Genomic DNA, 144,179 nt, shown 5'->3' with positions numbered 1-144,179 from the left:
CTCCTAATATTAGCTCCTTAGGATGAGCATCTACATACTTCCAATCCTTGGGTAAGGAAGTGGATGCATCCAAGTTGCTAGTTGGAGACGGGGTTTCGTTTAAATTCAAAGAATCAAAGTTAACATCATCATCAAGATCATTTTTCTTAATTTCGGAAATCTCATTGAAAACGACATGGATGGATTCTTCAATAATTAAGGTTCTTTTATTGAAAATACGAAAAGCTTTAGAAACCGAAGAATAACCAAGAAAGATTCCTTCATCAGATTTAGCATCGAATTTTCCTAAGTTATCCTTTTCATTCAAGATAAAACACTTACACCCAAAGACTTTAAAATATGAGACATTGGGTTTTTTGTTATTCCATAACTCATAAGGAGTTTTGGTGAGTAAGGGTCTTACTAGAACTCTATTCAAAATATAACATGCAGTGTTTACAGCTTCGACCCAAAAATATTTGGGTAGGCCATGTTCATTCAACATGGTTCTTGCCATTTCTTGTAAGTTTCGATTTTTTCTTTCTACTACCCCATTTTGTTGAGGATTTCTTGGAGTAGAGAAATTATGGTTGTATCCACTAAGTTCACAGAATTCTTGGAAATCATGGTTTTGAAATTCTCCACCATGATCACTTCTAATTGACGAAATCATAGATCCCATCTCATTTTGAACAAGTTTACAAAACTTGGTAAAATATCTAAAGCATTCATTTTTCTGTTTTAAGAAGTAGGTCCATGTATATCTGCTATAGTCATCAACAATGACAAAGGCGTATTTGCTACCTCCTAGACTCGATGTAGAGATTGGTCCGAACAAGTCCATATGGATCAATTGTAAGGGCCTAGAGGTGCTTATTTGATTCTTACTTTGAAACTACCCTTAATTTGTTTACCTAATTGGCAAGCATCACATACATTGTCTTTGATGAACTTGATATGAGGAATTCCTCTTACAAGTTCTCTAGATGATACTTGAGTGATTAGTTTCATGCTAGCATGACCTAATCTTCTATGCCATAGCCAAGCATCCTCATTAATAACCGCAAAACACATTTCATCACATAAGTCATTGATGTCAATAGTGTATACGTTATTTTGTTTTAATGCAATCATAGACATATTTTTATGTGGTTTTTCAATGATGCAAGCATTAGATTCGAATTTGACAGTATATCCTTTATCACATAATTGACTAATACTCAAGAGGTTATGTTTTAAACCATCAACTAACAGAACATCTTCAATAAAAAGGTTGGATTTGTTACCTATGGTTCCTTTGCCAATGATTTTACCCTTGTTGTTGTCTCCGAAGGTGACATAGCCTTCGTCTATGCTAGTGAGCTTAGAGAATTGAGATGGATCTCCGGTCATATGCCTTGAGCATCCACTATCAAGGTACCATCTCTTGCTCCTAGCTTGCGATGGTGTGGGTTTCTACAAGAAAGGATGATTTTTAGGTACCCATTTGCTTTTGGGTGCCTCAAAGATAGATCTGCATTGTTTATCATGTTGCATAGAGTTTATTATGGTTCCTTTAGGAACCCAAATCAATTTGTTTGGACTTATTTTCTTGAATGGACAATAATGTGTCTTGTGTCCAATTTTGCAACAAAAGTTGCATTTTGCTTGGTGTTGAACATGTAAGATGGAGCCTTTTATAAAAGTGGTTGGATTTAGGTGAGGACTTCTCACAAATCCAATTCCACTTCTTTTTGGAACGTGACCCTTGTTTGCAAGGATCTTGTTCAATGACTTGCTACCAACCTCGAATTTTTCAAGGTGTCTTTGAGTAGCAGGTTTTCTTTTTGGAAAGTTTCTAAATCATGACATTTGATACATGAATTTAAACTATCATGATGTTCAACTTTTAACTTGTCAAACTCACAAGTAAGACTATCATGCACCTTTTTCGGCAATTTGTATTTTCTACTGATACTTTTACATTCATCAAACAATTCATGGAAAGCATTTAATAATTCATCGAATGATAAATCTGCATCTATTGAATTTGTTACCTCATCTTCGATGGCCATTAAGGCGTAATGAGCAACTTGCTCGGTGTTGGACTCCTCTTCTTCGGATGCGCTTGAGTCATCCCATGTTGCTTGAAGTGCCTTCTTCTTTGATGTTCTCCTTTTGACTTGGGGACAATCACTCTTGTAGTGTCCCGACTTTTTGCATTCATAGCAGATTACTTGGTCCTTCTTGGGTTCAAGTTTATTTTTTGCAACATTCTTAAACTTGTTTCTTTTAAAGAACTTTTTAAACTTTCTTGTTAGAAGTGCCAAGTCATCATCACAGTCCTCATCACTTGAGTTTTCTCTCAAGTGGCATTCAGAAGTTTTGAGTGTCATATCCTTCCTGTTCTTTGGAAGGATGTCTTCTTGCTCTTCATGAGCTTTACAAGTCATTTCGTAGGTCATTAATGACCCGATTAGTTCTTCAAGAGGGAAATTTCGCAGATCTTTTGCCTCTTGAATAGCAGTGACTTTAGGATCCCAACTCTTAGGAAGGGATCTTAGTATCTTATTAACAAGCTCAAAATCCGAAAAGCTCTTTCCGAGTCCTTTTAGACCGTTGACGACATCCGTGAAACGGGTAAACATGTCGCCAATGGTTTCACTCGGTTTCATCCGAAAAAGTTCGAAAGAATGTAACAGCAAATTGATTTTTGACTCTTTTACTCTACTTGTGCCCTCATGGGTCACTTCGAGTGTGTGCCAAATATCAAATGCAGTTTCACAAGTTGAAACACGGTTAAACTCGTTTTTATCAAGTGCACAAAATAAGGCATTCATAGCCTTTGCATTAAGAGCGAAAGCCTTCTTCTCCAAATCATTCCAATCGATAATTGGAAGAGAAGACTTCGAAAATCCATTTTCGACAAGATTCCACAGTTCAAAATCCATAGAAATAAGAAAGATCCTCATTCGGGTCTTCCAGTAGGTGTAGTCCGTCCCACTGAACATGGGTGGACGCGTAATAGAATGCCCCTCTTGGTTTCCGGCGTATGCCATTTCTCTTTGGGTTTTAATCCGTTAGAGAGTTAACCTTGCTCTGATACCAAATGTTAGGATCGAGAGCACTAAGAGGGGGGGGGGGGGTGAATTAGTGCAGCGGAAATCTTTCAGCGATTAAAAACTAAAGCTGCGTTCTTTCGATAAAAACTATTTTGATGCAAAAGCCGATTCTAAGATTACTTATGATTAAGTGCAGTTTACGTTTAAACACAGTTAGCATCTAAACGCAGTTTGCGTCTAAATGCAGATTGCGTCTAAACTCAGATTGCGTCTAAGCGCAGTTTGCGTCTAAGCGCAGATTGCGTCTAAGCGCAGTTTGCGCCTAAACACAGTTTGCATCTAAGCGCAGTTTAAGCAGAAGTATAAAGACAATGTGCTACTATTGTACAGCTCAAAAAGTAATCTGCAAAAAGCAGATTTACGTCTAAACGCAGATTTACGTCTAAACGCATATTTACGTCTAAAACGTAGATTTACGTCTGAACTTTAAAACTCGTTTGTATATTCGCAGAAGGCAGTATGCAATTGAAATCAAGACGTAAACGTAAACTGAAATCTGATGATTGTGCGAGGAAAGCCGATTTACGTCTAAATGCAGTTTTACATCTAAATGTTGAAACTCATTGGTAAAATTGCAGAAGACAGTTTGCAGTTATAAATAGAATCAATATGTAAATGTAAACTGCAAAGAAACTCGTTCGTAAAAGCGTAGAAGACAGTTCGCAGTTACAAACAGATTCAAGACGTAAATGTAAGCTGCAATGTAAAGATCGTACGAAAACACCTTTTGACGTCTAAATGCAGATTCGGAAAGATTAGAACTTAGAAGCTTGTTCGTAAAAGCGCAGAGAGCAGTAGCTGTGTAGGAGGTTTGCAGTAATGATAAAGTGCTCAAAATAAACGCAAACCAGAGATTTAGAGTGGTTCGGTCAGTCTTGACCTACTCCACTTTTGGCTTCCTCCACCAGCGAGGTCACCGACGTCAACTAGGGGCCTTCCTTCAATGGGCGAAGGCCAACTGCCCTTTTACAGTTTCTCTCCTTTTGACGGGCTCTGGAGACAACCCTTACAGATCCTTTCTCTCCTCTCTTTACAACTCAAGACTTGAAGAACAGAGAAGAGGAGAACTTTAGGACTTTACACAAATTTGAGCTCTTAGAGTCACTGAAAAGATCAAGAATTCGGTATGGATCTATATCTTTTCAATGCTGAATGGGTGGGGTATTTATAGGCCCCAACCCAATTCAAATTTGGAGCTCAAAACGATCAAATCCCGGAATTCCGGGATCAGGCGGTTGCACCTCTTGACTGGAGAGGTTGCACCGCCTGGCAGAGCTCGAAGACTGAGCCCAGGCGGTGCCACCTCTTGATTGAGGCGGTTGCACCTCTCTGCCAGAGCTCGAAGACCGAGCTCAAGCGGTGCCACCTCTCTGTCAGGGAGGTTGCACCGCCCAGTCTTGCTCGAAGACTGAGCTCAGGCGGTGCCACCTCCTGGCTGGGGAGGGTGCACCACCCAGTCTCGCTGGGAGGCTTAGCCCAAGCGGTGCCACCTCCTGGCCTAGGCGGTTGCACCTCCTGGTGCAATCAGGGTCCGAATGGTTAACTCCATTCGGCCCAATTTCTGTCTTTCAGGGGCCCAATTGCCCCAAGATTAAGCTAATGGGATCACCTCCCATTTTCCAACTTAATCAACGTGCTAACTACGATTAGATCTAAGACAATTTCTGCAGCTTTGCTTCGGTGCGTCAATCGCTTCTTCCGGCGAGTTTCCGGCGAACTTCCGTCGATCATCCGATGAACCCTCGGTGATGCTCCTACGGACTTCTGGCAAACTCCTGGACTTTGCGACGATCCACTTGGCAAGTTCCGACGAGCTTCGCTTGGCAAGCTTCTGGACTTCTCGGATCTGTTCTCGCAGAACCTCCGACGACCGTCCGAACTTCCGTCGAACTCTCGAACTCCCAATGTGATCATGAACTTGACTCCGGCGCAACTCCTGCTGCTTGTCTAACTTTCATCGTAGTTAATCCTGCACACTTATCTCAACACATAGATTAGACAACAAATGACAATTGACTTCATCATCAAAATCCGAGATTCAACACATTCAACCTGAACCATTGGATTATATACTATATGTAAATATAGTTATTGGGGATTGTTTGATAACAAACTCGATCTGGTCATCTTGTTTGATTTCTATTGGAGAACACGAACTTCTTGCTGATTTGGTTCTCCTAGATATTTGGAGTTTTGATATTATACTAAGTATATATTGACTATCTTCCAATCATACCAATATAGATTATTATACAAAATGATCACTTTTTGCATACTAGATCATCCCATCTTTTATTTTGAGAGTATTAGGCATAATTTACCTCCTTGTCTAATGTATTTCCAGATGACTTGCCTGGTTTACCTCCAGATAGAGAGGGTGAATTTACTATTGATTTGGTCCTTGAGACAACCTCAATATCTAAGCCTCTTTACAGAATGACACTACTCGAGCTAGAGGAATTGAAAAAGCAACTACAAGAACTATTAAATAAGGGTTTCATTCGACCCAGTGTTTCACCATGGGGTGCTCCGGTGCTATTAGTTAAAAAGAAGGATGGAACATTAAGGCTTTGTATTGATTATAGACAATTGAATCAGGTGACCATAAAAAACAAGTATCCCCTACCTAGAATTGATGATTTGTTTGATCAATTATAGGGTGCATAAGTATTCTCCAAGATTGATTTAAGGTCAGGTTACTATTAGTTGAAGATCATGAAGGAGGATATTCCAAAAACAACTTTTAAAACTCGATATGGTCACTATGAATTCTTAGTGAAGTCTTTTGGTTTAACTAATGCCCCTACAGCTTCTATGGAACTGATAAATAAGATATTTTAGCCATTCTTGGACGATTATGTGATTATATTCATTGATGACATATTAGTATATTCAAGGAGTAATCAGGAGCATGAGGAACACTTGAGAAATATATTATCCATACTAAGAGAAAAGAAGTTATATGCAAAGTTCAGCAAATGTGAATTTTGATTGAATGAAATTGCTTTCTTAGGCCATGTGATTTCAGGGAAGGGTATATCTATTGATCCAAAGAAAGTGGAAGCTGTTGTTAAGTGGGAAGTACCAACAAATGTGACAGAAGTTAGAAGCTTCTTGGGCATGGCAGGTTATTATAGGAGATTTGTGGAGGGATTTTCTTGAATCGCTCAACCTCTCACCAAACTCACTCAAAAGAATGTGAAATTTGTATGGGGTGATGATTGTGAGCAAAGTTTTCAAGAGTTAAAAAGGAGATTGACTAGTGCCCCTATTCTCACTATTCCAAGTGGTGATGAGGAATTTATGGTTTACACTGATGCCTTAAGAAAGGGCCTTGGATGTGTTTTGATGCAAGAAGGAAAAGTGATTGCTTATACTTCTAGACAACTAAAGAGTTATGAACTGAATTATCCAACTCATGATTTGGAATTGGCAGCAATTGTTTTTGCTCTAAAGATTTGGAGACATTACTTGTATGGGCGAATATTTGAAATATTTACTGATCATAAGAGTTTAAAGTATATTTTTACTCAAAAAGAGTTAAACATGAGGTAGCGGAGATGGATAGAACTTCTAAAGGATTATGATTGTACCATTCGTTATCACCCGGGTAAAGCTAATGTTGTAGCAGATGCCCTTAGTAGAAAATCTACAAGTTTTATGGCAACTTTAGTTGTGAAGTAATGGAAGTTATTAGAAGAGAATTATGATTTGAATGTTATGAGAAAAGGGCAAGACTCAATGATATTAATGGCCTCCATCCAAGTGCAATCTGATCTCATTCAACAAATTAAAGAAGGACAACTATGAGATCGACGCTTGATCTACTTAAGGAATGAAGTAGAAAAGAGATTGAAACTGAATTTGCGAGTTTCAGAGGATGGCCTATTGAGATTTGGGGATAGAATATGTGTTCTAAATGATTCAGATATCAAAAATCAAATCCTGAGGGAAGGTCATAATTCAAAGTACACCATGCATCCTGGTAGCACTAGAATATATAGAGATCTCCAAAGTCATTATTGGTGGGAAGGTATGAAGAAGGAGATTGTAATATATGTTTTAAAGTGTTTGACTTGTCAGCAAATCAAAGCAGAACACCAAAGGCCTATAGGTTTGTTGCAACCTTTAGATAGTCCTGAATGGAAATGGGAATGTATTACCATGGACTTTATTTCAAGACTACCCCGAACTTCTAGAAAGCATGATGCTATTTGGGTTATCATTTATAGGTTAACGAAATCTGCACATTTCCTACTAATCAATATGACTTATTCTCTTGATAGGCTTGCAGATTTATATATCAATGAAATAGTAAGACTTCATGGTGTTCTAAAGGAGATAATCTCTGACAGAGACTTCAGATTTCTATCTAAATTTTGGAGAATGTTACAGGAATCTATTGGCACTAAAGTCAAGTTTAGTACTGCTTATCACCCTCAAACTGATGGTCAATCAGAAAGAACCATTCAAACACTTGAGGATTTGCTTCAAGCTTATGTTATGGATTGGAAAGGTGAATGAGATAAAGATATTTCTCTTATTGAGTTCACTTACAATAATAGTTATCATTCAAGTATTCAAATGGCTCATTATGAAGCTTTATATGGGCGAAAGTGCAGGACGCTTATATGTTGGGAAGAAATTGACAACAAAAAATTATTAGCACCAGAAAAGGTACAAGAGACTACTAAGAAAATTCAATTTATAAGAAAGAGGTTAAAGACTGCTCAGAGTCATCAAAAGAGTTATGCTGATAATAGAAGACGAAATATTAAGTTTCAAATCGGGGATTTTGTATTCCTGAAGGTCTCCCCTTCTAAAGGCATTGTAAGATTTGGGAAGAAAGGAAAGTTAAGCCCAAGAATTATTAGACCTTTTGAGATTCTTGAGAGGGTTGGTTCTGTCGCTTACAGGATTACCTTGCCACCATCATTGTGCCATATCCATGATATATTTCATATTTCAATGATAAAAAAGTATATACCTGATCCCTCTCATACCATTAAGTATGAGCCGATGATGATTGATAAAGACTTGTCTTATGTGAAAGAGCCCACTCAGATTATTGATAAAAAAGAAAAGATCTTGAGGAATCGGGTTATCCCTCTAGTTAAAGTGATATGGAGATATCATTCTAGAGAGGAAACAACATGGGAGCTTGAGGAAAAAATGATGAAAGCTTATCCTCATCTTTTCATCGAATGAGGTATGATAAATTTAGAGGACTAAATTTTTTTTTAAGGAGGGGAGAGTGTAACATCCCCCATTTTTGAAAATTTAGTAAAAGGTTTGTTTGTAAAAATAAGGATTATTTAATAATTATTTTATATTAAATGATATAATATTAAAAGTTTATGGCTAGGGACCTAAGAGTAAATATTAAAAGTTTGATATAATTTATGAAAGATTCAAATTTAAGTTAAAAAAAATAGTGGATATGTGTCACTAGCTAACCTAAGGGTGCCACTTATGTTTACTCTAAAGATGACACCTAGCCCCTTTCATGCATGCATGACACCTTGCAATTTTTGCATTAGTCAAAACCCAAAAAAGAAAAGAACTAGATGAAAGGTTAAAGAAAACAAACCTGAAAAGTTGTAGCCAACGTGAGTTTGAGAAGAGAAGGGAAGAAGAAGAAGAAGAAGAGCTTGAGGTTTTTCATCAATTTCCCACATTTGGTATTCAAATAATTTTAAGGCAAGTGTTCTAACCCCATCCCATAGTAACCTTAATCTTTATTTCCATTTTTATTCTGTAAAATTTGAAAGATTTCAACTGAGAACCAGACCTTCTTTCGTTTTGATATAAAGCTATGAATTTGTAATTTTTCGGTAATCTGACCTCTATGTAATGTTTCGATCATAACATTTTGTAATAAACTCTGATTTAGACAAAACCTATTCTATTTGAAATAGACAAAAAATTCTTTATTTTGATACTAAGAATGAATGATTTGGAGTTTAAATGCCTACTAAGACTTCTGTTTAAATTAACCTTATGATTATGCAAAACAGGGACTGAAATTTCTGACCTCTTGTTGCTTAATTACTTATAACTTTCTACTGTGAACTCAGATTCATACAAAGTATAATTTATTCGAAGCTAGACTCAAAATTCTTTCTGTATATACCTGATTTAAAAGTTTTGGAGTATAATTGCTAACTGAAACATCTGCTTTCATCGATCCTATGGATTCAGTAAAATAGAGCTAATATTTTCAGACCTTTTGCTACGAAATTATCTGTAACTCCCTATTGTAAATTCCAATTCTTATAAAACTTATTTGACTAAAACTAGATTGACAAAGCTTTCTAATAACACATATTTTGTATAAATTGGAGCATAATTGGTTATCCAAATAGTTCATACAATGTTCCTATCAAATTCTGCCAGAATCGAGCTTTGGTCGATATCGGCTTTCCTTGTTTCTTCTCTTTGGAAATCAATTTCAGAAAAAACTCTTACTTTAGTTAAGCTTTACATTATTACCTTAAATTCTTATATACTTTTGTCCTTTATTTATTTGTGCATCTGCAGCTATCATCTAAAGTTCATGTTTGCATCGTAATGATTCGGCACATGCATCCCATTGTTCAGCATTTGCTTTCGATATGTGCCTCTTCCAGTTTCATTTCTTTGGACATTAAATTTATCTAACTTTCTTATTTAAATTGAGCTATATGTGATTTCTTGAAATCCTTCTATGCTTTTGCTTTTGTTTCCTTTCAAATCTGAATACATTTGTGAAAGATTATGTTTGTATCGTATTGACTCGAAAGGCATATGTACATTTCGTTGTTCCGCATATGCTTCCAATATATGCTAATTTCATTATTCATATTGTCTCTTTGTACTCTGGTATTTGTGGGATAAATGTGAATCTTTGCTAGAAATGGTAAAGGGAGCTATGCTTAGAGCCCGCAATGCTCTGCCGGCCCCCTATGACTTCACTCAAACGTGGGTGGATGGAGCTCCGAAACATGGGAGACTTATGTTTGGTGGTCATTCAGAAATAGATGGACCATATTATGTTATGATCTTACTTCACCTTTTATATGTTTGATATGATATCGAAAGCTTTGGCTATGTTTCTATGCATGCTTTAGATAAGAATGAAATGAATGCATCGTCATGTGACATTTGAGCTTCTATTTGTATTTTGATCTTTGATATGTTTCCGAAATGTTATAAGTCTTTGTTATACCTTGAAATTACCATATGTCATGGATATGCTTCTTATGTCAATGATATGCTCCAATTACCCTTCCTCGATTATATGAACAAAACATGCTTTGAACGAAATGACATCGTAATTCTGCATTCAAACAACACATGCTTCTGTTTCATCTTGTATCTCTGCTTTGTATTTTTGATATCTTATTTGTTTGAAAAAAAAACTGTTCTCTTTGCTATGGATATGTTAGTCGCTTGCTGAGCTTTATATGCTCACCCCGTTGATATATAAATTTTTCAGGATAGCTTATCGCTCGCTAAAATATGTAGTTTGGGTTGAGGCAGTGTGAAGCTAGAAGATTTTAGGGTAAATCTTTCGTACTTGATATGTTGATGTTGTATAAGTTCCTTTTGTGTGTATCATTGACAAATCTATATTGATGTATCCTATAAATATTTGAAAAGTACCTCTCATGTTATGATTTTGGGAATGTTAAGTTAAAATTATGTAATGAATGATATAAACATGTGATACATGTTGGTTTTGTAATTGTATAGATTCTCACAACTATGGATTTATGATGTGGTTATGGTTTAGTTAAGTTGCCTTTAGATTTTAAGAATCATCTAGTGACATGATGTATGATTATAAACTACACAGGTTTTGTGAATTGTGGATTGTAGAGGTGAATGACTTGAATGTTTTTCTTAGTGACCTCAAATGCGTGATTGGATCCTGGATTATTTGTTAAATTATAATATTATCAATTTTGAGTTAGGTTCACACCTCCTGATTGAAAATTAAATTCGGGGGGGCGTGACAAAACCACACCCTCAAACTGCACCCAAAACAACCACAAAACAAGCTTAAACCGCAGCCTACATCCACCAATCCACCAACCCTTTCGAGTATCACTTCTCTCAACCTATATATGCCTTTAACCTGATAACAAAAAAGAGATCTTAATATCATAGATTTGAAGGCATATATTATGACATCTAAGGAGGCAATCAATGCTAAATTCGAAGCCTTTGAGGCCCGAATAGAGGATAAGATTCGGACTCTCTTTACTGAACTCAGTTTGGGCCGACCACCAAGCCCGAAGAAATCATATCAAGGAGAGAGCTCAAACCAATCGCACCAAGCCCAAAGAGATGACTTCCAAGAGAGGGGAGACTCTATGACCAACCCCAACTATCCACGCATGAGTGTGGACTTCCCTAGATGGGAAGAAGGAGACCCGATTGGTTGGATCTCGTGTGCGGAGCGATATTTTTGGTACCACAAAACCGCGGACGCATCTATGGTGAAAATTATGGCTATACATCTTGAAGGGGATACCATACAACGGTTTCACTAGTTTGAACACACTCATGGAATCCTCTCATGGCGATAATTCAAAGAAAGATTGCTAATCCACTTCGGACCAATCGATTACGGGAACATTGACGGACAACTAGCAAAGATCCGACAAACCTCTAGCATTCAGGAGTACCAAACTGTTGGGAAATCTTGGGGGCGACATCATATGCATAGCAGAAGAACAAGAAAACAAAATCCCCGATTCCCAAAAAAGATGTTCGTCGTCGTGCGAAGATTGGTGCGCAAAATCCGCGAAACTTAAAACTGCGTATAGAGTAGATTGTGTTACCTAGGGAGATCGTATATCCCTGTTTCCTTGCAGATCCTTAGGAGAGGGTGAAGGAGGTCAAGCGTCCTCCTCTCTAGCGGTGATCCACACAGTAGGGTTGCGACGACGCTCCTCAAAACTCCATGCCTGCTTTGAGGTGGAGAGGGAAAGGAGAATAGGAAAGGCAAGCAAAGGCTCTAGCCTATGAGGCTCTGAATCCCTCCTATTTATAGAGGTCCCCTGTCAAACCCTAATGGGTCCTCCCCTAGTGGGTATTGGATCTGCATCCAATAAGACAAGGGCTCCATCGGATATCTCATATCCGAACCTCTACTCATCGCAATGCCTACCATATGTGTGTGACCCTCTAGGCCCAATATCGAGCTGGCCGTGAGTCATACCTGTCAGAACTCCTTCTAACTCAGTAAATTATTATCTCTGTAATAATTCACTCAACTCATCGACTACGGACGTACTAGGTCACTACGCCGTAGTCCCCAGACGATACAGGGGAATCCAATCCATTGGACCTGTCTGTCCTCGATTATCGTGTACCTATAGTCCCTCATCCATCTAATATCTCAGAGACCGTATATCGAGCATGGTGTTGTCAGACCCATACGGTTTCTACTCGAGTCTCGCTCTAATCGGATTCTCTCGGAGAACTCTTTCTCTCTCAACCCGAATGACCCTGGCTAGGGATTTGTCTAAGCAAGAACACATGGGATATTCCTCTCATGACGCCGAGAGTGGATGATCCTTTATCGACAGCCCTCGTAAGGTTGACTACCACTCCCAATGACCAACTGTACTAGATCTGGGACAGCCAAACCTATAAGTCTGGTATCAAAGAGTGGAGCACTAATACAGGATATCCTTGGTGTCTCAAGTCTAAGGATCAGATATACCACTAGGACTACGGAATCGCTGTTTGACAATAAGGCATCATCAACCATCCAGCATTCCGTAAGCGGATCAATTATTGAACTCATTCTCCAATGAGCACCTGTACTGTATCCCTAGTGTCCCTACACGAGCAGCTATGAGACCAGCTGCATCCATCATATAGACGGGTATACAACACACCAGTCTGTCCGGTTATCACGATGTCCCTCTCGAGTAACCTATGACCGGGATTATTTAGGATATGTGTTTAAAGGTGAATCGATCTCATTATCGTGATCTCATCACGATCCGATTCCCATTGCACAAATCCAAGGAAATCACAATATATGTATGCATTTATGCAATAGTTATAAAGTGATATGCGCCAAAATATAATAAGCAAAAAGATTCTATATCAAGTCACACGTGTCATCACTCACGTGATTGGCTTGCTGGGCACCTATGACTAGCACAAACTAGGTTTGAAAGGTTATCTAATCAAACTCATGATTGGTCTCAAAAATAGCTATTGGGAACCTTCATTGAGGGCTTGAAGCCGGAGATCCGAGGAGAAGTTAAAGCATGACAACCGTATACGCTTATGGCAACCATCTATTTTGTACGACTTCAAGAGGAGCGATTGAACCATGAAGCCCAAAGGACTAGGGTCGCTCCTCGACCAACAATACTGAAGCCCTCACCCCCCCTACTGTCGATCGAGTCCCTACACCAAAAAGTTTGACAAGAGAAGAGCTTCGAGAGCGATATTCGAAGGGGTTATGTTGACATTGCGACGAGTCGTGGAGCCGTGAGCATCGCTGTAGTAAAGGGAGACTTCTTATGATTGAACCAGTAGAAGAAGAGGTCATTGAATAGCTAGAAGAGAGCCTTGAACATGAAGAAGAAGATGCAGAAGAAGAAGATGCAGAAGAAGAGCCACAACTGACTGAAGTTACGGTACATGCACTAGCCGGCTACTCAAACCCGCAAACGATGAAAGTTGGAGGCCTTCTCAAACAACAATCGATCACTATTCTCATCGATATGGGCAGCACTAATAACTTCCTAAATAGTAAGGTTGCTGTCCGGATGGCCTTACCTATCAAGAATTATAGCAGGTTTGACTTTAAGGTCGCCGATGGATGGATTTTGAAGTATGATCGTAGGCGCCCGCGGGTGAAACTATTGCTGTAGGACCAAGAGATAATTGCATATTTCTTCCTCCTCCCTCTTGATAATCATGAGGCCATGCTCAGAATTAAATGGTTGACGACATTAGATGATGTTTCTTGAAATTTTATGAAACTAATTATGAAATTTTACAGTAAGGAGAAACATGTGATACTGCACGAGAAACATGGGGACGATGTAACGATGATTTGCACACAATAAATGGAGAAGGTTTTGCATAAAGCATGTAGCGGCATTTTGGTACAACTTGAGCTGCAAACTAAGGGAGAGCCAACAGAAATTGAAGATCTAAATCTACTTCCTTTGATTGCTGAATTTTTAGATATATTTAACAAACCGAGCAACCTACCTCTTACTCATCAACATGATCTATAACGATTCTTTCAGGCAATCCTCCGGCAAATACTCAGCCATATCTATATCAACATCTCCAGAAGGATGAAATAGAAAGGATTGTAAAAGAGATGCTTGAAATAGGAGTTATTCGGCCAAGTTGCAGCCTCTACTCTTCACTTGTGCTTCTCGTACGAAAGAAGGACGGAACATGGTGATTGTGTGTTGATTATCGAGCTCTTAACGGCATAACCGTTAAGGACAAACACCCTATTCCAATAGTAGATGAATTGCTAGATGGAAGGGAGCTCAAATCTTCACAAAGCTGGACCTTTGATCTGGGTATCATCAAATACAAGTGTGCGAAGAAGACATACCAAAAACCACCTTTGAACACATAACGACCACTATGAATTTTTGCTTTCTTCAATAGAAGTGGAATATCTTGGGCATATTATATCAAAGGAAGGTGTGGCTGTGGACCTCTCCAAAATTGGAGCAATGCAGAACTGGCCGACCTCGAGGAACATAAAATTGCTACATGGCTTTCTCGGTTTAATAGGCTACTACCGCAAGTTCGTAAAAAACGATAGAAAGATCAATGCACCACTTTCCTTACTAAAAAAAGATGCTTTACAATGGTTGGACAAAGCCACCACCGCCTTCGACAAACTTAAAGCTGCAATGATGACAATGCCCGTACTAACGTTACTCGACTTCGGCAAGACTTTCGTTATTGAACCCGATGCATCCAGAGTCGGAATTGGTATTGTACTAATGCAAGAAAGTCGCCCCCTCGCTTATATCAGTAAGGCATTATCTCATTCCCATCTCAAAATGACTATTTATGACAAGAAGATGCTCACGATTGTGCATGCGGTGGCCAAATGGAGATCATATTTGATCGGACGACGCTTTCAAATCAATACCAACCATAAAAGCCTAAAATATTTCTTGGAGTAGAAGATATCTTTCCCCGAGCAGTAAAAATGGGTAACAAAGCTTCTTGGATATGATTATGAAATAGCTTACAAAAAGGGGAAAGAGAATGTTGTTGCAGATACGCTTTCACGGCTACCCAAGCAAGCTGAATTTTCAGCCATTTCACTTTCAACTAGCAACATCTCTGAGGATATTAAGAGGGAATGGTAGGAAGATCCAGAGACTCATTATAGTTGGGACTTAAAGAATTGCGCTATAAGGGATGCATTGTGCTTGTGCCAAATTTTACTTGCATCTTCACGAGTGTTGAATCTCGTATTTTGATGATGAAACCAATTGATAATTGTGTTTATGTTTTAATATGTGTTTTGAGTGATGCAGGATGCTTTGATCAGGATAAAACAATTAAAGTAGGAAAAATCATGCTGGGCCAGAGGAACATGTCAGAAGATTGGACATCGGGTCGGTGGATTGGTTGACGTATCAACATAAGGCTTTGTGTTAGGATCAAGAGCACTAAGAGGGGGGGGTGAATTAGTGCAGCGGAAATCTTTCAACGATAAAAAAACGTTCGAACGATAAAAACGATTTCGGTGTGAAAGCCGATTCTAAGATTACTTTAACTTAAGATCAAGCGAGATGATGTTAAAGTCAATCTATGAAGGCAGTTTACAGTTATGATGAAAACCAGAATACAAGCGCAAACTGAAATACGACGTTCGTACGAAGAAACTGATTTACGTCTAAATGCTGATTCGTAAATCACTTGATTAGGCGAGATATAGTTTAAGCAAGGATATAAAGGCAGTTTGCAGTTATGATAGAAATCAAAACATAAACGCAAACTGAAATATGATGATCGTACGAAAAAATAGATTTACGTCTAAACGCTGATTCGGAAAGTGCGAAGCTTGAAACCCGATTGTACATGCGCAGAAAGCAGTAAGCTTTAGAGGAGGTTTGCAGTAAAGATAATATGCTCAAAGTAAATGCAAACCGAGATTTAGAGTGGTTCGGTCAATCTTAAACTACTCCACTTTTGGCTTCCTCCACCGACAAGGTCACCGACGTCAACTAGAGGCCTTCCTTCAATAGGCGAAGGCCAACCACCCTTTTACAGTTTCACTCATTTTGACGGGCTTAGGAGACAACCCTTACAGAATTTTCTCTCCTCTCTTTACAACTCAGAACTTGGAAGAAAAGAGGGAGAAGAACTTTTGGCCTTTACAACAATTTTGAGCTCTAAAAATCACAGAACAAGATCAAGATTTCGGTGTGTGTTCTGTGCTCTTTCAGTGCTGAATGGGTGGGGTGTTTATAGGCCCCAACCCAGTTCAAATTTGGAGCTCAAAACTGTCAATTCCCAGAATTCTGGGATCAGGCGATTGCACCTCCTGACTGGAGCGGTTGCACCGCCTGGCAGAGCTCAAAGACTGAGCCTCTAGGTGGTGCCACCTCCTGTCAGGGGCAGTTGCACCTCCTGCCAGAGCTCCAAGACCGAGCTCAGGCAGTGCAACCTCCTGACTGAGGCGGTTGCACCGCTCAGCCAGTGCTCGGAGACCGAGCCCAAGCGGTGCCACCTCCTGTCACGGGAGGTTGCACCGCCCAGTCTCGCTCGGAGGCTTAGCCCAGGCGGTGCTACCTACTGGCTTGGGCAGTTGCACCTCCCGCTAGAAATCAGGGTCCGAATGGGTTGATCCATTCGGCCCAATTTAGGTTTTTCTGGGGCCCAATTGCCCCAAGATTAAGTTAATGGGATCACCTCCCATTTCCAACTTAATCATTGTGCTAACTACGATATTCCCTAAGACATTTACTACAACTTGCTCCGGTGCGTCAATCGCTTCTTCCGACGAGCTTCCGGCGAACTTCCGTCGATCATCCGATGAACCCTCGGTGATGCTCCTATGGACTTTCGACAAACTCCCGGACTTGAGACGATTCACTTGGTGAGTTCCGACGAGCTTCTTTGGCAAGCTCATGGACTTCTCGGATTTGTTCCCGTAGAACCTCCGACGACTGTCCGAACTTCCGTCGAACTCTCGAACTCCCAACGTGATCATTGTCTTGACTTCGGCGAAACTCCTGCTGCATATCTTATTTTCATCGTAGTTAATCCTGCACATGTAAAACAAAACTTCGATCGAGACAATTAATCCTAAGCAATTAACCAAGTTGTCTGGCATATCATTGGTCCCTCGACGCTTCGTCCGATTCTTCGGTGCATCGTCCTCTCCTGCAGCCTATTGCCCAATCGGCCAGTTGACTCCGCAACTCCGATATCCTTTGCACAATACCCGCTCTTCTTGGCCCGATGCTCGAGTCCACGGCCCGAAGCCTTCTGTCGATACGTCGACCGATCCACTGGCCTGACGTCCAATCTTCTGACATGTTCCTCCGGCACAACATGATTTTCCTGCTTTAATTGTCTCATCCTATCGAATCATCCTATGTCACTCAAAACGTAGATTAAATCATAAACATATATCAAGTGATTTCATCATCAAAATACGAGATTCAACAATCTCCCCCTTTTTGATGATGACAACTACTTGATGACGGAGTTAACCTTAACTCCCGGAGTTTAAACAAACTCCTCATATCAATATGTCATATTGATAGAAACTCTTGGATTCAAAAGTCCAAGCAACATGTCATCATAAACTTATGCATAAACTTATGCATAACATGTCATGTCATCAATATACTTCTCCCCCTTTGTCATCAACAAAAAGGAGAAGTACCACAATCAAGTGTTTGTGATATTGGTTCAACTCATTGCATGAAAAACATAATATCAAGTTTTATCATCATGCAGTTTTGAAGCCAGAAAATTTAGCAAATGTTACATCATGCTTAGAACATTCAAGCTATCAAGTTTTAGATATACAAGTTTTACAGCATACAAGATAGCACTTTTAGAACATGCAAGCTAGCAATGTTACAACATTTTAGAACTTGTAAGCTAGCAATTTAGAGATGTTCAAGAAGGCAACTCTTGCTTCTTAAAATATGCAAGTTGCAAGCTAGCAAATTTTTACAATATGCAAGTTTTGCTTCTTGAGATAGGCAAGATAGCACTTTTGCAATTTTTGTTTGGCAAGCTTGTGATGTTCAAGATAACAAGCTCTTTCTTCTCTTTTGATAAGTGTCAATTTTGCTTTCTTTGCAAAGTGCAAGCTAGCAAAATGCCAAACTAGCAAAAGATAATGTTTTACATGAGGCAAGCAAACAATTTGGCAAGTGTTACATTTGCATCTTCCCTTTAGATGTGCAAGAAAATAAACAAGTTTTTGTATTTTCTTGACATTTCAAGCTAGCAATTATCGGTGATGTTCAAGATAGCAATTTCTTCTCTTTTGTAAAGTTTGCCTTTTTCTTGAATTGTGCTAGCAATCTATCTCCCCCTTTGTCATTGTCAAAAAAGGAAAAACCCTTTACATCAATTTCTAAATCATGACAAAGGTAGGTAATCATTCTCATTTGTGCATCATTATAGTTTTAATGCACAAATTAATTAACATTTCTTTTTTTTTATGCACGATACCGAAAAATCAATCATCATTATGAGCATATCAAACATGATATTCAAGCATTCATGATATATCATTTTGGCAACATGATCATGTTGAATCTTGTATTTTGTTGATGAAACCACTTGATATATGTTTATGATTTAATCTGCGTTTTGAGTGACACAAGATGCTTCGATCAGGATGAGACAATTAAAGCAGGAAAATCATGTTGTGCCGAAGGAACATGTCAGAAGATTGGACGTCGGGCCGGTAGATCGGTCGACGTATCGACAGAAGGCTTCGGGCCGTAGACTCGGGCATCGGGCCAAAAAGAGCGAGTATTGTGCCAAGGATATCGGAGTTACAGAGTCAACTGGCCGATTGGGCAATAGGCTGCAGGAGAGGACGATGCGCCGAAGAATCGGACGAAGCGTCGAGGGACCAATGACATGCCAGACAACTTGGTTAGTTGCATAGGATTAATTGTCTCGATCGAAGTATTGTTTTAAGTGTGCAGGATTAACTACGATGAAAGTGAGACATGCAGCAGGAGTTGCGCCGGAGTCAAGACAATGATCACGTTGGGAGTTCGAGAGTTCGACGGAAGTTCGGACAATCGTCGGAGGTTCTGCGGGAACAAATATGAGAAGTCCATAAGCTTGCCAAAGAAGCTCATCGGAACTCGCCAAGTGAATTGTCGCAAGTCCAGGAGTTTGCCGGAAGTCCGCAGGAGCATCACCGAGGGTTCATCGGATGATCAACGGAAGTTCGCCGGAAGCTTGCCGGAAGAAGCGATTGACGCACCGGAACAAGTTGCAGTAAATGTCTTAGGAAAAATCATAGTTAGCACATTGATTAAGTTAGAAATGGGAGGTGATCCAATTAACTTAATCTTGGGGCAATTGGGCCCTTGAAAATCCCAAATTGGGCCGAATGGATCAACCCATTCGGACCCTGATTTCTATCAGGCGGTTGAACCGCCCAAGGCAGGAGGTTGCACCGTCTGGGCTCAGTCTCCGAGCGAGACTGGGAGGTGCAACCGCTCCAGCAAGGCGGTGGCACCGCTTGGGGCTCAGTCTCCGAGCGAGACTGGGCGGTGCAACCTCCCTTGACAAGAGGTGGCACCGCCTAAGCTCAGTCTTCGAGCTCTGCCAGGCGGTGTAACCGCCTCAGTCAGGAGGTGCAACCGCCTGAGCTCGGTCTTCGAGCTCTGTCAGGAGGTGCAACTGCCCCTGACAGGAGGTAGCACCGCCTAGAGGCTCAGTCTTCGAGCTCTGCTAGGCGGTGCAACCGCTCCAGTCAGGAGGTGCAACCGCCTGATCCCGGAATTCCGGGAATTGACAGTTTTGAGCTCCAAATTTGAACTGGATTGGGGCCTATAAATACCCCACCCATTCAGCACTGAATGGGTATGAACTTACACCGAAATCTTGATCCTTTTCTGTGATTCTTAGAGCTCAAAATTGTTGTAAAGGTCAAAAGTTCTTCTCCCTCTATTCTTTCAAGTTTTGAGTTGTAAAGAGAGGAGAGAAAATTCTATAAGGGTTGTCTCCTAAGCCCGTCAAAAGGAGTGAAACTGTAAAAGGGTGGTTGGCCTTCGCCTATTGAAGGAAGGCCTCTAGTTGATGTCGGTGACCTCGTCGGTGGAGGAAGCCAAAAGTGGAGTAGGTCAAGATTGACCGAACCACTCTAAATCTCGGTTTGCATTTACTTTGAGCATCTTATCTTTACTGCAAACCTCCTCAATAGCTTACTGCCATCTGTGTTTTTATGAACGTGTTTCAAAGTTCAGTGCTTTCTGAATCGGGATTTAAAAACGTAAATCAGTTTTATCGTACGAACGTCGTATTTCAGTTTGCACTTACGTTCTGATTTCTATTATAACTGCAAACTACCTTTATATCTTTGCTTTAACTGCATCTTGCCTTATCTCAAGTTAAAGTGGTTTACGAATCAGCTTTTATACCAAAATCGCTTTTATCGTACGAACGTCGTATTTCAGTTTGCGCTTATATTCTGATTTCCATCATAACTGCAAACTGCGTTCATATCTTTGCTGCATTTCTCCTAGTCAAAAGTCGAAGTGATTTACGAATCGGCTTTCTTACCAAAATCACTTCTGTCGAACGAAAGCAGTTTTCGATTTTAATCGCAGAAGGTTTTCTGCTGCACTAATTCACCCCCCCCTCTTAGTGCTCTTGATCCTAACAATTGGTATCAGAGCCAGGTTTTTCTCATTTCAGATTTACACCCGAGAGAAATGACTCTTCATGGCTTTCAAGAGGGCTTATCGGTCTTTCGTCCACCATTGTTTAACGGATTGGACTACACTTATTGGAAAACTCAAATGAGAGTTTTCTTGATTTCTACAAATTTGGATTTATGGAATATCATTGAAAATGGTTTTCAACTTCCCTCTAAACAAATGAACGAATGGTCGGATTTGGAGAAGAAGTATTTTTCTTTAAACGTAAAGGCTATGAATGCCTTATTTTGCGCTTTGGACAAAAACGAGTTCAATTGGATTTCTACGTGCGAAACAGCTTTTGACATTTGGCAAACACTTGAAATCACGCACGAGGGAACTAGTAGAGTCAAAGACTCGAAAGTTAACATTTTATTGCATGATTTTGAGCTTTTTCGAATGCAACCAAGCGAGACTATAGGCCACATGTACACCCGTTTCACGGATGTCGTCAATAGTTTAAGAGCTCTTGGAAAATGTTTTTCGGATTTTGAACTCGTAAACAAGATTTTGCGTTCTCTTTCTAAGAAGTGGGATTCAAAAGTAACTGCAATACAAGAAGCTAAAAACCTAAACAACTTACCACTTGAAGAACTAATTGGTTCGTTGATAACATATGAAATTGTGCACAATGCACATGATGAACATAATGAACAAAATCACCTTCCAAAGAACAGGAAGGATTTGGAACTTCGGACAAATGAATACCACTTGAGCGATGACTCAAGTGATGAGGACAATGATGAACTTGAACTTCGAACACTAAATCTTAATAAGTTTATTAAAAAAAAATCTAAAATAAACAATAAACTTGAACGAAGGAAGAGGCCAAAGAAGAAGAAAACAAAGTGGGATGAATCGAGCTCCTCCGAAGATGAGGAGAAAATCAAGAAAGGCAAGGTGGCAAACTACGCCTTAATCGCTTTCAATGATGAGGTAATCGAAATCCCCCTAATTTATTTTGAAATTACTTGATGCTTTCATGATGTAGTTTCTCTTTTAGTTTAGAATTAATTTTCTTAAAAATTACATGTTAAAAAAAAAAATTATGATAATGCTAAGTAATTTCGAAAATGATAATATTACATATTTTATGATAAACAAATAAAATGATCTTGATTGAAAATATGAAATCATGGTTAAGAAGTAATAATGTGTATTACGTTGATTTCCATTGTTATTTCTCGATTTTGATTAAAAATCATGTTTGATTTGAAGAAATGCATAATGATGAAATTAAATATTTTGATTAACAATTTTATGCATGAGATTTTAAGCTGATGATAAGCATGTGTTATTTTCATGAGTATATTTGAAAAACTATGGCAAAAATGTGCTCGAATGCATGAACGTGTTAAGATTATGTTTCGGACTTTCTTGATTCAATGTTCAAATCACTTAATTACCATGATGATTTTACACTATTACATGCCTTAATAACATGTTGGAAATTATATGTTTTGGATACATAAATTTTTATGATCATGAGCATGTTTTATCTTCATGATTGAACTTGAAAATCTATAGCAAAATCTTGTCCGAATGCATGAAAGTGTTAATTTTATTTTCGGATTCGCTTAACAATTGGTATCCTAACAATCGAATTTTCTCATACACTTATTATATGAAAAATATTTTTCTGAAATGGATTTGATGAAATGATTCCTGCTTATAAATTCCATCTTGAAATATGAATGATAGTGTTTTTGCTTGCAAAGATTTGTTTCACATACATATCTCCTATGATTCATGTGCAGAAAAAGAATTTATAAATCATAATACAATGAGATTTCTTATGCAAAAATAAAGTGCTTTTGTGATTCTTTGCTAAAGAAAATAATTATTAAAATCATGATCTTGATAATTATAACATGAAGCTCTTTATAAATCAAGATCGTTCATTATGCTCCCTACATTTATCAAAAAGGAGTTCTTCAAATGAAATGTAACTTGTCTTTTGATTTCTTAGAATTCAATGAAGTGTCATATTGATATCTTGATACTTGGAATATTTTAAAATGTCATCTTGATAAGAATGTTTCAAGTTGCTCTTTGTACTATATCTTTTCAAATGAATCATGAGCCTTGATATCATATAACAAGATTTCTTTGCCTTGTATGTCTTGTGTGATGATTGTACATCAATTTGCTTTATTAAGAATTATATGAATCTTGATCGTGAACTTGTTAAGAAGAATTTTAATGAACCATGAATCATATCTTTGGTATTCACGAATTGATCCTCATTGATATCTTTCATTGATATGATAAATTATCATCTCATGATATATCGCGTAATTATATCATGCTTTGCGATTGTATCATGTGATCTTTGCTAAATTTTCACATTGATATTCTTCATGACATGATTTCTTTGCATTGTTGTCTTGTATGCTTCATGTGATAATATGAATACATGAAATACTTATGATATGATTTTTATGCAATTCCTTGTATTCATGAAATGTTTATCTCATTACCTAATAATTCTTCTTGATATTCCTTATGTGATAAGAAGAATACATGAAATATTCATTAATTTGTTTTGATGTATACAAATAAGAAGTTTCGATCATGTATGGTAGGATGTAATTTGACAAATTTGGTACCATCATGTTGCAAAATAAATGATGATTAGGAATCATGCATTAATGATGATTGTATATTTTATGATTTGGCAAGATGCATGCAATGATGAAATATTCATGAATTTGAAATGATGCATGCAATTCTTATGACAATGATGTACATGATATATTGCATATGATATGTATCATGAATGCTTTAACTAATGAATGTTTGGTATCATGATCAACATGTTGATAAATGCTTAAAAATTTTAATGTTTGAGTATCATGTATAATATACCCATTAATGATGATTGATTTATTTTTCGGTATCGTGCATGAAAAATAAGGCTTATGAAATTGTGTATATTTTTATTTGAATATATAATGATGCACAAATAAAATTGATACTTACCTTTGTCATCATCTAAAAATTGAAAAAAAGGGTCTTCCCTTCTTTTTGACAATGACAAAGGGGGAGCAAGAATTTCTAGTGTGGACATCATGAAAAGAGGCAAACTAGCTAGCTTACACAATTCAAGATGAAAGCAAAAAATTACACTCCTCTAAAGAGAAGATGCAAATGTAACACTTGTCTAAATGTTTGCTTGCCTCATGTAAAACATTATCTCTTGCTAGTTTGGCATTTTGCTAGCTTGCACTTTGCAAAGAAAGCAAAAATGACACTTCTCAAAAGAGAAGAAAGAGCTTGTTATCTTGAACATCACAAGCTTGCCAAACAAAAATTGCAAAAGTGCTATCTTGCCTATTTCAAAAAGCAAGAGTTGCCTTCTTGAACATCTCTAAATTGCTAGCTTGCAAGTTCTAAAATATTGTAACATTGCTAGCTTGCATGTTCTAAAAGTGCTATCTTGTATGCTGTAAAACTTGCATATCTAAAACTTGATAGCTTGAATGTTCTAAGCATGATGTAACATTTACTAAATTTTCTGGCTTCAAAACTGCATGATGATAAAACTTGATATTATGTTTTTCATGCAATAAGTTGAACCAATATCACAAACACTTGATTGTGGTACTTCTCCTTTTTGTTGATGACAAAGGGGGAGAAGTATGTTGATGACATGACATGTTATGCATAAGTTTATGCATAAGTTCATGATGACGTGTTGCAAGTATTCATGATGAATATTGCAATAACTTGAATTCAGTTTGAATTCAAGATTCTATCAATATGGCATATTGATAGGGGGAGTTTGTTTAAACTCCGGGAGTTAAGGTTAACTCCGTCATCAAATAGTTGTCATCATCAAAAAGGGGGAGATTGTTGAATCTCGTATTTTGATGATGAAACCACTTGATATATGTTTATGATTTAATCTGCGTTTTGAGTAATGCAGGATGCTTTGATCAGGATGAGACAATTAAAGCAGGAAAATCATGTTGTGCTGAAGGAAGATGTCAGAAGATTGGATGTCGGGCCGGTGGATCGGTCGACGTATCGACAGAAGGCTTCAGGCCGTAAACTCGGGCATCGGGCCAAAAAGAGCGGGTATTGTGCCAAGGATATCGGAGTTACGGAGTCAACTGGCCGATTGGGCAATAGGCTGCAGGAGAGGACGATGCGCCGAAGAATCGGACGAAGCGTCGAGGGACCAATGACATGCCGGACAACTTGGTTAATTGCTTAGGATTAATTATCTCGATCGAAGTTTTGTTTTAAGTGTGCAGGATTAACTACGATGAAAGTGAGACATGCAGTAGGAGTTGCGCCGGAGTCAAGACAATGATCACGTTGGGAGTTCGAGAGTTCGACGGAAGTTCGGACAGTCGTCGGAGGTTCTATGGGAACAAATCCGAGAAGTCCATAAGCTTGCCAAAGAAGCTCGTCGGAACTCGCCAAGTGAATCGTTGCAAGTCCAGGAGTTTGCCGGAAGTCCGCAGGAGCATCACCGAGGGTTCATCGGATGATCGACGGAAGTTCACCGGAAGAAGCGATTGATGCACCGGAGCAAGTTACAGGAGGTAGCACCGCCCAGAGGCTCAGTCTTCGAGCTCTACCAGGCGGTGCAACCGCTCTAGTCAGGAGGTGCAACCGCCTGATTCCGAAATTCCGGGAATTGACAGTTTTGAGCTCCAAATTTGAACTGGGTTGGGGCCTATAAATACCCCACCCATTCAGCACTGAAAGGGTATGAACTTATACCGAAATCTTGATCCTTTTCTGTGATTCTTAGAGCTCAAAATTATTGTAAAGGTCAAAAGTTCTTCTCCCTCTGTTCTTCCAAGTTCTGAGTTGTAAAGAGAGGAGAGAAAATTCTGTAAGGGTTGTCTCCTAAGCCCGTCAAAAGGAGTGAAACTGTAAAAGGGTGGTTGGCCTTCGCCTATTGAAGGAAGGCCTCTAGTTGACGTCGGTGACCTCGTCGGTGGAGGAAGCCAAAAATGGAGTAGGTCAAGATTGACTGAACCACTCTAAATCTCGGTTTGCATTTACTTTTAGCATCTTATCTTTACTGCAAACCTCCTCAATAGCTTACTGCCATCTGTGTTTTTACGAACGTGTTTCAAAGTTCAGTGCTTTCCGAATCGGGATTTAAAAACGTAAATCAGTTTTATCGTACGAACGTCGTATTTCAGTTTACGCTTACGTTCTGATTTCTATTATAACTGCAAACTACCTTTATATCTTTGCTTTAACTGCATCTTGCCTTATCTCAAGTTAAAGTGGTTTACGAATCAGCTTTTATACCGAAATCGCTTTTATCGTACGAACGTCGTATTTCAGTTTACGCTTATATTCTGATTTCCATCATAACTGCAAACTGTGTTCATATCTTTGCTGCATTTCTCCTAGTCAAAAGTTGAATTGATTTACGAATCATCTTTTTTACCAAAATCACTTCTATCGAACGAAAGCAGTTTTCGATTTTAATCGCAGAAGGTTTTCCGCTGCACTAATTCACCCCCCCCTCTTAGTGCTCTTGATCCTAACAGATCATAGCTATTCAAATGATGGTATCTAAATGTCAAAATTCATTACATCCTATCATGCATGATCGAAACTTCTTATTTGTATACATCAAAACAAATTAATGAATATTTCATGTATTCTTATCATCACATAAGGAATATCAAGAAGAATTATTAGGTGATGAGATAAACATTTCATGAATACAAGGAATTGCATAAAAATCATATCATAAGTGTTTCATGTATTCATATTATCACATGAAGCATACAAGACAACAATGCAAAGAAATCATGTCATGAAGAATATCAATGTGAAAATTCAGCAAAGATCACATGATACAATCGCAAAGCATGATATAATTATGCGATATATCATGAGATGATAATTTATCATATCAATGAAAGATATCAATGAGGATCAATTCGTGAATACCAAAGATATGATTCATGGTTCATTAAAATTCTTCTTAACAAGTTCACGATCAATATTCATATAATTCTTAATAAAGCAAATTGATGTACAATCATCACACAAGACATACAAGGCAAAGAAATCTTGTTATTTCTATATTATGAAATATATGATATCAAGGCCCATGATTCATTTGAAAAGATATAGCACATAGAGCAACTTGAAACATTCTTATCAAGATCACATTTTAAAATATTCCAAGTATCAAGATATCAATATTGACACTTCATTGAATTCTGAGAAATCAAAAGATAAGTTACATTTCATTTGAAGAATTCCTTTTTGATAAATGTAGGGAGCATAATGAACGATCTTGATTTATAAAGAGCTTCATGTTATAATTATCAAGATAATAATTTTAATAATTATTTTCTTTAGCAAAGAATCACAAAAGCACTTTATTTTTGCATAAGAAATCTCATTGTATTATGATTTATAAATTCTTTCTCTACACATGAATCATATGTGAAACAAATCTTTGCAAGTAAAAACACTATCATTCATATTTCAAGGTAGAATTTATAAGCAGGAATCATTTCATCAAATCCATTTCAGAAAAATATTTTTCATATAATAAGTGTATGAGAAAATCCGATTGTTAGGATACCAATTGTTAAGCGAATCCGAAAATGAAATTAACACTTTCATGCATTCGGACAAGGTTTTGCTATAGATTTTCAAGTTCAATCATGAAGATAAAACATGCTCATGATCATAAAAATTTTGTATCCAAAACACATAATTTCCAACATGTTATTAAGGCATGTAATAGTGTAAAATCATCGTGGCAATTAAGTGATTTGAACATTGAATCAGGAAAGTCCGAAAAATAATCTTAACACGTTCATGCATTCGAGCATCATTTTTGCCATAGTTTTTCAAATACACTCATGAAAATAACACATGCTTATCATCAGCTTAAAATCTCATGCATAAAATTGTTAATCAAAATATTTAATTTCATCATTATGTATTTCTTCAAATCAAACATGATTTTTTTTTTTAATCAAAATCGAGAAATAACAATGGAAATCAACGTAATACACATTATTACTTCTTAACCATGATTTCATATTTTCAATCAAGATCATTTTATTTGTAATATTATCATTTTCGAAATTACTTAGCATGATCATAATTTTTTTTTTAAAACATGTAATTTTTAAGAAAATTAATTCTAAACTAAAAGAGAAAATACATCATGAAAGCATCAAGTAATTTCAAAATAAATTAGGGGGATTTCGATTACCTCATCATTGAAAGCGATTAAGGCATAGTTTGCCACCTTGCTTTTCTTGATTTTCTCCTCGTCTTCGGAGGAGCTCGATTCATCCCACTTTATGTTCTTCTTCTTTGGCCTCTTCCTTCGTTCAAGTTTATTATTTATTTTAGATTTTTTAATAAACTTATTAAGATTTAGTGTTCGAAGTTCAAGTTCATCATTGTCCTCATCACTTGAGTCATCGCTCAAGTGGTATTCATTTGTCCGGAGTTCCAAATCCTTCCTGTTCTTTGGAAGGTGATTTTGTTCATCATGTTCATCATGTGCATTGTGCACCATTTCATATGTCATCAACGAACCAATTAGTTCTTCTATTGCAGTTACTTTTGAATCCCACTTCTTAGAAAGAGAACGCAAAATCTTGTTTACGAGTTCAAAATCCTAAAAACATTTTCCAAGAGCTCTTAAACTATTGACGACATCCGTGAAACGGGTGTACATGTCGCCTATAGTCTCGCTTGGTTGCATTCAAAAAAGCTCAAAATCATGCAATAAAATGTTAACTTCGAGTCTTTGACTCTACTAGTTCCCTCGTGCGTGATTTCAAGTGTTCAACAAATATCAAAAGCCGTTTCGTACGTAGAAATCCGATTGAACTCATTTTTGTCTAAAGCGCAAAATAAGGCATTCATAGCCTTTGCGTTTAAAGAAAAATACTTCTTCTCCAAATCCGACCATTCGTTCATCGGTTTAGAGGGAAGTTGAAAACCGTTTTCAATGATATTCCATATATCCAAATTCATAGAAATCAAGAAAACTCTCATTGAGTTTTCCAATAAGTGTAGACCAATCCATTAAACAACAGTGGACGAAAGACCGAAAAGCCCTCTTGAAAGCCATGAAGAGCCATTTCTCTCGGGTGTAAATCCGAAATGAGAAAAACTGGGCTCTGATGCCAATTGTTAGGATCAAGAGCACTAAGAGGGGGGGGTGAATTAGTGCAGCGGAAATCTTTCAACGATAAAAAAATGTTCGAACAATAAAAATGATTTCGATGTGAAAGCCGATTCTAAGATTACTTTAACTTAAGATAAAGCAAGATGATGTTAAAGTTAATCTATGAAGGCAGTTTACAGTTATGATGAAAACCATAAAACAAGCGCAAACTGAAATACGACGTTCGTACGAAGAAACTAATTTACATCTAAATGCTGATTCGTAAATCACTTGATTAGGCAAGAAGCAGTTTAAGCAAGGATATAAAGGCAGTTTGCAGTTATGATAGAAATCAAAACATAAACGCAAACTGAAATATAATGATCGTACGAAAAAATAGATTTACGTCTAAACGCTGATTCGGAAAGTGTAAAGCTTGAAACCCAATCGTACATGCACAGAAAGCAATAAGCTTTAGAGGAGGTTTGCAGTAAAGATAATATGCTCAAAGTAAATGCAAACCGAGATTTAGAGTGGTTCGGTCAATCTTGACCTACTCCACTTTTGGCTTCCTCCACCGACGAGGTCACCGACGTCAACTAGAGGCCTTCCTTCAATAGGCGAAGGCCAACCACCCTTTTACAGTTTCACTCCTTTTGACGGGCTTAGGAGACAACCCTTACAGAATTTTCTCTCCTCTCTTTACAGCTCAGAACTTGGAAGAAAAGAGGGAGAAGAACTTTTGGCCTTTACAACAATTTTGAGCTCTAAAAATCATAGAACAAGATCAAGATTTTGGCATGTGTTATGTGCTCTTTCAGTGCTGAATGGGTGGGGTATTTATAGGCCCCAACCCAGTTCAAATTTGGAGCTCAAAACTATCAATTCCCGGAATTCCGGGATCAGGCAGTTGCACCTCCTGATTGGAGCGGTTGCACCGCATGGCAGAGCTCGAAGACTGAGCCTCTAGGCGGTGCCACCTCCTGTCAGGGGCGGTTGCACCTCCTGCCAGAGCTCGAAGACCGAGCTCAGGCGGTGCAACCTCCTGACTGAGGCGGTTGCACCGCTCAGCCAGTGCTCGAATATCGAGCCCAAGCGGTGCCAACTCCTGTCAAGGGAGGTTACACCGCCTAGTCTCGCTCAGAGACTTAGCCCAGGCGGTGCTACCTCCTGGCTTGGGCGGTTGCACCTCCCGCCAGAAATCAGGGTCCGAATGGGTTGATCAATTCGGCCCAATTTGGGTTTTTCAAGGGCCCAATTGCCCCAAGATTAAGTTAATGGGATCACCTCCCATTTCCAACTTAATCATTGTGCTAACTACGATATTCCCTAAGACATTTACTGCAACTTGCTTCGGTGCGTCAATCGCTTCTTCCGGCGAACTTCCGTCGATCATCCGATGAACCCTCGGTGATGCTCTTACGGACTTCCGGCAAACTCCCGGACTTACGACGATCCACTTGGCGAGTTCCGACGAGCCTCTTTGGCAAGCTCATGGACTTCTCAGATTTGTTCCCGCAGAACCTCTGACGACTGTCCGAACTTCCGTCGAACTCTCGAACTCCCAACGTGATCATTGTCTTGACTTCGGCGCAACTCCTGCTGCATATCTTATTTTCATCGTAGTTAATCCTGCACATGTAAAACAAAACTTCGATCGAGACAATTAATCCTAAGCAATTAACCAAGTTGTCTGGCATGTCATTGGTCCCTCGACGCTTCGTCCGATTCTTCGGCGCATCGTCCTCTCCTGCAGCCTATTGCCGAATCGGCCAGTTGACTCCGCAACTCCGATATCCTTGGCACAATACTTGCTCTTCTTGGCCCGATGCTCGAGTCCATGGCCCGAAGCCTTCTATTGATACGTCGACCGATCCACCGGCCCGACGTCCAATCTTCTGACATGTTCCTCCGGCACAACATGATTTTCCTGCTTTAATTGTCTCATCCTGATCGAAGCATCCTGCATCACTCAAAACACAGATTAAATCATAAACATATATCAAATGGTTTCATCATCAAAATACGAGATTCAACACTTTGGGCCATGGATTCGGGCATCGGGCTAAGAAGAGTGAGTATTGTGCCAAGGATATCGGAGTTGCGGAGTCAACTGGCCGATTGGGCAATAGGCCGCAGGAGAGGACGATGCGCCGAAGAATCGGACGAAGCGTCGAGGGACCAATGACATGTCAGACAACTTGATTAATGCTTAGTATTAATTGTCTAGATCGAAGTTTGTTTTACATAAGCAGGATTAACGACGACGATAGTAAGACATGCAGTTGGAGTTGCGCCAGAGTCAAGACCATGATGACGTTGGGGGTTTGAGAGTTCGACGGAAGTCCGGATGGTCGTCGGAGGTTCTACGGGAACAAATCCGAGAAGTCCAGGAGTTTGCCAAAGAAGCTCGTCGGAACTCGCCAAGTGGATCGTCGCAAGTCTAGGAGTTTACCGGAAGTCCGCCCGAGTATCGCCGAGGGTTCGTTTGATGTTCGCTAGAAGTTCGCCAGAAGCTCGCTAGAAGAAGTGATTGACGCACCAGAGCAAGTTGTAGTAAATGTCTTAAGAAATATCGTAGTTAGTATGTAGATTAAGCTAGGAATGGAAGGTGATCCCATTAACTTAATCTGGGGGCAATTGGGCCCTTGACAGACCCAAATTGGACCGAATGGATCAGCCCATTCGGACCCAGATTTCCTGGCCGACGGTGGCACTGCTTGGGTCGGCAGTGGCACCACCTGGGTCGGCGGTGGCACCGCCCAGGAGCTCAGAAAAGCTGGACGGTGCAACCACCCAGGTCAGGCGGTGGTACCACTTGGGCTTAGTCTCCGAGCGAGACTAGGCGGTGGTATTGCCCCTGTCAGGCGGTGGTACCGCTTGGGCTCAGTCTTCGAGCGAGACTGGGTAGTGGTACCGCCCTTGTCAGGCGGTGGTACCGCCTGAGCTCAGTCTCCGAGAGGTAGTACCACCCAGTTATGGCGGTAGTATCGCTAGGACCTTGGAAATCTGGGAGATGACACATTTGAGCTCCAAATTCAAATCAGTTGGGGCCTATATAAACCCCATGCTTTCCTGCATGAAAGGGCAACCAAAAGGCACCGAAAATCCAATCTTACTCTATGATTTTTAGAGCTCAAAAGTGTTGTATAAGCTAAAAGTTCTCCTCCCTCTTTTCTTTCAAGTTTCGATCATTCAAGAGAGGAGTGAAAATTCTATAAGGGTTGTCTCCTAAGCCCGTCAAAAGGAGTGAAACTATAAAAGGGTGGTTGGCCTTTGCCTATTGAAGGAAGACCTCTAGTAGACGTCGGTGACCTCGTCGGAGGAGGAAGCCAAAAGTGGATGTAAGTCAAGATTGACCGAACCACTCTAAAATTACGGTGCTCTTTAGTTTGCATTTATTTTTGCTGCTTACGTTACTGCAAACCTCCATATGTGATTTACTTCCTCATTACTTTTGTTGCACTCCTTTATGAACTCGCCTTCAAGTTAAGTTTCCAAAAATGGTTTTACGTCGGAAACGATTTCATTGTACAAACATCGTTTTAAATCGTCGAAAGTTTTCCGCTGCACTAATTCACCCACCACCCCCCCCCCCCCTAGTGCTCTTGATCCTAACAATGAGCCGATTTTGGACAGAGTTATTCCAGATGCAGGGCACTAAATTGGAAAAGAGTATGGCGTATCACTTACAAACCGATGACCAGATGGAAATAGTGAACAGGTGCTTGGAGACAGTCCAAAGCCATCCACCAAATATGACTACTCAAAGAGAACTCCATACCCAATCAAGTGCCATTATTGATCGACGGATCGTGACTCGACGATGATGACATATCACTAAAGTGCTAATATAGTAGGAGAACTTACCAGTAGAAGGTGCCACTTGGGAGAACTATGACGACTTAAAGATCAAATTCCTAGAATTCATGGATTGTCAGCCTCGAGGACAAGGCTGATTTGAAGAGGATGGGTCTATTAGGACTCTAGCTAGGAGAGTCCTAATTGAGAGGGGCATTCATGTAAAACCTATCTAAGCCGATCCCTGTTAAAGAGATGAAGAGGCCAGCTAGGGTTTGAAGGTTATTTCTTATAGAAGAATTAGGAGTTGTAAAGGAATAGGAGTCTTGAGTAGAAGTCCTATTAGGAGTCTTGAGTATGAGTCTTAATTGAGTAGGAGTCATATTAGGAGTTAGGGTTTAGAAATCCTATAAATAGCCATATATTTATCATCTTTTGATAAGCAATAGAAAAATCTTTTCTATAACCTTTGAGCAATAACTTGAAGGGAGGAACCCCTATAGAGTTCCAAGGAGGTCGATCCCCTAAAGAGATCAACCCCAAGTTTAGAATCTACAAGGGTTCTAATAGTAGATGATCCTCTATCGATACTCAATAGTCCTCGTAAGGTTGGTTACCACTCCCGATGATCGATTGTGCTAGATCTAGAACATCCAAACCTATAAGTCCGGTATCAAAAAGTGGAGCACTCATACAGGACATCTTTGGTGTCTCAAATCTAAGGACCAGGTACACCATTGAGACTACGAAATCGCTGTTTGACAATAAGACATCATCAACCATATAGTATTCCGTAAGTGGATCAATCAGTGAACTCATTGTCATACCCATCAAAAATATTGATGATATTAAAATTTCATCACAAACCAATCCAGGATCCAAACTAATATTTGAAGACACTAAAAAATATTCTATCAAATTCACATCTATAAAACCTGTGCAGTTTATAATCATATATCACATCACTCGATAATTCACATTTATGATAACCTAAGCCAACTTAACAAACATGAACAACATTTATAAATCCACATGCTAAATAAATTATACAATCAGAACTCCAACTATTTACCACAAGTTCATATCATCGTAAACTAAACTTAAAATTCTGAAATTCCAAATAAGAGAGATCTTCTAATACTTTTACAAGGTATATCCATTTCGGTTCATCGACAATATTTCATTACATACAAAATATGCTTATACAACAATAACATAATAACCAACAAGACTTGCCCATAATTCTAAATAGCTCTCCACTGCCTCAACCCAATTCAAACATCTCAAAGAGTGACAAGCTGACTTGAAAGATTTTATATAACAATGGAGTGAGCTAAAAACAACTCAGTAATTGACAAAGCATATTTAGAACAAAAGGAACGATTTCAAATAAGTAAGGTATCATAATGCAAGACAGAATACAAGAATTCTCAAGGATACCATCTCATTAGATATAAAATCATGTGTCATTTCAATCGAAACATATTTGGTTCCAAAATAAATGGAGCATAGAGTAATTGGAGCATATCAATAGTGTAGGAAATGTTCCGGAGCATATTAACAGCATATGGAATATTTCGGAGCATCCCAATAATAGATGAAACATTTCAGAGCATATCAATAACGAATGAAACATTTCGAAACTTATTAACGACGTCTGAAATGTTTCGGAGCATATCAATGACAAATGGAACATTTCGGAACACATCAATGACATATGGAATATTTCAAAGCATATCAATGGCGTAGGAACATTTCAGAGGCATAGGGAACATTTCGGAACATATCAATAGCGTAGGAAATATTTCAGAGCATATTAACGGCATATGAACCATTTCAAAGCATATCAAAGAACGAATACGAAACAAAAGCTGAAACATCGTATTTGACGTTGCATTCATATCTTTCTTATCCAAAGCACATACATAAATACATAACCAAAGCTCTGGATATCATATCAAATATACAGAAGGTGTAGTGGGTCCACAGACAGAATGTGATTCATCCATTTCTAAATGACCACCAGACAGAAGTCTCTCACGTTTGGGAGCTCCATCCACCCACATCTAGGTGAAGTCAGAGGGGGCCGACAAAGCATCGTAGGCTCTATGCATAACTCCCTTTACCATTTCTAGCAAAGGTTCACAATATCTCACAAACACCAGAGTACAAAAGGATAGTATGAACAATAAATAGCACATATCGGAAGCACACGCGGAATAACAAAACGTACAAGTGCCTTTACGAGTCAATACGATGCAAGCATAATCTTTAACAAATGTGTTCAGATTTGAAAGGAAATGAAAGCAAGAGCATTCAAGGATTCAAAGCAATCATATATAACTCAATTCAAATAAGTAGGTTAGATGAATTCAATGTCCAAAGGAATGAAACTGGAATAGTGTTTATGATTTGATCTATGTTTTCAGTGACGCAGGAAGCTTCGATCAAGGAAAGATAATTAAAAGCAGGATGAATATTGTTGGGCTGGAGTAGAATATGTTAGAAGATTGGACATCAAGCCGGAGGATCGACCGACATATCGGCAGAAGGCTACGGGCCATGAGTTCGGGCATCGGGCCAAGAAGAGCAAAAATTGTATCAAGGATATCAAAGTTGCGGAGGTCAACTAGTCGATTAGGCAATAAGCCGCAAGAGAGGATGATGCGTCGAAGATTCGGATGAAACGCCGATGAACCAATGACATGCCGGACAATATTAGATTTGATTTATAATAATTGTCTAGATCGAAGTAGGTTTTAAGTGTGCATGATTAACTATGATAGCAACGCATAAAGCAAAATAAAATCCTGGAGTCAAGAACAAGATTTCGTTGGGAGTTTAAGAGTTCATCGGAAGTTCAGACGTTCGTTGGAAGTTCTATCGGAATTGACCAAGAAGTCCAGGAGCTTGCGAAAGAAGCTCATCGAAACTCGCCAAGAAGATCATCGTAACGTCTAGAAGCTTACCGGGAGTTCGCTGGAACATTGCTGAGAGATCGTCGGAAGTTCGCTGGAAGATTACCGGAAGCTCGCTAAAAGGAACCTAGACTTACAGACTTATTTAGCTTAGTAAATGTCTTAAATTTCATAGTTAGCATATAATTGAGATTAGAATTGGGCCAACCCAATTAGGGGCTAGTTGGGCCCATGTATGGAATGTGTTGGGTCAAGTGAAAGGCCCAAACAGTAATCCAACATGTGGCACCGTCGATGGCACAATCTCCGAGACTAGGCGATAATACTACCCAGTGTTAGTGTCAGGCGGTGGTACCACTAGTCTAGGCGATGGTACCGCCCAAACACAATCTTCCAAGCAGTGGTACTGCCCAGTGTTAGAAAGCACTAGTAGTGGTATCGCCAGCACAAGCGGTGGTATCGCCAATACCTCAAAAACCAGGGATGAGATATTTTTAGGCTCCAAGTTTGAGTCTACTTGAGGCCTATAAATACTCCTCTCATCCCTGGTTAACATACACAAGAATTGAGTGAAAAAAATTAGAAAAACTCCGTTATAATCTTGTGAGAACTCCTCTAAAAGATCTAAGTGTTAGTATAGTTTTAGAGAGGAGTAAAGGGGGTGTAAAATTTGTCTCCTAAACCTGTGAAAAGGAGAAGAAGGTTGTAAAAGGGTAGTTGATCTTCGCCCACTGAAAGAAGATCATTAGTGGATGTCGGTGGCCTCGACGGAAGGGGAATCGGTGGAGTGGATGTAGGTCACGACGGTCGAACCACTATAAATCGATTTACATTTTTGTTCTGCTTTTAATTCTCATATTGCAAACTGATTTAGTTACTCTATTTGCTTATTACATTCTTGCAAACATTTTAAAGTTAAGCATCATTTCGAGATCGATTTAAATCATATGAGAATTTTTCAAAATCGATATTTTTACCACTAATTCAAACCCCCCACCCCCCCTAAACCTATGAAAAGGAGAAGAGGGTTGTAAAAGGGTAGTTGATCTTCGCCTATTGAAAAAGATCGTTAGTGAATGTCGGTGGCCTCGACGGAAGGGGAATCGGTGGAGTGGATGTAGATTACGACGACCGAACCACTATAAATCAATTTATATTTTTGTTCTACTTTTAATTCTCATATTGCAAACTAATTTACTTACTCTATTTGCTTATTACATTCTTGCAAACATTTTAAAGTTCATCTTTCCGAGATCGATTTAAATCGTATGAGAATTTTTTAAAATCGATATTTTTACCGTTGCACTAATTTAAACCCCTCTCTTAGTGCCGACTCATTCCTAACATATTGATTTGAGGCCGAGCAGTGGATGGTGGATGAAGTTGCGGCCTGTGATAGGAGAAGCACACCCCACGGAGGAAGAGATGGGTTCCCTCGCTGTGTAGAGCAGAATATAGGTGAGAACAGGAGCCCACCACGCTTCCGCTGGATGGCAATAGTGATAGGAGGCTAGCGGCAAGCAGCAGCGAGGAGCAGCAAGATGCAACAGACGGAAGCCTGGGGAATGATGTTGCAGCAGTGTTCGCGGGACTCGTGCCAACGATGCAGCGAGCTCAAGCTGGGCGTGGAGAGGGTGGACGACAACAGCAGGGGCGCTCGTACTCCTACGTTTGGCTTGGCGACGGAGTTGATGACGTTTGTGGATGCGCCGAAGCAGAAGGTGGAGCAAGGATGTGAGGCTTGGTCACTGGTGCTGCTCCTGCGGCGTCCACAACTACGCCAGCCATTCCAACCGCTTCAAGTGACGCTTGATCGGAGCAGGAGCCGCAGATGCCTGTGGCAGATGTTACTACCCGTCCGTGTCGAAGATCTGGTTCTGCTCTTACTCTCCACAGAAGACGACGCTGCTTCCGTGGTGGCTTAGGCTTGGGGTTTTAGATGTAGTATCCAGTGATCTCCTCTCGAATGGCTCCAAGAATCATGAAGTAAACCAAGATGAGGATGAAGATGAGTTATCACACCAGTAGAAATAGAATCAGTGAACTGAAAAGCCACCCGTGCAAGTCTAAGAGAACAAAGGCTTCTCTATAGCAGCAGCACTAATGCACCAGCCAATGCCAACGGTCCCACCTTGCTGCCTCCGTTCACGTACGCCTCCGAACCGCTGCCGGTGGGAGACGATGGCGGTAGTCTCAGTCTCTGCTACTGCGATGGCGGGTGCAACCAAGTATTGTTGAGATGAAGCTGTTGTGGTGCGACTGAGGGGCAGAGACGTCGCCGCAAGGAGGGATGGTCGAGCTGCTGCCCAAGGGAAGGTGGTGGACTTTGGCCGAGAAGCGGCCGCGGGGCTGCGGCGAGAGGTGACCGCTAGAGTGAGGATGACCATGAAGAATTGGTCGTCATGCCGTCGGTCTCGGCTCATCCTTCTCAGCCGTGAGCCTGTAGCCAATACTTGAAGATTTAGGAATGGAGGAAGAATGTGTTCTGTGGTCGGTGAGGATGTCTCGCTCTAGCGGAAGAAAACGACCACTGGTCGTCGAGGAAGTGGCCGGAGGTGCGTCGAGGCAGAGGAAAGGCGGCCGTAAAGAAAGCCACCGTCTCAGGTAGGAGATCAAACATTCGATAAAGCTGACACTTTTCTCCATGGATTTGGGCAAAAATTAGAATTGGCAATCGATCATAGCCAGAGAACGAGAGGGTGGTACCGATTGGGAACTTTCAGATGGAATTAAGGTCTGGGGAGTGAAGAGGCCGAGCTACTGTAGTCCAGCGCGAGGGAGCTGATGAACAGGACGATGGAGTTGGCGGTGAGGACCAGCGCCCACACGATGAGGACGAAGTTCGCCAACGCGGACCAGGAGGCACAGAGCCCAGTGAGAAAGCAGATAGAGACGGACTCGCGGAGCAGGATGGGGCACTCCCAACGAAGATTTATATTTTATATGTATTATTGATTGAAAAATCATGTAATTATCATAATTTATAATCTCTTTTTGTATATATAAATTCATACCTACTATCAATACAAATTTAAGCTAGTCATTTCTTCTTATAATATCATAGTCACACCAAGGAGGTTTTTTTCAATATTCTCTTTGCTATTATTGCTTTGTACCTCCTCTTTCATCATAGTTGAAGGTAGCATTACAAGTTCTATTGAACTTTATGCTCTAACATGCTTATCTTTCTTGTAAGCTACTTTGAGATTTTCTTTTCCACTTTTTGACATAGTCGATAATGCCTCTTCCATTAGCCACTTATCTCATATCAATCTCAACTCTTTTATTTTTGAAAATACTCTTATCTCTATTAATATTGTAATCTAAACTCCTCTCAAACTCACATCCACAAACTATATCTCTCAGTATATTCAATTTTATTATTTTTTAATCGGATATGATCTTATGGGTTATGTAGGTGGCACCATAACTTGCCCTCTATAAATGATTAGAGAGAATAATATTAAAATTATTAATCCTAAATATACTTGTTGGATTCATCAATATTATCATATTAGAAGTGCTATCATTATCTCTCTTTCTCTCTCATCAAATCATTCTCTGTGTACCCTCTACAAAATCTTCTCATGAGGTATAAACCAAGCGTGCAATAATATATGCTAATAAATCTTATGGTTACCTCATGCAACTTCCAAAATCTCTCTTCAAACTTTCTAAGAGCATAAAGTTTATTTTTGACTATATATAGGCTATCAAAACTCAAGCCGATGCATTTACTAGGGTTGATGCACCTCTTGATGATGAAGAGATTATTTTCATATATTAAATAGTCTTGGATTACATTACAAGGAGATTGTGATCGAGATTCATGCTCGTGATAGTCTTATATCTTTTAAAGAACTTCATGATAAGCTTTCTGGCTATGAAGCTTATCTTAAGCGAGAGACACCACCTTCTGATGCTGCTTTTATCATTGTCAATTTTGCTAACAAGGCTAATTCTATCAATAAAGGCAAGATCCATATCCATCGAGTTAACCATCCAAACAATCATTCTAGAGGTAACATACAATATCATCATAGCAAAAGTATCAACAAATCTGATCAACAATTCAACATCAAAGTCACCTGTCAAATATGTGACATGGAAAGCCATGTTGCTAAGAAATGTCATCACTTGTAAGCTATTCTTCCATGGATGTTTTAGCCTTTATACCTATCTTATTCTATATATCCTATTGCACCACCTACTTGGTTTTTGTCACTACCACTGCATATACCTACTCAATATTTTCAACTTTCATCAAACTAACTTATTGATTCCGAGGCTTCTCTTCATGTCATGTCTAACCTAAATAATCTATTTCTTCATTCAGATTATGATAGTCCAGATGATATTATGATACATAATAATAAAGATCTTAAAATAACTTTCTATAAACCTTCACTCTTTCTTAATTTTTTTTTACTTTGTGTTCTTAATATAAATAAGAACCTAATATTTATCTCTAAATTATATTTTTCTAATAATATCTCTATTAAATTCTTACCCTCTTCATTTGTTGTAAATGATCTCAACACAGTAGCACATCTTATGGAGGGGCTGAATAGAGATGGAGTTTGTGAGTAGCTAATTATTATACCATCCAAATCTATCTTTGTTTTGACCACTATCAAGGCTCTATTTTAAGAATGGCATGATCATTCAAGGCATCATTCCTATAAGGTTCTTAGTCATATTGTTTATTCTTGTAATTTACCTTTATCATTATCATCTTGTTAGCCCTTTTTGTGTAACTCATAAAAATATAATAAAATGCATAAGCTTTCATTTCTACCTCCACTCTCATAAGCAATTCATCTCTTAAACTTATATATTTTGATTTTCGGGTCCTTCATTTTAAAATACAATCTAGTAATGGATTTAATTACTATCTTATTTTTGTTGACCATTTCACAAAGTACCTATGGTTATTTCCTATAAAGTAAAAATATAAAATATTCATCGTTTTTTCCAAGTTTAAACTTATTATTGAAAAGATCTTTCAACGATCCGTTATTTTATTTTACTATGATAATGGTGGTAAATTTAAAAAGCTTCCTAACATTTTTGAAACTAATAAAATTTCTTATTTTCTCACCCTTCCACATACTCATGAACATAATGGGAGCACAAAACATCATCATTAGCACATCGTCCAAACTGGTCTCACACCTTATTCTAGCTTCCTTACCTCTTTAATTTTAATCTTATGTATTTGTCACATCAACTTATCTTATTAATTGCATGCCCACTTCAATTTTAATATGGGTTTATCATTTGAAAAACTATTTGGATCTAGTCCTAATTATAGCAAATTACATGTTTTTGGATGTCTTATGTTATCCATGGTTAAAACCTTACACCCATAATAAATTGGAAGCCCGATCAAAGCTATGTGATTTTCTTGGATATTCCACTAATGAAAGTATTTTTGATGCATCAACCAAAAGAATTTTCATTTTGTGGAATCTATGTTTTTCCTATAAATCACTTGACTCTCTTTTATCTAGATTAACTTTCAATAACTTTATTGATTAGGTTCCTGAAATTTATGAGCCACTTTATATTATCATTCCCGTTCAAGTTTAAACATCAACCTCACCCACCAATCCAAACACTTTATCCACTTAGACCTCATTAGGTCATTCCTCAATTGTGCATAATGAATAATAGGTTACCTCATCTATCCGGCTGCCTTATGAAATTATCATGCATTAAGAGAATTTAGGGCAAGGTTTCATTTCAGTATCACTTTAAATTTTTCTCGTCAATATATCTTAGAGATGTCATTAACCTTACAACAATTCATCTTATTATTATTATATCAAAAAATTAAGTCTTTAAACTAAATAAATATTTTTTATTTTTATAAAACAATCTCAAAATTTTATTTTTGATTCTTTCACTATTAACCAAGCCTTAAAAATTCTTGAATGACGAGCAATAATGCTTGAAGAATATAATGCTTTATTACAAAATGGTATATGAGACTTAGTCCTATCCTATCCAAGTCAAAACTTTGAAGGGTACAAATAATTTTTTTATATCAAACAATATCTTGACACATTTAGCTCAATTGTGAAGCCAACAATAATTAATATTATTTTATATTTTACTTTGTCTGATAATTAGAGATATTGATAGTTAGACATGAATAATATTTTTTTTTCATAGTTATGTTTCTAAGGATATATTTATGAGGAAACCTCCAAACTCTATTCTTTATAGTCTTCCTCAACATATCTATAAGTTGCTCAAGGCTCTTTATGGTCTTAAGCAGGCCCATTGTGCTTAGTATTATGAACATTGAATACATCTTGTCTCAATTAGATTTCATAATTCTCAATATGATAATTCATTATTCATTTATTTTTATTAAGATATAATCATATTTTTATTAGTTTATGTGGATGTCTTAATTATTACTGATAATAAACTAGTAATAATTAATTAGTTTATTCAGTAGATTTGAAATAAGTATTCTATGAAAGATCTTAGGTTCCTTAGCTATTTTCTTTGTGTTCAAATCATCCACACTACAAATGGTCTATTTCTTTCTCAATAGAAGTATATTCGTTACCTCCTTGATCACATGAAAATGCTTGAAGCTAATACTATTATTATGCCAATCTCTACAAGTGTTGTTTATCTTATCCTATCTAATAGTACTAATCTCAAGAATACCACTAAGTATCATCAAGTTATTAGAAATTTACAATATTTAACATTTACTCATTCAGACATTACATATGCAGTAAATAAATTATCTTAATTTATACACAAGCGTACTTCCAACCATTGGACAACCATTAAACATCTTCGGTAATAGAAAGCTACTATTGATCATGGCTTATTTTTCTAAGAGGACTCTCCTTTGTTACTTTATGCATTTTCAGATATTGCTTGGGTAAGTAATAAGGTTGTTAGGACATTCTTAAATCATATTTTTTTTGCCACAATTCAATCTCTTGAAGTTTCAAGAAATAATACTATTGTAAGATCTTGACGAAGGCTAAATATTGAGTGGTTGCTTCTATAACTACTGAACTTTATTAGATTCAATCACTACTATATTAATTATTTATCACAAGTTTTGATCCTCCATCGATATATTATGATAATATTGGAACAACATATCTATGTACAAATCTTATATTTCACTCTCAAAGCACATAGTTATTGATTTTTATTTTGCTCGTGATAAAGTTTAAAATGGTGAGCTACGTATCTCTCATATCTCATCTTCTGATCAACTTACTAATGCTCTTACCAAGCCTTTATCTCACTATTCGGTCGTCCAAGATCTGTCTCCAATGAAAGCACAATCTTATGGGGCATATTAGAAAAGATATTAAGAAAAATCAATCATGATAAGATTATCATTATTTTCTCAATAATTTGATAATATGTTGTCATAATTCTAAATCATAAAAATTATGATAACATACTATCACGATTCTATCAATGATAAAGATCATGTTCCATCTCCTACATTATGAAAAGATTTAGATGAATATTTTATATTTTATGATCTCTATATAAATACATACCTACTATCAATAAAAATTCAATGTATATATTGAAATACAATGTGATACAAGTGTATTGTACAGGTCCCAATTAACCGTGTTCTCTCGAGAAAACAAAGTCAATGGTGTTTATCCGTTTGAAGCCTGTACCGCAGAAATGATTTTTAGCAGTGTTTTTTTTATTAGGAGCATAAATGTAAGGCAATGTCGATGATCGTGAATTTAGACCTTTAGAAAAATATTTCTTTATATCGAAACGATGTATATGACTTTAAAGGAATGCAAATCAACTTAAGAAAAAGAAAAAAGAAATATACTATTACTTCCCTTTGGAGTATAACTTGCGTTGTTGATTGGAATCAGTCGTCGTCAGTAGAAATTGATAGACGAACACTGCAAGATTTGACACAGGTATTCTAAGTGATTTGATGTGCTCAGTTGGAATGATATCCACGTAATAATGGAGAAGACCTACGAGCATGGCAACAGTAGAGGAGATATAGAGAGGGGAGAAAGGATGGGAAGAAGAAAAAAGAAAACAAGAAGTTAAATTAATAAAAATGGAGAGAAATTTCTATGTTAAAATATTAAAAATAATATATATATAATTAATTAATTAATTAATTTATGGTTTGGCTATTTGAACCATCAATCTGATGTATGACCACTATGACTACTATGCAAACGCTTCACCAAGCAAGATATACTCCAAAGGTCTTACCAACAATCTGATGTATGACCACGGTCATACTATTAACGGTTTTACCAACAATCTCCATGATTACCTACAAAATTATAGAAAACGATCATAAAAATTAGAACATCTGTTAGCCTATAGCCACCCGAGCAAATTAAATTTATATTTTGGCTCATAAAAGAAACAAATCATGGATGACGTTCACGTGCAGCTTTTAGAGTTTTTGAATATTTATGGCTATTGAGTAAATTACCTTAACCAACAATACGATTCCAAGTAGTTCAAAAACAAACATACTTCCCACCTTATGATAGCTAAATTAAAAAAAAAAAAAACTAGGATCATAAGTCTGGACATGCAATCATTTGGACAATATGAAGAAACAGAGAACACAGATCCTCGAACTTATGATTTTCCCATTCAAAACTTACGCTAGTGGCAAAACACTATGGTTTAGAATTGTTCTGAAAATTAACTACTCATCCCACCACCTATAATGTAGAAGATTATGCTGATTGAATGGTAACAGTTATGTCTACAAAATCATGTAGTTTCTAAACACTGTCTACTTCTATACAGAAGAGGCATAAGAATACATAGGTACATAACAGAAACAAAATAATAAAACTCACTAGTATGTACAATATGAAGCTTTCTGCATCATCTCAAAGAAATTAGCATGGAAGCAGACTTCCAACCTTTGCCGAATGAAGAACATTCTGTAGCTTCCCACAAGGCCATGCAATTAATTATTGTCAGGGTCGTAGGCCACAGTTTGATTTGAACTTTAAATAACACAGCGAGTTCAAGTTCTGCCACTTTTGATCTGTTCAACCATGCTTCTGGCCAATTGCTTTACAATCTTAAGTGAAAGACAAACCAGTAGAGGGTGTGGTTGCTCTACCCATGGAAGTCCTCGTAAGAAGATGCACCAGAGGAATCACTTTGAAAAGGTGTGGTTTCTCTTGGAGTCGATGGGACTGAATCACGTTGCAGTGTCAACCCTTAAGAAGATAAAGAATCAAAAAACAAGTTAGTGAGACATCAAAGAGAGAGGCCATTCTGTGCTTGATATCCTAGAAAATAAAGAACAGAGAAAAATGCTAATAGAACTCTTCACTAATGCTAGCAAATAATGGGGACCAAAAGGATAGGGTAGTTGCTATGTGCTAAATACCAATGAAAACCAAGAATGGAAGAAAAAATGCATGAGGTTGGTAAAAGGCACTAGTGGAAAATGCTTGCAGCCCATTACTTAGGTTGTTGTGTGTGTGACAAATGAAAAAAAAAAAAGGAAAACATTTAACAGTCAAGGTATTTGTTTCAACCATTTTGTTGAGAAATCTGTTGGATCCACAACCATTTAAATTTGGCCAGCAGTGAATTATAAATGTGAACCTAGGTTACATTCGAGAATACCTAATCCCAAGGTTGATGTCATGAACACATTGTTGCATCACAGATGGAAAATGGTACCGGGGGAGAGAAAAAGAGAGGGTCTTGGGATGAGCCATCGGAAGTGATAATTCTAGCCCTCCAACAAAATCTAAAATCTAGACTACGACAAAGTATGAAATGTGGAGGTGAAGGCCTTTTTCAGGAACCATGTTTAACTTGAAAAGGTCATTTCTATAATAAACAAAATGAATGTATTGAAACATAGAACTACCTGAATTCTTTTGTCCTCTTGACCGGAACTTCTTAGTGTGCCGCCTTATAAGCTTCTTAGCTTTTGTTATGGTCAATTGTCTGGCAAATGGAGAGAACTCAACATCACTCTCGCTCCACTCACCATGATAGTCATTTTCTGCATCACCTCTCATAGTTCTCAGCACGAATGCTTTAGCTTTGCGCCGCTGAGAATTGAAAAGCCCTCTGATGGAAGTGACAAAACCATCACCAGCCCCATCACTTGGCCGCTTAAGCCAAGATATAGGGAACTGATCAGATTTTCCAGGCTGACCTCCATCACTATCACTGAAGTTAAGATCAATCTCAGGAACAGAATTCTCATGTACCTCTCGGTGGCTTTGGGCCTTATCCTTGAATTTCTTACCCTATATGAGAAAATGTTGTGACAAAGTTGAATGGTCTGATTAACATATCAAGCACAGATTATTTGAATCTAAATATTAAAAAAAATCCAAATTAGTTATACATGTGATACATGTAATTAACTAGAAGAATTACAATTAGCTAAATCTTTTCATTATGCATTGCCGCTAAATGCATCTAAAGGTATCATATGATGTTTACCACTTATTCTAGTTTACCATACTTGCCTGCATGCCAGTTACTGACTTCAGGACTCCCCAGATAATATGTTTCTTAACTCGCGAAAATAGCCTCCTCCAGGTGCCAGTAAAATCAACACGGTGAAAAGTGTCCATCAGCAGCCTCAAATCATTAACAGCAAATCTTGATCCCTCATAAGTAACGAGTAACTCAACCTGTAATGGAGTAAATCAGAAATGAGAATTAAGTAATCGACATTAGCAACAGCATACTGAATTGTCAATATTGATTTAGATGTCAGAAACAACCAACCTGGCTTATCTTGATATTATGAAATTCCATCATTTTTCGGGCTCTAGCTCTTTTTTCATCTTGAGTTTTCCCTACTCGCTTTTCCTCATGAGACAAACGACCTGATTTAACAGACTTTGAGTCTTTTGGTTTATTTCTGGATGTTTCATTAGCTGTGTGCTGATTTTCTGACATTGAGTTAAGAGGCCCACTTTTTGAGGAGACAGTCAAAGATTGAACTTGCAAAACAAGCTCATTGGCTACAGACTCTGCCACATTTTCTTCCCATGTTCTATCAAATGAAGATGTTCGCCTAAGTTCTGGATTTGAACCACATACCATATTTGCCTTTAAGCTCTGCAACTTAGAGACCTGCAAACAAATCTCCATTTAAGGAATATAATAATAATCCAACTGTGTTATTTCATAATGATGCATGTTGTGAAACTTCCAACACTTCGATTAACCAAAATTGATAATTGGTTACACATATAACACAAAGTTCAAAAGACATCATTAATAATGAAGAAGTTGAACTATGAGCATTTTTTAAAATAATAATTTCTTGTTAAAAAGTTGAGCATAAATTACCTGAGAAGAATCAGCATGAACAGCAGTGTGAGTAGACCCAACATTCGCCGACATAGCTGCAGTTGCACTCAGTCTACCTGAAGCCTCATATTCTCTTGTAGATTGGCTAGTTGAAGCTCCTTCAAGGCCACCAAAGTTTTTCCTTGGACGTCTTGAACCAGCAGTCGTGGAAACTTTCCAGACTTCCTTTATTTTTTTAATAGAAACACAGCAAACTCAAAGTAGTTTATGAGAATATCATGGACATATAATAATGAAAAATTTACAAACTATGACTAACCTGCCGTCTTTGTGAATCTTGTTCTTCTTCTGGGAAAAAGTAATCCCACATCATTCTGTACATAGTTTCAGTTAAATAAATCTTCAATGGATAGATCTCCACCTACAATGATTATTTGTTAATAGAACAGTATATAGTGTTAAATATTATATAAATCCAAGAAAAGACAATAATTAACTCTTTTTTCTAGAGATTAAACTGTTAAAAATGTGAAACCACAGCATTAAAATGAGTTATATTCTCACATAGAGCAAGCAGAAAGCAATCATACAAGTAACTTGAACACTACAAAGCAAAAGATGTACATGCAAGTATAAACATGATGCTTAAAGCTTATATAACAAAAGAAGTTTACGGACAAAATTCACGCAAGAAGCAATCAACACAGAAGTCATTCTAAGAAGTGGAGTACAAAGCATGGAATTCAAGTTCATCTGGTTCGGGCTCAGCATGGAATACAATTTACCCATCCGAACCTAAACCGAGTCATGGAGCAGCCCCATTTTGGGCAGTCCAGTCTGGTCTGCGTAATTAAAAAAGAAAATGTCAAAACCATCTAGAGATCGCGAGTCCTCTTCTTTGTACACGCAGAGTGCGCGAGCCCTTTTCACTGTACATGCGGGCGTGCTGCTGCCCACTGATTCGGCACCCATCGTGTGCCGCCGACCTTGGGTATGCTTTCTCCTCTCCTCCTCTTCCTGTACCTCACTGTTTCCTCTTCTTCCTTCCTCTTTCTCCTCCACAGCCTCCTCTTCCTCCTCATCTTTCTCCTCCATTGCCTAGTCCTATTCTTCCTCCAGCACCTCCTCCATTGCCTCCTCTTCTCCCTTGCTCCTCGCTCTTCCTCCTTCCTCCTCTTCCTCAACCATCTTCTCTTCTTCCTTCCTCTTCCTCCACCTCCTCTTCTTCCTCTTCCTCCTCTTTCCCCACACCCTCTTTTTCTGTCATCTTTAGTACATACCGGTGTATCATGTGTTGGTATACTAGTGTACCAGTTTGGCCAGGAATCAGTAGAGTATGAAATTGCATTCGTTGGTACAAAGTGAAGGGATGATCAGTTCATAGTCAGTTCAACTGAATGGATATGAGTAGCAAGTATCAACTTAATTTTATAAGTCATGTGCAATTCTTTACATGCATATAGAAGATTCACAGTGTAACTATATTTTATGACTATTTTGGTTATGGTCTTAGTAACTATAACTTGATAATCTTAAGTATGGTATATATATACGCATTAACTGTTTCACATTCACAAAAAAATATATATATGTTACCAAAAAAGGAATGACTCTTTGCTTCGCATCTTATGAACCATGATGCTTCCTCTGTTCGAGTAGGATCCAAAGCACTCACCAAAATGCTGATCTAAAGTGAAGGTTATCTGCAATGGATTTTTTTAATTCTTGAAGGTTATTATCATTGGTTGTTGTAGTAGAATATGGCATTTGAGTTCATAGGATGGGACTTAGCAAGCACATGCAGATATGGCACCACTGTGAGTTTGGGTCATAGCAGCAGCTGCAAGCTCAAGCTATGTAACCATATATTGACTTTGGTTAAGATTTAGGTCCATAGGAACAGTTTATGACACGGGAGTGTCTAATTTGCTACAATCTGCTCATATGGACCATACTGATAATTTGATATTTTTTTCAGCCAACAATATTGCTACATAATCTTCAACTCAGCCTATTCAGATAAGACAGCTCATCAGCATATTCCCTGCACAAAGGAATACATTAGTGGAGTTGGTTGACAGTTGTAAAGCTGTATCATGGTGCTTTTCTTCATGGCTAAGGAATACATTAATGGAGTTGGTTGGCAACTGTAAAGTACTTAATTTCGAAATTTCCTATGCATGAAGGGTTGTTTCATGCACTAGTATTTATTTTGGGATTTAGGGCTTAGAAAGTTTTTAGAAAACTGAGGATATTGGCAGAAGCTCTCTTGGAGTGCTCTTTTGAACTCTATATCTCTTGGATGCGTCCTTAAGTGGTGAGTCTTTCGCTTTCAGTTCTGTATCCTTGTTTATTATCATTAGGGTGGTGATCTTCTGTATCCCTTTTGATTTTTAAACTTGGTGGTGAGCTATATATCGTTTTATCGAAGTTTCTTCAAAAGTGCGTTCCTTGCCTTTTGTGACATTTTCTATCTGAACAACTGTTATATCGGTGTTCTTTCGAAATCCATTCTGCATTTTTTACCCTTCCCGGTATCAGTTTGGTATCAGAGCTAAAGGCTAGAGATCATGGCAAGGCGGAATGGAAAAGATGTAATTGGTGAAGGTAGCGATCACGAAGATGACGCTGAGTCGTTGAGGCTGCAGCTACGAAAATTGCTGCGTAGCCTACAAGAAAAAAATGAGATAATCGACGAACTTCAAAGTAGACATAACCAACATGAAAATGAAGCTCGAGAGTTTACTTCTGATGATGATACACCTCTTCCAAGGGAGTCGAGAAGATGTCGGAGAAGAATTGAAGTCCAAGACGAGTGGCAGAATAAATATAACCCCAGATTTGATATTCCAGAATTTGAAGGTAAAATAAATGTTGATGACTTTATCGATTGGCTTAATACAGTAGAAAGAATTTTCGATTTTCATGAACCACCAGAACAAAAGAAGGTCAAACTTGTGGCACTCAAACTCAGGCGGAATGCATCTTTTTGGTGGGAAAATCTGAAGAAACAAAGAGAACGTGAGGGGAAGAGTAAGATCGTTACATGGGAGAAAATGAAAAGGGAGCTAAAGAGAAAATATTTACCTCATAATTATAGACGAGATCTTTCTCAAAATACATGATTTCAAGCAAAAAGATCTTAGTGTGGAGGAGTATACTGCAGAATTTGATAATTTGATGTTAAAAGGAGAACTTGTGGAACCGGAAGAACAAACAATTGCAAGATACTTGGGAGGTTTGAAGTATGAGATTGCTAAAGTTGTTCAGCTACAGCCATATTGGTCTTTGAATGATGTGAGCAAGCTGGCATTAAAAGTTGAAAAGCAACAGAAGTTTGAAAAGAGTTTTCGGTATGGCTCAAAAGAAGGCTGCACAAAAGGAGGAAGTTCCAAGCCTACTGTCCAAAGCAAGGTGATATCGAAGGTGCAAGAAAAGAGTGAAGAGTTTGCTGGCAACAAAAAAATACCTAATTCATCTACCCCAAGTGGCCAAAAATGCTTCAAATGTCATGGTTTTGGGCATATTGCTTCGGATTGTCCAAATAGGAGGATTGTAACTTTGGTTGAAGATCATAGTGATGGAGGAGAAGATGAAGCTGACGACGAACCAAAATACGATGATGATGAGGAAGAGATTACTTATGCTGATCATGGTTTGTCTATTGTACTGCAACGTAGTTTACAAGTGTCATATGTGGCCGACGATGAAAGTTGGGTGAGAAAAAATGTGTTTCACACTAAATGCACTTCTCTTGGCAAAGTATGCTTGGTAATAATCGACAGCGGCAGCTTTGAGAATGTGGTATCTTTGGAGATGGTACAGAAGCTAAAGTTGGACACCATCCCTCATCCGCATCCATACCAGTTATGTTGGCTGCAAAAAGGAAATGACATCAATGTAACTAAAAGATGTTTAGTTTCATTTTCTATTGGCAAGTATTATAAAGATGAAGTATGGTGTGATGTTGCTCCTATGGATGCTTGTCATTTGCTGTTGGGAAGACCTTGGCATTATGATAGAAGGGTGTTGTATGACGGCTATAAACATACTTATTCTTTTAAGGTGAATGAAAAGAAGATTATTTTAGCTCCATTACAACCATCTGAAATCACTGCACCAAAGAAGAAAGTTAACGCTTTTATGTCGTATGGTGAATGCAAAGGTGAATTAGACAAGGGTGGTCATGTTATGGCTTTACTAGTAGTAGAAGAAAATGAACAACACAAGGAGACACCCGTAATCATGAAACAAATGTTGGAAGAGTTAGAAGATGTTATCCCAAAAGAGATTCCACATGGCCTTCCACCCTTGAGAGATATCCAGCATCACATTGATCTTATTCCGGGGGCTATTCTACCTAATAAGGCAGCATATAGAATGAGTCCCAAGGAGCATGAAGAACTTCAAAGGCAAGTTGATGAATTGGTTAAAAAAGGGTTAATCCGGGAGAGCATGAGTCCTTGTGCGGTTCCTGCCTTGTTAGTGCCTAAGAAGGATGGTTCTTGGAGAATGTGCGTGGACAGTCGCACCATCAACAAAATCACAGTGGACTATCGCTTTCCTATTCCAAGGTTAGATGATTTACTTGATCAATTGTGCGGTGCTTGTATTTTCTCAAAAATTGATTTGAGGAGTGGCTATCACCAAATAAGAATGAGGCCCGGAGATGAGTGGAAAACAGCATTTAAAACTAGAGAAGGTTTATATGAATGGTTGGTTATGCCATTTGGGCTATCTAATGCTCCTAGCACCTTCATGAGATTTATGAATCACATACTTAAGTCATGCATTGGAATATTTGTTGTAGTTTATTTTGATGATATATTGGTATACAACAAGAGTGAAGAGGAGCATATGAGTCATCTGAAAGAGATCTTTCTTATTTTGAGGCAGCAAAAACTTTATGCTAATCTAAAGAAATGTGATTTCTTTACTTCTAGTGTGGTGTTTATGGGGTATGTTGTTTCAAAAGATGGAATCATGATGGATCAAAGTAAGGTTGAAGCTATTCTCAATTGGCCAACACCTGCTTCGTTGCATGATGTGAGGAGTTTCCATGGCTTAACTTCATTTTACAGAAGATTTATCAAGGGTTTTAGCTCTATTGTCGCTCCAATCACCGAATGTTTGAAATGTGATAAATTCAAATGGACTAGTGAGGCTAACGATGCTTTTGAGCTTTTGAAAAGAAAGGTTACCGAAGCTCCTATCTTAGTTCTACCGAATTTTGACAATGTGTTTGAAGTTGAATGTGATGCATCTAATGTGGGAATTGGTGCTGTTTTGAGTCAAGACGGAAAGCCCATTGCATTTTTTAGTGAAAAACTGAATGATACGAGAAAGAAATACTCTACTTATGATAAGGAGTTTTATACGATTTATCGAGCTTTGTCTCATTGGAGTCAATATCTTCTTACCAAGCCATTTGTTCTGTATTCTGATCATGAGGCATTAAAGTTCATTAATCACCAGCACAAGCTAAACAAGAGGCATGCAGCTTGGGTGGAGTTTTTACAATCTTACAACTTTACAATCAAGCACAAATCTGGTGTTCAAAATGTAGTTGCTGACGCATTGAGCAGAAAGCATTCTTTATTATCAGCAATGGAAGTCAAAGTGGTTGGATTTGAAACATTCAAAGATCTATATGAAAATGATGTGGATTTTGGCTCGATATGGCAGAATTGTAAATCAGGTTCCTTTCAACAATTTTTTATCGTTGATGGATTTCTTTTTCGAGCTAATGCTTTATGTGTTCCATCTTGTTTTTTGAGACAAGTAATTCTAACTGAAGCTCATGGTGGTGTTTTGGGAGGACATTTCGGTAGGGATAAGACTCTGGCTCTTGTTCAATCAAATTTCTATTGGCCTAAGATGTTCAGAGATGTGGAAAGACATGTAAAGCAATGTCGAGTATGTCATTTGGCAAAAACAAGAAGTCAAAATTCTGGTTTGTACACTCCATTACCAGTGCCAAATGCTCCATGGGAGGATGTGAGTCTTGATTTCGTTTTGGGACTGCCAAGAACTCAAAGGAACAAGGATTCTATCATGGTTGTTGTTGACAGATTTTCAAAAATGTCTCACTTTGTTCCATGCAATAAATCAAATGATGCATCTCATATTGCTGATTTATATTTTAAGGAGATTGTTAAATTGCATGGTATTCCAAGAACTATGGTGTCTGATCGAGATTCAAAATTTGTTAGTCATTTTTGGAGAACTCTTTGGAGGAAGCTGGGTACTTCTTTGAATTTCAGCAGCTCGCATCATCCACAAACCGATGGGCAAACTGAGGTAACAAATCGAAGCTTGGGAAATTTGCTTAGAAGCTATGTTGGCAAGAATATTAAGCAATGGGATGTCATTCTTCCACAAATTGAGTTTGCCTACAATCGTTCTATGCATCATAGTATTGGTAAGAGTCCTTTTGAGGTAGTTTATGGTGCTAATCCTGCTGGTCCTTTGGACTTAATCCCTCATTCTACAACAAAGCAATTTAGTGGAGATGCTGATGAAAGAGCTAAGCAGATAAAGAAGCTACATGTGGGTGTGAAAGCAACCATTGAGAAACAAAATGAGAGGTACATGCAAGCTGCTAACAAACACAGAAAACTTGTGGAGTTTAATACAGGTGATTTGGTATGGATTCATCTAAGGAAGGAGAGGTTTCCGCCGGGAAAATTTGGAAAACTAAAACCTAAGGCTGATGGTCCATTTAAGGTGCTTAAGAGAATTGGCAAAAATGCTTATGAGATTGAGCTACCTAATGATTACGGAGTATCCCCAACATTTAATGTGTCTGATTTAAGTCCTTTTTATAATCATGATGACGAAACAAACAAGAACTTGAGGACAAGTCTTTTTCAACCAGGGGAGATTGACACGGGAGTGTCTAATTTGCTACAATCTGCTCATATGGACCATACTGATAATTTGATATTTTTTTCAGCCAACAATATTGCTACATAATCTTCAACTCAGCCTACTCAGATAAGACAGCTCATCAGCATATTCCCTGCACAAAGGAATACATTAGTGGAGTTGGTTGGCAGTTGTAAAGCTGTATCATGGTGCTTTTCTTCATGGCTAAGGAATACATTAATGGAGTTGGTTGGCAGCTGTAAAGTACTTAATTTCGAAATTTCCTATGCATGAAGGGTTGTTTCATGCACTAGTATTTATTTTGGGATTTAGGGCTTAGAAAGTTTTTAGAAAACTGAGGATATTGGCAGAAGCTCTCTTGGAGTGCTCTTTTGAACTCTGTATCTCTTGGATGCGTCCTTGAGTGATGAGTCTTTCGCTTTCAGTTCTGTATCCTTGTTTATTATCATTAGGGTGGTGATCTTCTGTATCCCTTTTGATTTTTAAACTTGGTGGTGAGCTATATATCGTTTTATCGAAGTTTCTTCAAAAGTGCGTTCCTTGCCTTTTGTGACATTTTCTATCTGAACAACTGTTATATCGGTGTTCTTTCGAAATCCATTCTGCATTTTTTACCCTTCCCGGTATCAGTTTAGCCCAATCACCTCATTACAAAACACAGTTTTTCTACAATGCTCAGTCCTACAAAAATGAAGAGGAAAGGCTTTCAACATCCTCCACTTGGATAGGATACCTACTTATGCTCCATTTTTATCATTGATGGGATGGTATTGTATCACTTGATTAAGGCTGATACTAAATTAAGGAGGAAGAAAGATATCAAATAAGGGAGTGAAATGTTTGCTGCTATTCAACCAATGATTTAAAAAGCGCTAGGCGCCAAGGTCCAAAAACGCCCGAGGCGCTAGGCGCTCGCCCGAACGAAGCAAGGCGATAAAATATAAAAATATATAATATAATTAATATAATTATTTAAATAAAAAATATACTATTAAATTAAGAAAATCGAGTACAAAATCACAATGTCATATTAATAAAAAGTCTCAAAAATCAAAACAATAAAATTTTACATCAAATCTATTGAGTTGCTCTGTACACTTGTCATTTATTCTGAAACCTAACAATAATTTTAAATAAATAAAAATTAATAGTATTAAAATCAAAATAATATATTATTAATCTAAAAAATAAAAATACTATTATTAGTATACAGTTAGCAGTAGACTATTAATATACTGTTAACAGTATAGTGAGAAGAGTGTGAGAAGACCGAGGCTGCTAAGGCAACGACAGCGGTAGTGGGAGCGGGAGCGGCGAGCGATAGCGGGAGCGGGAGCGGGAGTGGGAGTAGGAGTGGGAGCGGGAGCTGCGAGCGGCAGCGGGAGTGGGAGTGGGAGCGGGAGCTACGAGCGACGATTGTGGCAGCGGCGAGTAGCGACAATGGCAGCGGCAGCGGCAGCAGAGAGCAACGACAATGGAGAAGAAATATCGACGACAAAATCGCGAGTGTTAGGGTTGGGGAAGTTGGGGAAATCGTGAGAGGGAGCCTATCGGTGATTTCGTTGGTTCGATTGAACCAACTAAAGCACCGAAAACCGAACTAGACGTAAAACACTGGTTCGGTCGCCTGGTTTAACCCGGGCGCTCGCCCGAAGCGCCCGGCGTCTGGGCTCGGGCGAGCGCCTAGGCGGCGCCTCGTTGAAGCGAGGCACTCGGGCCTCGCCTCGCCTCGCCCGAGCGCCTATTGAAATCACTGTGTTCAACAATATTATCCAGCAATCAATTTCAGCTAAAAGGCTATACTAGTATCTCAGTTTTCCATTATTCCAGTATTGTCCTTTTAATAAGTTATTCACCTGCTTGGTTTTAGCAATCATCTGGCCTTTGCTTTCCACAATTTGTATGTTTTCTCCTCTCCATTTTCTTCCCAACTCATGCATTCAAAGCATTGAATATTGTGGAAAGAAAATATATGGATTAATCTTTGAGACAACAACTGGTTGGCATGTGCCATAACTGAATTTAAGTTTGAGGCCCAAATCAGACTCATTGCACCCACAATGATGCATGACTGTAGGAGCAGACAGTAGGCAAGATATTAGCAGAGAAAGGTTTTATAATGCATCAAGGCATTATACTTTAAAATGTATTTCAACCAGTTTTGGTTGAAACCAGTAGAGTTCGACCAAACTAGGCTAATTCTAGAATTTCAACTGGTTTCAACTGCAACCAGATACATTCCTTAGTCAAAATCAAGCACTTCATGTACCAGACTCTGGTCAGCCACCTGGTACAGGTTATATTATAAACTAAAAGCATGTGTACTTGTTTTATGTCAGAAGAATGGAGTTGAAGTTTTTTCTTTTATCAATGCTTAGATCATGGGTTTTAATACCGCCAGATACAGTTTGATTCGGGTAATATTTATTGATTCGATAGTCTACCAATATGTTCAAGTCTGGTACTACGAGTACTACCCTGTATGGGCCTTGTACTGGGCTTCCTGCTTGGTATATATACCTGGTAAGGGTCTATGCCAAGCAGCAAGCATACCAACCTTGATGAGACTACGAACTAGTCATTAAGGCTTGTTGGGTGGCTATCAGCAGCCCCCACAAGTCCCTTTCTTCTCCTCACAGTCTCACTGCCTCTCTCACTCTCATTCTCTTTGAAATTTCTCTGAAAAATCATCTAATTTTCTCTCAACTCCCTTACAAACTATTGGAAGATCATTTGGGGTGGTTGATTTGCACTAGAAGAAGATTGAATCTCAAGAATTTGATAAAATTCTCTTCAAATCAATATAAATCCAAGCCAAACTCTAAGATGGTTTCATGCAATCAGGTTAAGGTTTATGATTATTTTTCAATATGTATCATAGACTAGGGCTAGATGTTCAAAATTGAAGCCTAGATTCTTGTAGATCACAAATGAGCAACCTTGAATTGCAAAATGGTTTGAACTCTGAAGAGGGATACCTATGCAGATGAAGATATTCTTTTCTAACATCCACCTGTCATCTACGAATACCAATGACAGTCAACCAAACATAATTGAAAAGTGCAATTATCAATGCAGGCAAACCAAAGAATTATTTTCCATTTGTAAATGCAAAATCTGTGGTTGCAAATGACACTAGTTATGAGAAATGGAAAAACCTTTTAACATATTTATATGAATTCTACAAATTCAATTGTTTATATCTGATTAACCAACGACTACATTTGTTTGACAAAATGGCATATTTAAAGAAGATCTGTAACAAAAAAATATTGAAAATTTTGATAAAAATATGCTAATAAATATTATTAGGACTTCTTACAAGCTTCTTATGCTATTTCATTAACATAATTGTAAAATTCTAGTCAAGAACCTATTGGCGCAAAACAATAGAAAAGAAAAATTAATTTACTCAGCTAATCCTTTAAGAACAGAACCAGCATATGGATTCATAATATAATGCCAATGGTCACACAAAAATTAATAAAACAATTAAAGAACTAGCTATATTTGATGGGATGAATTTTGGGCAATTGCAAAACAACAGATATAAAAAATATCAGTGTCACTCTAATGAAAATGTTAGGATTAATGTTTGCCGGTATATAACTTATAAAACATAAAGCATTTACATTCTAGAACACCTAGGGAAAACTTTATCTTGAAGATAAAATGAGAACTTGTTGAAGGTGGTGAAAGTATGTTCAAAGGAATGGTGGTGCAAGGAAAGGTATAGAATGACGTTAAAGAAATATTGATCCTACTTTGAAGTGTAATTTTACCCTCAGTAGGGCTCAAATGTGAAAAGATCCTCTATAGCTGAAACCAAATAGTTGAGACAGAATTTTAAAGATGCTCTATAGTTGAAACCAAATAGTTGAGACCAAGAATTTAAGTTTTGGCCTGAATGCCAAAACATGTATGTTGATATGAGCTAGTTAATACTATAGATAGACCTAATTTTGACCACTTTTGGAAACAATGTGAGGGATGGAACGAAAATGATGGTAGTGATGTCTGACAAAATTGCGAGAAGCAATTGTAGTGGATGAGAATGAAGAGAGGAAAGATAAATGGTGGTGGCCAAAACAATGGACGTGCTTGTAATGAAGTATGTGAGTGCTCGGCTGAAAGGAAGAGATGAAATGGTGCATTAACCTAAACAAGTCAAGAAGGGCATGAAAGTGATATACAGGAATGGGATGTGCATCTTCTGCATCATACATAATTCCTCTATTGGCAATAAGGTCAAATATGCTTAAGCATCTACAAACTATACAAGTGTAACCTGGAAAAGTTCAAGAGGTGAATTTCCATCCTTTGGAGCACCTTGCTTGGCATCCACTCGAAGCATTACATTTCTGCATTGACATTTTGGTACTTGGATATCAGTGGAATAGATAAAAGAAAGTTTTCTTTGTTTTCCATAATTAAATAACATTCAACTTATATAAGGGACCAAAATAAGTTGAAAGAATCATGGTCATAATTGTGTCAAAGAAACAAAAGATATCATATATTATTATCTTAAGAATACACTAACATCTCTATGTACATACTTGTGAAAAAGATATCATTAGAAAATGAAGATTCTGTATTTTTTTTAACGATTTAACACAGCAGAACGCAATCATAGTAGATAATAATTCATTAAAGTTTAAGTTACTGTTCTCACAAATTCGCTAGTTTAGAAATTATTATAATGAAGCATGACACATAATTGCAGAAGAAAGCAATATGCTATCTTTTTCAATATTCATTATCATGTATGCCAATGAGTATCTAAAAAATGTACACAAGAAAATACTATTGGAACTAGATAGAAAAAAATTAGTTATGATTTTTCAATAATAAGAATTTCTAATTACAGTGAAATGTGACATAGAATAGAAGCAGAATTATTGTTTTCTTCTTTATTGTTGATGGTTATGTATGCTTTTTGGTGATACCAGAGAGCTGAAATAGCTGCAAATGATGGTAAAATCTGCTTGGACTTAGACTTGTTGCCAAACAATAATATCTACCGAATCCTTGATTCTGAAAGAGGAAGACAGCAGGATCAGGATTAAGATGCCCGACATAACTGACAGGTCACTCAACAAAACATGTAATGAAAGTGAAAAACCAATTAATCAATTAAACAAAACACTATTATATGGTTCTTTGTCTTCCTTGAACTTTTAGATTTCTAATGAAATAAAAAAATTGAGTTGCTCATTATAATTTTTAGGATTGTGGCCGTGGATTTCACTTTCGGCCAGTTAACATTTGGTATTTACTAGTCTGGGTGTGAATCAAGATGCAGATTGCTCTATTTTGGGCCGTTCGATTTTTCTTTTTGCAGATGTATGTGTGGGTTTTCTCTTATAAAAGGGCCTGAGACAAATATTTAGGGCTTGATTTTTTATTTTAAAAGGATTGATTTGGATGCTTTTCCCTTTCTCCCACTTCGCAATGCTGCACGATTGTCACTACACGTTCTCCCTCTTGTTGTCACATGGTTGTTGCTCACTGCTTGTCACCCACCAGCAACCGACAACCTCCGCCACATCTCTAGTATTTCTCTTTCTCCTCTTCTCCTTCTCTTCCATTTTGCCTCCTCCCTGAGCCTCATCTCAAGTATTTCTGTCTCCTCTTATTCTCCTTCTCATCCTCATCCTCTTCTACCCCCCACTCGGCGATGGCCTTCACCTCATCCCTAGTATTTCTCTTAAATACTTCTTCCTTCACCCTTTTTTATCCTTCCTCCATCTCCCTCCCCCTTCCCTTATAAAAATAGTATCATGGTACATGCCGGTGTACCATGTGCTGGTAGATCAGCATTAACCAGATCCGGGTCTAGTACATGAAATTTCATTCCTTGCTTGTTGAATGTATTGTTATCTGGTTGTGGCAAACATGGTTCCCCTTACCAGTCCGTACCAGTGTACCGACTAGTTGTCGGTATGGTGTGTATCGAGCTATACCAAGCTGTACCGAGCATACCGACATACGATATATGGAGACATATTGATGTACCGCTTGTATCAGTCCCCTATCGGACCGGTACATACCACGTATATTGAACGGTACGGTGAACCTTGGTGGCTAGTATATATAGAGTACACAGTTTTTAAAACCTCGTAACAAACAAGGCAAATCAAAAAAGTTTACAAGTGAAAGAAAAACACTTCCACAGATTTTGAGATACAAAATTGGTGTCTTGTAAATTAGTGTAGCACTAGTTAGATATAATTAAGAATTTTCTAAGGTAGATTGCATGCCATAGATCAATCAAAACTTTTTGGTACATTAACAAGGTAAGTTAATCTAAGTTGAAGGCTTCAAAGTCAACACAAAATGATCGAAGAAATGGCAAAAAAGCATGTCCTTAAAGACACAATTATTAGATGTCATGAGCAAGGTTCACAATACTGTACCATACCGGTGTTTTGACCTGGGTTCGGTACCGGTACGGTACGGTATACCGAGCGGTATACTTAGGTGTGCCGAGTACTGTAGCTCTGCTACAGTGCTACAGTGCACTCGGACCGATAACAGGCGGTCCGCGTACCGGCAACCTGTCGGACCGGTACGTACCGCCCGTACCGAGCGGTACAGTTCGGTACTGCAGACCATGGCCATGAGAATAGTTTCACACGTGAACCCTACACGAATACTGCATTAATCTAAAGTAGAGTCACATTGAGGACCCTGAACCATCTTGGTGGTAGGAGCAAGATCTAAAATTGGTATTATCATATTCAAGGTATGCAATTTCGAATAATACCGTCCAGTATGGGCGGTACGTACCAGTCCATCAGCTGACCGATACACAAACCACCCGTTACCGGATGGAACGAAATATATATATATATATATATATATATATATATATGTAAAAGGCGACGTCGCATCGCCTTTTTCAGTGGCATCGCCAAGGCGACGTGACGTCACCTTTTATAATAATATTTATATATAAATATATATAATCTTTTATATATATATATATATATATATATATATATATATATATATATATATATATATATATATATATACGAGGCAACATCACTTCGGCGACGTTGTCGAATTATATATATATATATATATACCAAGAGGTATACCGAACAGTATACCGCTTGGTATACAATATCGTACCGTACCGAGCGAATGTTGAAACTCCGGTACGGTACGATATTGCATACCTTGATCATATTCTACATCAAATTTATTATTATTAGAAATTACGTCTTGTTAATGTATACATTTATTATTTAGAATGTATATACAATATGTGGTCCTTATATAATATGCTTTTTGCATAATTACTTATTGTTTTTTAGACTGAAACCACTTCGAATTTATATAATTTGACTGTCTAAATAAAAAAGGTTAGAAACAACCCTAAACTAGGTATTTTTCGGATTCTGACGGGCTCAGGTCACTCGAAACTGGTGCCACAGCATACACTGATGTACCATGTGTTAGTATATGCTGGGTTGGATTGGACCAATACTGGTGTTATACCAGTATTGGTATGGGCCATACAACCAAGCAAGGTCACCATACCAAGCTTCTCAGGAAGCATACTAGTATAGAAAAATACAAAGTGGTGAGCCTAATCAGAACCTTTTTTCTTTAACTTATGATAGTTGTCATAGTTTTCTCTTTGTTCTTTCGTTCTTTCTGCAACTCTCTGTCTCTTTGTCCTATTCCATCTTGTCTGAGTCATTACCTCCTTCCTGTATGCATCCTCATCCTCATCCACAACCTCTCTTCCTCCTCTGTCTCTTCCTCCTCCACCTCATCCACCACCTCATATCTCTCTCTTTGTTTCATCTGGTTTTGATACAATATGCCCCAAGATTTCTTGGCTATATATGGTTGGAAACAAGGTTTGAAAGGCATCACATGAGCTGTTCCTCTCTTCCTCACATATGTGCTTCCTCCTCCCCTCCTATTCCACCTCATCCTTCTCCCAGCTACATTATTGTAGCCACCTCCACTCCACCACGTTGCCGCTACCACCTCCTCATCCTGTACTTCCTCCGATCTTTATGCCTCCTCCACCGCTACCTCCTCATCTTCATCCTCTTCCTCCTCTCCTGTTCTATCGCTTTCTTTTTAAAACTATAGGATAGGAATAAAATTTAAGACTGAAAACACCAATAGAATCTAAGATTTTAGACCAACAAGAATGTGGCAAGTATATAAAGGACAACTCTCGTAATATATAGCAGAAGAATGAGCTCAATTAGTTTTGAAGGCTGTAAAACTTCAAATTGTAAAAGATTTTCAATAGATCAAGTATTCAATGGGATGAGGAGATCGAAAAATAAATAAGGAAAATATGAATATGAAACTATTGCAAAAAGATAAAAAAATGAAGATATATCATGTTGTGTGCTGGTGCCCTTTAGGTTGTTCTAGTGTCTGGAAAAGTGTTGGAATAAACATACAATTGTCCAAGACGAGCATGATTAGATATATGTACGGCACCAAGGAAATTGATTGTACCAGTCAATACAGTTTGGTACTTACCAATCTGGTGAAGCGTAGGTATGTACCAGTCTGACAAGAACCAATACTAGACCATAGAGACCAATTGGATCAATATTTTTTATTGTTTGTTCTGGTGGTACCATGTGTAAACCTGGTATTCGACTGGTTTTTGAAACTGGAGTTGGAACAAGATTTAAATTTTTGTTTCATGCCATCAGAAACAATAAAAAAGTAATTCCATTCACAAGAAACTGAGATATAATATTTCGGGACACTCTGAACATACTCATATAACTAAGCTAAATGTTGTGAAAACATAAACCCTAAAAAAACATTACAATGAAAATATGATAAAATAGAGATCAGTCTGTGCAGGTAAACAATGTCTCCAGGTCATTGTGTTTTGAAGCATCTTGGTCTTGACATGAGAATAGCCAACCTTAGAGTGACAAAGGACCTTTAGGACCCTTCTTATTGGATGATTGGATCTAACTTAGCAAACCAGTTGACCATTTGATTGCAAAAAGAATTCCTGAACAAGCTCTTCTTCAAAGACAATTTGACATTTATGTCAGTCTGATGACAATAAGCACCATTAGAGTTCCCTTCACTATCATGCTGAATATATAAAGGGTAACCTAGATTAGCAGTCATCATTGACAGAAACACCTACCCACCTCAATAGGACCATGAGCATTGCACATAACTGATATGTTTGTATCTTGTCAAGTTCTATAGTTCTATGGATATTTTCTTTATTTCTTATTTCTTGGTGTTCTTCTTACATTATCAACTTATTTAAGCATATCACATACTGCATCATGACACTTCCACATACTGGCAGCTCAAGGTTGACACAAGGCATGCTTCCAACAAGGCAATTTTGGTCTAGGAAATATATTTTTTAATTTCTTTGATAGATAAATTATTTCATAGAGGTACTTTTGTTTCCCTTTCATGGCACTAAATTTTGGGTTCATCTAAGTCCAATCACTAAATGCCTATTTTTGGAAGATTAGGGCAATACGTGACCTTTTCTTATTCAACATATCATGTTACATCTGCTACAAATGAGATCATCCTTTATTCTTTACGTGTAACACTAAACATGAATAAAATGGTCAACTTTAGAAAGTTAAGAAATAATACTGCAGTACAAACTGTATTCCCTCTATCTTTATGTTATTTTTCACTAAGATTAGTTGAAAATCATTTCTCAATCATGAAGCTTCTTCTTCCTGTAACTTTTCTTTGGCACTACAAATATGGATTAAATTTAACATAGAATTTTTCACCTATATACACATATACAATGATTCTGTTTATACACATAAAACAAATAAACATATAAACTTATATAGTTCTTCGCATTGGAATTGAATCTATCTTGCGCTGAAGCAACAAGTCATTCATTTCCATCTGCATAGCAAAATTTGATTTTTAGCCTTACAGATATCGACATTATGATTTTCTTTGATAGAAACTGAGGAAGTACAAATCAATAGTGATTAGGTCTTGGTAAATTACATTCTGAGATTTGTATACAATACAGATCCTATAAGATTTCAGCTGGTAGTTAGTGCATGCATCTCAAGATTCCCACATATTCGTTTCATTGTGGCTACAGATTGATCATGAAGAAATAATTATCCAGAAAAATATAACCAGTGGCATATAGATAACGCAACATCAGTGACATGAGATGATTATGCACAAAATATCATAAATCAAGACAGTCTGTAGTATGTACAAGTTATATATAGCGACTACCATGGCCAAAAAACTGTCTTTTAACTAACAGAACATAAGAGAAACAGATGGTCTTACTTTCCCCATTCTGGAGGAGCATTCCAAGCTGATAATAGCATGTCCGACTTGGCATTGGGCAGGCAATTTCTCACAACAAAAGACTTGGTAGTAAATCGAGCAACACCAATATCCTTGTAATCTCGATCAAAATCATATATCTGACATAACATTTGTAAAAGCATTGGATATTATTATATGATGATTAAAAATCACTAGACTTACAAATTATAAGCAAAATAATAACAAAATGTCTCATATTCTTTACAAAATGAATCTAAAACTGCCACAAATATGTTAGGAGCAAATTAATGGATTCTATGATTATACACTATATTGACAAGCTTCAAACAACAATATAATTCACATGAAATAAAGCACAAAAGCTATTTAGGAAAATAATTTTATTCCATTCAATTCTGGTTTTTCAACTCATTAAGACAATAGAGCTGTGATATAGTTGTTGATAATCATTTGGCACACATTGTTTAAGATGCACCCAAAATCCCTTCTGCAATGTTAGTTCTGAACTTCTGATCACCAACTGACTATGCACAGAAAAACCAAGATAAACTGAAGGTCTGGAGTTTGAAGAGTGACAATGATAATATAGATTCTCCTAAGAAAAGATGAGAAGCAAATTATCTATGTATATATATCCATCATCCATCGTCAAGCCTTCTACATGGAAATGCTAGAGTTCTGACTGCTTGTGATTAATAACACAGCTCAAACATCACTTTCTTTAAATGCCCTATGTGTAAAAGTGTCACTAATTTATCAACTTATATTCATAACTGAAAAAAATGAGGTGTGCTATATGACAAATTTAAAATATGAACCTACAAGAGTTGCTCAATTTTTCTGAAACTATACTATCTCAGAAAAGATGCAAATTAACTTATTTTTTCTTGTGGTTGTATTTTTGGTTGAAGATACATAACTCCCCAACACAACATATAAACATGTAACAGAAGGAACTATTAGAAAGACCAATTTCAAAAAAAGAGTGCGGTTGCATAATGAAGTACTGCATGGCCTTTTTGTCATCAGCTAAGCCACAAGATAATAACTAAAAAAGATATACTTGTGATATCATTATTATTTTTTTCTTTTCAGCATTCTGCTGAAGAACTCTAATGGTCCTACCAGACATGCAGCAAAAATTATATAAATTTTTGAAAAGTTGAAAAAGAAGGATTTAGGTGTAGGAAGCCCTATACATTATCCTGCACTTAGTGACATCAGAACGAAGCACATGTGTGAACAAAAAAAAGGGTGAATTTCGAAGCTATCACCAAAGGTATGGTCCAAACTTGAATCCTCCAAGTTATGAGCTCCAAGTTCCATAAGTTTGAAAGGAACTAGCTAACACAAATGACTTGATGGAAGGTCATAAGGATGCAAAACATTATTGTTTTGTAGTATCATATACATAAATCGATATGAGACAAGAAGTATAGCTAATTTTCGGATGAATTATTCATTATATACAATGCTTGTGAAGTCATTTGATGTGTTCACCTTTATAAAATATAGAAGAAAGACAATTAAACTACTTGAAAAATTTGTGGAACATATTTGAGAGAATAATGTTCTTTATCAGATTAAACTTTTTGCCATTATTGTTATAAATTTTGTAATCCTAGTTCTTCTATTCAAGGTTTGCAATACCGAATAATACCGCTTGTACCGAGCGGTATGTACCAGTCCGTCAGCACACCAGTACACAGACCGCCCGCTACCGAGCGGTAGCGTCTATTGAGGTTGTTATCGTCGATGATGACCGAGGGAGAAAAAAGAGGGAGTCAACGGTGACCAAGGGAGAAGGTGAAAGAAGAGGCAGAAGGGGAAGAAAGAAATAGGAAAAATAAAAAGAGAACTTGAGATCAGCACCGCTCTCCTTGTCTGCGACGACTTCTCATCCGTGCGTGGGGAGAAGAGTATCGGCATTGTGAGGCGAAGAGAGGCGACGCCTCAGTGAAAATTTTTTTTTTTCAAGGCGACGTCACCCAAGGCAGCATCGCAATTTTTCTTTTTTTTCTGCAACGTGGCAAACGTTTCCTTTTTTTCTGCGACATCACAATTTTTTTTTTTCTACAAGGTCGCCCAAGAAGAGAGGCGACGTCGCAAAAAAAAAAAGCGACGTCGCAATTTTTTTTTTTTTTTTTGCGACGTCGCCTCAATGACATCGCCCCGTGTGGGGAGAAGAGAGGTATACCGAGCGATTTACCTCTTTTATATATATATATATATATATATATATATATATATATATATATATATATATATATATATATATATATATATATATACCGAGCGAATATCGAAACGCCGGTACGGTACAAAATTTCAAACCTTGCCGCTTGGTATACAGTAGGTATCATACCATACCGAGCATATCTTGAAATTTCAGTATGGTACGAAATTTCAATCCTCGCTTCCATTGCATTTTTGACACTTTCATTAGTAAAATTATTACAAGCATAAAGATCACATTTATATTGAATTCCTTGAGCAAATCAATGTGTCAATTTTGCATTAGACTAGAACATTTTCAAAAATAATTTATGCAATTTTGGGTACCAAACTTGTGTGGGTCCATGACCTATTCAAACATATCATGTGTCCATACTACAGAATTTACCATGTGCTGACCAAGGGGTGTAGGAGGAAGAGGAAGAGAAATGAAGAAGAGGAGTAGGTAAAGAGAAATGAATCAGTGGTTTTTAAAGTTAAAACTAATTTCTGTCTTAAATTCAAACCATACCGTACCGATGCCTAGAGGTTAACAACACTATTTCACAAAATTTCTACCAGGTCCTAAGTTTTTAGCCAGTTTTAACACAAATAAATAAAAGAGAGAGAAGTAAATGGAGGGGACTTAACAAACACAAGATAGCTACAACTTATAGAATCTAACAAGTACAAAATCTATATCATGAGATTAATTTCTAAGTTGCTACCAGACTTTAGATAATTAATCTACAAATTTTCTTGCTGGTTCATTTTTTTCTTGCTATAAATAGCATTTCTTTAGTAAGAAAATAATATATCAAAAATAATAAATATTCATCATTGAAGAAAAATAATCTTTCTATTATTTTCCAGAAAGAATATGCAAAAACATACCATCTCGTTGATTTCAGCTTCAGCAAAAGATTTTCCATCTGCAAGCATAGTCCAGACAACCTTATCGATTCTCATGGAAATTCGCGTAGCATATGATGGGCTTTTGTTCTTTTCTTTCTCCATTAGACGTAGTTGTGCAGCTTTTTGCAAAGCCATCCTCAATGCAGAAGATGCTGTCTTTCTGGACTTCTGTACATTTAATAGCTCTTTCTTCAGTCCTTGCACCTGGTAAAATGATAAATACCGTAGGGTGAAAAGAAAAGAATTAGCTTTGAAACTTTCTATCATGTGGGAGAAGTACCACCAGTTCTGTCAAAAATTCTGTAAGGAGGATGTGCAGGTTTCAGTTATCAACTAGACTGGTACCATGCCAGCATATCAGGCTGTACACCAACCCGTAGATCAACAAAAAGCTAGGGAAGTATACATTCAAGTGCGAGTTCCCGATTGAGCGAACATCATTTTACACTTGAATGGATGTTGTCAGTTAATATCATCCTTGCGGACTAATAAAGGATCTACTTAATGGTAGCCAAAGATATATCAGAAAATAACATAAAAACTTTTAATTCTGGCATCTCATTTGAGCTGAAATCTTACCAGCACTGACTTTCCACCAGTAATCATCCACAAGTCACCACTCTTTTCCTGAGAGCACAGATCAGAATAATAATCTCCCAATAAGGTCCTAATGTCATCAAGTAGAAGCTTCCTCTCTCTTTCTGTTTTTTCAAGGTGGATTTTTGCAAGTTCCACCTCTTCAACGCCATCAGGAACCACCTCGTCAGCTTCTTCCTCAACATCTTCATCATCATCATCAGATGGATAAGAAAGGCTACTTTTACGAGGCCTGGCATGTAGCAAGAGAATAATCAAAATTCAGTAATTTCCTTTCATGTCGAATTCCACTACTATGAACAATATAATCACACTTTCACAACAACCTGAAGAATTTATAAAAGCAAAAGCATAAGAACACATAACAGCATAGACAACTAGAAACATTTAAGGACCTTGGCAGAATACACTAATACAGTAAATTATCCAGTACCACTTATATAATGATTAACTCCAAATAACACCACCTCAAACCAAAAGAATTGGTCATTTCTCACTCTAAATGATAGGCTATGAGAAGAATTTAAAAAAGAAAACTGCAGAAGATACCATGCTCACGTAGTTAAGAGGTCTAGAAAGAAAGATGATTAATGGTAAAGCCATCATACATGTTAATACTCGTGAATGATGCAGAAAGTGTGAAAAGTATAGGAAAACAAAAAAAACAAAAAAGACCATAATAATTTATGCTTTTAATTTTTAACCAACATTTTACAGTAAATTTTGAATAGACAGCTAATTTGGATATATATTAAGATTTTCAAAAATCATGATAAATACAAGAAAAGATGAATTGATAATAAGAAAGAATCATTTCTGAAAACACAAGTTAAATGAAAACTTGGTTTCTCTAGAACAAACTTCAATGCACCTCCAATCAAGTCCAATCTATAATGTTCAAGTAAAGCGTCTAGTATTTAATTCATGATCTTAAGGAAATAAAATTACATACATGCTGCTTTTGCCTAAAAAAATGGTTCCATTCCAAATCATGATTTTCAACTAATAACCGACTTCACAAAATTTTGCAAAAAGCTGTCAAAGATAATATAACCTTAGCTTAAATTTTTTTAAATACTAAATTTCTTCATTCCAATATTAAATAATATAACTATAATCTTTTGTTGTCTTCTAAGCTTCTTGCTGCAGATACTAATTTTAGAAAAAAATGATTGATTACCAACAACATAATCAAGTTGGACTTTATAATCTAAAGGCATTGCTCTACATATTACCAGCACCATCAGTGCCAACTGGCAGATACCATTGTGCCAAGCCAGCATCTGAAAACAAATTAGAAAAAGAAATATTCATATTTTAAAGAAGATTCAATGAATTGGTTAAAGGATTAAAACTGTAGCTTGTTGCCAATCAGGGTTTTGAATACCGGTCCGTATCGACGTAGCGAGCTCTGCTCGATACGGTACGTACCGGTTTATACTATCGGTATGCTAGGGCGTACCGATGGTACACCCTAAAATCTTAAAAATACCTTCACCTACCACGCCAGGGCGTACCGATCGATATGCCTCGATAACGGACAAAATCCGGGGCGGTACCGGTCAAAACACTAGTATTGCCTGGTAGAGGATGGTCCACGTATCGGTAACCTCTCGGACCGGTACGTACCACCCATATTGGGCGGTACACAAAAAAATTGAGAACCCTGTTGCTAATGGCATCCTTTCTTATTCAAGACCTATCACTGGGCCTCATATCCCTAGGCATATGTGCTAGTGATAAAAAGTCCATTATTAGTCACCATCATTTCGGGCTATTAAACAGGACACCCTGATGATAGAAGATGAGATAGCCGACAAAAATCAAGATAGAGATTAGTGACAACCAAGATTGTGACTATTGTAAAAAGGCCACCCTCATATTCATATTGCTCGAGTCAAATAATGTTTTGACATAAAAAATAGCTTGATCCATTTTTCACCAAAGAAACCTTCTCCACTACAATACATTTGCCCGATCCAAGGTGGCATGCACTGTAACCAAAATTATTATCTGAAATATTCTATTTAGCACAGAGCTCTATGTTAGGGATTGAGCTCACTGATGACCAACTTCACTATGATTGCAAGGACAGTAGTTTTAAACCTTAAGGTCACAACAAACTCACAAGATACCTAGTATTTGAGTTTTTAGGACTTTCAAGCTATTTTGTTCTTAGGTACATTTGATGGTTAGAGTTGTCTGCATCTTTTAATGAAAAAGACATTTAATCTCCTCATAATGTGCAAGTTTAATTGGTTTGGAGATGCATGATCAAATATTTTATCCTTACCTGGATTATTAATTCAAATTATCTACATGTTAAGATAAGAATCTAATATCTTATAGTGTCTGTAAGCCAACAATTCAAATGACATATTAACCATCTCAACTAATATTACCTTGAATCTTCATTAAGAATTCTCTTAATTTTCGAAATTTGTTCTGCAATGTCTAGTATATACCTTCTTGTTCCTTGCATCTTATTCTTATTGGCAATAGCTATACCAGACCATCTCAAGTTATAGCTCAATCTTTAACTTCAATTGCTATGTCATCAATTTCTGTTGGTAAAGATAGCAAGTGCATCATCATATTGACAATTGTAAATTGCATCATATATCACAATTTACCAACCAATACCACAACTGTCTAATACCTACCAGTATGAGTGTACAAACAATCAGTATTGAAACATTAATAGTCCTTAGTATTTTTTATTGGTGTATCAAAGCATAACATATAAGTATAAAATAGAATCTCACCATCCTTGGTCTCCCTGATGATGACCTGAAAAAGCTTCTAACTTTTCCTCTACACTCCACATAGCTCCTCACATGGCCACATTGTGCCTTGCAGCACTAACAGAAGGCATGTTGTCTTTTTGTCATGTAATTCTGTCCAGTCCCTAGCAAAATGGCCGTGCTAGGTGACACAGCATGGAATGCAACATTTTGATAGCCAACCAGCACCAATACTGTCACTAGAACTTACGTCCTTGTGCACATGTATCACCCGATGCCCTGTTGGCACATACTTCACTAATGTAAAATTAGTTTGTCGGATTAAGAAGTAGATAGTAGCCCCTTAAAAATATTTTTCCTTCTTATTAGTTGCCAAACTGATTTTGTCTTTGATAAGCCATCCATACAAATTTTAAAGGACCAATTTGATCCAAGATACATGGAGCCAACTTATGTTTCTTCTCATACTAATTGAGAAGCCATCCTTTGAATAAACCTGACACTTTTGGGTGCACATTGTGGTTTCATGATGTCATTAGAGAGGACTTCTTTAGGAATGTGGTCTCTTCCTCCTTTCTCCCTTTTTCTCTCTTGTCTCTCCCATTTCATGGTTTTCTATTCAATTTTTGCAGATTAATCCATGACAACATGATTGTGGACATCATCAAGTCAATAGAAAAATGGCCCATTTAGTATTTTGATAGTTATCCCTTTTCAAGCTTTAGCATCCATATCATTCTACAGTCTTATATGTGTTGCTAACAAGAGGTTGATTCAATAATCAATATATAGTGTAAAGTATAAACACAGTAAAAGCAACCAAGTAATTAGCCTGAAAAATGAGAAGCACAATGAGATTAGGCTTTAGAATGGTGCTTTGGGCATGCATCAAGTTGTTCCATGTAAGGTTTAAGATAGACTTTTAATTAGCTTTTTCTTCTTGAAGCCTTCAAAATGAGGCAGTAAATCTTTAAGGTCAGTTGAACAACACTCTAAGTGAGCTTTCAAAAGTGGGGATTGCTGGATATTAGATGCAATGCTGTTTCAAGTGCTTGTGTCTCTCCAAGTTCTATCCATCATCAAATTTATCAGTTCTTGCTAGTCGTGCTCCAAATCTGACATTAGCTACAAACAAGGTTGAAAAATCTTACAATTCATCTGTTGCTTCTGCAATTCTAAGAAAATGTGAAAAAGCAACACCTCAAACTGAGAAACCAGATCCTAAGCAAATAATGCTTTAGTATTCCCATGTAAGGTTTGCTAACATATTTAATCCATAAGTCTTCAAATTAATCAATTTAAAGTAAATTATTTGATTAAAAAATTTGAACAGTCAAAAAGCAACCAGCAGAAAAATAGAAAGGTCAATTTTTTGATGAATTAAAAAGTTAAATAAAAAGTTCAGAGCGTTACTTTGGAGGCCTGGCAAAAAGAAGATTGCTCAGAACATCCAGCATGACCTGAAACTGGCGTGAAGTCATTGTTGCGGTAATATTAGAAGAGTTGAAGGAGAGTTCTTTAAGCGGCTTCACCTGGATTCCCAATGTCAAGAAGTAAAGCACATGTTTTACAAATTGCAAGCAATAGTTCCCTAAAATTAGTAGCCAGAAAATTTTCAAATGACACATAATAAGGATGATCAATATTCTCATGTACAATTATTTTGGATAATGCTCGATATTGTCATATCTTACTTTCAGATCTGCAGTTCCACCCTTGTGCCTAGTATAGCGAAAGTACATCTCACAAGGCATAAATACCCTTTCTAGTAAAGCACCAGTTCTTTTCACTTTTGGTGAGCTTCGCAGAATCTTAGGTAGCCACTGAAGTCCAGCACCTGGATCAACATCTGTTGGTGCAACATGAGCCTGAACATGTTCAAGCATCACAGAATACTCAGCTCGCTTCCAAGTCATTTCAGGCTGAGATTCTGGAATTTTTACATTGCTAGTTCCAAGGGCTTGTTTGATCATTTCATATCCAACATGAAGAACTGAATGAAATGAACGAGATAAGACACGGCCACTGGCAGCAGCAAGAAGAAATCTACCCTGGAAATCAAGAACCAGAGTGAAGAACATATGCAATTCATTACAAAAGGCACACATTTGTTTATTGCCTTGTCTTGATTATTAATAACTCGAAAAAAAAGGAGAATATTGCTCCTAGAATGAGAATAGAACAGTAAATGTCTCTATGAGTCTGATTCGTAAAACACCCACAGTTAAAAAGGTAGATTTTATAAGTCATCTATGAGCATGAATTATAGGCTAATAATTATAAAATAAAGTAACTGACACATACAAAAGGTTACTACCAAGGTAATAAAGTTTGAGCTGAAGACATAAAAGACTAAGAAAGGAAAAAAGGTGGCAGTCATAGTAATCTAGAGGCAGCATAGTTGAAAAAAGGAGAGAAGAATTATTTGACTTGGTCTTGACATGAAAAAGAATCATAATTGCACATGTAAAGGGGTTGAAAAATATCAAATTGTTAATACCACAAAACAATAGGACACTAAGTACATGGCATTATGGCTATTATTGTAGTCATATAGATAAAATTTGAATGTCAAATAAAATACTAAGAAAAAAAGTTTACTATTAGGAATTATTTAGGATTAGCCAACTTGATGTTAGGAAAATATGGCAAGAGGGCAAACTATTAGGAGAAAAAGTTCAATAAACTGACCTATACCACTCGGGATCATAGAATAAAATAATAAAAGAACAAAATCAATCGTATTGAACTAGCAACGAGATATCTTTTGAACTGGTAAATACTGGTTAGTAAGTACCAGTCCAATTGGTGTTTAAGTCAACATCCCATTATTCCATAAGTTTTTAAAAATTTCATACACACACACACATATATATGGTTTGTCTTACCGATCAATACCGATGTACCGACAAGCTACAGGTATAGCACGTACCAAGTTGTACCAAGTCATACCGAGCATACAAACACATGGTACATGGGACGTATTGATGTACTGCCCATATCAGTCTCCTATTAGACTAGTACATATTGCCCGTACCGAGCGGTACACCATGGTACAACGAACTATGTAAATGTACATATATATGTATATATATATACATGTATGTATATATATATACATGTATATATATATATATATATACATGTATATATATAGACATATATATATATGTGTGTGTGTGTGTGTATGTATATACATATATATATGTATATATATATATGTATATATGTATATATATATATGTATATATGTATATATATATATGTATATATATATATATATAAAGTTATATCTTTTAAAATTTTTGGATACAATCCTTGATAGAATCCTTTGTTGATCTCATGGTAAAATTGCCTCAACATATCTATCGTACAAGGTTGTGAAAGGCAACCATCAGATGCAATTTAGTTTCTTTATCTTCCTAATTTTGTTTGAAGAAACTGCAGTAATACGAGGAATGTTGAATTTCCCATTGGAGGCTTATATTGTTCATCAGATGCAATTTAGTTTCTTACGATGCATTAGTCTGGTGGAAAATTAACATTCTAGGAAGATGGATCAGGAAATATGTCGAGCTATGCAAGAGTGTTAAGCCTTCATTTGTAGCTTTCTATCTACTATTTGTGGGACCTTTTCTCCCCTACTTCTTTCTCTGCTACTCTCATCTCTTTCACTTTTCATTTTTTTCTCTCATACTGCTTATTTCACAACCTTAATAAAATAAGATCATACCCTCGGCCTGTCTTTACCAATTAAGAAAAGAGCATATCAAATGCAAATCAATAGGACTGTTAAGTTACAGCAATTTCAATCTGCATTGGTTTCTGGATTTGGAAAGCTCTTCCATTTGTATTAATTGCAAAAGAAGAAAAAGAACATATCAAATGCAACTTTATGGGGCTAAAGCAATTTCAATCAGCTTAAATTTTTGGATTTGGAAACCTCTTTTATATGTATTTATTATTAAAGAAGCCTCTCACGTGGAGCAACTTGTTTTCAACTTCTAACAAAAATCAAAACACATCATGCTCAACAAAATTAAGAATCTAAGATTACTATTGTCCTGTTTAAACTACGATATCTTTCTCAAAGCATTAGATGGATCAATCAATTTAGTCATCTACCAGGAATGACAAATAGAAGCATAAAGCATTATACACTATCAAATATGTTTGTATGAGAGATCCGAAGACATTAAAAGGAAGTTGCATATTCATTCGAAGTTTGTAACTAACCCTGCAAGGCATGTGTACAACTATGATAATGAATAAGTTTGGACATGCATGTAATATAAGCACTGAAAACTTGCCTTACGTATTAGCAATAATCCAACTAGTATTAGATATGATTATCTAACAAGAATTATCATGTTGTTCGTTAGTGTGCATATTGAACATTAAGCAGCATGATCGGTAAATAAAGGATGACATACAAGGTGCCCACAGAGAATCTTGTATGCCTACCCAGCCCAGAAGTATTGATCCATACAAATATTTGAGAATCGATGAGCAACACAAACACAAATAATCAAAAAAGGGTGGTGTGTACATTCTGTCAGAGATTCTAAGCAATGTATTGTGCTTCACATTAGCAGCCTTGCATGCTAGTTTGACAACGTACAGGACGCCAAAAACGGGCCAATGTAGGCGTGGATCTACCAAGACTACCGAAACTACCATTCAAAAATCATGCTTGAAAGGATTGTCGCAATAGATTCACTTCCACTTAAGTGAATCAATAGGCCTATATCCTGTTGGTAATATAAGAGGGACTGTCCATGTGTTGTGCCCAAATATCTTAAGAATACCAGTTGCACCAAAGAAAACTAGGCTACTCAGTGGAATAAGTGCACTACTAAGATTTTGCCAAAGATGGCATGGGATGAGCTTCTTAACTGAAGAAGCATGTTAGAAAAGAATGTCCCACAGATCCTGCTAGAGTAAGCAGGCATATATCTTGTTGGCAGTAGAGTAGGAGTGTGTGTATGTGTACTGTGATCAAGTTTCTTAAAAATCCTTGTTGCACATAGGAGAATGTGACCATGTACTATGTCCAAGTACTGGCAAATACTTGGGTACATCCATTATTAATATGACAGGACATGAGGTGAAACAATGTCAACCATCACTACCTAGGTTAACTGTGGTCCCTAACAAACAATATCATCACATGAGCATACAAGGAAAGGGAAAGGGAGGGAAGAAAGGAGGGACAGGAAAAAGGGAGCAAGAGGAGGAATGAGGAAGAGAATGCAGAGGAGCAGAAGAGAAGGTGGAGGAGACAGCTGCAGAAGAAGAGTGGTGAAGCAGTGAGGCAGGGACGATGAGACGAGGCGGCAACCGTGGGTGAGGTGATGTTAATGAGGCATCTATGATGAGGCAGTGGAGCAACGATGCTGGTGAGGCAGTGGAGAAGTGATGGCAAAGTGGTGGAACTATGAGAAAATGGAAAGGAGGGAGCAATGACAAGAGAGAAAGGGAGAGAGAGAAGAAAGGAGGGAAAAATGAAGAGAAAATAATAAACAAAGAGCTGTCAGCAATAAAATAAGAAAAATTGAGTACCAGGTAGTATCCTTACCATCAGATTCTCTGATTTTATTCATTAAAACTGGGCGGCAAAACCAGTTTGAAAGGTTTAACAGGTGGTAATCCCTATTTTGGAGCGGATTGGGTATCCTTCATTTCGGTTTTGTAGGGTTACTGGACAGTGACCCTGTTTCAGATTGAACAGAGCGAAATCACACAGTCCGCATCTTATGTTTCAGAATACTGGTATGTATAGACCAGTGATTTAAAAAGCGCTAGGCGCCAAAAGGCGTCAAGGTCCAAAAACGCCCGAGGAGCTAGGCACTCGCCCAAGCGCTCGCCTGAGCAAAACGAGACGCTAAAATATAAAATATATAATATAATTAATAAATATAATTATTTAAAATTTTAAATTAAAATATGCTATTAAATTAAGAAAATCTATTAATAGTATTAAAAATTAATAATTTCAAATAAACCTAACAATATTAACAGTATACAGTATACTGTTAACAGAAGGAGAAGAAGGAAGTGTAAGGGGGTGCTGAGCCTGCTGACTGAGAAAAAAGGAAGCAGCAGCGGCAGCGGAGTGTAAGGAGGCAGCGGCAGCGGCGGGCAGCGACAATGGTGACAGCGGCGAGCAGCAAGAGCGGGAGCGGCGAGCAGCGGGAGGCGCGAGCGACGACAGCGGCAGCGTTTGCGAGCAGCGACAGCAGGAGCAGGAGCGGCGATAGCGACAGCGGCGAGCGGCAACAGCGGCAGCATTTGCGAGCAGCGACAGCGGCAAGCAGCGGGATCGGGATCGGGAGCGGCAACGGCGAGGGTTAGGGTTCGGTTGTCACTTATAGTAGTTTTAGTTGGTTCGATTGAACCAACTAATCATCGGAGACTGAACCAGGACCGAACCAGACCTAAAATCCTGGTTCGGTTGCCTTGGTTAACCCAGGCGCTCGCCCGAAACGCCCAGCGCCTGGGCTCGGGCGAGCGCCCAGGCGACGCCTGTTTGAAGCACGTCGCCTGGGAGGTTAGCGAGGCGCTCGGGCCTCTCCCCGCCTCGCCCGAGCGCCTAGGCGAGCACCCAAGCGCCTTTTTAAATCGCTGGTATAGACTGATCCAATGGCTTTGTAGTACCTTGCTGATACCATAAGAGGCATTCTTTATCCTAACTAGTGATTGAGTTGCACAAAAAGTAATAACAGATATTGGTCACTGGCTTATCAAAGATACGGGTCATGGTCTCATGGATGCATGTTGCTCAAAGAAAAACAATTAGCTTCCGACATCAAGAATGCCATCAGACAAGGAATGCTAGCTAATTGTATTCTTCCTCTTCTTTGGCATGTGGGAGGGCATATCACACCCACTCTCATTTAAGGTAGATACGTATAATCCAATTCTATGACCCATTCAACAAAAGCAAACTCAAGAATACCATTAATTCTATTGCAATCTATAAATAAAATCTTGACAATCTCAGCCCAATTACAGAAGCTGAAGGCATTAATCATAAATATTCTAACCAATGATTAATTTCTCAAACTATCACCAAGTATGATCCAACCAAATCAAATAAGAAAAAAAGGACCACTGTTGACATGCAAACCAGAAAAAAAATTCAACAGATATAGTAACATATACTGTAGAGTATGCTATTAATGCTTGAAAGAAAATCATAAACAGGCCAATTTATGTTTCCAAAATTAAAACAGAATTCCACAAGCTGGTGTTTCAACACACATGGCATAGTTTACTCACATTAGCTTCTTCAGAGTGCAAGTTGAATTGAGGTTGAATGACATTAACCATAAAGTTGCGTTTACCCTTCTCCTCCGAGTCATCAATGTGTCCATGCTTTACTGGTGGATGTTCATTCCAAATAATTAGAAAACCATAAACACTTAATAGAAAGAAAAGATCTATAGGAAAAAAACAGTAATTGTTGCAGATAACTTTGGCAAAATAGAAGCTCTCAATTTAATCTAAAGTCAGAGATGGCATCACAAACATGTCAACAAGACAGTGAGTTTTCACATAAAATGGAAGGTAAAGTTGCAGAGTATGCATAGATCAGTAAAAATTAACTGGCTAAGGAACTTATTAATTTCATTGTTCCCATGTTTAAAGTGGTTGCTCAAAGAGTAAAAAAGTTCAATTACTCTACTCTAATAAACTCACCAACTATATCAGATTGTAAGCATTCAATTTTAGTAGAAGAAGATGCTGATGGATTTGGGTCCAAAATCTCGATTTGTTTGGAAGGAGAATCAGCTAAATGTGTTGCAGAACTGGAGGAGATTAAGTTATCACTGGGAGAAACCTCAGATTCATCCAACTTCTGTTGTTCTTCAGTCAACTTCCTCTGAGCATACTGTCGAGATGGAGAAGGTTTTGGAGGTTCAAAAGCCTTTGATATTCCACCTACCCAAGACCAGACAGCATCTCTGTTTTCTAGTGTCCATAGGAGTTTAAGGCCATATACGAATATCCGTTGGCAATTGTCAGCTATTACAACATTAAATCCATCATCATCACTAGGATCTGATCGTGTGTGATCACTCTCACTACCATTTTCAAACTCAGACCTAACATAGGTCATCTCAAGATTCTTTCTTCCAGCTTCTTGCCATGCCAATAGCCTTGCAGGATCAGCCTTTGGAGCTTGTCTTCGTATTGTGAAGTAATCAGAATATAAAAGAAAACCATCATCCCGACTTCTCTCTGCACAATTATGTTGATAACTGCATTTGTCATTGACTTTACCTGTCGTTACAGTATGCAAAGCTCTCTTATTTGTTTGGATATCCTGAACTGCAGATGAACTACAATCTCTATTCAGATATGCCTTCAGCATATGAAGGTCAAGACCTCGGTAAACAAGATCAAGTGGATCCCGCTTGCAGTCAAAGGTATATCGCTGCTTTCCTCTACTATAATATAATTCATATTTCAATTTTGACATTCTAAAAGTTAAACCAATTGCAGGATCATCATCACCCAAAGGCATATGTTTGATGCAAGTAGGTGTAGCATCAAGACGAAGGAAAAACTCAGTCATAACCTTGTCTAATGACAAGTTTCCAGATCGTGCAGCTCTAGGAATTCCAAAACGTGGCCATCTGGAGAAAGAACGTAATTTGTAAGGAGGGTTGTAATTTAAGTTCCACCATTTGAATACCCACACTAGGTCATGGGCTCCAAGATTCATAAGTGGAAAATCAACAGTCTCTAACTTCTGTGATGTATCATAGATGGCTTGATCCAGTATCAGACTGTCTCCAAATCCAGACGTAGCATTTCCATCTAGCAGAAATGGTCTTAGAGAAAAGTTCCACTTTAAAGAAAGAGAAGTTGAACGAAATGGATCATATACTTTCATCCGAGGTTCACGTTCGTTGGGGAGTGCATGTAAATAATGATTCAGAGGAGTTCCAGACTCGCATTCCCAGTCCAAGATCACCTCAAGAGAGAAAGCAGGGGAGTAAATAAATGGTCTAGAGACACTACGAGGAAGTTTCAAACTGCAACTTTTCAACAAACTCTCTAAACTGCTTATATAAATTCTAAACTCCTTTGCAGAAACAAGAACATGCCCATCAGTTTGCTGGATCTCCATGTAATCAGAAACAATCTGAAGTTTGTCCAACTCCTCATAGGGATTAGTTGTTGCAAGCAAGTTCCATCTAGTCTCATTAAAATTCAAAACAATCTTCCCATGGATGTAGTATCTCATATCATCCCACCATGGCAAGCTACGTTCTCTTTTAGGTGGCTGAGACTCCGGAACAAAATTTGTAGCATGTGGTGCATTTGAAGAATTTCGACCATTTGAATTGGAACTCTGGTTTCTGATGCTAAGATTAGCCCTGCGCAGGGCTACAGTAAATGCATAGCTAATATCAGCAAAAGCTGGCTCATAACCCACACCGAAAGAAATTTCGCCTTTCTGAAAATATATAGGCAAGTCAGAGTACATTTTCATTGGTGGAGTTGTGCCACTGGCTGAACGGAGCATACACACTCTTCGCCATCTACCAACGAATACATCTTGATGTATCTGAGGTTGAAAACAAGTTGCCTATAACCAAAGAGAGAAGAATAATATTAGCATCATCATGTAACTATAAAATGCTACACAGCAGCTCATATAATAAAGATGACAAACTAATTCCAAGTTTGAAAATAAATCCTTCCCACAACAACTAAATGGACAGCCCAGTGCCTGAGGCTTCCATTGATGCAAGGTCTTGGAGGTCAATGCCTTACACCTGTAGGCAGAGAAGCTGTTTCCATCAGTTACCCAGGTCATAAAGGAGCACCATCACTGTGGTGCCAAGGCTTGCTAGCATCCTTAATATTGCTCTTGAATGACCCAATTTTAACCACAAACAATGCAATATGAGATATTGTACAGGATAATAACAAAAAATGGCTTGCACAATAGAGCATTTGAGCTTACCAATTTTAAATTTTTTTTCACAGTAATGTGGGCTAGAAGTGCATAGAAACATATATATCTTTCCTTCGTAAGGAGGAGAAATATTCACTTTCATAGAGTATAAGAAACTATAAAAGACGTTATTTATAAAATGTCATCTAGATTCTCAGCCGGCAAAGGAGACAACAAATTATGTAGCAATGAGCATGAAAAGAGATGAGCATAACTCCAGCAGTACAAAGCTACCAATAATTTCCAAGTTCATATTTCTATTTTGTTCAAATTATATAATGAACATGAAAAGCTTCCTAATGCCAGGCAATTTCAACAGAAACTTACCTAAAATGTTGTCACATGAGTCGCAAGAAAAGTATTTGTAATAGTAAAAAATATCTGAAGCCTATTGACTACTGGATAATAGTAATAAAAATCAGAATCCTATTGACCGCAGGTAGCTGCAGTAATGATATAACTTCAAGTGATCAATTTTAAAAAGAAAATAACATCTTAAGCTAACGAAGCAAACCGATATAAATTTAGAACTAGTATCGACTCACATAAGAAGCCTTCAGATAAGTGGCATCAACTACAAGGGATCTTATGTGCTACCTACCTATACTTTTTCTCTTACATAATAGACAACAAGATACAAACTACTGGAATTGAACCTTTGACGCTTTAGACCAGCCTTTCACGCTCAATTAAGATCAAGTGAAGTATTATGAAATTGCCAAATTACTTCTCCTAATCTCTGTACATTGGTCCTTGCCCAGAAACTAGGAGAAAGAAGTATATTTCCACATAACATACCTAAACAAACAATATATGTTCACCATTTCACGTAACTAAACAAACAAGATAAGTTCACCATTTCACCAAATAGACATCTTCTTTTGCAATCAAGACAGATTTGTGAATGCCCAAGGCTAGAGGTGGAAAACGAAAACACATGCGAATCCAGGGACAATTTTAAAAACTGAAAAGGATAGATTAATAGCATTCTAGTTTGATGGAATAAAACTAACTTATAAAATACACATCAATGATCAAGGATGATCAATCCAGCAAAAGTCCAAGTTCAGCCAGCACAAAGGCTCAAGCCCAATCTTAATTTGAGTTGGAATTGAATCAAGAAGACTTCACTGATTAGAAGTCCCCTGCGTGGGACCAAGAGTTGGAATCCGATTCAGAGTTTTCCAATTAGAAGTCTAGAAGTCTCCTACGTGGGACTAAGAGTTGGACTCCGATTGAGAGTCCTCAAGTTAGGAATCTTTCTCCTCTATAACTATAAGGGGGTTGACAGCCCTAAAAAGGAGGGAAAGGAGAGAGAGGAGACAGCAAGGGAGAAGCCTCAAGAAGCCAAGCTTGCATGCTCAAGTAGTCCCTTTGCAATTACATAACTAGGTATTCCTTTTTCAAGAAGTAATCTAGATCCTTAGTCTCTTTCAATTTTTTCTTCTTCCTCGTCAATCCTCCCACAAAGGGTAAATCTGCTCAAAGGAAGGATTCAATCATCAAATCCTTTCCCCAAAACAAATCAAACCAAGCAAATTGCACCATATAAGATTATATGTCAAGTTGATCAGTGACCTTTTAGTTTTAGTTGGTTGCATACTTTAACCAGTTGCCACCTGAGTAAATTTGTGCATAATGCCTATGAGCAAAAAGCATGCACATGGTTGAAGTGGCTCTCACTTGATATTCAAACCACATTGGGTACACCTCACCTTGCCAAAGCATGTAGGTGAGAAAGGTGCACGCTAGTGATAAAATAAATATCCTACTTGTACAATGAAATTATGAAATATATATTATGTGCCCTCTAGAAAATAAAAAAATAGAAAAAAAAACCCCTTTGACTAGGATCAAATAGGCTTAAGGAAATCAAGTTTTCTCTTAAAAAAGAACACACATGCCATTAAGAGGGAAAGTGAATATCATGCACAAGGGTGAGTGAAGCCTGCCAATGGAAGAAAAAAATAAAAAGTTAAAATCAGGGTTTTTAATTTCGAATAATACCATATGGTATGGACGGTACGTACCGGTCCGACAGCATACCGGTATATCGGACGGTAACGGTCGAAATTTCAACCATTACCACCTGGCATAGCTTGGTAACGGTCGATTTCGACCATTACCACTCGACACAACTCGGTAACGGTCGATTTCGACTGTTACCGATCTGTAACAGTGCTCCAACGGTCAAAATGACCGTTGGAGCCCTTTCTCATGGGTTTTTAAACTCATCTTCTCCCCTATTTCACTCTCACACTCTTAAACTATCTCAAACTCATTTTTTCTCATATTTATATTCTCCTAAACTCTACAAAGCAATGATTTGTGAATTGACAAATTCAAATAATTTTTCTCTAGATATTTTAATATTACAGAAGAGCAATCTGTAACGGACCGAAATATAAACCTTGCACAAGGCTATTCCTCAAAGTCCAAAAAAGATATATGATACTATTTTTACCTAATTTATATTGGTTTTGATAAACTTATACTATTACTATATTTATTTCTAACTTATAAACCCTATCCTAACTTTTTTTTTTATTTTCATGTATTTTCGAAAGATTTTACGCCTAAATTAGGTGTACTGCTCGGTACATAGTACGATCTTGTTAGAAGATCCTCCCCATCTCTCAGCTCTGGTACTGCTCGAAACTCCGGTACAATACGAAATTTCAATCCTTGGTTAAAAGATCCTCCCCATCTCTCAACTAATATGAGCCCTCCTTTTTTTTCTCTTCCCAGTTGCTAATATGATCTTGTTAGAAATTTCTATCTTGATTTCACACCTACACCATCTCATTTAACCCAAATCCACCTCTCCTCTTTGTGCCTCCCTAACTCAAGAGGGACATGGCTCTCCTCTAACTTGATCTCTTTTTCTCCTTGGCTCCTACCTGAACTCCATATATCTCCACTATTACAAGGTCAAGGCTTCTGAAATCCCAGCAACAATAAGGAGATGATGGATTTGTGCATTATTAGAAAAAAAAAAAAAGGAATTGTTTGGTTCTCAAAGAAATATCTGCAAAAGATGGTCAACCGTGGCCAGATTAACTGTTGAGATTTTTTGCCCTTTGAAGTGGATGGCAGACAGATTTTTTTCCCTTTTACCTAGAGAAGTTCTAAGAGGTCACAGATGAATGAAAAAGATAGATAAAGATATAATGTAGACTGCTACAAATGTACTCAGCAGAGAGAAGGTGTTTAGTGTGATTATGTTTAGGGAAGCTGTTAGTACAACAAGCACAGTTAAAAGGAACATATGATGAACACAATAAATATAATGACCAAGAAGCAAGTAAAAAATGAGTTGAGCTCAACCTGTTGAGCAAACACAACACGTCCCTTACATTTCCCAGCAGTGGCAGAAAAGAGAGGCAAAGTATAATCTCTTAGTTGGGCAACCAAAGATCCAGCATTTACATCAACCTCTCTTCCATAGAGACGGGAGAATGGTATATCATTATCTGAGCAGACAGGATCAATCTTCTTTATAAATTGGACCATTCCAGGATCACCACCTTCAATTCTGGTCAAAGTTACATCCAAGTCTGTAGCACAAAGTGATAGAAGTGAAGTTCTACGACTACTTGGTCTGAAACCAGCTTGGAAGCCTCTGTGACATGCGCCAGATCCTTCTGCATGTACTATCTTCTGACATGCCAGATAGTAAGATTTAAATGCCTTCTTATGTATGTCTTCTTGTAATCTTTCAATGGATGAAACATCATTTAAATCAATCTCGACTCCATTATGAACTATTCTTCTTTCAGAATTGAGATCACTCTGATCACTATTCCCCACAATTTTGCTAACAGAAGAGAGAATTTCATCAAGAAACTTCATCCGCACAGCTGACTCACAAACTTCATTTCTTATCAAATGATAATGCTCATCAAGCCAGCCTTGTATTGGTTCTTCTTCAATTTCTGCTGTGAGTTTACGTATGACAAATCGGACAGATCCAAGTTTTTCTGATCTGATCTTTGTTGTCTTTGACTTATCCTTCTTAACAGGGGAAATGTGACTGGTTTTAGAAGCAGTAATAAGCTTCAAGCCCCGGAACATATCCTCGACAGCATCCTCTATAGCACGTAACTGTAACCGATAAGGCATACAAATATGTACATCAAGTCCTTGAATAACCCAATCCCTTGTGATCACAGGTTGTGTCTTTGTATCATATACGTTACTTGGTGGAACTGGGATACATGAGATTTGCATGCGGCTGCTTTTAAAAACCCTAGCGCTATTAAAACTAAGCATAAGACCTTCAAGTAAAACACCTATCCTGGCATTCTCTGAAAAAATAGACTGCACATGGATCACTGTTTCCACGCCATCTGCAACTTCAGCAGACACTCTTAACATCTCAATATCAACAGCAAAAATTGCCTCCCTTTTTTTAGGTTGTTTTTCAGCTCGTACTTGGTTTTTTGTAGCCATTTTTTCTCTTTCCATCTCTTTCAAAGTATCAGTTGACAACTTTACATCGTTGTCATAGTGTTGGAGCTTGCTATTTTGCAACAGGCATCTAACACGAGTAAAAATTTCATATAGTGCTAAGTGTGCATCAGGTTCCCATCTGGCAGTAATATCAGTTACACTAAATAGGGAACAGACAGCAACATCAGTAAGCCCACCAGTTCGCCGCACAAACTTTGCATTTTGCATATCAAACAGTGAAACCTTATTACCAGGTTCATGGTCTTCAGTAAATTCCATATGGAAAGATCTAGCTCTCTCTAATTCCACCTGGGTTGATTCCTTTTCTCTATTCACACATAAACTGAAATGGAAGATGTCCAGAGATGTAGAGAATTTGAGAATCTTGCTCTTATTTGTTAACATTGAAATAATGCTTGCTCTCCGTGGTGTCCCATCAGCAGACACATTTATTAGTACTTCACCACCATGCGAACCAAAATTCACACGCTTTGGGTCGGCAACAATGGTGTCATCAACATTCACCTCACCATGATAACTTATAGAACATTTTTCAAGATTTAGTTTAAATATTGGTGCTCCTTTGGCTGAATTTTTGCCCAAGTGTCCTACATTATACTCTGTAGCTCTTTTACTAGAAGATGAAAAGGACTTAATCAGGCTCCTAAAGGACATTAAATTGTATACAAGAGACTCAACATGCTGAAAGCCAAAATTTATTCCCATACCACTTATATCAATAGAAAATACCAACATCCACCTACTTAGATCTTGCTTTTCTTTAGATTCAATTTCCTTTTGTCCCCAGTCTAGACTCAGCCGTGCAATGTGCACTAAGGAGCCTGAATTAGTATCCACTCCAAACACATTTTCCTTTATACACTCTTGGTATTCATCTTCCATGTGCAAATGTACTTCACCAAGTTCCATATGTATCTGAATCCCCTTACTTGCTATGTTGTTTGCAAACAGATGTGATGACTGTGAGCAACCCTGCGTCATGAATGAATGGTAAAAAAAAAGCATATTAAAGATAAAACTTATAAGAGGTAGGATAACAAGCAATTCAAACAGAAAGCCTGCCCTTGTGCCAGATGACACTAACCAAAAAAATGGCCTAGTCATACACAAGCACAGGTTGGTATGGCAAGTGCTAATACCATTTCAGAACAAAACATTTCAACCTAGCTAAAACGACATGATTGGGTTACAATCCTACTTAAACAAACATCATTCCAAAGCACATGGCATGATATCATGCTGTGCTACTTGTTGCCACATTACAGTGCCAGCTTCCATGGGCTAAACTTGGCCAAGGTGCATATTGGCACATCGGCACATATTGACATACATGATTTTTCCAACCTTTCACCAAGTCACATATTGGCCCAGATTGACAAACAAGATTATTCCAACCTGTGCCACCTGCCAATCGTCACAACAAACCTTGCTCCCAACAACTTGGGCACTATGTAGCAATCAAAACTGACAGCCGAGATAAAAAATAAAGGAAAGAAAGTAGAAATCTAATAGAATATTATAAGGAAAACAAGGTAATGACATGGAACAAAATTATAAGAACTTATCATAATTCATAAGTAAATATGATAGAACTTTCAAGCAACATATAGAAAATACTACAATATGAAAAGATATATATCTAACATTAATCAATGTTCATACAAATAGGTATGATAAGTTACTATTGCCATCCCAAATTGATGGGACTGCCCTGTCCCCATTTTTTACTTAAAAATACCTCATTGGGTCTCTTTTGAGATGTAAAAAAGGGCTAACAAACCCTCTTTTCACTAATAGCAGCCAAGGTTTGCAACTTCGTATACCGGTAATGTACCGGTCATAGCTCAGATCGATAAAGTACCAGTTCGAACATATGCACCAACCTATATACCGAGTCAGTACACCAGTACATACTGAGTTTTGAAATAAGTGTAGAAAATTTTGGAAAGACAGAAAAAAGCAACATCCTGATAAAGAGTCTATACAGTCCATTGAACGATGCCAGTCCTCTACTAGATGGTACAAGCTCTGTATGGGAATATCAGGCAGTATAAATACCAACTTTACCAAACCATAGGGGACGGTACTGCAAACCTTGCTAACAGCTATATTCCCTTCCCCTTACTGTTCACTCCTTTCCATCTATAAACTAACAAAAGCAATCTTCTTCCCTTCCTTCTGTCTCTCTTTTCCATCCCTCATCTTAACCATCTTCCCCTGCTTTCTCCCAGTAACTCAAGTTTTTTTCATATTCAAGAGCTTGTTCAAGGAGAAGTCTAATTTTTTAAGAACATATGAATTGAAAATCCCATGGTTAATCTCATCAAAATTAGGCAAATGTAAAGTTTATTCTTTGTTTAATGAGTTAATTTAGGGGCTTGATGTAAGGTTTTTAATCTCGCACTATACCAGTGTATCAAACTTTGTTCAGTACGGTACGATACGGTGTATCAAGTGGTACACCTAAAAGAGGCATAAAACCCTCCAAAAATACCTGAAAATTATAAAAAATAATTAGAAAACGGTTTTTAAGTTAGAAATAAATATACATTTAGTATAGTTTTAGCAAAAAATATAAATTAGGCAAGAATAGTATCACATATCTTTTTCAGGCTTTACGGAGTAGCCTTGGGCAAGGTTCGCAAGTTTTGTCAGTTCTGGATTGTCCTTCCGTTAATATTGAATTATCTACAGAAAAATTATTTCAATTACTAGATTATTTTATATACAACTTAAACTTTAAGATTCAAATGAATTAAGTAATTACATGTGTAGATATACCTGATTTTACTACCAAACGAACGACAAGCCTCCTCTGGTGGTGGATCGGGGTCCTCGATTCTATGTATCTATATATCAATATGATATGTTTGTTAGACCAAATCTTGAAAATGATCCCACGACATAATGTATTGATATATCGTATGTCATTGGTGCATCAATATGGTGATGATCGTAGGTTGATCGTCATGAATCACATGTCCGAGGCAGCTCCTGAGGTATGTATTAGTGAATGTCAAAACTTCTACTTTCGCTATTGATCTACTACTCTGTATCATACTGTTGCTCGGAGAAGTATGACCAATTATCACCGTACTGCTGTTGGTCGTAAAATTCTCCATAATACGATGGTTGTGAATAAGATGAGCTTCGTTCTGTGTATACGTTGTTTAAGCTCTATCGCATCTGCTCAAAATCGGCCGATACCAATCGGTACAGGTGAGTAAGGATCGAAATTTCAATCGTTACCACTCGATACAGCCTTGTATCGCCCGATACAAGGCTAAATACCTAATACCGCTTAGTAGTGGATGGTCCACATACTAATCTACTGGCGGACCGGTACATACCGCCCATATCGGGTGATACAGTATGATATTCAAATCCTTGGCTTGATGCTTGTTTAATGACTTAATTAGGGCCCGATTCACCTAATTTAGGCCTTGATCCTTGTGGATCAAGCCTAGATCCCCAAGGATCAAGTTGATCATATCTTAACCCACTTGATCTTTCCAATATACCATATTGATATGCAACCTCATCACATTGAGGAACCTAATCCACCGTCGTGAAATCACGACATTCATTTTGGCAATAGGGACAAGCATATGATCTTCTTATACAACCATTTTTATGTATAATTACTTAGATATCTCTCCACATATTTGTGAATTATGATGTATTCTTTAGATTCCATTAGTGTTCCTTTTCCATTACATGTTTCAATGCAATAGATGTTGTTTTATATCTTAAACCACTTAAATTATACAAATTTTGACTTTATTAGGTAGGAAACCCATGAAATAGGCACTTTTGGAGTTTCAAATGGTTAAACTATAAAGAAAGAGTATTGGACCTATACTGATCCAATCATAGACCAACAAGGCGCCAGCACCCGAAATGACGAACCATGGTCCTTGGAACCCTCATAATCATAGAAAGTCGACTCCCATAGCTAACTTAGATGCTCATTAATCCATGTGATCCTGTTATGTCTTTTGTTAAAGCTTCAGGGTATCGCAAGCATCCAACTCTAACCTAAAAGCTCGTTTAATCTAATGGTCAAACCTATGTACATTTGGCCATCTCGAGAAAACGCCAACCAAATGATTGTTTCAAATGGATCAATTTTCCACCTAGATCAATGTAGTCACAGTGGATGCACTACCAATGTTAATGATTATCTAAGTGATAGACATGCAACCAAGTCAAATCAATTTTATGTTTGTTAGTTGCCATTTTCAAACAAAGTACCAATTTCAAGTAACTCATTTAGCTGCACAACTAGACAATGTACACTTCATATTGAAAATACAAACAAACATCTATTTTAACTCTATAAAATGTAGGGCGAATCTGCATGGGTGTTGGCTGGATTGTGCAGATCTAAGGTGTTGGCTATTTTAGCTGCACAACTATATAATGTACACTTCATATTGAAAATACAAACAAACATCTATTTTAACTCTATAAAAATGTAGGCAAATCTGCGTGAGTGTTGGCTAGACTGCGCAGATCTAAGGTCCCATCCATGTGAATCTAGCTTAGATCTCAAATCTAGCCTAGATCCAGATGGTTCATGCCCAGACCTACACAAATTCAAGTCGGATATGTGTATATATTTATGTGCATTCCTGATCATACCTATGCATTACTGTTATCTCTTGCAATAGGACCAATGACACGAAAAAAACATACAGCAGCACTACGGATATAATGCAAGAAGTAAAATAATAAATATGCATATGAGGACAACTAAAATCACAGAATTGCAACACAATAAATCAATTGGGAGCACCAAGACAGCATTTCCAGTATTTGCAAATCATCAGTTCAAATATGCAACTTGCAATTATGATGACATAGAAAAGTCTCACCAAAGATGAACTTAATCACAGGATTATGAGCAACATAGTGACATACAGAAACTAGTCATATATCTGCTGATGATATCACAGAAACTAGTAATGGTCAAAGATAGAAACTACATAACCAAATATCTGCTGATGATAAGTAAAATGAAAAAAGAAAAAGTATTACTGATATCCTACCATTCTCTTGTCATATTTTGTAGCAAAAGAAACTCAAAAATACAATATAGTAATCATTCTTAGATAAGGAGATTTCAAGTGGCAGTAAATTTGTTCCTAGCTATAGAGAACTTACATGGTATAGTGGCAAACCAGTAAGGCTATAAAGGACGACAGTCATCTCTGGGGCTGAAACAGTACATGTCCACATGATGGATTTAACATGACTGGTTTCAGAATTCTCAATCTGAGACTTATTCTTCACAAGAACAAGGTTTTTCTTTTTGGACATGTGAAGCTGCAACCATGGCTTTAATCTGCTAATAATGAGATTGCACTGGGTGCCACCAAGCTTGATATCAACCTCAACTCTAATTGGTAGAAGCAGCTACAAACAAAGGCATACTTGAAGTTAGAAATCAAGATTTTAATCTTGAACGAACAACATGAACATATAGGCATACACATCCGCATGTAGAATTTAGGTGTAAGCAAGGAAGAAGTCAATTAGCTTCAATAACAAATCAAAAGAGCAATGATGGAAGATTCAAAACATCATGCAGGTATTATGGCAGTGAAACATGAAAAAAAAAGACATAAAACTCAGTTCATAATTCTACTTGTCATTAACAAGAATAATATTAAAAAATGGGTGATTTAGTGCATGAGGCACTTATCATACAGGATCTACATAGTATCATACTAGAGCTATGGCAATTGAGGAAAGCAAACTCAAACAGGCAAAGCAACAAAGGATAAATCTAAATCTTAAAATGAGAATTACAACAAAAACAACTGCAGTTCATCTGTGACGAACTTTTGAGCCAGTAGCTCTTTTTTACAAAAATTTAGATAGGACAATGTTTGTGGATGATATTGATGCTCATGTCTCAATTTGATACCGATCTCAGTCAGCATGCAGACAGGTATAGTAGCAGTACTGACTGAAGTGCAATCATTCAGTATAGGTCAATAATGTTCGAACAAAATAAAAAGAGAAAGAGAAGAGGCATACCAGTAGGACGACACAAAAACCTGGATGAGGAGAAGACAACGGTGACACAATCAGATGGAGGATGCAATGGCAATGATGTGGCAGGGAGAAGGGGTCGAAAGAGGAAGAAAGAGCGACAAGGAGAAAAAAGGACAAACAACTATCAATACCTTAAAATGTTGGTACCAATACTAAATGATAAGTTTACCACCTATACAGTTTTATATCCCTAACAAAACATATAAAATGAGCTTACTTTGCAGTACAGTCCATATCAAATCAAATTACGCAAAATTGTCCACATACCAGTTGACTATTGGACTGCATTGGCCCAACCTATCAATACATGTGATATTTTAAATGATGAACCTATATCAGCACATGATCCAGTTCTGTATTAGTATCAATACTGGTCCAATCGACTGAGATTTAAAACATTGTTTCCATTAACCAAGCTAAAAACAGCTCTGCTTGATGAAGAAAAAGATGCCTTAAAACTATTTTACTAGAAGCAACCTACAACTGCATCATAGATAGTAGCCAAGGCTAACTCATGACACTGATCTGACATTTCCTTTGGTCAACAGACTAACAAAATTGAGCAATAACTGTTAAATAAAATTCATCAACTTAAAAACCGTACAAGACCTAAACTACATCTCAAACAAATCTTTAATTCTGTTTAACTATGGAACATAGTATCTTACAGGAAACAATTGGTCGATGATTAAATGGGATGGCCTTAATAACCAAGTTTACTAGCATATGTTAATGCAGCCATTGCTTGACTTGAGTGAATTATGCCCAAGGTAAACGAATTGGTAACTACAATGGAACCTTCAATACTTCGAGAGAAATGATATTTTCTAGCGATGGAAATAGAGAGAAAAGTGGAGAAAAGAGCACGAAATGAAATTAAACAGAGAGATGAAAAGGTAGAAGAGAAAATGAGTAAACAGGAAGATTTTTATTAGAAGTAATACTTAAATTATATGCCTCAAGGACGACATAATTCACCTATTCTGAACCCATATACTAATAAAGCATAAATTCTACTCTATCTACAATTATGCAACCCATGATGAATCCTTCAAGTTCTAATTGGACTAAGTAGAGGAAATGTGCCAATTAGCTAGTTGTTGAAGCTTGTCCATGCCACCAACTCTTAATTGTACCCCAATTAGTTCCAAACATCTAGAGAACATTATCCTATAAACTGTATCCCCCAGTGTGATTTGAAGTCAATCCAGCAAAGTGTGGGTCCAGTAAGAATTTCTAAAGTGTATAGAGGTCAGTCCACACTGCTACTAGGACTAGGAATTGACCCACCAAATACCAAGGTATGCAATTTCGAATGGTACCGTCCGGTATGGGCAGTACATACCGGTCCGATGGTATACCGGTACGCGGACCGCCCGCTATCGGACGGAACGTGCTACAGTGATACAGTATTACACTGTAGCAATGCTACAGTGCTATAATAAGAGGAAATATTATAAACCGTTCAGTACGCCCTGATTTACTGCTCGGTATGCCCTAGTGTACCACCTGATACGCAGGTACCGTACCATACCGAGCCAACCTCGAAATACCGATACGGTATGGTATTGCATACCTTGCCAAATACTATCCCAAATATGCCTAAACTTGGTGATGAGTTAGCTAAAATGCTGATGAAAGCCTCCAAGTGGTCTAATGCTACTGGCATGGCAAGTGGGCCGGAATTCTAGGCTGTCCAAGTATATGACAGGGGCATCCAAGGCTACTGGACTCCGTTGTGAATGGCTATTTTGGCCTAGTCCTGAAAAACTTACACCGTCTTAAATAATTTGAACCTCTTTTCATTAGTATCAATCTGAGGAAGAGAAGTTTGGATCAGTAGAAATTTGTATTGTAACATCTTTGCAAATTGTACAGACTTTGACATTTCAATGTTAAGTGCCCTTGGAATTGCATTTTCTTATGCACAAGCTTTTTCTCAAAAATGCTATGCAAGGATTTATTAAAAACAAGTTTTAACCTACTGAAACAACTAATGGAATATTGCAGAAATAAATTTTATGGAATGAAACTTCTATGTTTTTAGACATGAAAATCAACATAAGTATATGCCAAAATTCAGCATTTGAAACCTCTCCTACAGTTTTGATGCATCTATGTGATTTATATTAGAACATTCTACTTCAACACTTGTTCTGACAAATCTAATGATGACTATGTAAAGGACAGAACATTATCCACATTGAACCCTAACATCACTGAGTTTCTTTCACAGCTTGCTGCTCTGTAATAATAGAAATAGAGTGCCAGTGCCTACCATTTCCCTTCGAAAATTAAAAACTCGCTATTCACTAAAGCTATAGGTAGAACCGTTATGCCAATGCCCAATACCCATGCTGTTCTGGCCAATAACAAAGGTATTGCATCAATCTCAGAAGTTTTTATGAAAATAAAGTGACAAGAGTTGAGAGCAAATCAGGAACTTACTTCCATTGGAACATCTAAGGTGGTGACAACAGCAACTTTCATAATTTCGAAGACTGCAGTTGCATCTTCAGTTAGTAACTGAAAAATAACCACAGGATAGTCAATCAACCAACCAAATAGCAAGTTCAAATCCATAAAAGATGTTTTACAACAAAAAAAGTACATGAATTTCACTGAGAACTAATTGAGCATCAAAATGTGATGTCTCCCCTGAGTCCTCATTTAGCTGTGATTTACTACTTGTGAGATGGATGCCCCTGACATTGTTCTCAATCATAAGATCTTTGCCTCCGTACATATACTTCACATCAAGTTTTGGCATACTGAAGCTAACCTTCCAAAATACAAATAGGTCTTGTTAATTGATGTTCAAGCTTCAACCAGGCACACTAATTACTATCAGAATCTTTTTCTTAACAAAATATAAATCACAACTTCCTCCACAGGAAAATTATCAAAATCCACCCTCCACCAGAAATATAAATTCATGAAAATTTTCAAGTAACTAAAACGAAATTTGGTTTAAGAAGCACAACTTGAGCACGCTATAGAATGAAGTACTAATGAGTATATCTACAAAGAAAAGATTAAATGATCATATGCACATGATTATGAATACATGACAACCAGGTAAAATAAAGTGCAGTTAACAAATGATTAAACAGTTGTATTAAGTTCTCATTATCCTCATACCAGTTTCAATAGTCAATGCAGCAGCCTAACTTTCCAGGTGCTGCTGGCACCAGTATGGTACCAGCACATCTTGATACCAACACATGGCACAGTCAACCATGCCAGTGGTACATAGAAAAATTAATTAACAAACAAAAAAAGCACATAGAAACATTCATCTGAAAATTTTAAATTAAAAATATCCTCTTACAGAGATACCCACCTTACCAATGCTCTCTAGTGATTAGCAGCTTCTTCTAATTCACATCTTAGGTTGGTGCCTATGAGAGTCTGGAGACCCTGCCAGAAGATGACTGATGGGGAGTGCTGCCAGACAAAATGGCAGATGGATGCAGGGAGATGAATGGAAGAGAAGAAGAGAGAAGGTAGGTATTCGATGGATCGCAACAAGATTTTCAAAAAATTTGACTGGTTCAGTCAAAACAGGTCACTTAGAAATGGGATTCAACATCCCAAGATACCGCTCAAATTGATGGGTATATTTCGCCAATGTAGACATTTCCTCATAAATTCTCCATCCTTGACCAAATATAACCAGTAAATATAAGTACATGATGAAGCCTTTTTCTGTAATATAGTGGTTTAACTTCAAGGACCTGATATGAAAGAAAGCTCAAATAATAGTATGTCTATCTTGACTAGTAACACCTATATAACAATCTCTCAGTAAAAACATTAATTTAAAATAGGACTATCGTATTAGGCATGTTGGTTAACTCTAATTAATAACCATCTGCATGCTGTCAATTCTAATTACTAATACATTGGAAGCATTTTATGCCAAAAGCACTCTTTCCTAATACATAGCTATCATCTTGACTACTAAGATTGCCTGTCATCTCTATTCCTGAACTGTTTAAGCATCATTCTAGCTAGTTAATTTTGTAGTCAGTGTTTTACTCCATAGGTATATGACCAAAAACCACATTTTATGATAAAAAGCAATACAGGTGCATAAGATGCAATAATAGCAAATTGATGAGAATAAATGTTACAACTATATGCTGCTTCCAATACACAGGAAAAAAATTCCTGAGTTGTTAAACGCTTATCATCTTTAGAAGTCATTTTCAGCTTAGGAAATCAGCATAAGCTTCCTAAAATTGTCCCAACATTGTCTTAATCCAATTCATAGTCAAAACATACATTCTAACAAGGTATGCAATTTCGAATAATACCGTCAGGTACGAGTAGTACGTACCGGTCCGTCAGCTGACCGGTACACGGACCGCCCCTTACCAGACGGAACGAAATATATATATATATATATATATATATATATATATTTATTTATTTATTTATTTATTTATATATAAATATATATAATCTTATATATATATATATATATATATATATATATAATATAAATAAACTCAGCGATGTCGCGTCGCCTCGGCGATATTCTCTTTTATAAAAAATATATATATAAATATATATAATATTTTATATATAAATATATATAATATTTTATATATAAATATATATATATAAACGAGGCGACGTCGACCCGCTTGAGAGGAGAGAAGCAACGTCGCCGAATTATATATATATATATATATATATATATATATATATATATATACCAAGCAGTATACCGGACGGTATACTGCTCGGAATACAATATCATACCGTATCAAGTGAACATCGAAACTTCGGTACGGTACGATATTGCATACCTTGCATTCTAGGCTTTTGTAGGAGACATACATACCCTTTAAGAATCAATCCAACTCTGTACTAACAAAGATAGCTTTGACCTAGAGTAAACCCACAAAGGTCTATGGCTGATCTTGCTTAATTTAGGCAAAGTCAGCATCACAATAATTAATATGATATGACCCTCCTATCAGCATTTTTCAAGGTGAAAAAGCCTCCTAAATCAAAATTGAACGTAACTAATCTATATTATTGTATAACATAAAAAACCAATCTCATGGCAAAGCCTCTAGGGTTTTCAATAAATCAAATAACCAAATAGAGATCAAGATCAAGTATACAATCAACTCAACCTAAACAGAAAGTAGAATATGGATGAAAATACATGAATATATTATAAAAAACACAAATTCCAATAAAGAGACCCTTGTTTAGGGTTCCCAAGTTCAAGCCCTCACGTAAGTGGTTGACGATAGAGAGGTTCCAATGGCAATGGTACCAAAAAGGTACAAAACTTAAATATGAACAGACTACTATAGTTACTCTAGATTTAGAAAGTCAAGTTTGCGAATGATCCTATTATCTAATAATCTTAATCATGTTTGATGAAGTTTGTTGGTGCAACAGACAGCATTTTAATTTATAAATTATTGACAATAGCATTGATTTTGATAAAAGGTGTCAGTTAGAGAGCCTATTGCTCATGAGTATATACCTAAGCCATTATGAGTTATGTTCAACATTTTCCATTGGCTTTTAAACAAGGACCATGCCTTCAGAAAAGAAAAATTATTATTATCACATCTAGTATACTAGTCCAGCAATTTACTTTTTCAATAATCCTTTAGATATTCTAAAATGTAATAAATTATAACTATATCAAACTACATATGATCATTGTTCCATTATAAAGGCAGCATTATACAAGTCCAAGCATAATCAAAATGTACCTAAAAAACCACTTACAATCATTTCTCTTTTTACTTTGGTTCTTATTCCTGTTCTAATATTAAAGACCAAAACCCAAAGGAAAATAGAAAGAAAGGTCAAATAATTCACTTATTCCTTCTGATGGTCCATGTCCATCTTTGGGGTACACGATTACTTAGTCGACACCTCAATGTAAAAGAATCAACCATCGCTTGATCATTCTCAAAGAGATTAAGACCATGAAAAATCATTCACCAAAAATTAAGAGGCAAAGAAAAATCAAAGAGGATGTATATTATTTTTCTATTTGTATAATTTTATATCTTTCAGGATTTTTATCCCACTAGATGCATGCCTACATCAATTTAATAATAGTATTCCAAATTCGGCTATGTTGCCTCATATGAATATCCTGTTGTTTAACTATCCAAAACATGGTTATCAATGTGATGTGATTATCTATGTAAATCTTATCCTACATGTGTTGTCCTCTGTAGTCTGTATAGTTATTCATATTTTTCCTCATTGTTATTACTCTTTTAAATTTTTAACTAATACTAATATTTGGTACTACTACACATGGTCCTCTATAATATAGCATTCATCACTTCGATCTTTATTCATTGAAAATAACATATCATTTAAATAAACTCTTAAATGAGAATAACATCATCTTAGAATTTTAGATTTGCTCATAGCATACCTATGACTTAGGCTTGAATGCATCTTACTGTATATAAAGTTAATGTTTTTATATATCTTATCTGATTGCATATTTGGATATATGTTTCTGCATACCACATATGCATCATGCAACCAGTAGCGCAAATACTGTTGGTTGTTTCCGAAAGCATTGCATGATATTATGCATACTTGGCAATAGAAAATACTGGTCTGAATGTCAATTAGCATGGGAGATATTGCTCAAAATTTTTCAAATCTTTCCTTGCATGTGATGGCTTGTTCAGCTACACTAAGTATCCAGTAAAAAAACACTATAATGCCTATAAATATCAATTAACAACCATTTAAGTAACCTAACAAAACAATTGGATTGTGCATTTGTGTTAAGGGCCGAAGGAAATATTAAGACTTGTAAAAAACAATGGGTTGACAAAGATACAAGACAGGAAATGAACAAATAGTACAGAATACAAACCTTTTCTGGAAATGCAAAAATATGCTTCTTTATGGATAGGGAGGACTTGTTTTTCTCTGATGTTTTAGATAATATATCCAATCTAGCCCCTTCAGTTGCAGTGGTGTCAGAAATAGTCTCCAAATTTTTATCTGTTCTGAGAAAGAGATCTTCATTAATGTGCACTGCTACATCACCACATACCATGTCCAGATCACTGATTTTGATGCCTTTCTCCCTATGGCAAATAGACATAGATCTCAATTTGTTTCATGAATTAATCAATCATGTTGTTTAGCATAACTGATGGTTAGAAGGACAAAAGTAAGCCACACAAGGTATCTCAAATACTGCTAATGCATAATTCTGTCAGAAGATACAAAATAGGTGATTTTTTTATAATAGACACACTGAACACATAATACATATTTCACAAGCCATACATTTGTCCTGCTTTTATGAAGTTCTTACTTTTGGTAGGTAGCTACTAACAACTATGAGATATGAATTTGGATTATGAGATCTAGCCACTAAAGTGTCTATATATTTATAGTCAGATGATTGCCAAATAAGCCTTCTACTTGAAATAGGACGCACCTGTCATGACCAAAATCACAAGAAACAGACAAATCCTCGCAAAGAAAAGAATTCTTTTCCATAACAGATGGATATGGTTGTTCAGCTTGCAAGCATTCTTTTTGACTAAAATTCAAAGTATGATCAAAACTGAAGTGTGGATCTCCTAGCTGAACAAAAAGAGGTACAAGGTGCAACTTGACAGAAAGAATCTGATTTGATTGTGCTCGAGAAATGTCCACCTTCAGTTCTTTTACTTCAATAACAGCTTTTGGTACCTACACAATTTGACCAAACATGAAGCATAAAATGACACAAACAATACACTACAATAATGAATTATTAGAATTAGAAAAATAAACCTATATGCAGTTGTGCAAATAGGGTTTGAGACTTCTCTCTTTTAACAGTAAAATTTCCTGTAGTGTACGTGCGCAAGCATCAATCTGTATAGTTTGATACTATATACTCTTGTCCAAAAGCACATACCTTAATAACGAAATCTGTAACAGAAATTGATAAAAGTCTCGCTACGCTAGTTAAGAGCATCCACTTTCCTTTTCCAGCTGAACGAGGTTTCTCCACCTTACTTGCCTTATTTCCCCTTTTACTTTGCTGCAAAGGCCTTAATACAACTTCAAGATCACAAATTAACAACTGTAATTTAGGATCCCTAGAGATAAAGCCAAACCCCAGCTTGACCAATGATTTACGGAAACTGAGTTTAATTTCACCAACCGATAATGTTTCAACAGAGCCCTGAAAAAAAAAAGTCACCAGTTAACTTTAGAACTTAGACAGTAATTACATATATAGAAGCTGAATTATGAAAAAATATTTGACAAATAAATGAAATACAATTTACCGAAGCACAAATCACAATACAATGGTGACTGCCATAACAAAAAACCAAGGATTGAATATCGTACCATACCGGAGTTTCGATATTCGCTCGGTACAATAAAGTACTGTATACCGAGCGGTATACCGAACATATATATATATGTATATATATATATCACACGAGACAATGTCGCAGTTTTTTTTTAAACTTGTATATATATATATATATATATATATATATATATATATATATATATATATATATATATATATATATATATATATAAGTTTAAAAAAAAAACTACGACGTCGCGCCTCTTCTCCCCACACGAGGCGATGTCGCCCCAAAACGAGGCGCCTTTATATATATTTATAGATATATACATATATATATATACATAAGTAAAAAAAAAACTGCGACGTCGTCTCCCTTCTCCCCACCGAGGGCGACATCGCAGAAAAATGAATGGCCTTTATATATATATTTATAATACCGCCCGGTAACGGGCGATCCGTGTACCGGTTTACTAGCGGACCGGTATGTACAGCCCGATATGGACGATATTATTCAAAACTGAAGACCTTGCTAAAAACATAAAAATACAAGAAAAAACGAGACCAAAATCCAAACTATTTGGTAATGGTCATAGGGATCCTTTCCCACAAACAAGTTAACTAGTGAAATCAAGGTTTGTCATATTGAGCTATACTGCCCAGTGTAAGCGGTATATACCGGTCTGATAGGGGACCGATATTCGGACCGCCCTATACCGGGCAGTAGCATTACATAACCCCGTATCGAGTGATATGGGATATGTATCAGTCGGTAATGGTCGAAATTCGATTGTTACTGACCTTTACTGGTCGGTAACAATCGAACTTCGACCGTTACCGATCAAAGGCAAAGATTGCCCTATTTCAAACAGTCAAATTGACCGTTTGAACCATAGGAAAGTGTTTTTAAATGCTTTCCTCTCTCTTCTTTCAACTCATTTCACTTTCTCAATCTCTTCAACTCTCGCAAACTCCTTCTCACTTACATCTCTCTGTTATTCTCACATTTCACTCTCCTAAACTCAACAAAGCTGCGATTTGTGGATTGGATCAAATTTGGGAGGATTAAGAGGAAGAGCACTCTAAACAGGAGATAGGTATTCTCTTTTTATATTTTTATGAATTTATGAGATGATTAAGCCTATTTTATGTGGTTAATGACTTAATGTCTAGTATGTTGTTTGATATATTTTTGGTGGTGGAATAGTATTAATCAGGGAGTAATTAAGGTCTTTAATATTGTGATTGGTAGGTTCAATGCTGATTTTTTCGAAATTAGCCACTTAATGGGTCAAATCTTTGTATTTTCATGCATATTAAGGTGATTTATATGTTTGTGATGGTATAATAAGTTTAATTAGGTTTTAATTAAGTTTTTCAATGCTGCGATTAATGGTTTTAATGATGATTTAATCAAAATTTCATCAATATTAGGTCAATTCAATGTCATTAATACCTATTAAAGTATTTGACATGTTTATCGCAGTGAAAGATAACTAATTGGAGATTAATTAACTATGTTAATGCTGTGATTAGTGTATTTAATTACGATGATATCAAAATTTGAACCATATTGAGTCAATTAAATATCTTTAATATTTGTTAGACCATTTAACATGCTTATAGTAATGAAAGAACAATAATTAGGGGATAATTAACCATGTTAATAGTGTGATTAATGTTTTTAATGATGATCTCATCATAATTTGACCTATATTTGATCAAATTTATGTATTCAATGCTTCTTAGGGTGTTTGACATATTCATAGTGGAAAAATAGAACTAATTGGGGTTTAATTAAATTTTTTATTACTATACTTAGTGTATTTAATGACATTAAGTCAATTCTACATATTTAATGTTGAATACATTAATTGATATGTTTATAGTGACAAGATAGGGTTCATACATATAATCGTATATTTTTATTTTAAATTAGGACTACTTGTAGCTTACTTATTTTTTCAATTTTGATAAGAATATGACATCAGAGGAACAGACACATGATGACGCTTGGGATCATTCCCAAAAGATAGATGGAAACTGTCATTATTGGCTATGCATTTATTATGACTACAGTGGCAAGAGTAAAGGAATTAGCTGGGTGAAGATGCATTTAGCAGATGAGTATTGATATTACAAAATGCAAAAAGGTTTCAACGAAGATCCGTAAATCATCTCAAGACAAGTTACAACAAACAGGAAGATAAAATGAAAAAAAAGGCAAGAGCTAAGGAAGAATATTATAGGACTACATATGAATCAGTTTATGACGAATATGAGGGTCACAACGATGATATCGACTCGGATCTTAAAGAGCTGGTATTTGTGCATCACTAAAGCATCAGTACATCTATAAGAAGAAATGAGACATCGACGACCTGACTCACAATGGAAGCGTGGTAATGATAGTGGGTCTGCGCCATTAGAAATCCAAAGGACGACCAGCATGAGGCAACCGACTTCCCCTCAGTTAAGCTAGATTGGTAGCATAAGATAAGGTGGAATCCATGGTTTTATGAAAGGATATGGCAAGATGTCAGTACCAGATATTACTGATATTGATCTACAAGTCTATCCTCCATAAATAGCGAAGCAAACACGGATTGACGATGCATATACAAAAGAAAAGAAACAGGATATTAGGAAGGTACTTGTAAAATGATTCAACTTCTACGAGATTCCAACAAACACAACTTAAGGTCTATATTTTCAGAGCATGATCTCCTCTATTCAAAATTCTGGCAGAAGAATCCAACCTCCAACACCGAAGGAGATCCACAACGTGTATTTAGATGAGGATGTGGTAGAACTAAAGAATTGGCTCAAATCATCAATTTTCTTGTGTATTGCAACATACAGGTGGTTTTTTATAAGTCAGTTAATGCTTCCAACAAGATTCAAAATGTAAACTATATTGAAAACCTAACAGACACTATTATAGAGGAGATCGAACCACAGTACATTGTCCAAATATTAACCGACAATGAAGCTAATTTCAAGAAAGTCGATTTACGATTGAAGAAAAAAAATTATTGTTTTTGACTCCTTGTGCAGCTCATTGCATGGATCTAATGATGAAGGATATTAGCAAGCTACCATCAAGTCACGGACTTAGTTGGTTTTGCCTAAGTCGTGTGGCACCCTTGCGTGTCCGACCGCAAAGAGCCAGCCTCCTCGAAACCTCTTATGGTCTCTTAAGAACCCAAAAGAGAAGACGGGCTAGAGAAAGTGTTTGATTCGGGATCCACAAGCAACCCTTTCAACAAATACTTGATAGACAATACAAATTAGAAACATGACTTTGCAAGCTCTAAATGATCGAAAGTGGTCCGTCGTGGCCCGAAATCCCCACAAGTGCCCACATGACACCACTACAGAACAAGACAGCAAACCAGCCCTAGACAATACCCTAAAGGCCCATCTAGCCATATTAGTTCCTAGGTGCTATACTGCATACACTCGGTACCACTCTACGGAGCTAGAAAACCCCCAAAATGACTATTTGAATGGTCTGTTTCTGGGCAGTTTTGCCTCTACGCGACAACTACACAACATGCATTTACAAAGCCTGAAATGGTCACAAAAGTCAATCAAAATAGGGTTGTCAAACCTATTGCAAGCCCTCTACATGTTGTACAAAGCATGAACAAAACCAAAAGACACGTACATGGGCATTACATCAAACACCTCGTTTACAACTTTGACCCAACTTATTCCTTCGATGTCCTCATCGAAGCCTTTGTGGATGCTATATCTCCTCGCCTTTATTGAATCTTCAATCTTCTGCTCCAACTATAACATGCCTCTTGCCTCCTAGTTACTCTCCGTCGTTGTTGTTTAGTAGTTAAACTTTGATCCATCACGCTGCTTCAACTCACCAATGACTCTGACTCTAGTGTAGAGTCGGCTGAGTTGTGCAAATCCTTCAGATGAAAGAATAGACCTTCCTTGTTATGCACTAGTCTCTTAAACGAATCATCCCACTTGAACTGGGTAGATGTCTGTTGGAGCTTTAACGAACATCACCTTGCAGACTTTGAAGGTTTTGGGGTCTTTCCTTCATAAAATTTGTCAATCGATTCCTCTTCTACTTAATTGTCACCTCCAAGTTGGTTCGCATCACTGCGAACCTACTTGGAGGTGACAATTAAGTAGAAGAGGATAATCTACTCTCAGTAACACCGATCATCATTAGTGAGGATTTGACAACTATTGTCTTCCATAAAGTTTTCTTCGAAGGGTCTTTGAACCTGTGCAGAGCTCCTCTGCTGGATAAATAAGAGAACTAAGGTACTCAGTTTCACCATTCTCTTAAAAGTTGAGAAGGCAAACATTACTCAAGGGTTGTACTCCATGCATCGAGCTGGCTATTAGCCTTCATCTGCCCTTTACTCATACTTCCAAAGCACTTAAAAGTGTTTGCACTCCTTGCGTTGCGTTAGCTATTGCGATTCACTTTTTCATCATTATCGAATTCTAGAATGCATGAAATTTTGCCCAAAAAGAGCAAAATTTTGCCCCGACTTGGGCCAAGTCTCCAATAGTTTTGATCGCCTCTGGAATTATATCGTCTTCTCCATTATTTCTGTTGCCTACTCCTTTCAGTAGAAAAGGTATAGCACCACGTACTACCTACTTCGTTCCTCAGTCGAGCACTCCTGCATCGACCCGAAGTCCTCCACTTTCGGCTATTTTGATGAGAAGCCTGTTGACACTAGTCCTCCACTTTCAGTGTAATTTAATTTATAATTTTTTTAATATTTAAAAAATTCTTACTAACAAAATTATTTGTCTTGCAACGTATTATCTAAATCCAATCATTCAATCTTGCTATAGTCTTGGAATACAATCAGATTTATTATCGACACTAAGAAATGTTATATATCAACACTTGTCAAACACTATTAATGCAACCAATGGTATTATAGAGGGTCAATTATTCTGGAAAACAATTAGTCTATTCTCGGAAGTTGTAGTTGTATCGTGTCATTACAATATGGATCCTGATGAGGAAAAGTTACACACATATTGATTATAAACTATATTTGACATTAATTATTTGTTATGCTAACAAAGTCTTATTTATATCTTTTTGCAATCGAGTGGTGACTCCAATTTGGAGGGGACACATCAAATATAAGAGAGGTTGTCGTCCGTGTACTTTCGTAGATAACAACAGATAATGGTTGCAAACATAATTGGTCAACATCTGTATTAATTCATATGAAGGTCCGCAACAAACTATCATATAGATGGTTGGAGAAACTAGTATATATCCACTATAACATGCGAGTAAGGTTGCGATATGTCGAGTTGGATAAGGAACCTATGGAAACAAAGATTGATCCCATCAACTTCCAATGCTACAATGAAGATTCAGAGCTGATGTTAGAGTGGGTCAAAGCAATGGAGAACCAAGAGGATCCTCTATTTGATGAGATGAGAGATCCTCCACGTCCCTCACGTTTTATCATCGAGGCAATAGAAGAAGTGGAATCACATCTTGAGTAGGAGGAAGATCCCCCTCAATGAAAATGTGACGAAGGAGCCAGAGAACATCGAGTCAGACTGCTCTAGGAACTAGAGACACCTAACTGTAATAGTCATCCGCCCAGCGTGCAAAGGTAAAAGCAAAGGGGAAGGCAGTAGCACCAACAGCACAATTGGAAAGAATCGAGTCAAGTGATGAGATACCTTCTCAATTGTATTCAACAGCCCACTCAGTCTAGAGACATAGCAACAACGTGAACAGTAATGCCTCGATCGATGATGGCAGCAATACCGGGAGTCAATAGTCCCATCTATACAATTTAAGGGTGGTGCACGGACCGAGGAGCAGTATTTTACATATACCACCCTCGACGAGGTACTGGTCAAGTTTATACACGGAGAGGGAAGAAGAAGACAATGGATGATTTTAAGTAGATGTGACAAAACCTACGCAACATAAACACAAAGCAAAGCTCATCATATCAACAGTTGTTGTATTATGAAGAATCTTATGGCCAACAGTAGTACAGTGATAGTTGGTCATACTTCTCTAAGCAATAGTACAATGATTAATCTTATGATATGGAGCAACAGATCAGTGGCGAAAGTAAAAGTTCTGACATTCTCTATGCTCTGTACTAATACATGTCATAATCGTCTTTGCCTCAAAAGCCGCCTCGGACACGTGGTTCACGACGTTCAAACTACGGCCATCACTATATTGATGCACCAATAGCATACTGTGTATCAGTATACTATGTCGTAGGATCAATTTCAAGATTAGGTCCAACAAGCATATCAAATTTATATACGAATACATAGGATCGAGGACCCCGATCCACTGCCCGTGGAGTCTCATCGTTCTTTTTTATGGTAAAACTAGGTATATCCATCGATTAATTACTTGATTCATATGAATCTTAAAGTCTAAGTTGTTTAAAAAATAATCTAACAATTTAAATCATTTATTTGTAGATAATTCAGTATTAATAGAAGGAATGTTCGGAATGTACCACAAAGCTACTACTTAAAGCTCAAAAAAGATATCACTATTCTTTTATACTTTAGATTATTTTTGCTAAAATTATACTAAATATATTTATTTCCAACTTAAAAACTCTAATCTAACTTTTTTTTATTTTTCAGGTATTTTTAGAGTTATTTTTTATAATTTTGTTCCCGTACCATCAGTATGCCTAAGCGTACCAATATACGATACATTGGTAATGCCTCAATTCATATCGTACCAATGGCTAGTCAGTATACCGATTCGGACCGATAAAGCAAACCTTGAGTTCAATTAGAAACCTGGGAATCATATTTTTTTTATTTAAGTTTTCTTTAGGCCTTCTACTAACTCTCCTAGCACTACTAATATAAATTAACATCAAATAACTGGTCCTGTAATGTCTCCCTTGGATCCTCTTAAATGGTTTTCAATATTTTCATATTCAATTCTTCAATCAGAACTACCACTAACAACAGATGTAAACATTTCCTATTCTATCTTTTTAAGTGCCACCACACATCCATCATAACTTCCTCATCTTTGTAATAATCATTTTTGGATATTACCGCTCAGTATTCTACGCCTTGTAATTATCTTATAATTTCTTTTATCAAAACGGTATGCATTGATAACCAACACTTGGAACAATCCTCTCTTCACTTCAACCTTCCAAACTTAAGTTTATGAGAATTATTTGCTTGATGTTACCTTCCCCTCGAACAATTATTTAACACATCAGACATCTGTTTTGGGGGATTTCTTGACCATTATTTCATATATACATTCAACAAGTTCTCTTATCATTGCTAAAATTTTAAAGCACACTTCAAACATGCAGTATTATTAATATGAAAATCATTTGTTGGTTAGTTTTTTTTCCATTGCTCAATTTTAAGGATTATCCTGACTTAATTAATACTTATAAAAAAAAATGTCATCAGCAAGTAGCATTAAATAGTTTAAGTTCATACTGAATGAACCTAGTAAAAGCTCATGATTACCAACCCTTTTCCTCAGCTTGTTTACCATTATTAAATAGTTTTTCTTGCCTAATTTTTCTATCACCGCTTTAAGTTTTACTAAAACTAGCTCAAATTAAAGGACCCTTGTTTCCCTATTTCTTGTCTTTTCTTTTCTCAACCAAATTTTCATATCACTATGATATTGTCTATTTATTTCATACTCATATCTTGTGCTTGGTTTAGAGGATATGAATATCAGAATTGGAGACAAACTTAACAACTAAATCTCGATGTTTGATTGAGAACAACTGGATCTCATTTTCCATTATAGAAGAAGAAAATACATATCTCACTTTTGAAGTAGCCTAGAATCTGACAAAAAGAACACTGAACACAGAGCCTAAAGAAACAATTATCTGATAACAACAATACCACTATAATTAATTCTTGAATCTTTGAACCAAATATGCTAATTTAACTATTTGCTTATAATTCATCAGATAAAATTCTAATTGTAAACCACAGTAGCAATTTTGCTTTAAGAAACAAAAAGGACAAGATTTAAATTAGTATTTAGGTTGAATCAATTACCTATCATAAAATCAATGTTATTGTCTACATTCAATTAAATTAAAAAAATAAAAAAGATAAAGACAAAAGCCATAATAACCATCATTTAACTAGAAACCACTATAGCCAAGGAATTTTCATACTTCCTTGCAGCGTTAAAAAGTTGCCACTAATTCAAGGTTGATGCAAAAAATAATAGTTTGATAATTTTTACAAATTTCTATGCAATGTACCAATGGTTTCCAAGGCACAAATATGGAAATTAGTCTAAAATAGGAAGAGATAAGGTGTAATATTAGTCACTGAGAAAAGAGGTGTGTTGGAAGCTTTAATCATGTTATCCCAAAACGAGTTCTTGCATGGTAGAAATCTACAATAAATATAATCAATCTCCATGTCATCTACCAAGAAACAAACAAGGAATTAGCTAAAAAGAGAAAGAAGATCAGTAATGTGCTTGATTGAAAATCATGCCTAAGAAAGAAAATTAATCCCAGTTTAGAAGCAAAATTAATTACATTTTCTTGCAAGCAAGTTTTGAACTACATGTTCAGAAGAAATTAAAGTTAATTTGGATAATTCAACTATAATTTTGAGTCCAGATAGCAGAAAACCTTCTGGAATTTCATGGTAACATCCCTTAAGCAATTGCATCCAGCAACTCGCAACCCAACGGATGCTCCCAATACCCTGCTCAAAAACCAGGCCAGCAATCTAGCAGCAAATCTGAAAGAGAAAAAGTGCAGTGAAAGTAAGATTCTCCGTTTAGATAATGTACAAGCAACAACAATCATGGTTTAAGCAACACAATAACAATGATTTTTAAATATGACAGCATGCACCATGAAGAATCATGCAAGAGTTAGATGATATACCCAAATTTGTTTGGAATGAGTCTAAAATGCATGGTGGTTCAAGAAAAATAGATAGCTTCAAGGGTTTTTTAGTTTACATCCAAATAAAATAAGACAGATGGTCATGTGTCATGAGTCAGATACATAATCAGATGATTTAAACAGAGTCTGACTCCAAATATCGACGGTGTCAATTAGTAGGAACCATTATTTACTAATCTAAACAAGTAATACTATCAGAATATATAGCTCGACATTGGGATAATACCATTCATTTTTTACTTTTATTATTTTATTCAATGGTGCCCTGTAATGTCCTGTGTACTGATAGCGTATTAGTTAGATAGGTTACTCAAACCAAAATCAAACTGAGATTTAAATTCTTGAGTGAGAAAATTAATGCTGGGAGATATAGAAGATGTAAAATACATGAGTTTGGTCTCCTTAATACAAGTGCAATAGTACATATATGAGAGTAAGTTTTTCAAGACTTATTTGTGTAAGCTGATGCAATCTAATTTAGCCTACACGTGGAAAAATGCCCACAAAGAGTTATTTGCTTTGCTTGTTGATGCAGGATCATTTTTAGTATATTTCTCAATTGAATAAATTCTGTTGATGGATAGTTGTCAAATAACAAAATCTTCTAAAATCCTATATTAGTTACCAATATTGACCAAGGAAAGAAAAAAAAAGCCTAATACAAAAATCTTAAGTTTGATTAAAGATTCTTAAAGTAAAAGACAAGTCTTGTTTTGATCAAAAGTTTTGATCCCTACCAAGGAAATTCTTGATTAAAAAATCTACAAAGAAAAAAGCCTATCAATCAAATATATTATCAACAAGGAAGATTATTTGCTAAAATAAAATAGAAAATATATCTTCCCCAAAGAAAGAAAGAAGAAATAATTGATATATTTCGATTTATAAAATATTATTTTCTTTATTTTTTGTTTTATTTTCCTCTTATTTTGTAGTTTGCTTTTCTACTTATTTTTATAGTTTTGTTTTTCTTTTTATTTTCAAAAAAGAAAGAAGAAAAATGTATCTTATTTTTAGATTTTTGTTTTCTTCTTATACTTAGAGGCCTATAAAGGGCCAACAGGATTGTAGCCAGAGCTTCGGCCAGTGAATAAAGAAATAGATTTTTCCATCATATAAACGTACAAGTAGTGTTAGGTCATTCTCTTTTCTCATTGTTATATTCAATTATCCTCTTAGAAGAAGTGTAGAAATGCAAGGCCATCATTCCTGAGAGTTACTCCTTGACTCAAAATGAATATTATAGTTATATTCTTGCATTTTATCTAAAATCTTTTCTTCTTTTGTCCTACAATTATTGAAACCTAAAATTATATATTTTACCCATTTTTGCTTTTTTTCCTATATCATATCTAGTATCACAAACACTTAACGAGTACCCATTTAGGTGCTTGTGCGAGACAAGGTCCAAGCACGTCAAGTTTACAAGCAAGGCCTAAGGGCATCAAGTCAACCCAAGCGAAGCCTGAGTGCATCAAATCAACCAAGGCAAGGCATGTACAACTAGTGTCGCCTAGGCGAGCGCTTAGGAGTAGGCATCGGGTGGCCCAAGCATATTGGGTTCAATTCTGAGTAATTTGACATGGTCCTAAGTGAGCCAAATGGTTTGGCTTAATCAATTAATTAAAGTTTAATATCTCCCATGCACATTGAGTCAAATTCCCTTGAACTGAATAAGGCAAATGGCTTGACTCGGTCAATTAATTAAGGTTTACAACCTCCCTACATAACCCATGCCCCTTCCCTCAACTCAAATACCTCCATTGTTACTCGTCGCACATAGTGCTTCCCCTAAGTGGTCCTCCCCCTCTCTCAGACGAGCCATAGTGCTTCGCACTCCTAGATGAATGACATCCACTCTCCACACTGTCACGACCTTAGCTGGAATTACCTAAGGCGTGAGGCACCCTTGCGGCCAAAGACGCGAACTTAGCTTGCCTTGCCTAAGTCGCGAGTTACCCTTGTGGCAAAGACGCGAACTTAGCTTGCGTTGCCTAAGTCGCGCTTCGCCCTTGCGATATTGCTCCGCAAGGATCAGCCCACTTTGTAACCTCTCGCAGTTCCCGAAGGACCTGTAAAAGAGAAAGAGAGTTAGTTCGAAAGAACGAGCAACGGACAAGTCCCGAAGTCTCGCGAAAGGGGAAGCTTTACAAGCAATTCGACGAACGCCTTGTGTGCACAAGAGAAAAGAGGGAGAGGGAGAAAAACAAGGCTTTCAAGGATGAACGAACAGCTGCAAGCCCACAAACAGCCGCTCACCTGGTCTCGGGCGCGAAGACAAGTTCCCGTAAAGGTCACGTGCGAACTTGCGAAAGAGATCTCAACGCCCGGTATATAACCGAAGCCCTATCCAGCCCCGTGCCACCCGGGGGGTTCCTGGGGTCTGAGATGGTTGACGTTTTGGTGAGCGAAGGAAGTTCTCCGCTACCCTCCGCGGCACGCGAAAACGGAGCTGTTTTGGGCTGTTTTAGGGTTGTTTAGCTCGGTTCGGTGAGCGGTCGCTTTGCAACGCTGCAGCTTGTTCGAACTTACATATTTACAGGCAAAATGACCCAAAACCAAGAGAAAACGTTCTGTCAAGCAGTTGTACATGCAGGTGTGAGCGACGAACGGTTCGTTGAACGGAGTTGTTGCGGGTGCGCGACGACCATTCGTGACATTCTCCCCCACTTAAACTGTCGACGCCCTCGTCGACGCTTGTTGGTAGTTGTTGATGACTTCTTCTTCATGTCGCAGGGCGTCTTCGGGCTCCCAACTGACTTCAGTTCGGGGAAGCTTTCGCCACTTCACCAAGTACTCTGTTTGCTCAGCTCCGTTGGGTAGCTTTATCTTGCGATCCACCAGAATGGTTTCCACTCGCTTTTCGTAGGAGGCTGTGATGGGAGGTAGCCGAGTTGGAACACTTCGGGAAGCATCTTGTGGATCCGAGTGGTAGGCTTTTAGGTTGCTGGCGTGAAGGACGTTGTGAATTTTGAACCACGCCGGCAGCTGCAACTTATAAGAGACGTTGCCTACCCTGCTGATAATTGGGAAGGGTCCTTTATACTTGCGCACCAATCCTTTGTGGACTTTGGTCCTAAAGAATTGGAGTGATGCTGGTTGGAGCTTTACCAACACCAAATCGCCAACTTTGAACTCTTGCGGTCGCCTTCCCAAGTCTGCCCACTTCTTCATCCTTTTTGCTGCCTTCTCCAAGTAAGCCCGCGCAATATCGGCATTTCGATGCCACTCCTTTGCGAAATGATAGGCTGATGGACTACTCCCAGTATACCCAATTGCCATGGTGTGCGGAGTCGACGGTTGTTGTCCTGTGATAATCTCGAAGGGGCTCTTGTTGGATGCAGAGCTCCGCTGCAAGTTGTAGGAGAATTGGGCAATGTCCAACAGCTTCACGCAATCTCGTTGATTGGCACTCACGTAGTGCCGAAGATATTGCTCCAAGAGCGAATTTATTCTTTCAGTCTGGCCATCCGTCTGGGGGTGGAGGCTTGTAGAGAAGTATAACTTTGACCCCAACAATTTGAACAGCTCGATCCAAAATCGTCCCAGGAACCGAGCGTCTCGATCGCTAATGATATTGTGCGGGACTCCCCAATACTTCACTACATTCTTCATCATCAGCTTGGCCGCCTCCTCTGCTGAACAGTGTAGGGGAGCAACAATGAAAGTTGCATACTTTGAAAACCGATCGACCACCACGAGTATCGATCCGAGTCCCCCTACAGGTGGCAAGCTTGATATGAAGTCCAAGGAAATGCTCTCCCACGGCCTTTCTGGTACGGGCAACGGCTCCAAAAGTCCCACCGGCTTCCGCTGCTCCACCTTGTCTTGTTGGCAAGTAAGGCATGTTCGAACATATTCTTCCACATCAATCCCCATTTTCGGCCAGTAGAAGACCCTCTCCACGAGAGCCAATGTTCTGTGAATGCCTGGGTGTCCAGCCCAAAGGGAATCGTGACACTCTTTTAAGAGCTCACGCCTTAAATTGTCTACTCGGGGAACATAAACCCTATTCCCTTTTATGTAAACAAGTCCCTCCTGGACCCAAAATCGTCGTGCCTTGCCTTCTTTGATGAGCTGCATCAGGATAACTGCCTGGGGATCACTATACAGCCCATCCCTGATTCGGGAAAGAAAGTTGGAGTGCAAATGACTTGCTTGGCCTCTGCCCTCCAGTTGTACAGCATTCACACTTCCCACCTTCCGACTTAGTGCATCGGCCATGACGTTCGCCTTCCCGGGCTTGTACTCCATTACCATATCGAATTCAGCCAGGAAGTCCTGCCATCGCGCTTGCTTTGGGGAGAGCTTCTTCTGAGTTTGGAAATAGCTCAGGGCGATGTTGTCTGTCCTCAGCACAAATCGCGACCCGAGGAGGTAGTGTCGCCAAACTCGTAGACAGTGGATCACTGCTGTCATCTCCTTCTCATGCACTGGGTACCGCCGCTCGGTCTCGTTGAGTTTGCGGCTCTCGTAGGCCACCAGATGACCCTCCTGCATGAGTACTCCCCCAATAGCGAAGTCCGAAGCATCTGTATGGACTTCAAAGGGCTCTCCATAATTCGGCAATTTGAGCATCGGTTCTTCCAGAACAACAGCCTTCAGATCTTGGAATGCTATCTCACGAAACCAAGGAAGGATCTTAACTCTAGCACCTTCTTTGGAGTTCGCCATTCCGCAACTGCTTGCACCTTCGACTTATCCATCCGAATGGAGCCATCACCGATTCGATGCCCCAAGAATAAGATCTCAGTTTGAGCAAAGTAGCATTTCTCCCTTTTCACGAACAAAGTGTTCTCCCTGAGAACCTTGAAAATCATCCGAAGGTGCTTGACGTGCTCCTCGAGCGTTTGGCTATGGACGACGATATCATCCAGGTAGACGACCACGAACTTATCCAAATACTCCTTGAATAGCTGGTTCATGAGAGTACAGAATGTGGCCGGAGCGTTGGTTAAGCCGAAAGGCATCACCAAGAACTCAAACGCTCCATACCTGGTCACACAGGTAGTCTTCGCTTCGTCGCCTTCAGCAATGCGCACCTGCCAATACCCCGACCGAAGGTCGAGTTTTGAGAAATACTTAGCCTTGCCCAATTGGTCGAACAAGTCCGCGATGAGCAGGATGGGATACTTGTTCTTCACTGTTACTTTGTTGAGGGCTCGGTAGTCGACGCATAATCGGAGGCTCCCATCTTGTTTCTTCTGGAAGAGAACTGGAGCTCCGAAAGGTGCTTTAGAGCTGCGGATGAGACCACCACTTAGCAGTTCACCTAACTGCTTCCTGAGTTCTGCCAACTCTGGCGAGGGCATGCGGTAGGGTGGTCTCGCTGGAGGCTTCACTCCTGGCTCCAGCTCGATACTGTGATCCACGCCTCTGCGTGGTGGAAGGTTCTTCGGCAACTCGGGTGGCATAACATCTTTGAACTCTTTCAGGACGTTCGCCACCACAGCAGGTTCTTGAATGGCCTCCTCGTTAAGTGGCTCTAGCTTCATAGCAGCCACGAATGTCAACTCGCCTTTTCGCACCCCTTTCTTCAATTGTAATGCCGAAATGTGTTGGGGCTCCTTAGTTCCTCTCCGAGAGACGGGAACCACGCAGGGGTCATCGCCTCCCATCATACATAGGGAGTTCAAGAACGGCATCGGCACTAACTTCGCTGCGTGCATAAACTCCATTCCAAGAATCACTTGGAAGTCGTCCAGTGGCACGGCCATCATGTTGGTGTTTCCGCTCCAAGTCCCGATTTTGATAGGAACACCCTTCGCCAACCTGGAGATTCGCCTGGCCTCCGAGTTCACCGCCTTCATTCGGCTTGGGCTCTTCTCCAAGGTCAACCCAAGTCGCTGTGCTTCGCGATCGGCTATGAAGTTATGGGTGGCGCCCGTATCTACCATTGCACGGGTCGTTTGGCCATTTAGCTTGATGTCCACATACATCAGCTCACTACTTCTTGCTTTTTGTGCCTTCGTCTTCATGTTCTCCCCCACTTGACCCCGCATAGCGTTCAACAAACGCATTGCTCCCATTCGGGGTCCTTGCGACTCCTCGTCGTCGCTGCTGGATTCTGAACTGCTCGAACTAAGAGCAACAGCTTTGCCCTTGTCCGATCGGGGAGGGTGGATGGAAGCCGTCAAAGCATTGAGTGCCTGTTTTTGTGGGCACTCTCTTACCATGTGCGGTCCTCCGCACAAGAAGCATCCTCCAGGTTTTGCGGCCTTGCCTTTCGGGTTCGGCCCTTTATGGGAGCTCTTCTTCTTTTGTTCGCCCCCCGAGCTCCTTCCCTCGAGAATGTTTTGGAGGGCGATTGCTTGAAGATTGTTTCCTCCTTGCTGAGTCTTCAGAGGAAACAAAGTCGGTGAGCCTTTCTGCAGCAGCTATTGCCCCGACCACGTCGGTAACATTCCTTCGACTTAGCTCCTGTTGAGCCCATGGTTTCAAACCATCAAGGAAACTGAACAACTTGTCCTTCTTGGACATGTCCTGTATGTTCAGCATTAGTGCTGAAAATTGTTTAACATAGTCTCGGATGGAGGTACTTTGGCAGAGTTGTCTCAACTTCCTTCTTGCGACGAACTCTGTGTTCTCCGGTAGGAACTGAGTTCTCAACTCTCGCTTCAAGTCCTCCCATGTGTCGACTCGACACCGACCTTGTTGGATCTCCTCCCAACGAGTTCACCACCAAAGTTTCACATCCCCATTCAGATACATTGTTGCTATAGAAAGTTTGGTATCTTCAGAATCGGGCCTCGTAGCTCGGAAGTATTGCTCCATGTCGAACAGAAAGTTCTCGAGCTCTTTGGCATCTCTAGCCCCTCCATATCCATGAGGCTCAAGTGCCCTCAGATTTTGTGGCGGTGCAACGCGGGTGTGGCTTCCTCCCGCATTTAGTGTTCTTGTGAGCATGGCCACCTTTGCAGTGAGTTCCGCCACAACATCCTGTAAGTGTTGCACGGAGTCTTTGGTGTCATCAGACAATCGGTCGACAAGGGCCTCGACCTTGTCAATCCTGGACTCCGCTTCCTCTTGCGAGCTCTCTACCCCAACAAGTCTTTGTTGGCCATGGTAGAGTTCCTCCATGCTCGCTTCCAGAACATCCAGGCGGGTTTCCGCCGTCGTGAGTCTCTCCTTATGACTCTTTTTCCCAGTTAGCGCACCAGATTGCGCTTCCTCCGCTCGCGGAGAGTAGCCAACTTCTCGCTCATCCAGTTCGCTGCCACGCTCCTCGTGAGCGGCTCCAACAACTTGAGAGCGAGTGTGCACATGCAGCCCACCTGCGGCTGCTTGGGGCAAGGGTCCGGCTTGTCCCGTCTTGCTTGATTCGCCACGATGCTTTGCCATGGCGAAGTTGCGAAGTTCGTTCGCTGTTCGATCGAAGAGCTTTCCCGCTCTGATACCACAATGTCACGACCTTAGCTGGAATTGCCTAAGGCGTGAGGCACCCTTGCGGCCAAAGACGCGAACTTAGCTTGCCTTGCCTAAGTCGCGAGTTACCCTTGTGGCAAAGACGCGAACTTAGCTTGCGTTGCCTAAGTCGCGCTTCGCCCTTGCGATATTGCTCCGCAAGGATCAGCCCACTTTGTAACCTCTCGCAAGTCCCGAAGGACCTGTAAAAGAGAAAGAGAGTTAGTTCGAAAGAAAGAGCAACGGACAAGTCCCGAAGTCTCACGAAAGGGGAAGCTTTACAAGCAATTCGACGAACACCTTGTGTGCACAAGAGAAAAGAGGGAGAGGGAGAAAAACAAGGCTTTCAAGGATGAACGAACAGCTGCAAGCCCACAAACAGCCGCTCACCTGGTCTCGGGCGCGAAGACAAGTTCCCGTAAAGGTCACGTGCGAACTTGCGAAAGAGATCTCAACGCCCGGTATATAACCGAAGCCCCATCCAGCCCTGTGCCACCCGGGGGGTTCCTGGGGTCTGAGATGGCTGACGTTTTGGTGAGCGGAGGCAGTTCTCCGCTAACCTCCCGCGGCACACGAAAACGGAGCTGTTTTGGGCTGTTTTAGGGCTGTTTTGCTCGGTTCGGTGAGCGGTCGCTTTGCAACGCTGCAGCTTGTTCGAACTTACATATTTACAAGCAAAATGACCCAAAACCAAGAGAAAACGTGCTGTCAAGCAGCTGTACATGCAGGTGCGAGCGACGAACGGTTCGTTGAACGGAGTTGTTGCGGGTGCGCGACGACCGTTCGTGACAACACGCTACAACACCCCTCCCGTCTTTTATATGCCACCTCCAAACACCCCCCTCCTTTTCCTCAAATGGTGCCTTTCTCCCTCGCATCATGCGCACAAGCAACACCTTCTCTCTAGCACTGCCTACACTCTATTGTCCTTCCCCTACTATCAACCCCCTTCTTCTTCCTTGCCCACCAACCCTTATTCTTGGCACCCCTTGTTCTTGCTAATCATATGTGCCCTACAAACCAATCACGTGAGTGATGGCACGTATGACTTGACACGCAGTTTTTTTATTATTATTATAATTTTGACATTTTCTCACTTTATATTGACTGTTGCTTGAATATATTATGATGTTTATGGGTCTGTGCAATGGAAATCAGATCATGATGAGATCACGATAATAAGACCGATTCACCTTTAAACACAAATCCTAAAGAATCCCGGTCATAGGTTACACGAGAGGGACATCGAGAAAACCGAACAGACTAGTGTGCTGTATACCCGTCCATATGATAGATGCAGTTGGTCTCATAGCTGCTCGTGTGGGGACACTAGGGATACAGTACAGGTGCTCATTAGAGAATGAGTTCACTGATTGATCCGCTTACGAATGCTAGATGGTTTATGATGCCTTATTATCAGATAGTAATTTCATAGTCTCAATGGTGTATCTGGTCCTTAGACTTGAGATACCAAGGATGTCCTATATGAGTACTTCATTTTTTGATACTAGAGTTAAGTCTGGAGGTTCTAGATCTAGCACAGCCGATTATCGGGAGTAGTAGTCAACCTTACGAGGACTATTGAATGTCGATAGAGGATCATCCACTCTCGGTGTCATGAGAGGAATATTCCTTGTGTTCTTGCTCAGACAAATCCTTGGCCAGGGTCATTCGGATTGAGAGAGAAAGAGTTCTCTGGGAGAATTCGATTAAAGTGAGACTCGATTAGAAGCCATATGGGTCTGACAACACCATGCCCGATATACGATCTCTGGGATATTAGATAGATGAGGGACTAGAGGTACACGGTAATTGAGGACAGATAAGTCCAAAGGATTCGATTCCCTTGTATCGTTTGGGGACTGCGGCATAATGGCCTAGTACGTCCATAGTCGATGAGTCGAGTGAATTATTATGGAGATAATAATTCACTGAACCAGAAAGAGTTCTGACATGTATGACTCACGGCCAGCTCGATATTGGGCATAGAAGGTCACACACATATTGTAAGCGTTGCGATGAGTAGAGGTTCAGATATGAGATATCTACCGGAGCCCCTATCTTATTAGATATCCAATAAGCCCCTGAATTATTGAATCCTATGGATGAGATCCAATAAGAGCCTATGAGAGATTATTGGATAGAGATCCACTAATCTAAGAGGTTTGGGTAGTTGGATAGAGATCCAATACCCAATAGGACAGGATCCATTAGGGTTAAGTTGACAAGGGACCCCTATAAATAGGAGAGAACTAGTGGTTCATAGGCTAGAGCATTTTTTGTTGCCTCTCCTATTCTCCTCCCTCTCTCCTCGTCACAGCCCTGCTGTGTAGATCACCGCTAGAGAGGAGGGCGCTTGACCTCCTTCACCCTCTCCTCGAGGTCCGCAGGGATTCAAGGATATACGATATCTCTATGTAACACAATCTATCTTATACGTAATTTTAAGTTTCACGGATTTTTACGCACCAATCTTTGGGAAATTAGGGATTTTGTTTTTTATGTTCTTCCGCTGCACATGTGATGTCGCCCCCAAGATTTCCCAACAGTGTCAGCAGAGCCAGGTTGTTCATGCGAAAGATTGGTTTTGAACTGCGTGTGTTGTATATTGGAGAAGCTTTTGACGTCAAAATTGTTGACTCAAAAGCGAGAAAGGGCAGCAAGCAAATGGCAGCTTGCTGCCATCTGCGTATGTGCAGCCGCCTACATCGATGGCCGCAGGCAGGCAGCACAACGTCGGCGCACGCGTAGGTGCTACGGCAGCGGCAGCCGGCAGGGGGTTACAGCCCGCAGGCGCTGCCTGCAGACACAGTGCCCGCAGAGGCAGCGCAACCTACGAGCGACCCGCCTGCTGGGGTAGCGCTCGCCCGCAAGGGGCGGTGCCTGCGGGCACTACCCCGGCAAAGAGCAACATTTGCGGGCGTAATGCCCACGGGCAAAACTACCCGCAAGGGCGGTAGGGCCCCGAGAGGAGCCGCGGGAAAGCGGTGTTGGCATGCACTATGCTCGCGAGCGACTCCGCTCGCGGGGCTACGGCACTCGCAAGGGCCCTTTCCCGCGGACGAGCCACCCGCAAGCAAGGGCGGGGCCCACAAGGGCGGGGCCCGCAAGGGCCCTTTTACGAAAATACTCCTCACAATTTAAAAAACTCCCTATATGTCCTTGATTTCATAAAATATTAATTAATTAAAAGGTTTAATTAATTATTATTATTATTATTTAATAGTCCTACATAATGATGATATATACATGTGATGTATGAGATATGGACGGATGATTATGGACCGTGTGATATGTGTGCTTGTGACTATTATTATTGGGGCCTGCAAGCTTCTAATTTATTTTTCGTTTATTATCAAGTCTGTGTGCCCGTGATTAAGTTGTAATTACATGAGGAGGTGCAACGGGAGCGTGGAAGCGATAACAGGACCGACGAGACCGAGATGGACGATCGCGACACATAAAGATGCGTCAAGATGCCAACGGAACCGACGATGACGAGATGGACGATCACAGGGCATGGAGATGCGCCACGACACACATAGATCTTAATGTGAGTGATTAGGCTCATTGGCTCGGGCTTAATCACATTAGGGTGTAGTTCATGATCATCTAAGTATGATTGCTTATACACCTACTAGATATGTATATATATTTGCATGCGATGTAGATATATATTAAATATGTATGTGTGTGAAATGTCATATTAGGAGACCAAATCAAAGAAACCCCTCTCTCGACAATATTAAGTCGATAAATGTGAGGCAATTAGATTGACCCACGTGGCCTTTCATCGTTATAGGTAGGGACCGATTCTCGATGTAGGTTAAGTTGGTCGAGTCTCTCGAGGCTCACCTATATCGTGATTCGCTATCTTGCCTACGACATAGAGATGTCACCGGTAACCTGAGAACATGATACGCTTGGTCGAGTCCCTCGATGGTATATCATCGAATCAGACTCATCTTGTAACGATTGTGTTGACTTAACCGAACATCATGGTTGGTCGAGTCCCTCGAGACCATGGTGATTCGGAGGCCGAACAGGACGGGAATCACAAGGAGTTGTGATCAGCAAGAGTTGCCTACCTTTCGGGCTTAGTGTGATTGGTCGAGTCCCTCGAGGTTACACTAAGACGCTGATTGGATCCCGATCTCCAATAGAAGTCTGCCGGTGACTTCTGTTTCACGTGCTGAGGGTGTCATGTGACTTGCCAGTAAAATAGTGGGAGCATATTAAGATAGAAGTTCATATCTTGATTGTTTATTTTTGCAAAATCTGCATGTTATTTATTTCTGCCGAATCTTTATTTTCAGAAAATGTCATTTTCAAATCTCTTACGTGGCATACTTGATGTCAACCACCTCACTGGTCCAAATTATACGAATTGGCTCCACAACTTGAGAATTGTTCTCACGACGGAGAAAATCGCGTACGTCTTTGATACAATGATGCCTACGCCCGAAGAAGGGGCAAGCGAGGATGAGATCGCTCGCTACGTGAAGTACATTGATGACTCTACTCTTGCTCAGTGTTATATGTTGGGCTCCATGACTCCTGAGTTATAAAGAGAGCATGAAAAGATGGATGTCAAATTCATTCTCCTACATGTCCGTAAACTGTTTGAGGAACAGGAAGGACTCAGCGATATGAGATATCCAAGAGCCTCTTCCGCGCTAGGATGATTGAGGGGACATCGGTTCAGAACCATGTCCTAAAGATGATCGAGTGGATAGAGAAACTCACAAGTCTATGAGTGATCTTAGAGGATAACCTGTGTGTGGATCTTGTGCTTCAGTCCCTACTAGATTCCTTTTCACAGTTCATAATGAATTTTAATATAAAAAAGCTTGAGGTGACTCTCCCGGAGCTCCTCAATTGATGAGGGAAGCAGAGAGCACTATTAAGAAAGAGAAGCCAGTTCTCTATACTGGTGAGACCAGAAAGAAAAGGAAAGCAGAAAAATCCCTTAAGAAGGGCAAGGGCAAGGGCAGACCAAGTAAAGCCAAGGTTGCTAAGACAGACCCGACAAAGGACAAAGGACAAAGGCCAGTGCTTCCACTGCGGAAAAGATGTGCCTTGGAAGAGGAACTACAAAGAGTACCTTACAGAAAGGGCGAAACAGAAGCTTGGAGAAGCTTCAAGTACATTCATGATCAGTCTCCATTTGTCAGACTCTTATAATAACACATGGGTATTGAATATCGGTAGTGCTTATCATATTTGCAATTCGTTGCAAGTTCTGGCAAGGCCTAGGAGATTGGCGAGAGACAAGATGGACCTCCAGATGGGCAATAGAGCAAAAGTTGCTGCAGTAGCTGTTGGCGAGGTCGCCCTACATTTGTCTGGTGGAGCTATTATTGCATTGGATGAATGTTATTTTGTTCCTTCTATTATCAAAAACATTATTTTCATTTCATGTTTGATAGTTAGTAGATATAAATTAGTTTTTGAGAACAATGATTGTTCAATATTATTAGATGATAAGATCATCACAAGAGGAACATTGCATAATGATTTGTTTATGCTAGACACCACTCCACATATCATGAATGTAAGTGTGTCGAAGAGGAAACGAGATAAGGTGAATAGTGCATACCTGTGGCATTGTATGCTAGGTCACATCCATGAGGGAAGGATTCAAAAGTTGCTAAAGAATGGATATCTAGATCCATTCGTCTATGAGTCATATGCAACCTGCGAGCCTTGCCTTCGTGGAAAACTGACCAACTCCTCATTTAGTGGAATTGGAGAAAAAACCACTGAACTACTGGAGCTCATACATAGTGATGTATGTGGACCCATGTCAACTCATGTCATTGGTGGTTACTCCTACTTTATTACCTTTACTAATGATTTTTCAAGTTATGGACATGCGCACTTAATAAAGTAAAAGTCCAAGGCCTTTAAGAAATTCAGAGAGTATAAGAATGAAGTGGAGAACCAAACTGGAAAGAGTATCAAGACTCTTCGATCAGATCGAGGAGGTGAGTACTTAGATACAGAGTTTACCTAGTTCCTCAAGGACCATGGGATTATATCCCAATGGACACTTCTTTATACACCTCAGCTCAATGGTGTATCTGAAAGGAGGAATCGTACGCTATTAGACATTGTGCGGTCTATGATAAGTTTCGCTGACCTACTCATCTCATTCTGGGGATACGCCCTAGAGAATGCAGCTTACCTTCTGAACAAAGTTCCAACTAAGTCGACAATGTCTACACCATATGAGATATAGAAAGGGAAAAAGCCCAATCTTAAGGTTGTTAAGATTTAGGGCTGCCCTGCCCATGTTAAAAGACACAACCCTGATAAGTTGGAATCAAGGACAGAGTGGTGCAAGTTCGTGGGATACCCCAAGGAAACTTGTGGGTATTATTATTTTTATCATCCCGTGGATCAAAAGGTCTTTGTAGCCAAGAGAACGATGTTCCTTGAGAAGGAACACATTCTTGACGGAGACAATTGGAGCATGATAGAGTTAAACGAGGTTGAAGAACCTAGCTCAAGCAACACTCCACAGACTGAGTCTGTTCAGGTACCTAGCACACAAGTTCCGACTTTACGTAGGTCCGACAAAATATCTCATCCTTCTGAGAGAAATGTGAGACATATTAGAGGAGAGGATGTTGAGGATATTGATCCTCAGACCTACGAGGAGGCTATTATAAGTATAGACTCCAGGAAGTGGCAAGAAACCATGAATTCTGAGATGGATTTCATGTACTCCAACAAGATTTGGAACCTAGTTGATGCACCCGAGAGTATTGTATCCATCGGTTGCAAGTGGATCTTCAAGAAGAAGATCGGAGTAGATGGAAAGGTAGAGACCTATAAAGTAAGGCTAGTGGCTAAGGGGTATCCTCAAAGGCAAGGTGTTGACTATGACGAAACCTTCTCACCCGTAGCCATACTAAAATCCATCCGAATTCTATTGGCTATTGCAGCACACTATGATTATGAGATCTGGCAAATGGACGTGAAAACTACATTCCTCAATGGCAACCTCGAAGAGGAGGTGTATATGATATAGCCCGAGAGATTCGTGTCTAAGGTTTACCCAGATAAGGTGTGTAGTTTGCTTAGGTCCATTTATGAACTAAAACAAGCTTCCCGAAATTAGAACATAAGATTTGATGAGGCAATCAGATCTTATGACTTCGTTAAGAACAAAGATGAGCCTTGTGTGTATGGGAAGGTAAGTGGGAGCGCTATCACCTTCTTGGTGTTATATGTGGATGACATCATGATCATTGGGAATGATGTAGGAATGCTATCGACAGTAAAGACTTGGTTATCTAGACACTTCTCCATAAAGGAGTTAGGGGAAGCATCCTATATCTTGGGGATTCGGATCTATAAAGATAGATCCAAGAGGATGCTTGGCTTGTCCCAATCCAAGTATATAGACACCGTTGTCAAAATGTTTGACATGAAAAATTCCAAGAGAGATTTCATACCGATGAGACATGAGATATCGCTTTCTAGGAGTATATCCCCAAAGACTCCTGAAGAAAAGGCGAACATGGATAGGATACTCTATGCCTCAGCGATAGGGTCTATCATGTATGTCATGCTATGTACCAGGCCTGATATAACGTATGCACTGAGTGTCACGAGCAGGTATCAGATGGATCCAGGATTGGAGCACTGGAAAGCAGTAAAATGTATCCTTAAGTATTTGAGAATGACTAAGGATCTTTTACTGGTATATGAAGGTAGTAGCCTCACAGTTGAAGGCTACACAGACTCGAGTTTCCAGTCTGATGTCGATGATAGCAAGTCGAATTCAGGATATGTGTACACCCTGAATGAAGGAGCAGTATGCTGGAAGAGTTCCAAGCAAAATACTATTGCTGACTCGACCACAGAGGCAGAGTACATTACTGCAACAAAGGCAGCCAAGGAGGGAGTCTGGATGAAGAAGTTCATCACAGATATAGGAGTCATACTAGGCAACGAGGAGTCGATTCCCTTATATTGCGACAACAACGGGGCAATTGCTCAAATAAGGGAACCCGGGTCTCATCAGAAGTGTTCTGAGGAGGTTCCAACCTGTTAGAGAGATCTTGACCCGAGGAGATGTAGTAGTGGAAAGAGTTTCATCCGAAGATAACATTGCAAATCTACTAACAAAGTCGTTGTCTCATATTGTCTTTGAGCATCACAGGGGTCTGATGGGGATCAGACACATAGGTGATTGGGTTTAGATCAAGTGAGAGATTGTTAATCATCGGTGCCTTGCAAGCCAATCACGTGAGTGATGGCACATATAACTTGACACGTAATTTTTTTGTTTATTATTATAGTTTTGGCATTTTATCACTTTATATTGACTATTGCTTGAATATATTGTGATAACATGGGTCTGTGCAATGAGAATCGGCTCGTAATGAGATCATGATAATGAGACAGATTCGTCTTGAAACACAGATCCTAAATAATATCATTCAAGGTTACTCGAGAGGAAAATCGAGATAACCGGACAGACTAGTGTGTTGTATACCCGTTCATATGATGGATGCAGTTGGTCTCATAGCTGCTCATGTGGGGACACTAGGGATACAATACAGGTGCCCATTAGAGAATGAGTTCACTAATTGATCCGCTTACGGAATGCAAGATGGTTGATGATGCCTTATTATCAGATAATGATTCCGTAGTCCTAGTGGTGTATCTGGTCCTTAGACTTGAGACACCAAGGATGTCCTGTATGTGCACTTCATTCTTTGATATCAGACTTATAGGTCTAGAGGTTCCAGATCTAGCACAACCGGTCATCGAGAGTGGTAGCCAACCTTACGAGGACTATTGAGTGTCGATAGAGGATCATCCACTCTCGGTGTCATGAGAGGAATATCTCATGTGTTCTTGCTCAAACAAATCCCTGGCCAAGATCATTCGGATTAAGAGAGAAAGAGTTCTCCGGGAGAATCCGATTAGAGCGAGACTCGATTAGAAACCGTATGGTTCTGACAACACCATACTCGGTATACGGTCTCTGAGATATTATATGGATGAGGGACTAGAGGTATACGATAACTAAGGACAGACAAGTCCAAAGGATTGGATTCCCTTGTATCATCTGGGGACTGTGGCGTAGTGGCCTTGTACGCCCGCAGTCGATGAGTCGAGTGAATTATTTTGGAGATAATAATTCACTGAGCTAGAAGGAATTCTGATATGTATGACTCACGGTCAGCTCGATGTTGAGCCTAGAGGGTCACACACATATGGTAGGCGTTGCGATAAATAAAGGTTCGGATATGAGATATCCGCCGAAACCCCTTTCTTATTGGATATCTAATAAGCCCCTGAATTATTGGATCATATGGATGAGATCCAATAAGAGCCCATAAGATATTATTGGATAGAGATCCACTAATCTAAGAAGCTTTGGTAGTTGGATAGAGATCCAATACCCAATAGGGCAGGATCCATTAGAGTTAAGTTGATAGGGGACCTCTATAAATAAGAGAGAACTAGTGGTTCATAGGTTAGAGCTTTTTTGGTTATCTCTCCTATTCTCCTCTCTCTCTCCTCCTCAGAGCAAGCTTGGAGTTTTGAGGAGCATCGTCGCAGCCCTACTGTGTGGATCACCGCTAGAGAGGAGGGCGCTTGACCTCCTTCACCCTCTCCTAGAGATCTACAGGAATTTAGGGATATACGATCTCCCTAAGTAACACAATCTATCTTATATGCAGTTTTATGTTTCGCGGATTTTTGTGCATCAATCTTTGCACGACGATTAACACACTTTTGGAAATTTGGGGATTTTGTTTTTATGTTCTTCTGTTGCACATATGATGTCGCCCCCAAGATTTCCCAACAGTTCTCAACCTTGTCCCCCTTCTCCCGCCTACTCCTACTCTTAGTCCCCCTCCTCCTACCTCCCCCATCCTCACTCCCCAAGTCCCCCTCATCTTTTCCTACCACCCACCCACCCACCACCCCCTTCTTCTCCCACCTTTCCCTACTCTCAACCCCTCACCACCTTCCCTTTCACCCTTGCTCTTAGCCCCATCACACTCCTAGTACTGCCTCCCCTCTCGACATGACAACACCACTCCTTAGCATTGCCCTTGGACTCAGCTGTTGCACCTCTCCTCTCAATCACCTCTACATACTAACCCGTATAGGCTAGCCTTGCTCTTGATTCTTAATGTTAAAACTTAAAAGTTTATGAATTGTGTTAATTATTCATTATAATTTTGTATTCACCCATATAGGCTAGCCTGACACATATAGGTTAGCAATTTTTGTATTCTTCCTATTTTATAGTTTTTATTTTTTTCTTGTACCTAAAGGGCTAGGAAAGGAGGGAAATTGTGATTGGAACGTCAATAGATTAATGAACGAATAGTTTTTTCCCATGTTATGTATGTGTAAATGGTGTCAGACCGCATTCCCTTTTTCAACAATCTAGTTCCATCGTCAGCATACGACATGTTAAAGAGTGAGATCATCATTCCTAGGAGTTAATCCTTAAACCATAGTGAGTCTACAAATTATCTTTCTTATCTATTTTATGTAAAATCTTTTATCTTTTATTCTACAACTATTGAATGGCTAAAAAATATTTTTTATTTACCCTCCATGCACTTTTCCTATATCACCTTTTAGTATAAGATAACATTTTGCAATAATTGACAAAAAACCTAAGGCACTTAGGCAATTAACAAAGAATATTATATTTTGAAATTATTTTTCCAAGACCAATATAGAGAATCAATTTTTGTTTGTCACAACCATTTGTAGTTTGCTTGATCCGTGGGGTTAAGAACATGTATTCTAAGATTTGAAGAAGGCGGCTAGAAAAATGAAGAAATATGTGGACAGAAAAGAAATGAGACCTAAGCTAAATAATAAATTTCCCTGCTTGGCACTACAAGGAACCGAGGCCCAATGGAACGAACAAGCCCCTATTTAATAGGGATGACCAGCACAATTAGAGGATGACAATAAAGGTGATTTTCTTGTAAAAAGCCCCACATATTGGGCTTTTCTCGGATAGTGTGCTCTATTTCTATAATGCCAGCAGAGTGTCTCTACCTTTTGCAAATGAACAAAATGCCTTCCTTTAAAAAAAAATAGTTATGAGAAGGGTCCGATAATAAGTTGTGATCAGGCTACAGAAAGTCAATTTTTCATGGGTTGTGGTGCAGCAAGTCAATCTCAGTTATCTAATAGTGTAACAAGGGGAAAGTTTGCTCATCGCACTCAGTTAAGCCATTAGATGTCATCAGTAAACAATAATTCAAGTATGATCACATTTCTCCATCAAATTTCAGTGACAAGGAGGTGAATTGTCGTCCATCTACCAATGATGATGGAGGAGGCCATAGATTTAACATTCCCAGTAATCAAGTATGTTCCTCATGTCGCCCAAGTGGACGAATATGTGCACAGATATCCAATTTAGTTTTGAGTGTTTGTTTAACCCAACAAACCCACAACCTAAGTGGGAAAAGAGATAGACTATAAGTCTCAAGCCTAATGACTCAATGATGAATAAGTTCCTTCCTTGAATGATCCGTTTTTTAAACAGAATCCCTTTTTTTTCTCTATCCTGTTCTTTTCACGGTGCTTCTTGAACTGGCTGGTCCATGCTTCTTTCCTACTCTTCTTGTTCTTTTTCAGTATAAAGCTCAACCATGAACTGATCTCCTTTTCGTCATATATTAATATGACTATTATCTTTTCTCTCTAGTGTTTCTTTTCTACCAATGGAGGTTTCAGATTCAAAGAAAGATGTCAATCAAGTGCTGAATCTCAATACTCAACTTGCCCGATGTGTTGGACCTCATCTTTAACAGTTTCTGGTCCAAGTCAACTTACTAGTAAGGGTCTCAAACTCTCAATAAGTAATTTATTGTTTATGTTGGATTTCCATCTTCGCCCTTCTATGCTTAAAGTATGTGAAAAAGGCAGATGTTTTATTGATCAGCAAGTAGGAAGTTCAATATCTGACAAGTGAGGTTGAATAGCATATCATAGTGGCCAAATGACAATAACAAACAACAAAAGCTCAACATAGAGTCATATGATGCAGAATTTTCATAAATGGTTCCTTGAGAAGGGAGTAACCACTAACTAGATCTTCAACTACCCAACGATAGTCAATTCCTCATTGGAAGCTAAATTATTTTTTGAGATAATCTCAAGAGCTCCTACTGATTCCAAATTTTTGAAGCCTAAAGAACAGAAGATATGTGGAGAAGAGAGGGAAGAGGAAAAAGTTGAGAAATACTCGTCCATAACTAAAAGAATTAAATCACTGGCGAAGGGGGAATAAAAGAAGAAAAGGGAGAAATAGGAGCTAGAATGGAGCAATAGGAAAATGATGTCTGAGAAAGAAAAATAAAAAGGTATGTGTGGTATTATTATTTGACCATGTATGTCTTCGCTTCTACTACCAGTCACTACTAGAACACCATTGTACTACCATCTACCATGGCCAATCTTGAAGAAAAATATATCAGGGTTTGGGGTTAGCCTTCAATGGAATCCACATCTCAAGAACATATGGAAACATTAGTGGCTCATTTTGGTCATTTAAAAGTCATAGAATAGAGATCAGTCAAAATAAGTCAAATAATCAAACATCAGTCACGTACAAACTTGATCAAAATAAAGATCAAGAAAATCAAAAATCTCCATTACGACCTTATACCAATTGTCTCTAGCACCAATGACCATTCACCTACCATAACCACCTTCTCTAAGACCAAGTTACAGTTTATGGTTTCCATTGCCTGATTGCATACAGGAGGGGGAAAGGTTAATCCCTTGCAACCTCAGTATCAAGGGTTCAAATAATGAAAACAGCCTTTCTCTTTCTCTCTTTTCTCTCTTTACAAGATTAAGCTTATGCATATTGAACATCTACAAACACTGACTGTTCAGTAGCTTCACACATTAGGCCATCTTTTTTACGATCCAATGTCTTTTTTATTTTTACTTCCCAAATAGTTGGGACAGTACAGCTTGTTGTGTAGTTGCATTATCTATAAACTACTATCAAGCTTCTCTCGTCTGTCCCAAGTTGATCTATCAAACAATAACATCTCCAGTATTGATGTCCCCACCAATCAACAAGAATAGAACCAAATCTTAAACCTCAACCCTGGACTTAGCCTCAGAATGATTTATATCATCAACAGAGTTTCTTCTTAACCCTAATTACGTATAAATTTCTGTATATCTTGAATGAATCTGCACTCTGTACTTCCTTTTCCCTCATTTTTATGCACCTGGAAGAAAATTTGAATCCTACTTTTAGTTAATGGCACTTGGTGATGATCTTGTTGTTAAAGAATGTTTATCATCAGAAGCGCATTAACTTATATTCTTCAGGTTCAAGCACCTCAATCAGCTTTTAGATTTTCATGCACGACACATGCTCGATGCTTAATTAGAAACTAAAATAATGAAAAATTATCATTTAGCACTCTTTGCTAATTGCACAGGTCACCCACGTATATTGCCATGCAAAAATTGGTCCTTCCCAGTTTTTCAAAGCTTGACATGGTTGGTGTTATCCATATCCTTTTTAAAACGAGGTAATTATCGGCGAAAATTGTAAATAATAGTTTAGGAAATTGTGTTCAGAAACCACATATAAAGAGACAATACAAAAAACCAAATAATTAAAACGACAACTAAATAAACGAGCTTAAGTCTCAAGAACGTAAGATTACAGAAGATCACGAAACAAAATTCAAAATATAAACAGGTTCTCGTAAATCTTACACAAAGATGACCCATCCGACAGCAGAGACGACCAGAAGAACTGCGAAGAATTTCACCGGCGAAGAGGCCATCTCGCCGAGACAGCACACGCGGGCCGAAGGAAGCACCCTCAGAGATCAGATCCTCGAAAAGTAAGCTGCATCGTATTGCATCAAAGCGAAAGTCCCAAGCCGACTCCAGGGACCAAAGATCCCATCTATGGGAGCCGGGCGGGGGAGGGACCCGACCAAGAGGCGACAGGGACGAACAGACTCACTCGCGGGAGGCACGAGGAGAAGTGAGCTGATGCAGGATTTGGAGTTCCGGCGCTTGAAATTTCTCACAGGGGGCGTCGATCTGCTCGATCTGATCGGAGGAACAGCGGGGGAGGCGTTGGGGAGCAGGGGAGGAGAGAGAGGAGACGACTCCTACTATGGATTTGGGCAAAGGTACGACTACAGTCCTCCGTTTAAGAACGTGGTCTTGGGCCGAGCCAATTTCTGGGCCGCTTTCTTGTGAAGGGCGTTCAATTATGCAAATGACAGCAGATTGAACTGCTTTGAATAACATCAGACTTCTGTTAGTTATAATTATGTTGTTCATAGGGAACGAAGCCCAAATTTTGGAGATTACTATTTTATTTATAATTTTATGTTAAAAAGTTTAAATATTTATAAGTTATTATTTAAACAAATATATATTCTTAATTTATAATTTTTTTTAATAAAAAATTATTATTTACCTATAATTTTTTTTCTCATTTTTTTCTTATCTTCTTCTAATGACATCCGTAGTCAGCAAAATCGATGTTGATGACATCAAAGTAATGAAAGGAGAGTGTGAAGCACAAGTTGATAATAGCGAATGATGAGGAAAGTCTATAGTGTACACAATGGGGCATGGTTCATAGGGGCAGCTTGGGAGGGACAATCCATAACAAAAAAAAAAAAATGATGAGTAAGCTAGAAGTGGTGATTAGTAACAATAATAGGATACACAAACAAAAATAGTAGAGAAGACAAAAAAAAAGATACGGATAAAAATAAAATTAGAAAGGTTATAAATATAAAAAAATATTTTATTAAATTTTTTAAAGGTTTATGAATAATAGAGGTGTTGTGAATAGTAAACTCCTAAAATTTTTATCCTCTTTTGGTAAAATTACATGAATGTCCCTCCAAAACAGGTTTTTTCTTTGAAGTCTAGCATACATACTAATGTGTTATTATAATTAATGACCTTCATTCGAGTGCTCTTTAAATTCAAGTTTAGGGGAGGAGTTCGAGAAGTGATATAAAACATTTTATTTTACTGTAACATTGGAAGTTCAAAAGGACAAAGATTTATTTTGTCTTTAGAATATATTTTTATATTTTAAATATATATTTAGAGAAAATAATTTGAGTGAATATACGTGTAATATGAGTGTTTAAATAATAGATGAAAATTATATTTTAAATATACATTTACATAAGTGTTATTTGGTAAAATTATGTTTTTCAGAAGTTCATTGAATATTATTTAATAAATTTACCCCTCTAAAATTTTTAATATTTGTTCAAAAATGTATACTTATTTTTTATTTAATTTAATAAATAAAAATATATATAATAAATTATAAAAATAAATGAATATAATCTTGTGATTACAATACGATGCTTTGGATAATCTTGTGATTATAGAGAATATCATGTAATACTTTAAAAATTGTAAAAAAAATTATTAGCATCAAACAAATAATGAAATGGCAAAGCTATGTTAAGATAGTATTGGAATTTGAGCATTTATAATATAGTATTCAAGTCAAATGTGATCCTAAAAAAATTATCAAACACCAATTTATATTTGAAATGTGTCTTGGACCTTCAATGCTCATGTGTTCCAAGTGTCCTTTTAAACTAGCTTATAGCGACTTAGAAGACCTACTAACATTAACTTTGACCTAGACATCTTAGATCAATGGCTTGATCTCGATAGATTAATAATAGTTCAATTAACCAATTGAAGAAGGGTTTTAGTAAGAAAAGACTATAGTGATATATTGACATCACTCGAATTAACAATGGGCAAAGATTTAAACTACCTTATAGCGACTTATATGACCTACCAACAATACATTTTGGCATAGACATTCTAGATAAGTAACTCAATATCAATAGACTAATAGTTCAATTAACAAATCGGAAGGGTTTTAATAAGAAACGGTTACTAATGAATGAGGTTAACATATTACATGATGATGTCACCTTAAATTTCGGATGGGTAAAGATTTATACTAGCTTATAGAGACTTAAAGGGCCTATTAAAATTAATTTTAGTTGAAGTATTTCATATTGTTAGGAACTAGTCGGCACTAAGAGGGGGGGGTGAATTAGTGTAGTAGTAAAAATGTCAGTTTGAAAAATCTTCATGATTAAAACCGATCGAAAATATGTTTAACTTAAAAACACTTATGTGTTGAATATTGGATTTTGATGATGAAGTTAATTGTCATTTGATATCTAATCCATATGTTGAGATAAGTGTGCAGGATTAACTACGATGAAAGTAAGACATGCAGCAGGAGTTACGCCGGAGTCAAGACTATGATCACGCTGGGAGTTTGAGAGTTCGATGGAAGTCCGGATGGTCGTCGGAGGTTCTGCGGGAACAAATCCGAGAAGTCCAAGAGCTTGCCAAAAGAAGCTCATCGGAACTCGTCAAGTGGATCGTCGCAAGTCCAGGAGTTTGCCGGAAGTCCGTCGGAGCATCGCCGAAGGTTCGTCGGATGTTCGCCGGAAGTTCGCCGGAAGAAGCGATTGACACACAGGAGCAAGTTGTAGTAAATGTCTTGAGAAATATCGCAGTTAGCAAGTAGATTAAGTTAGGAATGGGAGGTGATCTCATTAACTTAATCTGGGGGCAATTGGGCCCTTGATAGACCCAAATTGGGCCGAATGAATCAACCCATTCGGACCAGAATTCCTACTAGGCGGTGGCACCGCCAGGGTCGGTTGTGGCACCGCCCAGGAGAGGGTCTCCTAGGAAAGTTGGGCGGTGCAACCGCCCTAGGCAAGCGGTGGCACCGCCTGAGCTCAGTCTCCGAGCGAGACTGGGTAGTGCAACCGCCCCTAACAAGCGGTGGAACCGCCTGAGCTTGATCTCCGAGCTCTGCCAGGTAGTGCAACCGCCCTAGTCAGGCGGTGGCATTGCTAGGGCTTAGTATCCGAGTGAAACTAGGCGGTGGCACCACCTAGAGGCTCAGACTCCAAGCTGTCAGGCGGTTGTACCACCCCAGTCAGGAGGTGGTACCGCCAGGACCCTGAAAATCCAAAAAAAGATATTTTTGAGCTCCAAATTCAAACTAGTTTGGGCCCTATATATACACCACCCTTTAGTGCATGAAAGGGCACTGAAAGCTTGATCTTACTCTGTGATTTTAGAGCTCAAAAGTGTTGTAAAATCTAGAAGTTCTCCTCTCTCTTTTCTTCCAGGTTTTGATCTTTCAAGAGAGGAGAGAAAAGTTTGTAAGGGTTGTCTCCTAAGCCCGTCAAAAGGAGTGAAACTGTAAAAGGGTGGTTGGTCTTCGCCTATTGAAGGAAGGTCTCTAGTGGACGTCGGTGACCTCGTTGGTGAAGGAAGCCAAAAGTGGATGTAGGTCAAGATTGACCGAACCACTCTAAATCTCGGTTTGCATTTACTTTGAGCATCTTATCTTTACTACAAACCTCCTCAGTAGCTTACTACCTTCTGCTCATTTACAAACGTGTTTCTTAGTTAAGTATTTTCTGAATCGGCGTTAAGACAGAAATCGATTTTATTGTACGAACACCATATTTTAGTTTGCGCTTACATTCTGTTTTCTATCTTAACTGCAAACTACCTTCCTTACTTTACTTCAAATACGTTTCCTTAAGCTTTCAAGTTATTATCTGCACAAAACGACTTTTACGTCAGAATCGGATTTTAACGTACGAACGCAGTTTTAATCGTCGAAAGTTTTCCGCTACACTAATTCACCCCCCCTCCCTCTTAGTGCTCTTGATCCTAACAATTGGTATTAGAGCGGGGTTAACTCTCAAACGGATTAAAACCCAAGAGAGATGGCATACGTCGGAAACCAAGAGGGCTACTCTATTACATGTCCACCCATGTTCAATGGGATGGACTACACCTATTGGAAGACCCGAATGAGGATCTTCCTTATTTCAATGGATTTTGAACTTTGGAATATTGTCAAAAATGGATTTTCGAAGTCTTCTCTTCCAATGATCGATTGGAATAAATTGGAGAAGAAGACTTTCGCTCTTAAATCAAAGGCTATGAATGCCTTATTTTGTGCGCTTGATAAAAATGAGTTCAATCGTGTTTCGGTTTGTGAAACCGCGTTTGATTTTTGGCATATACTCGAAGTGACTCACGAAGGCACAAGTAGAGTAAAAGAGTCAAAAATCAATCATTTGATACATTCTTTTAAACTTTTTCGAATGAAACCGAGCCAAACTATTGGCGACATGTACACCCGATTCACGGATATCGTCAATGGTCTAAAAGGACTCAGCAAAAGTTTTTCAGATTTTAAGCTCATAAATAAGATTCTAAGATCCCTTCCTAAAAGTTGGGACCCTAAAGTCACCGCTATTCAAGAGGCTAAAGATTTAAACAACCCCCCTCTTGAAGAACTAATTGGGTCATTAATGACCTATGAAATGACTTGCAAGGCTCATGAAGAGCAAGAAGACATCCTTCCAAAGAACAGGAAGGATATGACACTTAGAACTTTAGATGACCACTTGAGAGAAAACTCAAGTGATGAGGACTGTGACGATGACTTGGCACTTCTAACAAGGAAATTTAAAAAATTCATTAAGAGAAACAAGTTTAAAAGTGACATAAAAAATAAACTTGAACACAAAAAGGACCAAGTTATTTGCTACGAGTACAAAAAGCCGGGACACTGCAAAAGTAATTGTCTCCAAGCCAAGAAGAGAACATCAAAGAAAAAAGCGCTCAAAGCAACATGGGATGACTCGAGCGCGTTCGAAGAAGAGGAGTCCAACACCTAGCAAGTTGCTCATTATGCCTTAATAGCAATCAGAGAAGACGTAACAAATTTAATTGATGTAGATTTATCATTTGATGAATTATTAAATGCCTCCCATAACTTATTTGATGAATGTAAAATAATTTGTAGAAAATATAAATTGTTAAAAAATAAGTATGATAATCTTGTTAGCAATTTTGATAAATTAAAAACTGAATATCACGATAGTTTAGCTCAATGTGAAAAATGTCATGATCTAGAAACTCTCCAAAAGGAAAACTTGCTACTTAAGGACACCTTGAAGAAATTTGAGGTTGGTAGCAAGTCTTTGAACATTATCCTTGCAAACAAGGGTCACGTTCCCAAAAGAAGTGGAATCGAATTTGTGAGAATTCCTCGCCAAAATCTAACCACATTCATAAAAGGCCTTATCTTATATGTTCGACACCAAGCAAATGCAACTTTTGTTGCAAATATGAACACAAAACGTATCAGTGTCCATTCAAGAAAATTAGTCCGAACAAATTAATTTGGGTTCCTAAAGGAACCATGATAAACTCTATGCAACATGATAAACAATATAGATCAGTTTTTGAGGCACCCAAAAGTAAATGGGTACCTAAAAATCACCCCTTCTTGTAGAAACATACACCATCAAAAGCTAGGAGCAAGAGATAATATCTTGCTTTTTGGGTACTCGATATTCATAGCTCGAGATCCAAAAGAACATGTAATGCTCTCTAGCCTAAATAGTAAAAAGAGGATTAGAAAATTAATATTGTAGAGTGATACTAATACAATCCTGTTTAATCCCTCAGATTTTGAAACTCATAATTCTCCCTTCACATACCCTTCGGATTTCTGAACTCATCGAATTGATTTCTTCTTTACCTTCGGATCCAACTATATTATGAACTTACGTCTTGCAAGCAAAGTTTGTTATAAACTTGTGAAGCTTACCAACTTGGATAATAAGTTATGAACATGTCTAAAATTGTGTACGACATTTAAAGTAGAATATGCGCGTCACAAGATCTATCTTGAACGTACGAAAATTCTAATCTTGAAATGGAAACTCTTACGTAATTACAAAAGTAAAGTTGATTGCTCCACAAATGAAAACTCTCCTCAAGTTGAAAACATCCAAATCAGCCTGTACAACCCCCAAACAAGTGCTCACCGCCTATAGGTAGTGGCACCGCCCAGCTGGCGGTAGCGCCACCGGTTGTCACGGGTTGCAAGCGGTTGCACCGCCCCAGCCAGCAATGCAACCGCCCGCAATCTTGCCCCCTTTTAAACCGAGCTAGGGCCGGCGGTGGAACAGACCCCAACTCACTTCCTTCCCCTCTTTACACCACCAAAGCTTCTCCACCTCCTTTTCTCCCATCTTAGCTGTTAGGATCGAGAGCACTAAGAGGGGGGGGGGTGAATTAGTGCAGCGGAAATCTTTCAGCGATTAAAAATGAAAGCTGCGTTCGTTCGATAAAAACTATTTTGATGCAAAAGCCGATTCTAAGATTACTTATGATTAAGTGCAGTTTACGTCTAAACACAGTTTGCGTCTAAACGCAGTTTGCGTCTAAATGCAGATTCCGTCTAAGCTCAAATTGCGTCTAAGCGCAGTTTGCGTCTAAGCGCAGATTGCGTCTAAGCGTAGTTTGCATCTAAACACAGTTTGCGTCTAAGCGCAGTTTAAGCAGAAGTATAAAGACAGTGTGCTGCTATTGTACAGCTCAAAAAGTAATCTGCAAAAAGCATATTTATGTCTAAACGCAGATTTACGTCTAAACGCAGATTTACGTCTAAACGCAGATTTACATCTGAATACAGATTCGAAAAGATCAGCACTTAGAAACTTGTTCGTAAAGGCGCAGAGAGCAGTAGCTATGTAGGAGGTTTGCAGTAATGATAAAGTGCTCAAAACAAACGCAAACCAGAGATTTAGAGTGGTTCGGTCAGTCTTGACCTATTCCACTTTTGGCTTCCTCCACCGACGAGGTCATCGACGTCAACTAGAGACCTTCCTTCAATAGGTGAAGGCCAACCACCCTCTTACAGATTCACTCCTTTTGGCGGGCTTAGGAGACAACCCTTACAGAAGTTTTCTCTCCTCTCTTTACAACTCAAACTTGAAGAATAGAAAGAGGAGAACTAGCAGTTTTGAGCTCTAAGAAACACAGAAAGATAGCAAGATTTCGAGTGTGTGTTCTGTGCTTTCAGTGCTGAATGGGTGGGGTATTTATAGGCCCCAACCCAATTCAAATTTGGAGCTCAAAACGATCAAATCCCGAAATTCCGGGATCAGGCGGTTGCACCTCCTGACTGGAGAGGTTGCATCGCCTGGCAGAGCTCGAAGACTGAGCCCAGGCGATTACACCTCTGTGTTAGGGGCGGTTGCACCTCCTGAGTATGGCTCGGAGACTGAGCCCCAGGCGGTGCCACCTCTTGACTGAGGCGGTTGCACCTCTCTGCCAGAGCTCGAAGACTGAGCTCAGGCGGTGCCACCTCTCTGTCAGGGAGGTTGCACCGCCCAGTCTAGCTCGAAGACTGAGCTCAGGCGGTGCCACCTCCTGGCTGGGGCGGTTGCACCTCCCAGTCTTGCTGGGAGGCTTAGCCCAGGCTGTGCCACCTCCTGGCCTAGGCGGTTGCACCTCCTGGTGCAATCAGGGTCCGAATGGTTAGCACCATTCGGCCCAATTTCAGTCTTTCAGGGGCCCAATTGCCCCAAGATTAAGCTAATGGGATCACCTCCCATTTTTTAACTTAATCAACGTGCTAACTACGATTAGATCTAAGACAATTTCTGCAGCTTTGCTTCGGTGCGTCAATCGCTTCTTCCGGCGAGTTTCCGTCGATCATCCGATGAACCCTCGGTGATGCTCCTGCGGACTTCCGGCAAACTCCTGGACTTTGCGACGATCCACTTGGCGAGTTCCGATGAGCTTCGCTTGGCAAGCTTCTGGACTTCTCGGATCTGTTCTCACAGAACCTCCGACGACCGTCCGAACTTCCGTCGAACTCTCGAACTCCCAACATGATCATGAACTTGACTCCGGCGCAACTCCTGCTGCATGTCTTACTTTCATCGTAGTTAATCCTGCACACTCAAAACAAAAACTTCGATCGAGATAATTAATCCTAAGCAATTAACCAAGTTGTCCGGCATGTCATTGGTTCCTCGACGCTTCGTCCGATTCTTCGGCGCATCGTCCTTTCCTGCAGCCTATTGCCCAATCGGCCAGTTGACTCCGCAACTCCGATATCCTTGGCACAATACCCCCTCTTCTTGGCCCGATGCCCGAGTCCACGACCCGAAGCCTTTTGTCGATACGTCGACCGATCCACCGGCCCGACGTCCAATCTTCTGACATGTTCCTCCGGCACAACATGATGTTCCTGCTTTAATTGTCTCATCCTGATCGAAGCACCCTGCGTCACTCAAAACGCAGATTAAATCATAAACATATATCAAGTAGTTTCATCATCAAAATACGAGATTCAACAATCTCCCCCTTTTTGATGATGACAACTACTTGATGACGGAGTTAAACTTAACTCCCGGAGTTTAAACAAACTCCCCCTATCAATATGCCTTATTGATAGAAACTCTTAGATTCAAAAATCTAAGCAACATGTCATCATAATCGGAGTTAACCTTAACTCATAGAGTTTAAACAAACTCCCCCTATCAATATGCCATATTGATAGAACCTTGAATTCAAACTGAATTCAAGTCATTGCAATATTCATCATGAATACTTGCAACACGTCAACATGAACATATGCATAAACTTATGTCATCAACATACTTTCATCAACATACTTCTCCCCCATTGTCATCAACAAAAAGAAGAAGTATCACAATCAAGTGTTTGTGATATTGGTTCAACTCATTGCATGAAAAACATAATATCAAGTTTTATCATCATGCAATTTTGCTAGAAAATATAGCAAGTTTTATAGCATACAAGATAGCACTTGGTATGAAAATTAGAGATGTTCAAGATAGCAAGTTCTACATCATGCAAGCTAGCAAATTAGAGATGTTCAAGAAGGCAACACTTGCTTCTTGAAATATGAAAATTTTGTCCACTTTGCTAGATGCGCAAGTTAGCATGTTTTGCTTCTTGAGATAGGCAAGATAGCACCTTTGTTCTTTTTGTTTCTTAAGATATTCAAGATAGCAATTTCTTCTCTTTTGAGAAGTGAAAATTGCTTTCTTCTTGAATTGTGCATGCAAGTTATCTCCTCCTTAGTCATTGTCAAAAAGAAGGGAAAACCCTTTCTGTCAATTTCTAAATCATGACAAAGGTGAGTAATCATTCTTATTTCAAAATTCCATAATTGAGATAAACCTTGAATTCAAATCAAGGCAATTTTAATCAAGGTTCATATCATATGCAATACATTACGTAGAAAGCATAAGTATTGCATGCATCATTTTAGCAATAAATCGTAGCATTTCATCACATGGCAAGATATCATCAAGTAGAATTATGATGCAAGTTCTTGATATCTTAACATGATGAAAATTCAAATATGGCACTTATAGTATCAATTCATATATTTCTCCCCCTTTATCATCAACAAAAGGAGAAGTAGCTCTAGCTATTTTAAAATATATGCAAGTTTTTATAACATGAAGCTATATTTTCATCACAACATATAAGCACAAAAGCATAGCAAGATTCTTAGGTTCAATCATGGCAATTCAACACTTGCTTCATGTGCAAGATTGCAATTGCTTTTCTTTGCATGTTCTAACTAGCAAAAGCTTTCTCCCCTTTGATTTTGTCAAAAAGAAGGGAGAAATCAATGGCCAAAAATTTTTAATTATTATACAGGCCATATTACAAAATCTTGTCATGATATCAAGAAAGTTCAAAAAGGACATGATCCATTCAACAAATCCTTTTAATAGGGCAAAGGAATTATATAACCAAGAATCATGATTAAAATATTTCAATATCATAGATCAAGTCATGATTCGTGATTCATCATAAAGCAAATTAATTTTCAGTCATCACATAAGGCATTTAAAGAATTTTTGAAACATAGAAGAATGATTAATTTAAGCATGTAATGTTTCAATCAAAATCAAGTCATGAATACCAATACTTTCATATTGTGAGTATCAATTCATGAATACCAAAAGATATTATTTGTGATTTCAATTTTGCAAGATCATGATTATGATTTAGACATAACTTATTCAAATCAAATCGTCAACTTGAAACTCATAATCAAGTCATTAAAATTAATTTCGAAATTCATAAAATATCATGAAATCAAAAGACAAGTTGCATTTCATTTGAAGAACTCCTTTTTGATAAATGTAGGGAGCATAATGAATGATCTTGATTTATAAAGAGCTTCATGTTATAATTATCAAGATCATGATTATAATAATTATTCTCTTTAGCAAAAAAATCACAAAAGCACTTTATTTTTGCATAAGAAATCTCATTGTATTATGATTTATAAATTCTTTTTCTGCACATGAATCATAGGAGATATGTATGTGAAACAAATCTTTGCAAGCAAAGACACTATCATTCATATTTCAAGATGGAATTTATAAGCAGGAATCATTTCATCAAATCCATTTTAGAAAAATATTTTTCAGAAGTGTATGAGAAAATCCGATTGTTAGGATACCAATTGTTAAGTGAATCCGAAAATGAAATTAGTACTTTCATGCATTCGGATAAGATTTTGCTATAGATTTTCAAGTTCAATTATGAAGATAAAACATGCTCATGATCATAAAAATTTATGTATCCAAAACATATAATTTCCAACATGTTATAGTGTAAAATCATCATGGCAATTAAGTGTTTTGAACATTGAATCAAGAATGTCCAAAAAATAATCTTAACACGTTCATGCATTCGAGCACATTTTTGCCATAGTTTTTCAAATATACTCATGAGAATAACACATGCTTATCATCGGCTTAAAATCTCATGCATAAAATTGTTAATCGAAATATTTAATTTCATCGTTATGCATTTCTTCAAATCAAACATGATCTTTAATCAAAATCGAGAAATAACAATGGAAATCAACGTAATGCACATTATTACTTCTTAACCATGATTTCATATTTTCAATCAAGATCATTTTATTTGTTTATCATAAAATATGCAATATTATTATTTTCGAAATTACTTAGTATGATCATAATAATTTTTTTAACATGTAATTTTTAAGAAAATTAATTCTAAAATAAAAGAGAAAAATACATCATGAAAGCATCAAGTAATTTCAAAATAAATTAGGGGGATTTTGATTACCTCATCATTGTAGGCTGTTAAGGCGTAGTTTGCCGCCTTGCTTTTGTTGACTTTCTCTTCTTCGGAGGAGCTCGATTCATCCCAATTTTTATTCTTCTTCTTGTGTTTAAAGCAAGTAGTTTGATTCTTTTTGCTTTTTAATTTTCGTTTCATTTGTAGTTTAAGTTCACCATCACTTGAGCTTATGCTCGAGTGGTCTTCAAATGTTCTATATCCCAAATCCTTCCTGTTCTTTGGAAGGTTGTTTTGTTCATCATTGTCCTCATCACTTGAGTCATCGCTCAAGTGGCATTCATTTGTCCAGAGTTCCAAATCCTTCCTGTTCTTTGGAAGGTAATTGTGTTCAACATGTTCATCATGTGCATTGTGCACCATTTCATATGTGATCAATGAACCAATTAGTTCTTCAAGTGGAAATTGGTTCAAGTTTTTCGATTCTTGAATAGCAGTTACTTTTGAATCCCAAGTTTTATAAAGTGAGCGCAAAGCTTTGTTAACGAGTTCAAAGTTCGAAAAGCTTTTACCAAGTGATTTTAAACCATTGACGACATCCGTAAAACGGGTGTACATGTCAACAACGGTTTCGCTTGGTTTCATATGAAAAAGCTCAAAATTATGCAGTAAAATATTAACTTTCGAGTCTTTGACTCTACTAGTTCCCTCGTGCATGATTTCAAGAATGCGCCAAATATCGAAAGTCGTTTCGTACAAAGAAACCCGATTGAACTCATTTTTGTCCAAAGCGCAAAATAAGGCATTCATAGCCTTTGCGTTTAAAGAAAAATACTTCTTCTCTAAATCCGACCATTCGTTCATCGGTTTAGAGGGAAGTTGAAAACCGTTTTCAATGATATTCCATAAATCCAGATTTAGAGAAATCAAGAAAACTCTCATTCGAGTTTTCCAATAAGTGTAGTCCAATCCGTTAAAGAACGGTGGACGAAAGACCGAAAAGCCCTCTTGAAGAGCCATTTCTCTTGGGTGTAAATCCGAAATGAGAAATACCCCGCTCTGATACTAATTGTTACGATCGAGAGCACTAAGAGGGGGGGGGTGAATTAGTGCAGCGGAAATCTTTCAGCGATTAAAAACGAAAGCTGCGTTTGTTCGATAAAAACTATTTTGATGCAAAAGCCGATTCTAAGATTACTTATGATTAAGTGCAGTTTACGTATAAACACAGTTTGCGTCTAAACGCAGTTTGCGTCTAAATGCAGATTGCGTCTAAGCTCAGATTGCGTCTAAGCGCAGTTTGCGTCTAAGCGCAGATTGCGTCTAAGCGCAGTTTGCGTCTAAACACAGTTTGCGTCTAAGCGCAGTTTAAGCAGAAGTATAAAGACAGTGTGCTGCTATTGTACAGCTCAAAAAGTAATCTGCAAAAAGTAGATTTACGTCTAAACGCAGATTTACGTCTAAACGCAGATTTACGTCTAAACGCAGATTTACGTCTGAATGCAGATTCGGAAAGATCAGCACTTAGAAACTTGTTCATAAAGGTGCAGAGAGCAGTAGCTATGTAGGAGGTTTGCAGTAATGATAAAGTGCTCAAAACAAACGTAAACTAGAGATTTAGAGTGGTTCGGTCAGTCTTGACCTACTCCACTTTTGGCTTCCTCCACCGACGAGGTCACCGACGTCAACTAGAGACCTTCCTTCAATAGGCGAAGGCCAACCACCCTCTTACAGATTCACTCCTTTTGGCGGGCTTAGGAGACAATCCTTACAGAAGTTTTCTCTCCTCTCTTTACAACTCAAACTTGAAGAATAGAAAGAGGAGAACTAGCAGTTTTGAGCTCTAAGAAACACAGAAAGATAGCAAGATTTCGAGTGTGTGTTCTGTGCTTTCAGTGCTGAATGGGTGGGGTATTTATAGGCCCCAACCCAATTCAAATTTGGAGCTCAAAACGATCAAATCCCGAAATTCCGGGATCAGGCGGTTGCACCTCCTGACTGGAGAGGTTGCACCGCCTGGCAGAGCTCGAAGACTGAGCCCAGGCGGTTGCACCTCTGTGTCAGGGGCGGTTGCACCTCCTAAGTCTGGCTCGGAGACTGAGCCCCAGGCGGTGCCACCTCTTGACTGAGGCGGTTGCACCTCTCTGCTAGAGCTCGAAGACTGAGCTCAGGCGGTGCCACCTCTCTGTCAGGGAGGTTGCACCGCCCAATCTAGCTCGAAGACTGAGCTCAGGCGGTGCCACCTCCTGGCTGGGGCGGTTGCACCTCCCAGTCTCGCTGGGAGGCTTAGCCCAGGCGGTGCCACCTCCTGGCCTAGGCGGTTGCACCTCCTGGTGCAATTAGGTCCGAATGGTTAGCACCATTCGGCCCAATTTCAGTCTTTCAGGGGCCCAATTGCCTCAAGATTAAGCTAATGGGATCACCTCCCATTTTCCAACTTAATCAACGTGCTAACTACGATTAGATCTAAGACAATTTCTGCAGCTTTGCTTCGGTGCGTCAATCGCTTCTTCCGGCGAGTTTCCGGCGAACTTCCGTCGATCATCCGATGAACCGTCGGTGATGCTCCTGCGGACTTCCGGCAAACTCCTGGACTTTGCGACGATCCACTTGGCGAGTTCCGATGAGCTTCGCTTGGCAAGCTTCTGGACTTCTTGGATCTGTTCTCGCAGAACCTCCGACGACCGTCCGAACTTCCGTCGAACTCTCGAACTCCCAACATGATCATGAACTTGACTCCAACGCAACTCCTGCTGCATATCTTACTTTCATCGTAGTTAATCCTGCACACTCAAAACAAAAACTTCGATCGAGACAATTAATCCTAAGCAATTAACCAAGTTGTCCGGCATGTCATTGGTCCCTCGACGCTTCGTCCGATTCTTCGGCGCATCGTCCTTTCCTGCAGCCTATTGCCCAATCGGCCAGTGGACTCCGCAACTCCGATATCCTTGGCACAATACCCGCTCTTCTTGGCCCGATGCCCGAGTCCACGACCCGAAGCCTTTTGTCGATACGTCGACCGATCCACCGGCCCGACGTCCAATCTTCTGACATGTTCCTCCGGCACAACATGATGTTCCTGCTTTAATTGTCTCATCCTGATCGAAGCACCCTGCGTCACTCAAAACGCAGATTAAATCATAAACATATATCAAGTAGTTTCATC

At 38.3% G+C, this 144,179-nt stretch overlaps 1 protein-coding gene across 4 annotated transcripts; it reads right to left on the bottom strand.

The window, feature by feature from the left end:
• Positions 1-44,568: 44,568 nt before the first annotated feature.
• On the bottom strand, positions 44,569-130,163 carry LOC103988790 (protein SABRE). 4 transcript variants are annotated; one of them, XM_009407424.3, is made up of 23 exons: positions 129,761-130,163; positions 108,320-108,431; positions 99,264-99,533; positions 98,796-99,052; positions 98,220-98,436; positions 93,945-94,115; positions 93,782-93,859; positions 90,437-90,688; positions 84,125-86,242; positions 78,526-80,425; positions 78,106-78,206; positions 72,519-72,875; positions 72,238-72,356; positions 68,063-68,312; positions 67,463-67,687; positions 64,352-64,491; positions 58,329-58,401; positions 47,472-47,573; positions 47,192-47,377; positions 46,622-46,972; positions 46,357-46,524; positions 45,744-46,131; positions 44,569-45,078 (listed from the first exon to the last, which is right to left on the bottom strand). In XM_009407424.3, exons 1-23 carry the CDS (start codon positions 129,829-129,831, stop codon positions 44,975-44,977), a joined length of 8,010 nt encoding a protein of 2,669 aa, XP_009405699.2. In that variant the 5' UTR covers positions 129,832-130,163; the 3' UTR covers positions 44,569-44,974. The 4 variants fall into 4 exon arrangements, with proteins under 4 accessions (XP_009405699.2, XP_009405700.2, XP_065012565.1 ...); XM_065156492.1 differs by lacking the exon at positions 45,744-46,131 and having other exon boundaries at positions 44,939-45,078; XM_009407425.3 differs by lacking the exons at positions 98,796-99,052; positions 99,264-99,533; positions 108,320-108,431; positions 129,761-130,163 and having other exon boundaries at positions 93,945-94,110; positions 98,220-98,358.
• Between the last annotated feature and the right edge of the window lie 14,016 nt (positions 130,164-144,179).

This window comes from Musa acuminata, chromosome BXJ3-6 (assembly GCF_036884655.1).
Source record: "Musa acuminata AAA Group cultivar baxijiao chromosome BXJ3-6, Cavendish_Baxijiao_AAA, whole genome shotgun sequence".
Classification (NCBI taxonomy): domain Eukaryota; kingdom Viridiplantae; phylum Streptophyta; class Magnoliopsida; order Zingiberales; family Musaceae; genus Musa; species Musa acuminata.
The sequence above is the reverse complement of the archived record's forward strand: the minus strand, read 5'-3'. Positions and strand labels throughout refer to the sequence as shown.

Bases quoted from the DNA above. Each gene is read 5' to 3' on its own strand.
- LOC103988790 (XM_009407424.3), bottom strand. From the start codon at position 129,831: ATGGCCTCTTCGCCGGTGAAATTCTTCGCAGTTCTTCTGGTCGTCTCT. The intron at 86,243-90,436 runs GTAAGTTCTCTA...TTCATGACGCAG, and splicing joins CTGGTTTGCCACTATACCAT to GGTTGCTCACAGTCATCACA. The intron at 80,426-84,124 runs GTTGAGCTCAAC...CTTTGGTTATAG, and splicing joins GTGTTGTGTTTGCTCAACAG to GCAACTTGTTTTCAACCTCA.